The sequence below is a fragment of the Zingiber officinale genome, chromosome 1A (genome assembly GCF_018446385.1).
Source record: "Zingiber officinale cultivar Zhangliang chromosome 1A, Zo_v1.1, whole genome shotgun sequence".
NCBI classification, from domain to species: domain Eukaryota; kingdom Viridiplantae; phylum Streptophyta; class Magnoliopsida; order Zingiberales; family Zingiberaceae; genus Zingiber; species Zingiber officinale.
In genome coordinates, this window is record NC_055987.1 from 117,665,908 (window position 1) to 117,789,450 (window position 123,543).

The 123,543-nt window shown below is 38.3% G+C and overlaps 6 protein-coding genes across 10 annotated transcripts; 2 read left to right on the top strand and 4 right to left on the bottom strand.

Moving 5' to 3' along the window:
- The first annotated feature begins 8,191 nt into the window (after nucleotides 1-8,191).
- On the top strand, nucleotides 8,192-12,764 carry LOC122029145 (protein SYS1 homolog). Of its 2 annotated transcripts, none has more exons than XM_042588096.1 (3): nucleotides 8,192-8,668; nucleotides 10,292-10,518; nucleotides 12,433-12,764. In XM_042588096.1, the coding sequence occupies exons 1-3, from the start codon at nucleotides 8,445-8,447 to the stop codon at nucleotides 12,453-12,455; spliced, it is 474 nt and encodes a 157-aa protein (XP_042444030.1). In that variant the 5' UTR covers nucleotides 8,192-8,444; the 3' UTR covers nucleotides 12,456-12,764. The 2 variants fall into 2 exon arrangements, with proteins under 2 accessions (XP_042444030.1, XP_042444035.1); XM_042588101.1 differs by having other exon boundaries at nucleotides 12,448-12,764.
- A 1,104-nt stretch (nucleotides 12,765-13,868) lies between these two features.
- On the bottom strand, nucleotides 13,869-19,292 carry LOC122029159 (dol-P-Glc:Glc(2)Man(9)GlcNAc(2)-PP-Dol alpha-1,2-glucosyltransferase-like). Of its 3 annotated transcripts, none has more exons than XM_042588116.1 (9): nucleotides 18,886-19,292; nucleotides 18,565-18,758; nucleotides 18,399-18,487; nucleotides 16,442-16,577; nucleotides 15,496-15,763; nucleotides 15,069-15,206; nucleotides 14,783-14,981; nucleotides 14,304-14,446; nucleotides 13,869-14,224 (listed from the first exon to the last, which is right to left on the bottom strand). In XM_042588116.1, exons 2-9 carry the CDS (start codon nucleotides 18,652-18,654, stop codon nucleotides 13,965-13,967), a joined length of 1,323 nt encoding a protein of 440 aa, XP_042444050.1. In that variant the 5' UTR covers nucleotides 18,655-18,758; nucleotides 18,886-19,292; the 3' UTR covers nucleotides 13,869-13,964. The 3 variants fall into 3 exon arrangements, with proteins under 3 accessions (XP_042444050.1, XP_042444042.1, XP_042444045.1); XM_042588108.1 differs by having other exon boundaries at nucleotides 16,244-16,577; XM_042588111.1 differs by having other exon boundaries at nucleotides 16,244-16,577; nucleotides 18,882-19,292.
- Nucleotides 19,293-19,765: 473 nt separating this feature from the next.
- Nucleotides 19,766-46,730, top strand: LOC122029192 (myosin-17-like). The gene is made up of 39 exons (XM_042588133.1): nucleotides 19,766-19,990; nucleotides 20,753-20,881; nucleotides 22,730-22,873; nucleotides 22,968-23,113; nucleotides 23,187-23,343; nucleotides 23,438-23,496; nucleotides 23,715-23,874; nucleotides 23,987-24,136; nucleotides 24,284-24,420; nucleotides 24,500-24,646; nucleotides 24,744-24,845; nucleotides 24,944-25,001; nucleotides 25,076-25,177; nucleotides 26,340-26,377; nucleotides 26,565-26,691; nucleotides 26,776-26,946; nucleotides 32,508-32,639; nucleotides 32,738-32,847; nucleotides 32,962-33,022; nucleotides 34,982-35,159; nucleotides 40,598-40,803; nucleotides 40,977-41,096; nucleotides 42,013-42,111; nucleotides 42,263-42,484; nucleotides 42,718-42,857; nucleotides 43,279-43,396; nucleotides 43,475-43,525; nucleotides 43,636-43,716; nucleotides 43,825-43,995; nucleotides 44,175-44,321; nucleotides 44,431-44,637; nucleotides 44,765-44,905; nucleotides 44,988-45,058; nucleotides 45,159-45,258; nucleotides 45,321-45,377; nucleotides 45,483-45,539; nucleotides 45,625-45,705; nucleotides 46,125-46,207; nucleotides 46,285-46,730. The coding sequence occupies exons 1-39, from the start codon at nucleotides 19,988-19,990 to the stop codon at nucleotides 46,397-46,399; spliced, it is 4,578 nt and encodes a 1,525-aa protein (XP_042444067.1). The 5' UTR covers nucleotides 19,766-19,987; the 3' UTR covers nucleotides 46,400-46,730.
- Nucleotides 28,990-54,102, bottom strand: LOC122029179 (glycylpeptide N-tetradecanoyltransferase 1-like). 2 transcript variants are annotated; one of them, XM_042588127.1, is made up of 2 exons: nucleotides 52,508-53,921; nucleotides 28,990-29,091 (listed from the first exon to the last, which is right to left on the bottom strand). In XM_042588127.1, exon 1 carries the CDS (start codon nucleotides 53,725-53,727, stop codon nucleotides 52,549-52,551), a length of 1,179 nt encoding a protein of 392 aa, XP_042444061.1. In that variant the 5' UTR covers nucleotides 53,728-53,921; the 3' UTR covers nucleotides 28,990-29,091; nucleotides 52,508-52,548. The 2 variants fall into 2 exon arrangements, with proteins under 2 accessions (XP_042444061.1, XP_042444055.1); XM_042588121.1 differs by lacking the exon at nucleotides 28,990-29,091 and adding an exon at nucleotides 53,997-54,102 and having other exon boundaries at nucleotides 52,319-53,904.
- A 3,488-nt stretch (nucleotides 54,103-57,590) lies between these two features.
- LOC122029198 (vacuolar-processing enzyme-like) lies at nucleotides 57,591-62,706 on the bottom strand. Its single transcript, XM_042588141.1, has 9 exons — nucleotides 62,422-62,706; nucleotides 60,539-60,703; nucleotides 60,295-60,451; nucleotides 59,636-59,721; nucleotides 59,367-59,566; nucleotides 59,058-59,106; nucleotides 58,757-58,969; nucleotides 58,371-58,577; nucleotides 57,591-58,015 (listed from the first exon to the last, which is right to left on the bottom strand). Exons 1-9 carry the CDS (start codon nucleotides 62,632-62,634, stop codon nucleotides 57,833-57,835), a joined length of 1,473 nt encoding a protein of 490 aa, XP_042444075.1. The 5' UTR covers nucleotides 62,635-62,706; the 3' UTR covers nucleotides 57,591-57,832.
- Nucleotides 62,707-99,009: 36,303 nt separating this feature from the next.
- Nucleotides 99,010-102,529, bottom strand: LOC122029207. The gene is made up of 4 exons (XM_042588150.1): nucleotides 102,181-102,529; nucleotides 101,895-102,000; nucleotides 99,936-100,079; nucleotides 99,010-99,659 (listed from the first exon to the last, which is right to left on the bottom strand). The coding sequence occupies exons 1-4, from the start codon at nucleotides 102,474-102,476 to the stop codon at nucleotides 99,423-99,425; spliced, it is 783 nt and encodes a 260-aa protein (XP_042444084.1). The 5' UTR covers nucleotides 102,477-102,529; the 3' UTR covers nucleotides 99,010-99,422.
- Between the last annotated feature and the right edge of the window lie 21,014 nt (nucleotides 102,530-123,543).

The window sequence follows — 123,543 nt, forward strand, 5'->3', positions numbered from 1 at the left end:
GAGTAGCCTTCCTTCCCGGCTTCTAGTCCCTCAGGTCGTCGCGCGCGTCCTTCTCATTCGTCGGTGTACTCTTTCGCAACATTTTGTCATTCGAATGCACCAAGCCCGTCGACTCCATCCCCGTGTCATCCTTTTCGCTAGCTGTGTCTTCCGCTCGACTTCTTACATTTCTAAGCTCTTGCACACTTAGACACAAGGATCAAACACAACAAGACCTAACTTAACTTGGTTGACTACATCAAAACCATCACGGGGTACTTACAATCTCTCACTTTTTGATGTGCAACAATCCAAGTTAAATTTAGAGTAAGCAATAACATAACAAATGAAGTTAAACATGATAAATAAATATAATAAAATAAGTACAAGGATAATTAAAAAATTATCCTAAGTCTCCCTTAATCTCTTCTAACTTTTACCTATTCCTCCTCCTTTGATCACATCAAAAAAATTTGGAAAAAATAAAGTAATCTGTTAGAAAAATTTTCATAAAGAAATACTTTGTTTTTGAAAAGAAATAAATTATTTCAGTACAAAAAATAATTTTTTAAAATAAATCTTTTAAAAATATTTTTTCAACTCTAAAAATTATATTATTTTTCCTAGATGTATGAGACACATTGTTGAACAGCAAAAAAATAAAATTTCCAAAAATTTCTATTTTCTTGTATTTTTAATATTAATAATTATTTTTTCAGAAAGTAATTTGTAATAAATCAAACATTATTCCAAAAAATTTGAAAATATTTGTAAGGATACAGAATATTATGTTTTATTACAAAAAAAATAAAATTTTCAAAATTTAAGTCTTGTGAAATAAATTTAAATTTCAAAGTATGATTTTTGTGATGTGGTCGACTAGCTAATATGCTTCTCTGAGATTGTGAGGTAGTAACATATTTTGGAGAGCCTGAACTTTCTCAGAATTGACTTCAATTCCTCATTCAATAATGATATATCCAAGAAATTTCTTATTTTAAACCCCGAAGAGACCTTTGTGGGGGTTTAGCTTGAGCCCACATTGTCTTAGAGTACAGTAGATTTACTCAATGTCCAAGATAAGGGGTTTCGGCTCGTACAAACTTGATTAAGATATCATCCACATATACCCCCACATCCTTTTCTATCTAGTGCTTAAAAACCTGATCCATAAGCCATTGGTAAGTCACCCTTGTATTTTTTTTTTTAAATCGAAAGGCATATCAATGTAGAAAAAGATTTCGTTGGGGTGATGAAACTAACTTTTTTCTGATCCTCAAGAGCTAAGGGAATTTGATGGTAGCCACGATAAGTGTCCAACATGCATATGAGCTTACAATCAAAAGTCGAGTCTACAATTGGTCGATACAAGGAAGTGAATAGTAATCCTTTGGGCATATTTTGTTGAGGTCTTAGAAGTCAATACAAACCCGCTACTTGCCTCCGTGTTTAGATACTAATACCACATTAGATAATCAAGTCAGAAACTTGACTTCCCATATGTACTCGTCTTCTAACATCTTATCTATTTCTATCTAAATTATTTGATTTTGCTTGGGTGAGAATTTCTACTTCCTCTTCCAAATAGGTTGAGCCTCAAGAAGCGTATTCAGCTGATGAACCATCATCGAGGGAGAGACACTTGTAACTTCTTTAGTCGACCAGACGAAGACATTGTGGTTACATGAGAGACAAGTAATCAATGCTTCCTTGAGTTCTGAGTCAATATCTATGGCGACTCAGGTGACCTCTCCTGGTTGGTTAGGATAATTTGCACCTCTCGGTGGCCATCCTTAGGCCGGATTATTAGTGTCTCCTTGGTAACCTGAAAGAAAGTGTTGTGGGCTTGGTGAGCATTTCGGGAATCAACCTGAATTATATCAACATAATATTTCCTAACTACCAATTGATTTCCCTTCACGTCCCTGATTTGGTTATCCACCGAAAATTTGATCTTTTGGTGGAAAGTAGAAACTGCCTCCTGGAAGGTGCTCAATGTTGGTCTCCCTATATAACTTAGTAAACGGACTCCGTATTTACAACGAGAAAATGTGTGTGTCTTGTCCTTCTCACTAGTTCCTCTCCTAGGCAGAGGGAGAGGTGAATTTAACCCATTAGTTGTACATGATGTTTTGTGAATCCTCATATGCACCCAACTCTAACATTCTTCTCGAGCAAATTTCCTTCCTAGCTTCTCGTCCCTCGGACTGTCACGCGCATCCTTTTCACTCCACCAATTTCCGCAGCTTCTAATTCCTCGGATGCACTGAGCCGTCAACTCGCTTCCCGTGTTATCCTTATCGTCTGCTACAACTTCTGCTTGACTTTTTGTATTCCTAAGCATTTGCACACTTAGACATAAGACATCAAACACAACATGACCTAACTTGACCTGATTGACCACATCAAAACCAACTTGGAGTACTTATAATCTTTCTTTTTTTGATGTACATCAACCTAAGTTAAGTTAGGATAACAAAATAACATATGAAATAATAATTACAAAAATTTGTAATGATTAACTACAGAAAAATATTGCAAATATGTAGAATATATCTCCCCCTTAATTTAAGCTCTACATTTCTCTCCCCTTTGATCACATAAAAAAAGGATAAATAAAGACAAATCTGATAATTTTCCTAAGTGCTATTGAGGTAGTGATCAAGGTAAAAAAAAAATTACAAGAATTATTTTTCGAATATCTGAATTTCTAAAAATTAAAAACTAGATTTGTCACAAAATAATTTAAAAATTATTTTAAAGTGTAAAAAAATCTTGAAAATTTTTGTAAAATATAAGCATAATACTTTGAGAACATGATAAAAATTTCAAGTATAGAGCATTTTGTATTTTAATGTTAAAAAAATATTTTAAATAGATAAGGTTACTCTCAAATCTAAAAATTTAAAAATAATTTTTTAATAATAAAAATTTGACTAATTTTTCAAGATATTCAAAATACAACGATAATTATCTAAAATATTAGATTTTTCAAAAATCCTTCTCAAAAAATAACTTGATTAGTAAAAAACATGTATTTTTAGAAAATAGATATTAAAAAAATCAATTTTGACCTCTAAAAATTTTCTTAATTTTTTCGAGTGTATAAAATAAAATATTTATCTGTAGAAAAAATAATTTTTAAAATTCAACTTTTGAGAATTTTTAATAATTAAAATTAGTTTTTCGGTAATTAATTTATGAAAATTTATTTATCTATTAGACAATTCCAAAAGTTTTCTACTAACATAAAACCTATAGTTACATTGTAGTAATAATTTTGAGAATAAAATTCAAACAGTAAATTTATACAAAAAATAGCATATCAATTAAGTAAAAAAAATTCTAATCTAGTAAATTTATGATTAATTTGAAGGAGATCTAGATTAGGTATGTTTTTGAAACCCAATATAGGTTCCTACTTACTAGATTAATTATGAATTTTTTGGAATTATATTTCTTGATACTTTTATGATTTGACCCCTATGATTTCGTAAATACCAGTTAAACCTACCATGATTTTTAAAATTTGAATTTTGAAAAGAACTTGAATTTAAGCATGCATCAATCTTTTTCCATAATTCTATTTGTCCTTTTAATTTTTTATTTTCATTTTAAACTTTATCATATTCTTCTAGTATACATGTCTTAGCTAAAATTGTTTTCAAATTCATATTTTCCTTTTTCAAATTTATAATTTTATATTTAAGCTTACATAAAGATTTAGACATTGATTTTATACCAAAATATAACTGATCAGGAGGTAAAAGTCATATCTCACTTATCATATCTTCTTCTTCACTGCTACTTTTTTTAGATGTAGCTCCCCCCTTCATCGATGCTCTACTCTTGATGATTTGCCATTAGAGCTAGTTCGGCATAGATCTCCAGTTCGAATTTTAATGATTTGTCCCATGTCACTTTCATATTCTTCTGCTTTGATTTGATTAACCCTTTATTTTTCTCCTTGATTTCAACTTTGGGAATCATTCTTGATGTGCCCTTCTTTATCACAGTTGTAGCATCTAATATTTCTTTTACCTTTTGGATTTCTCTTGGCTTGCATCTCATTAAATTTGTTAGATCTAAAAACCTTTTGAATTTCCTTACTATATATGCTTCTTGATCTGTGTGGAGTGAGGAGTTTGATTCTTGCTCGATCTTCTTAGCTTTGAAAGCTAAGTTCTGAGTTGGCTCCTTTTCTTTTGTAATTTTTGCACATCGAGACTCATGTTATTCAAAAGTTGAAAATAATTGTTCTAGGGTACTTATCTCCAAGTCCTTAGAGATATAGTATGCATCTACTAACTTTGTCCATTTTTGTGTTCTCAAAAAAGCTTTGAGCGTGTATCAAATTGAGTCCCAATTTGGTACTGATTCTCTGAGGTTGTTGAGTTAGGTGATTAGTTCCTTGATCTTCGCATGGAGTTGAGTCACCTTCTCTCCCTTTGTCATCCGGAGGCTTGTTAGCTAATTTCGTAAGGATGCCCCGTCTCGCTAGCTTGGCCTCCGAGGTGCCTTCATGGAACTCTAGAAATTTTTCCTAGAGATATTTGGCGCTGATTCGGTTGACTTCTTATAGTGACAGTACAATTAGCAAATGGAATTGTACTTTGTAGTTAGCCACAAAGTCGGTCTGCTACTTTTTATTCCATAGGTTTTTTTCTTTTTATTCTCTGTTTTCATCGCTGGGTACTTCAAAATCATTTTTTAACGTTAGAAATATATCAAAATCAATTTTAAAGTATAGCTCCATTTTGCGCTTCCAAAGTGTAAATTCTCCTTTGAACTTTAGCGGATGAATGATTGAATCAGTCATCGTCTTGTTGCTTCAGTGGGCAATTAGTCCTTCTGAGGTGGTTAGGCTCTAATACCACTTGTAGATCCACGTAGGCCGGTTAGGAAAGGATGAATAACCCTAAAAAAATTAGCCAAAATCTCTTACTTTTACTTAGCAAGGATAGTCAAATTAAGTAAGCACAAATAATTAACATAAAAAGTAATAACATAAATAAAGTAAGAGGACAGAAGGATTTATTTAGTTACAACTTAGTTGACTGTTAATCCAAGATAGTTGAAATCTCCAATAAGAAAAATTTCCTTCGTACAGGCAGAGTAGCCTCTTAGAGACCTTAAACACTAAAAAAAAGTTAGGAAAATGAATAAGAAGTTATTTATTATTTCCTACCTCCATGGGGCTTTTTATAGCCTCCTAGGATGAAGTATTCGTTGATGTTTGTCGATCGAAGGCGCCTCCAAGAGGATAAAGCTTATCCTCTAGCGATAAGACTTTTTTCTCTCTCAACGGTTACTGAAGGCGACTCCAACCAGCTTGAGGGTGCCCCCCATGAAGGCACAAGGGCACCTTCCATCTTCCTTGAGGGTGTCTTCCATCAGTCAGGTTAAATAGTTAACCTTCCAGAAAGGTTAACTCTTCCTTGCTCTTACTTTTGGGTGATGCTCTTGTCGTCCAGAGTTGAGCTCACCCGAACATAACTCCAACCTTCTCCTTAAGCAGACTTCCTGGCTTCTCATCATTCGGATTGCTGCGTGCGTCCTTCTCACTCCACTAGTATACTCTTCCGCAGTTTCTCATCTCTCGAATGCACCGAGCCCATCGACTCACTTCCCGTGCCATCCTTCTTGTCTGCTACGTTTTCTGCTCAACTTCTTGTGTTTCTATCCTCCTGCACACTTAGACATAATAGAACTTAATTTGACTTGGTTGATCACATCAAAATTAACCCAGGGTACTTACACTTCTCTCATAGTAGAAGTACTAGCTTGGGTAGGGAACACCTCCCTGGGCATTCCTATAGGCCGAGTTGATTTTTGTTGTAGCATCGGTGATGCCTCGACAAGTTGGGACGGTGATCATTCAAGGGGTTGGGCACGGGTGGTGATTGTATGTTAAGGTTGATTATCTGGGTGATCACCTGCCACGTGATCTTGTGAAGCTTTCCCAAGGAGTCTAGGAGTAGAAATACATCAAGAAAAGTGGGTTAGAATGACAACCAATGAGTTTCCTAGTGCAACTACTCCGACGCTCAAGTAAGTCTTCGAAGAAGGAGAAGTAAAAGATACGTAAGGGAATTATAATTTGATGTGTTATGTGCATATACTTTTTCTCATGAGGACATATTACCTTTTATAGGATCATAACTCTCCTCCATACTCTCCCTGCTATGTCCCTAGTTTTTCATGATTGTTTCCATGTTTTTCGACATAAATGATCATTTATGCACTTTTATTTCGAGGTGTGAATACCTATGTTTCCCGCCTTTCTTGCAATAAAGGCTATGTTGTCAATGTCTTTAATAAATGATAGTTAATTGCTTTAATTTCTGACAATTAAGATCATTTTGGGTTAGTCAGGAGTAGGGAATCGAGTGTAAATTGGATCATAAATTGAGAACCGACTTTGATCTCGCATTCGAGTCGGGTGTCAAGTTTGGATTGGATCTTGAATCGAGAATCGAGTCTGATCTTAGATTCGAGTCAGAAGTCGGGAGTTGAGAGTTGAGTCTCGAGTCAGTAATGATTATAACACAATTATTTTTAACTTTTGATTATCATCGTGGTAAGACTAACCTCTTAGGCCACGTGGTATTTTCATATTACCTCCTGTATCATCGTATTTGAGCCTTAATTAAATTAATGTTAAACTTGTTAAAGATTAAACAAAAGAATTGTAAGGGGGTGTTTGGTTTAGGGGAATAGGAGTGGGGGAATGAGAATGTGAATCATTGATTATCATTGTTAATATTTGGATTATAGGAATAGGAATACAAATAAGGGAATGAATCCTTGAAATTGGGTAATAACTCATTTCCATATACCTCCCATTCAATGAGTCATTACCATATTTTTATCAATCAAATTATTCCCTTATTCCAAACATACCCTTGACCTAAAACTAAAATTTTCTCCCTTAATATCAAATATCAAAATATATATATATTTTTTGTTTCATATCACTTCTCTCTCCTTCTTCGCTCTCATCATATTTTATCTCTCATCATTTTATCATACACTTTCTCTCTCCTTAATCTCTTCTATCACACTCTTTTTCCTTTTTTTTTTCTCATTACACATTTTCTCTTATCATACTTTCTCTCTCCTCAATCTCTCTTATCACACTCTTTTTTTTTTCTCATCACACTTTCTCTCTCCTCAATCTCTCTTGTCACACTCTCTCCTTTTTTTCCTCAACACACTTTCTCTCTTATAATACTTTTTCCCGTATCATACTTTCTCTCTCCTTAATCTCTCCCATCACCTCACTATTCTCTTTTTTCTCATCACACTTTTTCTCTCATCATACTTTCTCTCTCACCATACTTTCTCTCTCCTCAATCTCTCTCATCACACACTCTCTCCTCATTTTTTCTCATTACATTTTCTGTCTCTTCATCCTCTCCCATCATACTTTCTCTCACATCATATTTTCTCTCTCATCTTCTCTCATCACGCTCTCTCCTATCACACTCTCTTTTCTCATTTTTTCCTCATCACACTTTCTCATTACATTTTTGATTTATCACACTCTCTTTTGTGGAAATTTTGATTTATTCCGATAGAAAATATACAACTAATCAAACATTGTTTTTAAGAGTGATATTCATACTCATACCCATTCTCATTCCACAATATAATGATTCTCATTCCGAATCATATTTCTAGGAAAGAACCAAACACCCCCTAACATTATTTGTTTTACTAATTTTTGTCTGTCTGCTTTTGTTTTATTTTAGTTTAAAATATCTTTTTTTTTAAAAAAATATATATTAAAAGGATGCTTTATTATTATTATTAGAATAATTTTAATCAAAACTATCCTATCGGATGTTTAGTTGGATGGTATAAAAATAGGGAATGAGAAAAAAAAATAGAAAATTAGTATTTGGTTTGAGAAATTGATCATGATCTCACATATTCAATCTCTCAAATATGAAAATAGATCATTACTAAATAAAATGAGAGAATAAAAATTCCTCTATTCTCATTCTCCACTTCTATCCTTCACATTCCTTTCTGAAAATCAAGCACCCTCTAAATATTTTTAATCAATTGCTCAATATTATAATAATTTTAACTAAAACTATTTTTTTTCGACTATACTAATAATTTTTCAGGGTACTTCAGGCGTTCATTGACTCGCAACTGCATAAATCTTTTATTGGACGGATTCACGGGGCCCACTTAAATAAGGTGAAAAACAAGTAACGAACGCCTCTCCTCCGCCGTCAGGCGGCTTCAGATCTTCTTCATTTACACCGAGCACTTCTCCGTGGATTCACTGTTAGGGTTTTGATCGTCTCTCTCGCTAAGGTTCATGCAGTATTCGGTCGATTGGTTTCTTTTCTCTTACTTCCCCGCCCGAATTCTGGAATTCGGGTTGGATAGTTAGGTAGATCTCAGGAGGAGATCGAGAAATTAGGTTTACAGGACGAGGAGAGGAGAACATGTTCTATGGGACGAGCGTGTGGGATCCGTGGCGCATTGTGGCGCAGATCGTCTGCCTTCAGTGCCTCTACTATCTCACGCTTGGCTTCTTCATGGTCCTCCTTGTTGGTACGCGGGTGTCGCGGATGAGCCTCATGTACTTATTTGATTTCTCCACGCTCGTCGCGTCCAGCGTCACCGGCTGGTGCGCCATCGTTTCCTTCGTCCTCAGTTCTCTCGCTGGGTAAAAATCTCAACTTTCTTACGTTGTATTTATTAATTTCTTTGTCTTTGTGCTTGATTGTGCGATGGAGATTATTTCCCTTTTTCCACCAACCTTGTTAGGTAAAGGTGTCAATCTACAACCTAATTTTTGTCATCAGGCATGTTGATTTTTCTTCAAGTACTCAAACAAACAGCTAGTTACAGTGACTTTGTTGGATAGGATTGAATTATGTTAATCTGTAGTATTAAAATGATTGAATGTATTCATCCTCAGAATTTCTAGTTTTGTGGATTGTGATTGATTTAGAGAAATCGCACTACCTATGCTTTTGAATATACTTTTTGTAATTAACAATGGCAAAATCAGAGAAGTTCTATCTTATGGGCTTCATTTAGGATTTTTTTTTTTACTTGAATAGAAAAGTACAACGAGGAGGAGAAGGTGATGGAAGACAAAACTGTACATGAGTGATCCATTATCCATTTGGACTTTTGTATTTTGTTACTCTCCACTCGCCTCCTATTTTCCACCCAATTTAAGTCTTACTTTTCATGGCAGTGTTCTTTGTCTATGAATTGTGCTTGTATGAGTTGTAGTCTATGTACTTGTTTAAAATGCTGATACACTAGCTAGACTTCACAAAGTATAACTTTACTTCTTGTGGTACAGCAACTGTATTTCTTCTCATTGATATTAAGATGAATTTCTTGTGTCTGAATCTTGGATTGGGTTACCTTCCATAGTATATTTTTCTGTGATCTAATTTCATCCTCAAGCTGTGTTGGTATTTCAAATCGTTCTTTATTATCTATAAAAGCTTCCTGACTCAAGAGAGAAAAGTAACAATTTTATCAGCTAGTCTTTTGTTGTTCAAAATTGTGTGAAGACATTTTTTTTTCTATCCCCAGCTGCACTAAGTGTTTTTGATTCGATAAAGTAACAATTTTATCAGCTAGTCTTTTGTTGTTCAAAATTGTGTGAAGACATTTTTTTTTCTATCCCCAGCTGCACTAAGTGTTTCTGATTCGATAAAGTCACAGTTTTCACCATGGTGCTTATGTTGGCTTATTGAAATAGGGTGCGAATTTATGCAGTGTGAAAAATGGTAGGAAGTATACACCTAGAATAAATCATTTATCCCACAAATTTCCATTTATTTGCTTGATAAATAATTGCGCAATTGGTTGAAGTACCATATAGACTTTAAGAAAAGTATTCCAATCTTGTTTCTTTTGTAGACCTGTGCCTCTGCTTTATTATTCATGTATGCCAACTTTAATTTGTGAAGTCTAGTTATCCTGTAAAGTCTAGTTACCTCTCATTTTGTACTTGCAATTTTATTTTCTTCTTATGTATTAGTTGCCTTCTTTCGGTTGCATTGTATCTATATGCTTTGAATTGTGTTGTCTGCTGGAAGTATATAAACCATGTGTTCTTATTTGCATATGTTATTTCCGGAGTTGTGGTGGAGGTATTTCAATCTGCCTTCTATAATCTTGAAGCTTTCCTGACTTGAGAAAAGGAAAGAAAAGCAATTTGTTCAGCAGCTAGAAAATTATAAAATTTGATTAGATATGATTGGTTAACTTTTAATTAACTTGTTTGGCGAAAGATGTAACACTATCATCTTTTTTTGAGCAGGGCAGTTTATTTGCTTTATCTGATAGAAAGAGTGAAGAAGTGCTTGGATTTCTCAGCTACCCTCTATATCATCCATCTCTTTATATGCATCGTTTATGGAGGTTGGCCGTCTTCGATTACTTGGTGGGTTGTCAATATCCTTGGTTTGGCATTGATGTTTTTTCTTGGTGGATGGTTGTGCATGCGACGCGAGTCACGAGAAATTCCCATCACACGACTACGTTCAAGTAAGCAATATATTGTTGATCCTATTTGGTCAATTGTATTATGCTTTTATATCGCATGCAAAGCTTTATGCATCTGAAAGTATTTTTCTAGATCACTAATAGTTCTAGCTAATGGCTATTGCCAACATTTTATGGGAAAAGGAAATATTTGGAGGTTCTCGGCACCTTGTTCCTCAATTCCTAAAGGACCTAAACCATAAATTGATAGTCAGAATTATTGGTGTAGTTAGCACTAATGGTCAAACTTAGGTTTTGATGAATGACAAATGATTTCAATTATGATTAATTAATGGATTATCCCTCGGAAATGTCCTTGGAGTATGAGTCATCGAAAGTTTCAAATCAACTAAAAATAATCGTGTTTTTTTTTTTTTTTTTTTTTTTTTTTTTTTTTTTTTTTTTTTTTTTTTCTATTTTTCTTATTTAGTTTATTTTTTCGTTGCATGCTCGTTTTAAAAAAATCATTTTTTTTAAATACACGTGATTATAATGTATAACTTAGGGCCCCTTCTTTAAGGAACCTCCAATATCAAGTTCATATTGGGATCATAATTTTTATATAGATGTAGATGATCTAACCAAGGTTATCAGGATCTGCTGCCAATGAAGACGGTGAGGGATTCATGGTGATCCCAACAGAGGATCATAATATCATACAATTTTATACTTAACACTAATATATTTGTATATACAATTATGAACATCAAGCTTTACAATATGAATATCCATGCAAATATATAAAGTTATGACAACATTATTGAGATTGGGATCCTACCTAGGAACATGACAAGGGAACATAGATTGGATTATAAATTTATAAGATTTCAATTTGGGGCATAGAACCATAATCTTCCAAGGCCTAAGGTCCAGAATACAATCTTGAGTCTTGACAATCATGAAACTAACAATTAACACAGGCATTAAGAGACAAAGGAAGCAATAAAAATGATGTATAACCATAACAAGAAGCAACTATTGGTGATGTTGTCCTAGATCTTCTGCTTATTTCCTCACATCTCATCATTATACTCAGGTATCCCCCCAAGGACAAAATCAGAAAAATCTTAACATACCCAATTAGTAATTTCCTGTTTGTGTTTCTATAACAGTCTAGCTCAAACAAAACCTTTTAGCTATCTATCTTGAGAACAGGACAGTTTGTATGCTATAATAAGAATATTCATTTAAAATATCATTTGGTAGAATACATGAATAAGTTTACCTCAAAGATTTCTTACTCTTGACAAGGGGCAGCAAAAATTTGACAAGGATATTCAAAATTTGACACTTCAAAATTTTCAAGTTCAAGTCAATTGTAACAGTTTATTGGGTATTCTTGGTTGACCCACAAATGGAGGGGTTGTGCTTGGTTAAATGGGACCCACAAATGACAATGGATTCCACCAAGTTGGATCATGTTAGTAGCCTTGTTCGTGATGGGCTCTATTTTCGGAAGATATGTGTTGGCCCTAGGACGGGTTGACGGAGGCGCTGGGACGAGTGTATTCATCTTTTGTCACCATGTTAGTAGCCTTGAGCTATGCATTAAATGAGTTAAACAAATTTATGCTTTACCTCTTGCACGGATTTTTTTTATTTTTGCTGTGAACACAATTTAATTAAATGGATAATAATTGAAACTAACTATTTGCGGTGTATAAATGATCTCACAATCTGAATTGTGACGTCTACTTGTACTTGGAACATAAAGACCACTAAATTTTATTATTGGTTCGAAACAAAAGAAACAAAAATAGTGGAAATAGTAATTCTAATTGGTTCTGAAAGATTGTTTTGTGCAATTGCTAGAGAACAAAAGCTGCATTCTTGAGCGAAAATTAGTTTGTTTTGTTTTAGCATTGTTGTTAATCCTAGTTGAGACAAATAGGAGTTGATAATGTAGACTAATGCAAGGTTTGTTGGGGGCAGATGCTTGACAAAGTTAAGAAGATCGCGTATGAGAATCCAAATACATATATACCAGATTTCTTCGAAATCAGAGTAATTGCTACTCCCCACAAGAGTCTGATGACTGGATCTGTTTTCTCTTGCACTTCTGTTGTGTCGATCAATCATGGAAGAAAGTGACCCAAATAAGTGACGAGAAAAATACATTGAAGACTTTTGGATTGAGATATTGTAGTTAACATTCAACAAAGTAACATCTGTTGAGGACATGTATATTGCACGTCAGTTCTCTGCATTGACTGAAATCTTTTTAAATTTGATTGAGACCGATTCTGAAAGATCTCAAGTAACTTAAGACATACAAACTGTACAAAATGAACATCTAATTTTTGCTATTTACTAAAATGGTGTATTTGATTTCTAGGATACTCCTTCGTTCATTAGTCTTTAATTTTTTTTAAACCTAAATTGAATTCGAAAATCTCTTTTTTTTTCTTCTCTTTGCTGGTAAACCACATTCTGACCATGTTATTTTAGTTAAAATTTGTAATTTAAAGTAAGTTTTTGTTCACGATGTTTATAAAAATTAAACATTTTATGTAAAATCGTTCAATTTAAATTATATGATCTGATTATTAAACTTAGCAAAATCATATTTCTGAAACATTCGTATTCCTAAATCATTCTTTACGCTAAAACGAATTCAAATAAAATTATTTAATTTAGAATTTAATTTAATTTACGAGGATTTAAGATTTAAATGATCTTTTAGAAGAGAGGTACTCTAATAAAAAAGTATAAAGTCACGCATTTTTAATAAAAAAAAATAAATTTCAAATTTTACCTAAATAATGAGATTGATATTGAGTGCTTTTAGAGATACGTTGCAATAAATGAAACAATTAAAAAAAGTTTAAAGAGATAAGAGTAAAAAAAATTGAATTGATTTAATAAGAATAATATAGTTGATTTGAATGTGCTGATAAAATTTTATATAGTTGATCTTAAATAGTTTGGTCATTGATAACTATGGTAATTTAAAAACTAATTTAATATAAAGTTTTTTGCTTTTTATTGTGAAATAAGAATTAATTTGCACTTTAAATTAGTACTCTTATAATTTTCAAGGTAAAAGAAAGCAATTAATGAATATAATTATTGTGTTAGCTTGCAATGGAGAACAAACCAATGAAAACTTTCACCATGAGTAACTTAGGGGGGAAGTAGTCCCAGTGTGAGTTAGCCAATAGTCATTCTTTCTTGTAGAACAAAAGATGATATCGATCCTCCCAAATGACCTAAAAGAATTATCGGTCCCATGATAAAATACAGACAGATAAATCACGAAGAATATTTTAACCTCCATTCTTGCTACCTATTCTCCTACTCTTATACCATTTAATGGTTTTCAAGGAATAACTTGGATTCAACAACACCTTGAGTTTGAGATAAATAATCAATCGATAACTAAACCATGAAATATGTTTTCAAAATATTTGTGCTAAATCCTATTCAAAGCTACCTAATTTTAAGCAGAACTACCATATGAATCTCTGAACACCAGGCTCATGAGCCCAGTGGAAGGGCTGTAATAAAAACAAGTACATAGTGAAGATATTTACAACAACGTAGAGCGACCAGATAAGTCGTAAATTGCAAGTTTTTGGAATAGGGGAGTGAAGTACCAATAAGTAGAATGGTATGGTATAATATCTGAACTCGATGAGCGGGGCAGGTACTAGAACAAGTGCAGTAGCAACAACATAAGAGAAAACCCAGATTGTTCTATGATTCTTCCCTGTCATATAAAGAAAGTGTTAAACGTTTGAAAAAAGTTGCACCATGCGAAATGCTGCTAGGATGAATGGAGCACTCACGTAGTATGCTGACGATCGAAAACCAGGAGTAGATATAAAGAGGGATTAGGAGGTACTTAGTTGTCCAGTGAACCTGGATAACCCTCCGCCATATGTAGAAGGTGTAGTGACGGTTGTCAGCAAGGAGGTATGGATGCGCTATGCTGCATTGGAAAATTGAACTGGGAGCTTGAACTAAATCATGGCTAAATGCTACTAACAAAACTGTTCAGAGTTACATGCGATTTAATGAGGATAGCCATCAATTTGCAATTAAGGGATATAATTGACAGCACGGTAGTTCTGAGTTCTGACTCAATAAATTAGTTAGTTTTTAGGACTCTTCCAAATTTTTATTGTCTCTACAACTTCTCCATGCTGTTGAATCAACCAGTTGGCTGATTACATATTTGAGACCTCAACGAATATACCATGCTGAATAATAGACAACAGAGACACTAAAGTTTTACGAGTACCTAAAAAAGATTTACGGTCCTCACCTGAAAAAGTGTACAGCGAAAAATCCAAAAAGAAGAGCCACCATCAATTGAGAAGAGCGAATAATCTTGTGCATTCTAAAAGATTGAAATAGAGTTGCAGCTTGTTCCAAATGCACAGGAACAAGGGCAGCCACAGAACATAGACCAAAGTACAACATCTGGGCAAAGTGTAGGGATACTGCATGAGCATCTTTGGCACCTGCATTATTTAAGGTGCACTTTAGGTTTCTCCAACTATTAACCACTAAATTCAGATACATAAGCCTGCTAATTCTTCAAATAGTACCAAGAACTATACTCCCATTCCAGATGACAAAAGCCACAAATGCTAACAGCACCAGGGCAAAGGGGAAAAATGCAATTGAGAGTTCCCATTTCAAGCTCCATAACTTGAAAGTGACATCTAGGATCTCATCAAGAAAACCTATACACAAGTTTAATAAAATTGTTAATTTCACCAGATACCAAATGCAGTGCACATGATGAAACATAATCACGAGGTCTCATGAGCTACACAAGCATGTTTAAAATAACTACAAAAAGGAAAAGCATGTGCTAAGTGTCCATTAGTTTGCGAATGATATAAAGCAGAGGAAAAGAATGGGATAATCACAAATTTTATCAGTTAAGATGATAAAACAAGCCATGTATAAATGTCATGAAAGATTCTCTGATATTCAAAATTTATGCAAAGTCTGTTTGCAAAAGACTACCTGGAGAGTTGTGTGGAGAACTGATTCCCTCGGATGTAGACTCTTGACCATTATAGGAATGCATTCTTCGTTTTCTCAACCCCGAAGATGTTAGACTACTCATATAATGGGTCTGAAGACCATTGTCCTTGAGCATTATTTTATGTTTGCTTCCCGAAAGAGAATCATTTTCACATGAGTCTTCAATGCAAGTAATAACACCATCCAAAGCAACAAAGAGCATCCATATAATATTTGTTTGTCGAAACAGCGTTGCAATAGCACCAAGCTGTAATATACAAAGTGCCCAAGTAAATGACTATAGAAAGAAGCTAACAACTGTCCATATCTCACCTCTATATAAACATAGACAAGAGATACATACAAAAAGTGACTTACTCAAGAAACACATAATATTTCATCAACATTTGATTTAGCTAAAAAAAACCCTTCACATTAAGCTTTACTTAATCAGATATATTTTTCAAAAATATCAATTACGATGATGAATTGAGGATTAATGTCTCTTATCCAAACAGTATTCAAGTGCGAAAGAAAGTGTTCTGGTCCTCAACTTCTATCAGATTTTACCAAATCAAACTATGTTACTTTCATAGAAAAAACTAATGCAAAAAATTCTTTGTTGGTGTGATAAAAAAGGAAGCATCGAAATATGTATCAGAAAAAGAAGAGATGAGCAGCAGCTGAAATTTTGGAACTGAAACTGCATATGAAAATGATAAATTGTTAACGTTGCAAGATTACACACCGTAGCACTGAGCCAATAGTGCCTTTTTATACTAGCCAGGTACATTGCAAGGACTGCAGTCAGTGAAGCTACATCGGTGTAATACAAAAATGTGAAAAACCAGTGAAGTGGATACAAAGCTAGCACAATTGCATAGGTTGTGGCTCTTTTTTCACCAAGATTAGGTCTTAACTGGATGAGTAAATCATAAATTATTACAGAGCAGATGATCGCTACAACAGCATTAGTTGATCGGATAATTGAAGTGGAACAAATTGAAGACAATGTCATGGAAGTCTCAGCAAACCACATAGCTGGGAACAGGGAAGCAACATAGGCCAGTGAAAGGTAGTACCTGAAAAATCAGAAATTGTCATAACCTAAGCAAAAGATTAGAAAGTGTTCACTTGATTCATTTGAGCTTGCTTTTCCTTAAGTCTATTACTCAAACCAAAAATTCACTGATGCTTCTTCAAAACAAAAAAATAGAATTCTTAAAGATTGAATAGAAACCTATTTACATTCACAACCCAACCGAGCCAAAAAAGAACTTGAGGTGTTTTCATGAACTGGTAAATGTATCTTAACACTGAACTAGTTAACATATAGTTTCTGGGCAATCTCTCTAAATTCTCAGTGTGGATTTTCACAAACTGATGAACACATGCTTCTTAATACTAAAAAATTAACATATAGTTTCTGGACGATCTCTCCAACTTCTAAGTGTGGGTTAACCAAACCAAGAGAAACAACTCACAGGACCTTAGTAATCATTAATATCAACATGTACGAAACAGAAAGCAAATAACCAGAACAACATAAGAAACTCACCTTTACAAACTAGAAAACACAGAAGTTAGAAATGATAAGGAGATAATTTTTCCTCATCAAAACAAGAGCACAAATGAGCAAATTTGAACTATCACTAGCTCTGATTGAACCCAAAAGGTGATGGGCAAAGAGACTGGAACGAACAAGACCCTAAATTTTACAAACACAAAGCACTCAAAGTTTAAAAATGACCACAAGTAGCTGATTTCACATCTTGTTATCATAACAATCAGAGAAGAGCATGAATTGAGCAAGATCAGGATATGTCCCTCTCAGAAGCAAGAGGGAGATGATAATCATGGGAGCTCAAGTGTGGAAATCACCTCTTCAATAGTGTCGCACTTGAGGAATGTGACAGAGCATGGCAGAAAGTAATAATCTCAGCAGAAATTCCAGAAACGTTAATCATGCAATGAAAAAATCTACAACTATTGTGACACAATCTTATGATCAGGGACAATTAGTCAACTAAAGATGAGATGAAAATAACCTACAAGCTAACCACGACTAAAATGGTTAAATTTCCCATTTGAGATTAGGCTCAGGAGAGCTGGCCTTAAAAAGAAAGTTCACAAACAGTCCCCAAGAAATATTAATGGATGTGCCTCTCTATCTTCAACTCATGAACTATTACCTGACCAGGCACAATGCTGCCATGGTCAAGAGTTATGTGAGCCTGAGAGTCTCTCCATCATCTTCTAGACTTAGATATTGATAAAAGTTTTCTAACTCGACCCAGCACAATTTGTCCTTAATTGAATTAATGCTCTACAATAATTTTAGAGTTACCACAAAAAGATAAATATGTTTTGCAGGAACTAAATGTGGTCCTTAATGTCTTCTCCTTAAGGCATATGCCACTAAATTGATTCCAAGAACAACATAAATCAAACAAATTTTTGCAGGGACCAAAATGTGCTCTATAACAATTTCTCCTAAAAGGCTAGACTATGTTGGTCCCCAAACCACACCCTTAGCATCTTTCCACTGATTTAAATAAATATTTCCTTATAATAAAACTGAATTCATATATTGTGAAGCCACATTTAAGTTGAAAACTTAACAAGAAAAACAGGGGAAAAATTGATGGATGAGAAGAAATTCACTTATTAAAAATGCTGAAAAAAAAAGATATAGTTTATTTAACGTATTGCTCCTTCAAGTTCAATGTTTGTTAAGTCAACCAACTATCAGAAGAAGCATATTGTAGAAGGCCTTCAACTATATTTCACTCCTCATTGCAGCCAAATGAAAATATTGACAAATCAGAAAACAAAAACAAGTGGTACAGAGTAATACAGCAATCATGAAAATGATGCAAATTATTAAAATTGAGAACACTGACAAGCCAGGGGGAGTGGTGATCATGGGATCCCAGGTCCAGAAGTCCCCTCTGCAATAATGTTGTGCCTGAGGGATGTGGAATATCTCATCCTGAGAAAATGGAGGAAGAATCTCAGTGAAAAGCATCAACTACCATTTATCAGAAAGCACAAACTATTGTATGATACCATGTACGGATCACGGACAAACCAATTCACCATGATCAACATTGGAACAACCCAAAGGCTAACCACAGTAACGACGGTTAATCTTCCCATTTGGGACTGAGTGCTAGGAGGAAATTGCCTTGACGAAGTTAATTAGAAATCCTGAGCGGATGCAAGGAAGGGTCTTTTACCTCAGTTCTCCACCGCTATCATACCTGCAAATCAACAGTCAGACATCGCTGATCCTACAACCTCAATAATATGCAAATCCAGAAACAACGTCAAATCTAAGGAACGTCTGCGAAACCACGATAAAATTAGCGGGATTAAGATCCTACTGACTTCGCCTTCCCGGATGCCAGTCGCTACTACGCTCGATCCACCGCCTCGGTCGCAAAATGGAAACTGCAAGAGCCGACTATTTTGAATTGGCCTGATTATTCCCCCTCAGAAGGGAAATCTTCTGGCATCATGGGAGCGATCGGGTGGGAATCGACCGGAGATGAAAAGTGAGCTCGGCGGCGGCGCTAGGTTGGAATCGTCTCCGAAGAGGAGATCGCCGGCTGCGCTAGGGTGGAAAGGTGCTGGAGACGACCGTGGGTCCGTCGAGGAACGGCAGGAAAGGAGATAGTCGACGGCGTTCGGGAGGACGAGGCCGGCGACGAGATTCGAGATCGTCCTGCGGTGCGCTCACGATTTAGACCAGCATGCGAAATAATCGCACACAGTGGAAAGTGGAAACTAAGGGCCTCCTATAAACTTTTTTGGGTTAATTGTTAAAAGTGGCAAGACTTACGACAATTTCGTCAAACGACACATTTAAAGTAATATTTTTATATTTTTTTAATGCTAAAAAGAATTCACTAATACACTTTTGTTTGTTTTTGAAAGCTATTAAAGGAAAACTATATTTAAGATTATTAGGTCAAAACCTTTTAATGAGTACAAACATATCAAAAATTTAAAAAAAATCTATATTCAAAATTATCCTTGATCTAAAATCAATTTTATTATTCTTATAGATTTATTTATATGTATAATATTTAAAAAAATGAGAAAAGTTGCCCCTTTCTGGAAAATGTTTAACTTAAGCGTTTTAAATGATCATATTTTATTTTATTTATTTGTCCCTTTTTTTTATAGGGGAAGTCTTCAGGTAAAAGCGGCAATTCAAATGACGCCGCAAATTACGCATTCAAATTACAAGGCGCAGAAAGGATAGAGTCATGAAGAAGGAGGGGTATTTAAGTAATTCCGGTGACATCTGCGAGTTACGGCGGCGCTCGCTAGCCAGTTTGCTTCTCCGAGAACCTCGGGTCGCCCTTGTTGCCGTCCCACCTCGGTCGCCTCCTCAGGCCCTAGTCACCGCAGAAAGAAGGCGAAGGAGGAGGGGAGGATAAGGAGAATATTGAAAGAATTAGGGCTGATACCGGGCGGATGATTCATGGTACTGAATCGCTGACCTTCTTTCGCTTTTCTCTCGGAAAGTCGAGGTGACCGGTTGGGCATCTTTATTTATTTTTTATCGATTGATTGTTGAATAAGTGGACTGGTAAGTTCTGGATTACATCGTCGAGCTTTTATGTTCCCTTCCCTTTGTTTCTTTGCTCCTTGTGGCTAAGAACTTGTACTTGTTGTCTTAAGAGAGCGCACATGCAGAGTATTTTTGCATCTTTAGAAGGCAAGCAAGGAAGTTTGAGAGAACTGATGTTTTTTATTGGATTGCTAAAGCTCATTTTTTTTTTTTAACTCATGGTACTGAATCGCCTACCAATTTTCCATTTTTCTATGTCCCGTATGCTTTTCCCCTGGAAGTTGGGGAGGAAGCGTGTGTACTGAATCGCCTACCAATTTTCCATTTTTCTATGTCCCGTATGCTTTTCCCCTGGAAGTTGGGGAGGAAGTGTGTGTGTGAACCTTTGAGTCTAATAAGCACAATACTTCATTTCAATTCTGTCCAAGTATTTAAGTTGTGTGAATGTCACCGTCTCCCAAGTGGCAATTACCTGGTTAGTGTGGTGTTTGTACTTGTTTCTTGAGATATCCATATGAAATCTATTGCCTTGGATGGGTGTGACGTAATGTTCTTGGAAGAAAACACCCATCTGTTGGTTTCAATTAAATGCCTTTATGAAGTAACTCCTTGCTTGAAGTAGAGCTTTCTTGTGTTTGTTATCTTTAACAGTTGATTTTTGACCTACTTTTGCAGGCAAGTCCAGACAACATTAGTGTAGGTTCTCATGTGTGGATTGAAGATCCAGTTGTGGCTTGGGTTGATGGAGAGGTTTTTAAGATCAGAGGTCATCAGGTCCATGTGCGCACAACTAATGGGAAAATGGTATGTTGGGCAAACAATTGACCAAGCTTCACTATGATTATCCATTTGTTTAATTTTTTATCTTATTATTATTATTTGTTTATTTATTTATTTTTGCTTCCTAAAGCTTAAAGGGAAATGGAGGTGGCAACATACTTGTAACTGATAACTTTAAGTATCCAAGTTCATTTTATAAAGGGGTGTAGGGGTTGATAGAGATGTTTTCATATGATACAAGTAGAATGGTTGAAATGCAGGAGGACGTCAAGTTTTCTTTGTGATTTGTAAGGTACCTCAAAAGTTTAGGGAAGCTTTACAAAATGACGATTAGAGTTGGTATGTTGTATGAAGTTGAATGTTGGGATATAAATTAAGCACATGAGCGTAATATGAGAATTGTTGAAATGGGGATGTTAAGGTGGATATGCGACCATACAAAGATGGAGAGGATAAGAGATAAGAACATTAGAGAGAAAGTTGGAGTTGTGCCTATTGAGAGAAAACTCTGAGAGATGCGTTTAGGATGATATGGACATGTACTTATTACACCAATAAATATCCCAATTAGGTGATGTGAGACCAAAACAAATATGCACATTAATCGAGGAAGATAGACCAAAGAAGACTTGGTTCATAATGATAAAACAGATAAAATTTCATTTAAATATAATATAAATGATGATATAATAGTAGATTGAGCCCAATGAAATACAATGATCCATATAGCATCTCCACTCAATGGGATGAAGGCTTGGTTGTTGTTGTATTATTTTTACTTCCTAAAATATTTTATCATTGCATCTGACAATTTATTGTTTGTTGCTCAATGGTAAGCCACAAGTTTTTATTGCCACTTCATATTCTCTCTAGAGAAATGTGTAGGTTGGTCATATGGTAAAGCGGTGGGCTATCTATTCCATGTCGTACTATGTCCATTTTTCATCTTGATACTAGGGTGTTGACAAGAGTTTCAAGAGAAAATATGGAATTAATATTTTTCCACATCTAGTTCAAAAAGAGGATAGTCAAAGAGAGAGTTAATGACTACTTTATTTTTGCTTTTGCAATCAATAGAGATATCGGTGACGAGGTAGTATGGTGTGTAGCATAGGAAAGATAGATTAGGACTCAAACTTCTCTTCATTTTTTATTTCATAAAATTATTCATAATATGTTTTTCTTATTTTTTTGGGAAAGATCTTGTGTATAAATGTTAACAATATAAATATATAAATTGGTTTCTTTCCTCGGGACCCCGTATGGCGGGAGCTTCGTGCATAGGCTGCCCTTTTTAAATTGGTTTCTTTCCTAAGAGATCAAACTTTTGGGATAAGTGGTTAGCCTATAAACATGGGTATTAGAGTGGGACTTGAAAGTTTGAATCCTACCTGTGTCAAAACCACATATATCTAAATCATTGATGCACTAGGAGGGCTGTGCGAAGGTACTTGGATAGTGCATATAGAGCTTGTAGAGCTTGTGAATTTAATCGGATCAAGTTATTGACGTTGCAATTGTGGAGCTTGGTGGACTTGATGGCATGGGGCTTGGATCGAGGTGTGATTTTGGAGCTCGTGGAATTCATTCTATTTGATGGCGAGGACTTTGATCGAGGTCCATCGTAGATTGAGGTTGTTCTTCAATGGTGTGAGAGTATGCAAAAAGGTTTATTTTTTTCCTAAACTTTGAACATGCTAAACTTGTACTTTAATTTTCACATGTGATTTGTTGTTTTTAATTAGGTTATGCCAAAATTCTCCAATTAATTGGCAATTTGCATGGGTGTTATTTTTTATATCTAGGGTAGAAATGGAAGTTGGTTGTTAGTTTTGGTTCTAATGATGTATTCTACTTAACATATGCACCAAGGTCGTAGCAAATCTCTTGAAGGTATTCCCTAAAGATATAGAAGCTCCACCTGGAGGAGTAGATGACATGACAAAATTATCATATTTGCATGAACCTGGGGTTTTGCAAAACCTAGCCACACGATATGAGCTTAATGAAATCTATGTAAGCCACTTCTTAATACATGGTAAACGCTTCCAAACAAAGTAATGGAATATTAGAGAATTCTTTATGACTCCAGATTCTCTGAAATTTACAGACATACACTGGTAATATCCTGATTGCAGTGAACCCATTCCAAAGACTACCACATCTATATGACACCCATATGATGGAACAATACAAAGGAGCAACATTCAGGGAGCTGAGCCCCCATGCTTTTGCAGTTGCTGATGTTGCTTACAGGTTATTTTAGTTCTACTTCTAAGGTATGATTAATTTCCTCTTTTCTGACTTGTTCTTTATGATAAGGAAACAGGGCAATGATTAATGAAGGAAAAAATAACTCCATCTTGGTCAGTGGTGAAAGTGGTGCTGGCAAAACTGAAACAACAAAGTTGCTTATGAGATATCTGGCATATTTAGGTGGACGATCAGGGATTGAAGGACGGACCGTTGAACAACAAGTTTTGGAGGTAATACAATTAAAAGAATTAAGTCACTGTCTCTCTCTAGAGAGAACAAATGACATATTCAAACTGAATTGTCTTCTTCAATTTTATTTATTAGTCAAATCCAGTTCTCGAGGCTTTTGGGAATGCAAAAACTGTTCGGAACAACAACTCTAGGTAAGATTTGTATATTTTCTCTGTATTTACTTAATCCAATGTGAGACTATGCTTTCAAAAAATACCTAGCATCTATTGCAGCACCATATTGTGATTACCTATATTCTGAAAATATTATCTTTTTTCTGGAAGTAATTTCTTCTTTGTAGTTTAGAGTTTTATTTCATATCTGCCTAGCTAATTGAGTTTCACTATTCCTATGTGACATTACAATTAAGTCGCTTTGGTAAGTTTGTTGAGATTCAATTTGACAAAAATCGGAGAATATCTGGTGCTGCTATTAGAACCTACTTGCTTGAAAGATCTCGTGTTTGCCAAATTAATGATCCTGAGAGAAACTACCACTGCTTTTACCTACTATGTGCTGCTCCTCATGAGGTACTTTTATTCTGTAATATGTTATGCTATTAGAACCTTGTCTTTTTTGGTCAGGCCCTCTTTTCTGTTGAAGCTAATTTTTATACGTATGGAATGTTACTATTTTTGATAGGATATCAAAAAGTATAAACTGGGAAGCCCAAACTCATTTCACTATCTAAATCAGTCCAAATGCATTAAATTGGACGGTGTTGATGATGCTGAAGAATATATCGCAATTAGAAGAGCTATGGATATAGTTGGAATAAGTGAGCAAGAACAGGTATACAAAGTTTGTTGATTTTGAGGAATTCTAGTTACATTTACATTTTTTTATCATGGAAAAGGTTTTTTTTAATTATTTTTTTTACGAATAGGCATTTCTCAAGGTATTGTGTGTCTTATAGAGGAATTTTGGTGATTGTTTTAGGAGGCTATCTTCAGGGTTGTTGCTGCTATACTTCATCTTGGTAATGTCAATTTTGCAAAGGGACAAGATATAGATTCATCTGTCATCAAGGATGAGAAGTCAAGATTCCATCTGAACATGACAGCTCAACTCCTGATGTATGCCAAACTTATTTCCATGTTTGCTAGTATTGTTTAACTAAGATGCGTAGATTCTGCTATAATATGCTTATGGCAGGTGTGATGCCCAGGGTTTAGAAAATGCTTTGATCGAACGTGTCATGGTGACACCTGAAGAAATTATTACCAGAACTCTTGTTCCTGCTTCTGCAATTGTTAGCAGAGACGGGCTTGCAAAAACCATTTATTCCCGTTTATTTGATTGGTAATGATAACTTCTGTCATCTACTGATATACTCTACTGTAATTTCTTTTACTGAGCGGAGATATGATTTAAGTTTGAATTGATATGCGGCCTACAGGTTGGTAGAAAAAATCAATGTATCAATTGGACAGGATCCAGATTCAAAACATTTGATTGGGATACTTGATATTTATGGTTTTGAGAGTTTCAAATGTAATAGGTAAACCGTGAGCATTCTAACAGAAACACAGTTTTTAAATATTTGAAGTACTAACAATGAAGCTGATATTGCTTATGGATGCACTTTGCTTGTGACAGTTTTGAACAGTTCTGCATCAATTTTGCAAATGAAAAGCTGCAACAACATTTCAATCAGGTTTGCTTGAAACTTCATGATACGTTGGAGATCCGAGTCAAGTGTGATTTTTTTTTCTATGATGATTTGAACAGCATGTTTTCAAGATGGAGCAAGAGGAGTATGCCATGGAGGAAATTGACTGGAGCTACATTGAATTTGTTGATAACCAAGATGTTCTTGACTTAATTGAGAAGGTATATATGGAAAGCTAATATGGTTAACGTTGTAGCTGGTCATTGGAGGCTTCTGTTCTGACTTGAGCCTATTTCCTCATTTCTAAGGAAGCTTGAGGATGAGATCACTTCAGGCCTAAAAGTTTTACCCAAATAAAGCCACAATGTATCACCATTAGCCATCCATTAATTTTAATTGTCACAGAAATATCACAAACGCATTACCAGAAGATATGAACAAAGACAAACTTAGATTCCAAAACTAATGTATTTTGGCTAAGACAAAAAGTTATTTGCATTAACATGAATATTGTATATATTAAACCTTGAACATATCTTATAAATACTGTCAAAGGTACTGTATTATAAATGTTTAAAACCTGCTGAAGTTAACATCAGGCTTTTACTTTTTGTTCAATCTTGGCCAATAGTTGATTCCAGGACTTATATCTTGGCTAGGTATTCTAGCCTTGATAAAGTGATAATGGCCTGGATGTAACTGATACTTCAATCGACATCCCAAATTGGCATATGGTCATTTTTTTTAAACTATAATAAAACATTATTTCGTTACTGCTTTTATGGTAACATCATCAATATTACATTTTAGTGCTAACTATTCAGGATTAACTACATAGATTTTAATCCACCATTGAACTCTATCTGAGACTATCACTAAAAATAACTTATCTTTTAAATCACTTTTAATTACATTGAATAGAAACTTTCTTTGATCTTTCTTATATCTTATAATTTCACCCATCTTTTGTGAAATTTCATAACTCATCGACTTAATGCTTCTATAAATAGAACAACATTATATCTCATCGCTATTCTCATAACTAGAAACTTTTCTTCCACTTCTTAAGCAACTTATTATTTCTGGAAATTTTATCGAATAATATAGTTAGACAAATTGTACCTTGACTTCTAAACTCTTCTAAACTTAAATATGAATAGCATTCATACCTAATTTTCACCTATTTTACTTTTGTTTGAAGTTTCTTTAATTTCATTCACTAGCATTATGAATAGTCTGTAATTCTTGAACTTTCTAGAATAATTAAACTTTTGCTCAGAAATTCTTAATTGCATATTAGTGAATAATTAAACTTTCAACTCTCTGTGGATTTGCTTTCTCTCATTCCTAATGCCACTGGTAATAATTTTTATTTTTTTTCAGAAACCTGGTGGTATCATCGCCCTTCTTGATGAAGCTTGGTATACATCTGGACTCTGACAATTCTTTTTGGTGCTTCACCTTTGCTGATTAGTTACTTCTTCAAAAGAAAGGAACTAAGAATAGTGTGATAGTTCACTTGTTTTTTTTTTGTTTATCATATGTTACTTTAGTTATTGTGAATTTGTGACTGATCTAGCTTTTTCTTTTTAATGGTATATGAGATAGCATGTTTCCCAAGTCTACACATGAGACGTTTGCTCAGAAATTGTATCATACATTTAAAAGCAACCAGAGATTTGCCAAACCAAAGCTTTCTCGTACAGATTTTACAATCTGCCATTATGCAGGCGAGGTAACTGTAATCTTATCCTGTACTTGCATGTCAATGTACATGGTATGATGGTAATTGAGTGTTATCTACGTTTCTTGTTGATAGGTAACATATCAAGCTAATCATTTCTTAGACAAAAACAAAGATTATGTGGTATCAGAACATCAGGATTTACTCAATGCTTCTACATGTCCCTTTGTGTCGGGTTTATTCCCTCCACTTCCTGAAGATTCATCGAGGTCATCCAAGTTCTCTTCTATGGGATCACAGTTTAAAGTAATTTTTTTCTCTTAATATAATATTATGTTGATTTCTGAAGTAGTTGAGCTACTGACTTTTCCTTACAGTTCTACATCTGTCTTATGTGGGTTTTAATAGCTTCTTTATTTACGTTATGTTTTTTAGCTTCTGTAGAAGGGTTTCTTTGATCTTAAACATTCTTGAACAAAATCTCCATAAGTAGCTCCTTTGCTCAATAGCATCTATGTTAGGTTTAAGTTTTTTCTGATTTGATTTGCATTTATCTTTGCTTTCAGAGTTGATACTGTATGCCACTAAATTTCTTTCGCATTTCCATATGCTTCTTCCACAATTCCACTGCATTCAATAAACAATTTGATTTAATTCCCAATATTTGTTAAGATATTTGGTGAAGGAATAAAATGTTTTTTTTTAACTTTCTTTTCATTTTAAAAATACATTTGCACCACATATACCCTTGGTCCCCATTGATTTATATGGTTGGCTATATTAGATATCTAATTATAAATACCATATATTATAGGGGTTGGTGTGTAAAATTACAATAATGAATATACATACAAGTAGGGGGAACTACCTTGGAAAGGAAAACTCTAATAATTTACCAAGTCTCATCTCATGTATTACGACTTTCAGGTGGTGTTTGGTACACGGCTGTGGGAATGAAGAATTGGATTCATTCTCAAACCTTGTGTTTGGTTGATAGGAATGAGAATTAAGATTTTAGAATGAAATCCAAAAACTTGGGTATTGATTAAACTCACCTCCTCCCTTGGGTTTCACCATATCCAAAAACGTAGATATCATCCAAATTATTTTGAATGAAAATACCCTTAATATATTTATTCAATTTTTTTTAATATCACTTTCTGTCTCCTCATTCTCTCTCCTCATTCTCTCATCACACTTTCTCTCTCATCATACTTTTTCTCTCCTCATTCTCTTTCATCACACTTTCTCTACTCTTTTCTCTCTCATCATGTATTTTCTTTTATCACATACTCTCTCTTTCCTTATTTTCTCTCATCACACTTTCGCTGTCTTAATTCTCTCCCATCACACTTCCCCTCGCATCACACTTTCTCTCTTCTCATTCTCTCTCATCATACTTTCTCTCTCCTCAATCTCTCCCATCACACTCTCTTTTCTTATTTTCTCACATCACATTTTCTCTCCCATCATGCTTTCTCTCTCATCATACTTTCTCTCTCTTTAATCTCTCCCATCACGTACTCTCTCCTCATTTTCTCTCATCTCACTTTCCCGCTCTTCATTCTCTCTCATCACACTTTCTCTCTCCTTATTCTCTCTCATCACACTTTCTCGTTCCTCATTCTCTCCCATCACACTTTCTCTCTCCTCATTCTCTCTCATCACATTCTCTATCTTTTTCTTTCTCGTATTTTTCTCTCACATTTAATTTTTTTTCTCTTATTTTCCTTTAAAAGTAAAAAAGAAAATTTTGGTTCATTCAGATAGAAAATATTCAACTAACCAAACATTATTTTTAAGAGTGATATCCATGTTCATACCCATTTCCATTTCATAATACTATCATTCTCATTCTGATTCCTATGAAAGAACCAAACGTCACCTCAGTGTCAATCTTTTCATACGAGAGCATCTCTGGCGAGTGAAGCTTGTTAGTTTGTGATTTCCATCTCTGCTACATTGCAATGCCTCTAGCGAACCATCTATGTTCATTGCGCATGGTGAGCAATACTAATACCCTATGACTTTGAGTGCCAAATACATCTGCTACTCAAGCTAGTGCTTTTCCCAAATCATGGAATTCTTGCACTGTCGGTTGACAATGCTCATTGTGTGTCAGTGAAACGACCCATAACTCCCTTCCTAAGACATCCAACATATAGCATACCACATTTACTTTAGACCCAAAGAAAATTTTATCACATGCAAACTTCAATTCTCAACATATATCTTTCGAATGAAAATTTCTTAAGCTTCCAATGACAGAACATGAGAACATAAAACGAATAGTCTCCAACTCATATCCACCTAACAATCAAAAGACTACATTTATTAATATACTCTTAAGCCCCTCTTAAGCCCCAACAGTGTGCTATGCATTTCATCTCATCTCCTCAGTTACTCCACCCCCACGTCCTCTATCACCTCCTTGGTGTGCATCTCCTACACCTGTAGCATTTACATTGTGAGTTCATTGACCCGCAAATATATTCTCTACAAGTAGGTACATGATGAAAACAACAGAGCAATATTTAAAATTATGAATTATGAACATGAACTTTCTTTTATAATTTAACTTCAATCAAAATCAAGCATGTTATAATATCCACAATAAAAGAACTTCAACATCATTTAATAAGAGTACAAGTGGCATTTGATAACATACACAATAAGTGAAAACTCAATAAGCAAAACTTCAACATAATCTACCATCAGTAAGCCTAGTGCCCTTGTGGTAACTTTTATTAGAGTACAGTCATTCGGTCCATATTCATGACCTGTTGGGAGGTACCTCCTAGGGGAAACTATATATCCGTCTAGCCGAAGTCATCATACATTGCATTAACAATCATGTTTGGAAAGGTTCTCCCCGGAGCTCATCCCGAGGCACCAATCCCGTATTGTCACTGCTTATGCACCAAATTTTTCAGTTATTCATGTAGGAGATTCCTAACTTCAGTCTATCATAACATATAAGAGATAACATGCATAGATCATACCATTAAGTCATACAAGAAATAATCAAATAAACAACTTCTTTTTCATAATATAAAAGAAGAAACCTACATAATTCATACCATCTAGTCATAACAAGAAATAATTGAAAGAACAATTACTCACTTCATATCGTAAATCAGCATTCATTCCCCTCTCCCTAATCCATCACAAGCATTGAACTACAATGGGTTACACTAAGAACAATCCAGTAGTACAGAAGCAAATAAAAGAACTAAGCGCTTCGTAACCCACAATTTAGCTCACCCACACCGTATTCAGAATTTCAAATGCAATAAGAAAAGAAAACATCATCATTCGAACTCAAGCCTATCGAAAATCTGTCCAGAAATTTTCGGCAGAAATAATGGAGAATAAAACATCATTGATCAAGCTCAATCCATCACAAATCTATCCAGCATTTTCGGAAAAACATAGCCAGGGGAAAAAAACCCCATCATCCAAAGCCTAAAACCACCCACAAACTGTCTATAAATTCATAAGCAATAAGAAGCTTCAAAATCATCTCCGACCAACCCCTAAACTAGCAATAATCTGCCCCAAAACTCCTAGAAACATGGGAAGGAGCATAACGTCACCAGTCCATGCCTAGTTCACCAAAATCCTGCCCAAAGCTCAAACCAACAAGAAAAGCAGGGCAACATAGAAAGAAACAGTTGCAAACCCCTAAATCCAAAGCAGAAATCGAACAACTCACAAGGAGAGCCAAACATCAAAGAAAATCCACATTGTAACCTAGTCATAAACTTCAAACTCACTATAAATCCTGAATCCATCCCAATGGAGCAAGGCAATTACAAGAAGCAATGAAATCATCACAAAAATTAACACCCCGCAACACTACAACCCAGATCAGAATGAAAGAGAAATCCAAAAATCCCTAAGCACCGAAGCAAGGCCATGCCGAGTTTGTTTTTGCAAGCCATCACGAAAAACCACTCATCCCATAACTACTAGGAAAAATCTACTTGCCTTCCTTGCGATTTGAAGGATAAATCTCGGCTTCGGTACGATTCAAACCTTCAACCCAGCAACCCCGTCAGAAGCCCTAGTCCGCAAGTGCTTGTGCCACCAGTAGCACCCTTGTCCCAACAAGGTGGTGCCGGCGTGGAAGGGCGAAAAGGAGGGGCGGCGACGAAGAAACGTGAGAAGAGGAGTCGGGGTCGCAAGAAAATGAAAGGGAGCAATACCCCTTAGGTATTTATGCGAGTTCATTAATCCCAAACTTAGGCTTAATTAATCACAACCCTAGGTTTAAGTTAATTTCAAACCTTGATTAATGGATCAAATCCAACTCCTAAACTAAGTTTCAATCTCTCAAAATATTCCGACCAATTTTGATTTAAATCCATGAAATTATTCATAAATTTCCATTGGCTAAACTTCTTTTATAAAACACCTATTATTTTATATTAATTATTTTGTCGAATCTCACATTCTCCCCTACTAATAAAAATTTGGTTCCCAAATTTCCTACTTCATCTCTAACCCTAGGATCCACTCCGCAATACGAGTAGAAAAAGTCCACACTTCCGTATTCAAATTATAGAAGTTGGTGTATGCTTCAACTAGCACTAGAGAACAAAATCTCTAACTGTCACGGGGCAAGATTCCCTTATACCGCTACATGATGATTTACTTCTAAAATAGATGATCACTACTCTATTGGTTATGAACTCATTATACTTCCACTGCGCCACTTTGTGATTCCACCTTCACTTGTTGACGCACTAAACATTGCACTATGAAATTGCAATGTCTTTCTTCAAGCCAAATTGAATATTCCTCTCTCATATCACAACCACATCACATAACCGAGCTGCATGTCACAACTTATAAGAGATATAACATCCAATAATAAATGGACAACTGATCCCTAGTGTTTCGGCATAACCAACAATAATTATGAATCAATATTCCTCAACCATATTATATCCACAGTCTGCAATTATCCATGAGATTAAATCTATACAATGAAAGAAAATCTTGGCAGATGTCCTTTAAACCATACTAGGTTCCACCATTTATCGCTGGATCTATTCTGTTAGTCCTACAAAGTTTCACAAGCATGCACAAGAAAGAATCATTCTTGTGAGAAATTCCAAACAATCACATCCTTCTCATCCATCCTATTGAGTCGTTTACATGCTAAATATTCAAGCATCCTTCAGCAATCAATCGCTCGGCACTAACAAATAAAAATCAGAACTTCACATTAACAGAACTTAATCCAACAAGGGAACTAGGACCCTATATCTTGAAGAACATTTGTTCTATAAGGGTTCCAAAATTCAGATATGTACACAGACTTCTAAAACTTAAACGATTCAGAATCAACATTTAGTTCCTATAAATCTCAGTTGAAAAGGCATGCTGCAAATCCAGTGATATGGCACAGAATAGTGTGTCAGAATTCATTCTGTCAGTAAGGCAGTGGAGAGACTCGTTTAAGGTTCAGAAGTTGAGGATACTAGAGATCATCTAGGCTTACCAAAGCTAGCAGTGGTGAACTCCAACAGAATCCAAGGTCAGCAAGAGGAAATGTCACAACACATCTGGATTGAATCATCATCCTCTTCTTACCTCAACATTCCAGATTTTATTAGAGGGGATTTCTGAGTTAACTGCTGATAGAGGTACTTGTCCTTGTTATAAGTTGTTCAAATGCTTGGGTTAGTTTTGGTATTTTAATATCTATTGTGTATGATTATATAGATATGCATTGTTAACCTAAATATTTTATGATTAGCACATGCTGATTTAGTGATTTTTGATATGTGATGTATATAGACTGCCATCGTCAAAGATTTAACTAGTTTTCAACTTGTTTGTTCTATGGGTAAACTTAGTTACAACTTCAAGCTTTGATGGAAACTTTGAGCTCTATGCAACCACATTATATTAGGTGTGTGAAGCCAAATAATGTTCTCAAGCCTGCTATATTTGAGAACTTCAATGTCATCCAGCAATTGCGATGTGGAGTAAGATCCTAACTTATGCAACTTGTTTCTCAATACTATGATTTTTTGTTCTTGGCATCAGCTTTTGCAATTTTCTTTTATTTGCTTCATCATTATAGGGAGTTTTTGAAGCAATCAATATAAGCTGTGCTGGTTATCCTACTCGAAGAACATTTTATGAATTTCTCCACCGATTTGCCCTTCTTGCACCAGAATTTATGGAAGAAAAGTATGTTATTTGATTCATTCGGAAATATGTTTAGTGTGCTTAATACTATTTAATAATGGTTATTATGAAATACTTCATTTGATTTGACCGCTTTCATCTTAATTTTCTTGATAGTTATGATGACAAGATTGCCTGTCAAAAGATTTTGGACAAAATGAGATTGAAAGGTTACCAAGTAAGTTCAATTTTACACAATTGTATCATTTCTTTTCCTATACACACACAACATTATTTATTGGCATTGTGAAATTTAATAAATTATAAGATAAAATGTTCAATTAGAAAATATTAATAAACGAATAAATACTGATGTTATATCAATAAACAATATTTTTTAAAAGAAATATCTATTACCTTTAAATGGTTTGAAATAAAATGTTATAAAATATAAATAGTAATAGGCTAAAAAAGACTTTAAAATTAATAAATTTAATAAGCATTCAAAAACTATTACAAAAATATTAAATAGTATCTATTTATTTTTTCCTATTTTTGTTTCTAGCAACACAATTATCATTGCTACATAAATATTTTTTATATCACTGTATGAATAGATCTCTAAATTCTAAATACTATTATGATGGACAGCAATATGAGAATATATGACTTCGATGTCAGTGGTAAATAAAATAAGTTAACTTGTTAATCCTGTTACTTGGACGATAAAATTTGAGATGTGAAAAAAGAGAAAAGGATTCACTAAGGCCATGCAGGCAATTGGTAGTATATCTTGACATTTCAAGAAATATTCTAGTATCATGGAGAGAATTCATTTGAATATTCTAGGCAATTGGTATTATAATAAAGGCACTTGTATAAAATTCTTCAGTTTGCCTGGAGAGAATTCATGTGATTGGATTTGTGAATCAATAAGATTTCACATTAATCAATGTCAATAATTTTGTAATAGATACTTTTTAAATTTGTTGTTCTTATAAAATTTAGATGTTTAAATTTTTTGCTCCTAAATGGGAATCTGTTTTATTAACATCTTACAGTTGTTTACAAGTCTTGCATAGTAACTATTAGTCAACAGGAAGAAATGTTTATGAAAAAAGAGTGGATATTATTAGGATTATGAGTGCCTGTTTGAGAAGGAGATGATTTTCTATATTCTTCTGCAATTGTCTCTTGCCTTTGAGACTAAAAGAAATTTTTTATATATTGTGATAAGACCTGCAACATGTTAAGAATCAGTTGTGTGGTGAAGAAAAAAAAAACGTGCATAAGAATTAATGTGCTAAAGATTAGAATGCTAAAATGGATGTGTGATGTTAGAAAAAATGAAAAATTATTATTTAAGTTCAATTAGGTTTAGTGCCTATAGATGATAAAATGAGAGAACTTGGCTAAGATGGTATCAACACTAATAGATTCTATAGTTGGTCAAGTCAAATATAATTGAAGGTGTCATGAGTCACATAGTTGAAATGAGAGAACTAATTTGTTAAGCCCAACTATTGAGCCAAAATATTTAAACCCAAGTTACGAGTAACTCACTGATTCATGCTCATTACCTTCTCTGTTAGCTTGTGTGTGGGATGAAGCTAGGGTGCCATAACCTCTACTTAAAGCTCGATGTCTACTTCAAGACTCAAAGTCCAACTCTAAGCTCTGAGCATCCTTAATTGACAACATCTGAAGCTTGACGGGGGCACCACCAACATATATAAAACTCTTTGCCTCACTACTGTCTAGGATTAGGGTTGTTGTAATACCAATTGCCACCAATTAATTAACTTTTGGGGTCCAAACGTTGATGAAAAATGATTAAACCTGAGTCAATAGTGAGTCATCCATCTAAACTTAAATCCTCTTTATTAGCCCACAATTCCTCATGTGAGATTCAATTATGGTGTCACGAAGGTATAAGAGATAGAGGTCAGACAGGGAAAACTTTAGTTAGTGCAATGAAAATTTATTACTTGATTCGAATATTACTCATGCTATAGCCTTGTGTATAACTCAATTGAGGTATAAGATCCGTGCACTTGATTCCAAATAATTGTGATAAATACAACTTGGTAACATTTGAAGTACATTCTTGATATTTTACTTTCAATCAAAAATCCTTAAATTCTTATTAAACTGTCTTATCATAAATCCAAACTATATTTATGGTTTACCTTGGCAGCTAGGCAAGAGTAAAGTGTTTTTGAGAGCCGGCCAGATGGCTGAACTGGATGCTCGAAGAGCAGAGGTATTAGGAAGAGCAGCCAGAACCATACAGAGGCAAATCCGGACATATATTGCTCGCAAAGAATTTCTTTTGCTACGGGAAGCATCTATTCAATTCCAAACTTTCTGTAGAGGTATATAACCTTATTTGGAGTTACTTATGCTGCTTAATTTGTACTGGAGATTCATGTAAGTGAACCTTCTTTTGTTTATATAGTTTGCTGTATGCCTAACTACTTTACTTCATTTTACTAATTATCAACTTTCATTTATTCTTAATGCTTCTCATCTCCATTTCTTCAAAGTCTGACCATGTCTAGGCCATGTTTTTGATCAATTTCAGTGAATGATGAAATTATAGTATTATCATTTTGGATATTAATTTATAGACAGTTAAAAAACTGTTAATCACATAAAGCCTTGGTTAGACTACACATATCCCCCTTTAGGCATACTTGTTATTGTAGACTAAGTATTATTTTCTTTTGTAAATGTAGGGTGGTTGGCTTTAGGCATACTTGTTATTGTAGACTAAGTATTATTTGCTTTTGTAAATGTAGGGTGGTTGGCTTGTAAGTTGTTTGTGCAAATGAGGCGTGAAGCAGCAGCACTCAAGATTCAGAAAAATTACCAGTGCTATATTGCAAGGAAATCATATTTAGCACTTGAAATGTCAGCAATTGTGTTGCAAACAGGCTTAAGGGCAATGTCTGCTCACAATGTTAGATTCAAAAAAAACAAACTAAAGCATAATCTGCATCCAAGTACCTTTTTTTTTGCGAAGAAACGTGAGAAGAGGAGTCGGGGTCGCAAGAAAATGAAAGGGAGCAATACCCCTTAGGTATTTATGCGAGTTCATTAATCCCAAACTTAGGCTTAATTAATCACAACCCTAGGTTTAAGTTAATTTCAAACCTTGATTAATGGATCAAATCCAACTCCTAAACTAAGTTTCAATCTCTCAAAATATTCCGACCAATTTTGATTTAAATCCATGAAATTATTCATAAATTTCCATTGGCTAAACTTCTTTTATAAAACACCTATTATTTTATATTAATTATTTTGTCGAATCTCACATTCTCCCCTACTAATAAAAATTTGGTTCCCAAATTTCCTACTTCATCTCTAACCCTAGGATCCACTCCGCAATACGAGTAGAAAAAGTCCACACTTCCGTATTCAAATTATAGAAGTTGGTGTATGCTTCAACTAGCACTAGAGAACAAAATCTCTAACTGTCACGGGGCAAGATTCCCTTATACCGCTACATGATGATTTACTTCTAAAATAGATGATCACTACTCTATTGGTTATGAACTCATTATACTTCCACTGCGCCACTTTGTGATTCCACCTTCACTTGTTGACGCACTAAACATTGCACTATGAAATTCGCAATGTCTTTCTTCAAGCCAAATTGAATATTCCTCTCTCATATCACAACCACATCACATAACCGAGCTGCATGTCACAACTTATAAGAGATATAACATCCAATAATAAATGGACAACTGATCCCTAGTGTTTCGGCATAACCAACAATAATTATGAATCAATATTCCTCAACCATATTATATCCACAGTCTGCAATTATCCATGAGATTAAATCTATACAATGAAAGAAAATCTTGGCAGATGTCCTTTAAACCATACTAGGTTCCACCATTTATCGCTGGATCTATTCTGTTAGTCCTACAAAGTTTCACAAGCATGCACAAGAAAGAATCATTCTTGTGAGAAATTCCAAACAATCACATCCTTCTCATCCATCCTATTGAGTCGTTTACATGCTAAATATTCAAGCATCCTTCAGCAATCAATCGCTCGGCACTAACAAATAAAAATCAGAACTTCACATTAACAGAACTTAATCCAACAAGGGAACTAGGACCCTATATCTTGAAGAACATTTGTTCTATAAGGGTTCCAAAATTCAGATATGTACACAGACTTCTAAAACTTAAACGATTCAGAATCAACATTTAGTTCCTATAAATCTCAGTTGAAAAGGCATGCTGCAAATCCAGTGATATGGCACAGAATAGTGTGTCAGAATTCATTCTGTCAGTAAGGCAGTGGAGAGACTCGTTTAAGGTTCAGAAGTTGAGGATACTAGAGATCATCTAGGCTTACCAAAGCTAGCAGTGGTGAACTCCAACAGAATCCAAGGTCAGCAAGAGGAAATGTCACAACACATCTGGATTGAATCATCATCCTCTTCTTACCTCAACATTCCAGATTTTATTAGAGGGGATTTCTGAGTTAACTGCTGATAGAGGTACTTGTCCTTGTTATAAGTTGTTCAAATGCTTGGGTTAGTTTTGGTATTTTAATATCTATTGTGTATGATTATATAGATATGCATTGTTAACCTAAATATTTTATGATTAGCACATGCTGATTTAGTGATTTTTGATATGTGATGTATATAGACTGCCATCGTCAAAGATTTAACTAGTTTTCAACTTGTTTGTTCTATGGGTAAACTTAGTTACAACTTCAAGCTTTGATGGAAACTTTGAGCTCTATGCAACCACATTATATTAGGTGTGTGAAGCCAAATAATGTTCTCAAGCCTGCTATATTTGAGAACTTCAATGTCATCCAGCAATTGCGATGTGGAGTAAGATCCTAACTTATGCAACTTGTTTCTCAATACTATGATTTTTTGTTCTTGGCATCAGCTTTTGCAATTTTCTTTTATTTGCTTCATCATTATAGGGAGTTTTTGAAGCAATCAATATAAGCTGTGCTGGTTATCCTACTCGAAGAACATTTTATGAATTTCTCCACCGATTTGCCCTTCTTGCACCAGAATTTATGGAAGAAAAGTATGTTATTTGATTCATTCGGAAATATGTTTAGTGTGCTTAATACTATTTAATAATGGTTATTATGAAATACTTCATTTGATTTGACCGCTTTCATCTTAATTTTCTTGATAGTTATGATGACAAGATTGCCTGTCAAAAGATTTTGGACAAAATGAGATTGAAAGGTTACCAAGTAAGTTCAATTTTACACAATTGTATCATTTCTTTTCCTATACACACACAACATTATTTATTGGCATTGTGAAATTTAATAAATTATAAGATAAAATGTTCAATTAGAAAATATTAATAAACGAATAAATACTGATGTTATATCAATAAACAATATTTTTTAAAAGAAATATCTATTACCTTTAAATGGTTTGAAATAAAATGTTATAAAATATAAATAGTAATAGGCTAAAAAAGACTTTAAAATTAATAAATTTAATAAGCATTCAAAAACTATTACAAAAATATTAAATAGTATCTATTTATTTTTTCCTATTTTTGTTTCTAGCAACACAATTATCATTGCTACATAAATATTTTTTATATCACTGTATGAATAGATCTCTAAATTCTAAATACTATTATGATGGACAGCAATATGAGAATATATGACTTCGATGTCAGTGGTAAATAAAATAAGTTAACTTGTTAATCCTGTTACTTGGACGATAAAATTTGAGATGTGAAAAAAGAGAAAAGGATTCACTAAGGCCATGCAGGCAATTGGTAGTATATCTTGACATTTCAAGAAATATTCTAGTATCATGGAGAGAATTCATTTGAATATTCTAGGCAATTGGTATTATAATAAAGGCACTTGTATAAAATTCTTCAGTTTGCCTGGAGAGAATTCATGTGATTGGATTTGTGAATCAATAAGATTTCACATTAATCAATGTCAATAATTTTGTAATAGATACTTTTTAAATTTGTTGTTCTTATAAAATTTAGATGTTTAAATTTTTTGCTCCTAAATGGGAATCTGTTTTATTAACATCTTACAGTTGTTTACAAGTCTTGCATAGTAACTATTAGTCAACAGGAAGAAATGTTTATGAAAAAAGAGTGGATATTATTAGGATTATGAGTGCCTGTTTGAGAAGGAGATGATTTTCTATATTCTTCTGCAATTGTCTCTTGCCTTTGAGACTAAAAGAAATTTTTTATATATTGTGATAAGACCTGCAACATGTTAAGAATCAGTTGTGTGGTGAAGAAAAAAAAAACGTGCATAAGAATTAATGTGCTAAAGATTAGAATGCTAAAATGGATGTGTGATGTTAGAAAAAATGAAAAATTATTATTTAAGTTCAATTAGGTTTAGTGCCTATAGATGATAAAATGAGAGAACTTGGCTAAGATGGTATCAACACTAATAGATTCTATAGTTGGTCAAGTCAAATATAATTGAAGGTGTCATGAGTCACATAGTTGAAATGAGAGAACTAATTTGTTAAGCCCAACTATTGAGCCAAAATATTTAAACCCAAGTTACGAGTAACTCACTGATTCATGCTCATTACCTTCTCTGTTAGCTTGTGTGTGGGATGAAGCTAGGGTGCCATAACCTCTACTTAAAGCTCGATGTCTACTTCAAGACTCAAAGTCCAACTCTAAGCTCTGAGCATCCTTAATTGACAACATCTGAAGCTTGACGGGGGCACCACCAACATATATAAAACTCTTTGCCTCACTACTGTCTAGGATTAGGGTTGTTGTAATACCAATTGCCACCAATTAATTAACTTTTGGGGTCCAAACGTTGATGAAAAATGATTAAACCTGAGTCAATAGTGAGTCATCCATCTAAACTTAAATCCTCTTTATTAGCCCACAATTCCTCATGTGAGATTCAATTATGGTGTCACGAAGGTATAAGAGATAGAGGTCAGACAGGGAAAACTTTAGTTAGTGCAATGAAAATTTATTACTTGATTCGAATATTACTCATGCTATAGCCTTGTGTATAACTCAATTGAGGTATAAGATCCGTGCACTTGATTCCAAATAATTGTGATAAATACAACTTGGTAACATTTGAAGTACATTCTTGATATTTTACTTTCAATCAAAAATCCTTAAATTCTTATTAAACTGTCTTATCATAAATCCAAACTATATTTATGGTTTACCTTGGCAGCTAGGCAAGAGTAAAGTGTTTTTGAGAGCCGGCCAGATGGCTGAACTGGATGCTCGAAGAGCAGAGGTATTAGGAAGAGCAGCCAGAACCATACAGAGGCAAATCCGGACATATATTGCTCGCAAAGAATTTCTTTTGCTACGGGAAGCATCTATTCAATTCCAAACTTTCTGTAGAGGTATATAACCTTATTTGGAGTTACTTATGCTGCTTAATTTGTACTGGAGATTCATGTAAGTGAACCTTCTTTTGTTTATATAGTTTGCTGTATGCCTAACTACTTTACTTCATTTTACTAATTATCAACTTTCATTTATTCTTAATGCTTCTCATCTCCATTTCTTCAAAGTCTGACCATGTCTAGGCCATGTTTTTGATCAATTTCAGTGAATGATGAAATTATAGTATTATCATTTTGGATATTAATTTATAGACAGTTAAAAAACTGTTAATCACATAAAGCCTTGGTTAGACTACACATATCCCCCTTTAGGCATACTTGTTATTGTAGACTAAGTATTATTTTCTTTTGTAAATGTAGGGTGGTTGGCTTTAGGCATACTTGTTATTGTAGACTAAGTATTATTTGCTTTTGTAAATGTAGGGTGGTTGGCTTGTAAGTTGTTTGTGCAAATGAGGCGTGAAGCAGCAGCACTCAAGATTCAGAAAAATTACCAGTGCTATATTGCAAGGAAATCATATTTAGCACTTGAAATGTCAGCAATTGTGTTGCAAACAGGCTTAAGGGCAATGTCTGCTCACAATGTATTTAGATTCAAAAAACAAACTAAAGCAGCAATCTGCATCCAGGTACCCTTTTTTTTTTTTGTTCCAGAATGTTTATTCTTTTAACTAGAAATGGACCCTGATGTCAGTTTTCTCTAGTAAATATATTTCTTAATTTATTGTGTCTGAGATTGACAATATTGTCTTGTTTTGTACTGAGTTTCTCATCTAGCACTGTGTCATTTTCTCACTTGTAGTGTCGTTGGCATGGCCATAGAGATTATTCATATTATAAGAGATTGCAGAAGGCAACACTTACCTATCAATGTTCATGGAGGCAAAAGCTTGCTAGAAGAGAGCTCAGAAAACTAAGAATGGTATGGTTATTAAATCTTAATGCACCCTATATATCGTCCACTCTGGTGCTCTTAGAAAATTATCCTTTTAGAGTGTATACTAATTAAAACCATAATGGGAGTATGATTGGAGGTATCTTAGATCGCAATGATTGTTTGGTTCATACTGTATAATGTGTTTGATTCAACAAATGCATTGATAGGTATGTGATGGTGATATGTTTAGTTTTTGGTACCCATTTATTGCATGTTGACTTTGAATTTTCATTTAATTATTTCTTATTTTGACAACTTAATTTGAAAGGATATATATTGAGAGTTAATCATACAAAAAGTATAATATAATATCTTTTTGATCGGCTACATATATGTTCTCTCTCAATTAAACTTTATGCAAAATATATCAGTAGTAATAAAAATCAATTAAATTATATAATATAGTATACTTACTCTTCTGTATATACTATACTACATTATACTATCCCATACATTTCTAGAATAAGATGGCAATTTCTCTGAAGGAATAATCCCTCTCCACAAGTGGTGAAGTGCAGCATTACTGCCTATTTTGGTTGGTTCACATTCCCATGTTTATGGGCATGTTATTCCGCTAGCATGTAAGATGCCTCAAAATTTCAGAAGAAGAGAAAAATAAAAAATCTGAACCAAACAGAGGAATGTGTCATGTTTATTAATTTTCTAAATTTTCAATTCCCAAGATTTTCAAACTTTTTTTAGTTGTTTTTTACAAGGATCAAGCATCTTTTGTATAAAAGAAAATAAATGTTATTAGTTGATGAAAAACACTTGTTTCCTTTTTCCTTTTCAATTTTCTATATAGTATGGAATATGAATATTAAAGAGAAAATTTTCATGGACCAAACAATGCAACCTTCCTACAAAAAGATAGTTCGACATATGTCTGGTTTTTCCATAGGCTGCAAGGGAAACAGGAGCTCTAAAAGAGGCAAAAGATAAGCTTGCTAAGCGGGTTGAGGAATTAACTTGGCGTTTACAGTTGGAGAAACGACTAAGAGTAATTATTCTCTCTTAAGTTGATCTCTTTTCTTGATTTTAGATTTCAAGTGGATGACTGTTTAAATTCTTAAATTTAGATATGTCATACTTCTGTTCTGAATGCATCATACCTATTTACAAGTCGAAATACTGATATCTTGAGTATGCAGACTGATCTGGAGGAGTCAAAAGCACATGAAGTGCATAAATTTCAGACTATGTTATCTGAGATGCAACTACAAGTTGAAGAGACCAAGTTAATGCTTATCAGGGAGCATGATGCTGCACGAAAAGCTCTAGAAGAAGCACCTCCTGTTATTAAGGAGACCACTATCCTGGTTCAAGACATGGAAAAAATCTATTCATTAACAGCTCAAGTTGAACAGTTGAAGGTAGAATTGCTAATTTCCTTCTGCTAGTATTGCTCCCCTGGATGGAAAAAGTGAATATGTTTGGTATTATGAAGATAAGAAAAGTTTTGAAACATACCAACTAAAAAGTAACATTTACCCTTTGTGGAAAATATAATATTTTGTCATTTTGAATGCTTTAGATACTTGATAATTTGTTAATATGAGAAGCTGATTTACTTTATAACTTGTTCCTTCTCTTATTACCATGGCAGGCTCTATTGCAAACGCAGAAGCTGGAAAGTGATGCAGCCAAGAAAGCTTACAGCGAGGCACAAGAAAGAAATGATGAACTCATTAAGAAAGTTGAAAATGCTGAAAGACATGTTCATAAGCTTCAAGATACCATTCGGAGGTGCTAACATTTCTTCTTAAGTGACTAGTTTCATACGTTCCTTTTTTACGTTGGCAAGCTAACATGAAATCTATGTTTTTTATAATATAAAGTAAAACATTTGGACCCTGTGGATACCCAGTTCCTACCGCACATTTGTTTGTAACTACGATAACAACCAAGCCTAATCCCACTAAGTGGGATCGGCTATATGAATCCTTCTATGTCATTGAGCTCTATCCCCTACTATATCATCATCTATATTTTAACAAATTTTATTTTATTTTATTGTTGCTAATCAAATCTTTTTTGGTCTTTCTCTTCCTTGTTTGATATGTGTATTTGTCATAGTTTCACATCGTTTGATGTGTGTATTTGTCAGTTTCACATTGTTTGATGTGCGTAACTGAGATAGAAATTTGCCTTCTGTCTACCAAAATAGGCTTGGAGAGGAAGTATCAAATCTGGCATCAGAGAATCAAGTGCTTTGCCAGCAAGCACTTTCCATTTCACCAACTAGCAGAGTGTTAACTGTGCATCCAAAAGCAGCAATCGTCCCTGTACATACTGTTACTTTAGTTCATACTGATTATTATCTCCTAATATCTGACCTTCATTTGTCTGCGACTTTGTCACAGAGAACGCCGGAGAATAATGATGTTCTATCTGGAGAAACAAAACCTTCATTGGTAAGTAAAATTTTCTTTCTTCATTCAACATTGAGAGATGTAGCTTACCTTTATATGATAAGTAAAGGAGTTGAGTTGTTGTCTTTGCCTAATTATGAGGATAATTGCAGGATTGGAGTCCTGCATTACCAAATCCAAAGAATCTTGAAATTGATGAAAAACCACAAAAGTCACTGAATGAGAAGCAGCAGGTAGGTTTCTGATCAAATTCCTAGCAAGTTACAATGATGCTGCTATCTTGAGAGTGTCCTCGTGTCCTTCTAACTGGAAACTGATAACTAAAACTTGTTTGTCCTCAGGAAAGTCAGAACTTGCTTCTTAAGTGCATCTCTGAAGAGCTAGGATTCTCCAAGGGTAGACCTGTTGCTGCTTGCCTTGTATATAAATGCCTCCTCCAGTGGAGATCTTTTGAAGTTGAAAGGACTAGTATTTTTGACCAAATAATTCAAGCAATAGGTTCAAAACTTGAGGTAGCTTATCTTTTCCTTGTGCCTTAATCCTGAATTTATTTTTGGTATCTCAAACTCATGAGAGTTGGATGCAGACTCATAACTTCTTTGTACTTCAGCCATAAAAGAGAAACAACACATGTTTCTAATTGATGAAAATTCTATTTTATCAAGTATGACTTTTTTGGTTGATGTCTCAGGATAACACCAATGTATTATCTTATTGGTTGTCCAATACATCTACACTATTGCTGCTTCTTCAACGCACACTGAAAGCAAGTAGCATGGGAAGTTTTACTCCACAGAGGCGGAGAACATCAGCTTCTGTGTTTGGAAGGATGCCTCAAGTAAACTAGTAGAACTTCTTTATCATGAATTTTCTGGAAATAAATCCACATATTCTCAATTTTGTTTCGGTTTAACTAATTTATTTTAATTTTCAATTTAATTTTTGAGGGAATTCGAGCATCACCTCGGAGTGCTGGAACTCCTTTTCTGAATGGTCGCATGGTTGGTGGATCAAATGACTTGCACCAAGTTGAAGCTAAATATCCAGCTTTGCTTTTTAAGCAACAACTTACTGCATTCGTTGAGAAAATTTATGGAATGATAAGGGACAACTTAAAGAAAGAGATATCTCCTGTTCTTAGCTTGTGTATACAGGTACTTTTGGGCGAATAATCTGTGCCCCTTAGAATCTATTTACTATTACACAGTGCCCCATAAAGCTAGTTTTTTGCTTTATGCAAGCTGTTGAGGCGGGAATGTTCCAATGATGCAAAACATGCAGGCTCCAAGGGCATCCCGTGCAAGAATAGTCAAAGGAACTCGTTCAACAGCAAATGCTGTGGCCCAACAAGCTCTTATGGAACACTGGCACAGTATTGTGAAAAGCTTAACAAGCTACATGAAACCACTGAAAGCTAATTATGTAAGTTGGAATAGAGCTTGACACTCCAATATTCTCATTTGGTATTGTTTGATTTGACATTTTCAGATTTTCATCTTTGTAGGCCCCTCCATTCCTAGTTCAAAAGTTGTTCACTCAAATATTTTCTTCCATCAATGTTCAACTATTCAACAGGTAACTAATAGATTCAACTATGTAATTCCTTGCTTCTGCCATTTCAGTTTGGTCATTCTTTTGCAGAGAGATATGTCAATATATATTTCCAATTTTGTAGCCTTCTTCTGAGACGTGAGTGCTGTTCGTTTAGCAATGGGGAATATGTTAAAGCAGGACTTGCTGAATTAGAACATTGGTGCAATGAAGCAACTGAAGAGGTGATCCACATTCTTGTAAATGTCATCTTTAACCTTAAGCTAAAATATTATTTGTCTCGCAGTATGTTGGTTCTTCATGGGATGAATTGAAGCATATTAGGCAGGCTGTTCGATTCCTGGTACATTGTCTTTTGGCAGCCACACATTTGCAAAAGCACATTGAATAACTGTACTTTTTGTCCAGTAACTTATCTTTGAACTATTAATATTATATCGTGATATAGGTTTTACATCAGAAACCAAAGAAGACACTGAAGGAGATAGCCAAAGATTTATGCCCAGTTGAGACCACTTATAAATATTCAAAGTTTCAGTCATTTAGATTGTCAGTAACGAACTGTTTTTTTGGTTTGATTTGGTTTTCAGGTTCTTAGCATACAACAGTTATACAGAATCAGTACTATGTACTGGGATGACAAGTATGGCACGCAGAGTGTTACATCAGAGGTCTGATTTCACTTAGATATGTTCTTAACTTGCATTCTGTTTATATATATATCACATGCATAATTTTCATATTCACAATGGAATATAGCTAAGTGTGGTACCAACTAAGTTTGTGTGGGGACAAAATAGAGAGCAATTGAGGCACCAAGAAGGGGCCAGTCTAGTGAAGCAATAATGGTAGGGAAGTCCTCAAAGTTTTGCGTTTCTAGCATCTAGTAATATTCTTGTTGACATAACCAACTGATGGAAGACAATTGGGAATAAATATATTGGCCTATACCAAGTCTTCCATCTCATAGCTTGCCTTTGGGACAAATGGTATCAACCTTATTTTGCAATGACTTCAAACTGTTCTGTTGCACTTTTAGGTCTTTCCAAGTAATGACGTAGAGTTTTTTTTTTCCTTTTCAATTTTATAGATCATTTCAAGTATGAGACTTGTGATGGCCGAGGGCTCAAATAATTCTTCCAATAATTCTTTCTTGTTAGATGATGATTCCAGGTAGACCTTAAACTTTTTCTTCCTCTGTTCTACATATTAGTTACTATAAATTAGATTTACATTCTCCTTTGATGCAGCATTCCATTTTTGGTCGATGATATCTCAAAGTCAATGACAGAAATAGACATAGCAGATATCGATCCACCGCCTTTCCTTTGTCAGAGTTCGGGCTTTGCATTTTTGGCACAATGAAAGTTTATCCACTGCTAATCCCTCTGTGCCTGTGCATAAATTTCTGCCTTCCATCCTGTCCATATCATCAAGTTAACAGGGTAGTTGGTAGTAAATATTTGGGTCTAATTTGCTTTCATTTTACTTGAAATTTTTTTTGTCCACCTTCCCGAGGTGTAGCTTTGATCCTCGACTTCGAACTGCTACTGAAGATGCACTGGGCGAAGTTGATCATTCATTACACAGATTATTTATGTAGTTTATTGCCTTTTGGCAACATTCATTTGTTATTTATGTAGATTACAGCTCAAGCAAGAAAGATGTTGTAGAATGTAGACTTTCTTTCTTCTCCTATCTAAAATGTGTAAGGTCAACATCATTATGAAAAATGATTGTTGCGTCTGCATTTACCTATTAATACAAAAAGGCAGTTACAAACTGTTTTTTGTCTTTTCAATTTTTGATATGAATAGACAGGAATGTAATGCAATCATTTATTATTAACTAATTTGAACAGAAGGAAAAGGATTTGATTGGTTCAGTAACTTTTTGTTATGTCCCTTTGTAATTTGTATCTCTTCTAGTTTTTTATATTTTAAGTTTTTATTAATTGTGCTGGTTCGTGTCAATTTTTTTTTTCCTGCATTTACCTTTCTCTATATCCGTGGGATCGATTTTAGGGAGCTTATGTGGCGGTTCCACATTTTTTCTATCCCTCCTTTTTTAAAAAAAAATTATTTAGTTTTATTTTTAAATTAATTCTGTTTATTAATTTAATGATATATTTTTCATTTTATTTAATTTTTATTTAGTTTTATTTTTTAATTAATTTTATTTATTATTTTTTAAATTTTTATTTATTTTTATTTCTTTAATCATTTTTGTTTATTATTTTTTATCAATTTTTTTATTTTTATAATTTTTAACATGTGTCAGAATCTCTCACTTCCTTTAAATTATCTTCCTAATTCGACACTTAAATTATGTTCATTCAACTCTTGACACATGTCAGAATCTTCTCTCCCTTTAAATCATCTCTCCCTCCAATCCTTATACATAACACATGTTAGAATCTCTCACCCTCTTTAAATTATCCATCCTCCAACCATTGACATCTATCAAAACACCCCATCTTTTTAAATTATCTCCCTTCCAACCCTTGACATATGTCCAAATCTTTCATCACTTTAAATGGCTCCCCTTCCAATCCTTGACACATGTCAAAATCTCTCATCCCTTTAAATTACCTCACTTCCAATTCTTGACACATGTCAGAACTTCTCACTCTCTTTAAATTACTCATCCTCCAATCCTTGACACATGTCAAAACACTCCTCTCCCTTTAATTACTCCCTCCAACCCTTGACACATGTCAGAATCTCCCCTCCCCTTAAATTACTCACCCTTCAACTCTTGACACATGTCAAAACCTCCCTCCCCTTAAATTACTCACCCTTCAACTCTTGACACATGTCAAAACCTCTCCCTTTAAATCCTCCTCTCACACTTCATTTTTAGTCACTTTTCATTCACACCTCCCTCCACTACTGTCTCCCTCTCAACCTCTCCTTCTCTCTTCCTGAAACATAGTTATCTTCTTAGTCATTACTCTTCGTAATTCATAGAAGAAAACTATGGATAACTATTTAAGTTTATTTTCAGATAGTTGGTCAATTGAGAATGATGTTCCTAGTGGAGATATCTCCAACAACAATTACGATTATACAGTCGAATTTACCACAGATCAGGTTAGTTATTATCATTATTTTATGCATATTCATTATTTATTTTATGAGTAAAGAAATTATATTAAGATTGGTAATGTCATACTTACACGTCTTTGTTATATATTTTTTATATAGATATTTAAAAGTAGAGAAGATATGATAAATTAGGTAAAGACAGTTGGTCTGAAGAATGGTATTATAGTGGTTATTAAAAATTCTGCTAATTTAAAATGTGGCAAGCTACCAAAGTGTCATCTTATATGTGAAAGATGTGGAAAATACAAACCACCATGATATCTAGTTGATGGGCAATCCTTAAAAAGAAATACCGGGACTAAAAAATGTGAATGCTCATTTGAGCTGCGAGGTATACCAATACCTCCAGATGGTGTGATGTGGGGTTTAAGGGTTGTTTGTGGTTTTCATAATCATCAATTAGCATAATATATTGATGATCATGAGTACTCGAGTAGGTTAAAACCAATATAGAAAGAATTTGTGCTCGACATGGCTAACAGCACCACACCTCATGAAATTCTTAGTATTTTGAAGGAAAGAGACCCATCAAACACTACGAGGATCAAAAGCATTTACAATGCCATTTTCACAAATAAATCCGCTAAACGAGGCGGTCTAAATTCTATTCAGTATGTCTTGGACCAATTAATCAAGAAAGAATACTTCCATAATTACCGTACAAATCCAGACACCAATGAAATCACGGATATTCTTTGGGTTCATCCAAAAAGTCTAGAGCTGTCTGTCAACTTTTCGTCTGTGTTGATCATTGATGTCACATACAAGACCAATAAGTATCGAATACCACTATTGGAGGTTGTGGGTATCACATCCACAATGCGAACTTACTCACTTATGTTCGCATATCTTAGTAATGAGAGGACAAAACAACTGACATGAGCATTAGGTACCTTAAAGAAGTGGATGGTTGAAAAAAAAGACATCGTTGTCATTGGTGTTTTTTCATATCGGGATTTGGCGCTTATTAATGCCATTGAAACATGTTTTTCCAATGCACGTTACATCCTTTGTATTTGGCACATAAACCAGTGCGTAATGGAGAAATGCGCTCCTATGATTGGTCTGGAATGACAATATTTTAATGCATCATGACACTCACTCATTAATTCATTGATACAATGGTCTTACCAGTAGAAGTGGGATGTCATGCGCAAGAAGTATCAACGATTCGAGGGTGTTCTAAATTACCTTTGGGATACATAGTTACACCCTTACAAAGAGCAATTTGTTTCAGCATGGGTTGATACATGTATGCACCTCGGGAGCAATTTAAATCAAAGGTATAGTCACTTTATAACTTTATTATTTAAATTTTATTCATTATTGTACTATTTCAATTCTTTTTAGTATTAAAACACAATGTATTTTTTTTTATTACAGGACAGAGTCTGCACATGCGAGACTGAAGTTATATTTAGAAGATACCATATCATCCCTACAGACATCTTTTGAAAAAATACATAACATGTTGAGAATTCAATTCGGGGATATTAAGAAGTCGTTCAAGAAATCTCTCAACATTCCACGCCATCAACATTTACATGATGACATTTCCAGTCAAATAAGGTGTCAAATTTCATCAGAGGCAATGGAGTTGATTTCTGGTCAGCTAAAATGCATTGAGGAAGCATCTCACCAGCTAGTCAGCAGATGCAACTGTTCTATCAAAATTGTATACGGATTATCATGCGAGTATGATCTTGCACATTACCGTTACTTTTCCATTCCAATTCCGCTTCAAAGTATCAACACTCATTAGAGGAGATTATTGATGCACGTACATCAGTTTAATGACGAATGAGTACAACCTAACAGGACATCCCATGTTGTTGAGATATTAGATGGGATGGATCCACATATGTGAGAGCATATGATAGACAAGTTTTTCAATATGATAGATCCATCTCAAAGTACAGTTTGAGCCCCTTCATACAACACAAAACATAGAGGTCGACCTACGGGTAGAGATGAGCAAAGTGGATGTCGCATACCCTCTTTTGTAGATGCATCCACTTCAGGATCTAGGGTCTCTCAACCGACTGCAACATCTCGATGGAGAGGAAGACGTGGAAAGGGGTCAAAGGTTTGCAATACTCAAACGACCCATGATCACTCTCCAGTTCCACCCATACATGATACTTATATTGAGAAATTACATGTGCCTCTACAACGTTATATTTCTCACACTATTGATGTTCAACCTGATAATCATTGTAGATTCAGGGCAATAGCTGCACTAATTAGATATGGTGAAGAAGGTTGGTTTCAAGTACGATTCAAGCTTATAGAAGAGATTCAACAAAATAAGAATCTATATGATCAACTTTATCCAAATCAAAATTTGATAACCAATCTATTATTCTCATTGAATTGGTTCGAGCCGTGGGCACCAGAAATGTATTAGATGGACTCTATGCCTTTGGAAATTGTCATCGCATCAAGGTACAATCTTGTACTGCATACATTTAGTGAAAATGTTGGGAGTTGTTTTACTCACTTGCCATTAAGAACTCATCCAGTTCCAAACCAAGAACGTCGAGAAATAGCTATTGCTCATGTTGGCAATCACTTCGTACAAGTTTTCTTACATCCTCATTACCCTGTAAAACCCATTCCAACATGTGGTGGCAACATTCATCGTATGAAACTAAAGGATGGGTCACTCGTTATAGGACACGTTTTCATTTATGGTACGAAGTAATAGGTATACCACCACCAAATGAGTCGGGAGTATAATTTAGAGGTAATATTGATTAAAATTTCTATTTTTATATATTTCTATGTTTTTTTGTATTATTGCATGTACCCTTCATTTGAAAAAAAAAAATGTTTGTTCCTAAATTATAAATGTGTTCATTATTAATTGTCAATACTTTTGTTAGTTTTAAATATATAATTTTTATTTTGATCCATATTTTTATACTTTTTAAAATGTTTACAAATAATAACTCCTAAAATTTATAACTAAAAATAAATAAAAGATTATAAACATATAAAAAAAATTATTCAAAAAAAAAATTTGATAAAAAACTGATTAAAAATAATAAAATCAATAAAAAAAACAAAACATAAAAAAATAATAAAATCAATAAAAAAAACAAAACATAAAAAAATAATAAAATCAATAAAAAAACAAAACATAAAAAAATAATAAATTGGAAAAAATACAAGTATTATGAAAAATAATAATAAATAAAATTAATTATAAAATAAAAGTAAATAAAATTTATATAAAATTTAAAAATAAATATTGATAAAAATAATAAACAAAATTGATTAAAAAATAAAATTAAATAAAATTGAAAAAAAATATCGTATTGATAAAAAAATAATAAATTGAATTAATTAAAAAATACAATTAAATAAAAACTAAATAAAATTAAAAATTACTTGAGCTATTTTTAAATAAAACTAATTAAAAAAATAAAACTAAATGAAAAATAATAAAATAAAATAAAAAAGAAAAAAAAAGAAAGGGTAGAAACATAATTTGGAACGGGGAGAGAGAGAGGGGGGGTTGGGGTGCGAGCGTATGTATTTTCCACAAGTAGATAAAAAAATAATACCTATGTTTTATAAAAACTAAAAAATAAATAAAGTACTTACGAAATTGAACCGATCCACAAGTAGATTATAGATACGGGATTTGAATCGAATTGCATAAGAATTCGATTTCCACTCACAAAAAGCAAATTCCTTATATGCAAATTCCTCTTTATCTAATGTTCTATGGAAACTTAATTTCATTAAAAATATATCCAAAATTTCCCTTTGATTGTTGGTATTCCTCACCTTAGTTTACAAACTCTAGACGTTTTGTAACCAAAAAAAATACAATTCTACAGAACAATGAGATTCCCAAGGGTGGGAATTCCAGTTTACCAACTAAGCAAGTTTAGTTTGGTACAGTACTGAAAATTTCAGTACAAACTAAAACAATTTTTGTCCAGTTCTATTATGTTAATCATGAACAATGCAAATGAATAACTAAGAATAAGAAAATATTAACTAATATAGTAATCACTCTATCTATATATATATATATATAAATAGTTTGGTTAACGGTTTGTACCAAGATTTCAGTTTTGTACAAACCAAAGCAAAACAGTTATAGTTCAAGAAATACTTCAATTTGGGTTCTATTCCACCAGAGTAGAGGTAAAGAAACAGAACGAGAAAGAGAAATGAGCAGGGTAAGGATCTTGCTCAAATAGAATTCCAAGGTACAGCAAAAAAGAAGATTGTGCAATGCAAATCATCCAAAGAAGAAGACAACATGCACCAAAAACCAAATTCTTTGTATAGTAGTCTCAACGCAGCAAGAAAATCCAATTCTTTGGACAAAAAATGAAAGGGCAATTACCCGCCAGCAGCCGGACGGACTTCCAAGATGTCAGCAGCAAGCTACAGAAGAACAAGACCGAGCGCCGGAGATCTCAGAGCAAACGGGATTCGGTAGTTGTATAGGTAGTAATGGCGTCGCCAATCACCAGGTCCAAACTTGAGCTTGTCCAAGAAGGCATGGTTGTGCATGATATCAAGGGCATTGAATACATCATGATCCTCCTTCTTTGCCACAATAAGTGCGTCGTTCACCAGCTGATGCAGTGGAGTTTTGGTGGACACGTTGTAGAGAGAGTAAGCAGCCTTCAACACTGAATGGTTCTGGTTATTCAGAATCGAAGAGGAGAGGGTATAAAAACTACAGAAGTCTGTGAGTTCATTAGTGCCAGGGTTCTGGACCACATAACTGTCGACCACATTCTCCACAGGAAGAAGCCAGTGCTCCACATCTTTCTCGTCGAGATCGGCCGCAATAAAGAACTGGCTCAAGAATCCTCTGAGCAGCTTTGTGATTGCCGGGACATCAGCGAGCTCCATCTTCCTGAATCCGAGGGTGACTATCGCCTCGGGAAGCCTGTGAAGCTTGACCGCCCTGCTCATCGTCATCCGAGGTCCAAGCCGATAAAATCGGACATCGACCAGCTTCTTAGGATTTAGGGAGCGGTGCCAGTAGCGGCAGGTCGCGATGGGAGTCGGCAGGAGTAACCCGCCTGTGTAAGCTGCCTGCCACACATTCTCCAAATGGGCCCGCCGAGTGAGCTCCTTGATCATCACAGGGGCAAGCCGCTTCGACCGCAGCTTCTTGTGGACGCACAAGAGGTTGACCTCAGCCATCCGGACCACCTCTCTTCGCACGCGGATCCGAGAAGGCACGCCAGTGATGAAGGAGACGAGCTTCTGGGTGGCTTTCACACGGACCCCAATGTGCCAGGACTTGAAATATCCCGGCGGGCAAAGAGCCCAACGGAGAAACTCCTTGGAAAAGCTGAGGCGGAACGTGCTCGCCTCATTCACCACGTAGTTGTCACGGAGGAGGTTGCACACCTCGGAGCAGGTCCGGTCATCGTCCATGTCGCAGGTGGTCCACTCGTAAAGCGCAGGGAGGTTATAAGGCTCCTGCTTGACGGCATCGACAGGAGTCGGCTGCTCAATGGGGCCTTCCACGAGGCTGGGGCCGAGGCCGTCCTTGAATTGCCGCACCGGCTGGGTATCCCAGAACCGATGCTGCTTGTTGCTCATGGAGATCGTCTTTCGGATCCTGCGCGCAAAAGATTCGATATCGACCTAGCTCGGCCTCCGCTGCTAAGGCCGCCGCCGAGTCTTGGCTCACTTGAGCGACAGCAGTGGCCGGATGAGGATCGGGGTTACTGATTTGCTCCTCGTCGGGGGATGAGGAGTCGTTTCCGGCGACCACCACTGCGGACACGCGAAAGGAACCCAACCGAGATCAAGAAACAGACGGACAAAAACTACAGAAGAGGGAATCGAGGAGAAAAACAGCTGATTACCTCTGGGAGCGGCGGATCGGAGCTGAGTCGAAAGCCGATAGATTAGGGTTTGAGGAGGAGGAGGAGGAGGCGACGGAATCGCAGAGGGACGGAGCTGAGAACGCGCGCTGCTGGCACCGAGGAGGCCAACAAGAAACGACTTCTTTGGTGGTAGCGGACTGGATCGGAGTTAAATAGAAGCCAATATAACGGTTTGACGGGATGGTAGTGATAGAATGTGGGTTGCCTTCATAAAGGGCCTAATAGTTAATTGGGCTTTAGTTATTTCATGTATAAATGTTAAAAAGGTAGTAGAAATTAAAAAAAAAACATTATTTATTATTTATTGGAAGAAAAAAAAACCCAACAAATGTAGAGGCGATACAAACTCTGATTTATGATAATAACATTTGACTAAATATGTAGTTGTATATTTTCAATAACAATAATTAAATTTTATCCCATCGGTTATGTGAATTCTTTTAAGACTCTATTGCTTACTATATTCTCATTTATATATAAATAAATTTTATCTTATTTTATTATTGCTAAATAAATCTTCTTTCTATGTGAATATTTATCATAGTTTCACATCATATGAGTAACATATTTATCTTAGTCGTCTAAATAAATGATGTACCATCTTAAATCCATCTCTCATAGTTTTTCCTTAAATAGGTACAATCCCGACTTTCTCTATAATCTATCCATTTCTTATCAAATTCATCTACCTTAATATCCTCATATTTGTAATTCTCATCTTCTGTTCATGTACTCAATTCATAGTCTAGCATTCAACTTCATATAGTATAACATGTTCAACTGTCATTTTGTAATACTTTCCTTTAAGTCTTGAAAGTATTTTACGATCACAAATAACATTAGATGCCCTCTTCCATTTTAATCATTTTAATTATATTCAATATAAGATTTCTCTGAACTCTTCTATCCTTTTTCTATTACTCTTTATCAAATTTTCATGATATAATTTATTAATTTAATAATCCTATAATTTATATAATTTTATACATCTCTTTTATTTTTATATAAGGGAATACTTATCATCCACTATTTTATATTTCTTCCATTTTCAATTTTACGTTGAATAACTTTGCAAGTGTTCTGTACTAAAGGCACAATAGAAATTTGAAAGATTAATTCACAGACAACTTGAGCTTTATTGTTCACTTATTAAACAAGAATTTACGCACCATTGGAGTAGAGAATCTAGATAGACAAATTGATAAATAAAATGGTCTCTACTCATCCTAAAATATATTCACAAAGCTGGAGAAGATAATCATGTAACACCTTGATAATATTGTGATGAATGTGTTGGTGCAGGTAATATCGATAATTAAATTTGTATTTTGATGTCTAAAAAGGGTTTAAAGTTAGAAATTATGTTTTGATATGAAAGTTAAGTGTGTAGATTACTTAACATAGAAAGTTCTAATGGGGCAGAAGAACTAGATATTAGGCATTGAAAGTTCTAGTAGGTCAAGAGGATCGGACACTAGACAATGCAGTGTTAGTGGATCAAAACAACTAAACACCAGGTAGAAACCAAATAAGTTAATCTAGCAAAACACTTGATAAGTTAGTTAGATCAGACATCAAGTAAAGAAAATTCTAATGGATCAATCAAACACTAAATAGAATAAGAAGTTCAACAGATCAGCTAGATTGAATGCTTAGCAAAAGATAAATTTATGGAGTGGAGAGATCTAATGAGGATGTGTCATCCTAAGGGGGCAAACTTAGATGACAATCCGACATCCTTCTCTTGTTCAAAGAGCACGTCCTTTAGCCCAAGTGCCCTTTGACAACCAAGAGCTCATCTCTAATCTATTGTTGTCAGGTATTTTGGTTTGTACTTATTTTATTTAGCATTTCACTTTCATTTCTTGAGGGGTGGTAAGCTTGTTATCACACCCTTACTCTTTGTAAAAGTTGTTCTCTATGTTGGAAAAGGTTTTCGGAAAAGAGATGTATAGTGAATTGTCTATTTGTAAACGATCAAGTATCGTGAGCATTGAATTATCGGTCCGAAGGATTTGTAAACTAAGTAAAAATAAATTTGTGTTCATGCTTTATTTATTTCTTATTTCCACTGCTATAAATCTAATTTATGAAAATAAAAGAAAAGGTTTTAAAAATGATATTCATCCTCCCCCTCCTTTTTATCGTTTTCTCGATTCAACAATTGGTATTAAAACGAGAGTATTAAGAATAGGTGTAATCACCATTCGAACATTTTTTTCTTTTCTTTATATAGTTCTTATTTCCAATCACACTGCTTACCAAGACCAAGTTTTGAAATAGTTTATTTTTAGTTCTATTTTTTGCAAGATATTGGTGATTCATCAAGAAAGCTATAGCATAGTTCGTGCACCCCTTTCAAATGGAGTAGACTTCGGGTATTGAAAAAGATAGATGGAGTGCTACCTAAAAATAAAGATTGATATGTGGTTTAACATCAAGGGATACACAATACCAGTTGATGATCTTGGAGAACCATTGGATCCATATAAGTGGACTCAAGAAAAAGGCATAAGTCAATGTCAAGGCTATGAAAAACATTGCAACGTGACTGCCAAAGGTAGAACTCAATTGAGTTGGACCCTTTGAAAATGCTAAAAAACTTTGGGACAAATTAGTTAAACTTCATGATCTCTTATTAAACCAATTGTTTAATTGTAAAATGGAGGAAGGTGAGACCGTAAGTATTTAAAGCATTTTCTCAAAATTCTTTATGGCCATCTATGATAGATGTATACAAAGTTTATAGAGATCTTATGATTGTAAAGTCTGATAAAATGTTTTGCGAATTTGAGTTGCATGAGCAGCTAACTCGAGTCAAATCGAGAAAAGTATTCCGTTGATTACAGGGCAAGCCAAGAGCAAGAAGGCCAAGTTCAAATCTCGAGCGGAGCCATAATTCGAAGATAAGTCAAACTCAAGGACAAACAATCAGGTCAAAGCAAACTGAGCAACTGAAAATCTAAGGTAACATGCTATGGTTGGAATGCAAAGGGGCATTACAAGTCTTAATGTCCTAATCAAAAAGAGGGCAAATCTAAGAAACCAAGGAGAAAGAAGGCACTCAAGGCCACTTGGAACGAGTCATCGTCGGAGGAGTCGGACATGGAGGAACAGAAGCAAACAAGCTTCATGACTCTAATGATAGAGGAAGACATAGCCGGATCCAAGTCCGAGTCAAGGATTCGAGTCCAAGTCTGAGACAAATCGCGTATCCATATCCAGTTTAGACGACCAAGAAGAAAAGGATTGGTGTAGAGAAAGCGAAAAGACTTATCGCAAACTGCTAGCGCCGGGGTTTCAACAAGTAAAGGCTTCTTTGTTGGTAGTGAACTAGATTGGAGTTACATAACAGCGATTATAATGGTTTTGACAGGATGCCAGTGAAAAGATGTGGGTTGCCTTCATAATGGCCCTCATAGTTAAATGGGCCCATAACATTTTAGTTATTTCATGTACAAATGTTAAAAAGGGAAAAGAGAAAAAAAATATAATAATAATAATAATAATAATAACATTTGACAAAATATATAGTTCTCTACTAAAATCACAATAGAAAGTTTGAAAGCTTAATTCACAGATAACTTAGGCTTCATTTTCACTAATTAAACAAGAATTTACACACCAGAGTAGGGAATCTATATCCAGTCATCTTAAAATATATTCACATTGCTGGAGAATACCTTTACGATATGGTGATGAATGCACTTTGTCCAGCCTTTGTGTGATACACGTATAGCTGGAGAAAATAGCTAAACAACTTGACTATAGATTAATGCAAGTATTCACATGATGACGACCAGTCCATCGCAAGTTTAGGCACTGAAACCCCTGTGGAGAGAACTCCAGGGATTGGTGGGGATGCTATTGCAAGCTTGTGCAGAAACCTTTGCCATGCCCTCTACGCTGATACCTGCGTTGCAAATGTTTGCTAGAGAGCGCATGTGTTTCATCCCGTACTGAGAGAGAGATCCGCAATGCATCTCAAAAGTCCTCACCTAGAAAGAAAAATCACTTTCTAATGAGAGCAGGAAAGGGAGAGAAATTCTAACTCAGTCTAATGATGCAAATGTTGAGGAAGTTGTCGAGAATGAATTTGAGTTTCAATTCTAGATTAGATATGCCTACTATAGAAATTGCATAGTAACTTGAGCATTTGCTCAGAGAAGTCAATGCCTAACAAACTACACTTGTTTTAGTTCCTAAAAAGTGTTGGCAAGGGTGTTAATAAGTCTTAGTAATTCAACTTGTCACTCTAATGAGCATGCAAGTGTCTTTTAGAATAATTCATAGACATGTTAAAATAAGTATGAACTAAAATTGTTTTTAAAACTAACTGATCAGTATGCTCACCATCAATCTGAGGCAGGACCAATCATCCACCAAAGCCTGGCCTGAAGGACGAACCATTTTCAGCATTTCTGATCCTCGTTCAGAACCAAACAACAGATTCCCAATCAGTTCTACACTAGCATCGACATGCAAGCGATGAGCCATTACATCAAGTAATTCCTTGTGGGCACCAAGCTTCTGGGATGAGCCTAGAGGTGCCCTTTCATACTTCAGAAGGAAAATGGAAGATTTTAGTCATAAACAATTAGCAAATCAACATGTTAGATGAAGATAATTCTAAACCTCAGCATTAACCACTGAAACAATGAAAATTACACAAGGACCAGAAGTAAGTGAGAGAATTAAGAGAACATGTAACTCAAATCAGGTAGCCGAGAAGCACCAACCTTATGCCAAAAATAGACTAGATCTGCATCCCGTTGGTTAACAGCATCATTATGAAAATACAATGAATTATCTTCGATAAAAGTGGCATTAGCATTGGCAGGATTGGAACCCAGGTACACGAAAAGGTTTTCCACATTGAGTTCTAAATCTCCAAATTGCATCACATGTGAACCAGATTTATATGTCTCGTTAACTGAAGTTCTGGTTTTGACCTGTAAAGGATGTAGGACGAAGAAATTCAAACCCAAAAGGCTACCAAACAACTGCCAAGAAACACAGACCAAATTCAGAAGTGCTTACAAGTCGATACTGCTGCTTCAATGTTTCAGTCTGTAAATTGTGTATATCACTGCATATATGGGTAACAGATTGCATAGAATTAGTCAGATATCACAAAAGCCAAGCAAGCTTGTACCAACGTGAAAATGTCTTCATATGAATATCTCATCATTCAACTTTGGAAGTATGCAAGGAGTTTCATCAACAAACATTTTTTTTTCTAAGGATATGCATGCAATGGTTCTAAAGATTTTACCACTGGCTACAACTTTAGTTCTATTCATGACCGAACAATAAGTCAAACTGGATAACATTATGTAGTTCGTGTACCTGTCTTCCATCCAAGAAACACTATACAAGTCACCCAAGCAGGTGTAGAATTCTGGAGGAGGTCTAGAGCGATCTCCAGGGCAATAAGTTCCCCAACTACTCTCATAAGCATTTGATGCCGTCGTTGCATAAATATTTATGTCTTCTGGGAGAAGACCCTCAAAAATACTCCCTGACTCACAAGCTTCAAGATAAAATACCTGAAACATCAAAGTGAGTAATAAATTATGTGTGCATACGAAATTAAATGATGTCATAGAAGTTGTTACCAAGCTTTTGTAAGACCCCAAAGCATGTTTTTTCTTCAACACATCAACCAACTCGTCACTATACAGGTAAGGATATGTGGGCATCCCTACAAATTTCCAATTGTCAGTGCATCAGTATCATTGTTTCTATCGACAAAGGAAGATGCAACAAAAGATAACTCATGAAGTTGCTCCCCCTTAATCTTCTTTGATTCTTTTCAGTGTTACATTACATCATCTAACAAAAGACTGTTGTGTCAGATTAACTGCATGAATCAGACAAACCCAAACTATCACATCCTTTATGTGATATTTACTTGGATGGAATTAAGAGGGGAAACAATATGAAAAGGAATAAAGTCATTATTATGTCCTGTTTATTTGGAAGGAAACAGAGACAAGGAAGAAATTTAATTCCATCAAATCCCTCTGTTTTATTTTAACAAAATTAGGTGGAAAGGGAGGTAAATGAAGTTTAACCAATGACTAAGCATAGATAAGTAAGATTATTTATTTTCTATGGTTCCACCAAAATAAACACGAAAAATAAAATAGAGTGAAAACAAGATAATTCATTTCTATCCTACTTCCCCTCAAAGAAAGTATAGCATTAAACATGAGATAAATGATATCTGCTTTCAAAAAAGTAATGGAATGACAAAATCTAGGATAGTACTCACCAAGAATCCCTGGTCCACCATGATCAGAGTAAAATACAAAAATATGATCATCTGGACCACTATCAACTACTTTTCCACTACCTCCATTTAGAGCAGTTTTATTTCCAAGGAGAACAGCAAAGAAATTGTTCACATTAACATCCTCTCCAACATAATCCTGAAAGGAATTGATCCAGATTGAGACAAGTAATACAGGGCAACCAAGAAAATATTGAGAATGAAGTGTGTTAAAAAAATATCAAACCTTTGGAACTCCAGAATACACATCTCCGCCCTTGGGATGATTGATTATGACGCCTGGTCTTGGGTTGTCCTTGTTGTGTGCAATGTCATCATACATGAAAACAATAATATTCTCATCTTTCAGTCCACCGTTCTTCATTATTTGATATGCATGGCAAATATCCGCCTGAGTTGATGCTTTAAAGTGTTAGGATCCATGTACAATGAAGAGTGCATACAGATAGACAAAGAAACTATTATTTCATACAAGAATTCCTTCAAATTCTTTTTATAGAAAAAGTATTTTCAACAGAACTTTGTAAGGCAAGAAAAAGAGAAAAAGTACATGAATATGATTACCCAATGCCCCAACTTCAGGTGCTAGCAAACTATGTTTACTATTAGCCTTATTACCTAATACCAACAAAGAAAAGATTCATGCTTCATACATCTGGCATGTCACATTACTGAAGAAAATTTGTCTAACTAAAATTGGTAAAGTAGCTCATACACCACCTGTTGAGATCAATATCACTAAAAAATCTCACGTAGAATCTACCACAGATTGGTGAGATATCTTACTCTGTCATCTAGATGCTGACAAAAAACTTAAGATATTCACAGAGTGGAAATCACCTTGTTTTTGTGGTTGGAGCAATCTACCTCCCCAACATCTAAATAAATAAAAGGTGGACACATATATGGTACAAGTTTAGGTTTTCTATGAATCAAGAGCAACCTCTATGAACAGCAAATGATAATATGCATAATTCACATACAAGAAAATGATTTTACACGGTTTGAATTGCATCTAATTCTCAAAGAGAGAACAAAACAAGGATAAAAATTATCCTCACTCGTGCAAATAAATTTTCACTTCATTAGATAACTCTCAAATCAAGATCAAGGAACAAAAATTAAAAACTCAATTCAAGCATTTTTAGACACCTAATACACTTCCTCAGAAGAACTCTCCACTTTGTTTATGCCTTGTATCTCACGATTCTCAAGGTGAAGAAATCCAGGACCACAACTCAAAACCTGAGAACTGACATAGCCCAAATCAAAAAAATTTAAGGTGTTTTTGGTTTATAGGAATCATTATTTTATTTTCTATGAGTTTTCATAGAATTTTATATTTGCTTACTAAAATAAACTTGGAACACAATTATGATTTCTTAATCATCCTTCATAACTCTTTCTTGCTCTATTCGAAGGTTTGATTCTTTCTCTATTTTATTCTCGAAACAATACTTATCCTTACTCTATTGTTGCTCTATTCCTGCACTAACTCACGTCGCACCCGCACCACTAGGCCACATCTTCAATCGTATGTGAATGTTTAGGTTGGGGCTTAGCCTGCAGAGTTGAATAGAAACTGAGCCACAACAGCCAGTCAAAACGACCCGACAAACAATACGACAGAGGGGACAAAATGGATTGAACAAATTAAATAAATAAATAAGTTCCAATTGGTCCCATCAAAATTATCCTCATTAAAAAATCAGTTTACCCACTAAAGTTGTCAAATCAATTTCATTACGCCCTTCTCAATTGTTTTACAAATTTATTGTATTATTTGCAAATCACCATGCAAACCAAGAGATAACACGGACCAATAGAAAACAATTTTAAGAAAAAAAACAAGATTGGAATCCCCAAAGAAAAAGCCAAATAGAGTCACCTTGTTTTCACACTGACAATCGTCAAATCCCTATTTTTGAATAAGAATTTATATCTCCATGCAAAAAAAAAAAAGGTTCTAAGATTATCAAATACCGAATAAAAAGGAGGGCAAAAGCATATCATCGAACTTAAAACAAGAAACTTAGTACATAGACAATTACAAAGCAATCCAGAACTAAAAGAGGAGAGATAAATGAACACGACGGATTCGACAAATACCTGATGACGATAGTTGTAAAAACCGCTGGATCCAGCGATGAGCACTGCCCATCGGGTGCCTACGGTGTCGCCGCCGCCGCCGCCGCTTTCGACCCTCAGACCCTCGTTTCTATCGGAAGGAAGCCGTATGGGGTTTCTGATAGCATCAGAAAGCATAATCGAGAGGAGGAAAGCTACGGTGAGGAGGGCAGCGCCAGCGGCGGAGCAGCCCATCGTGACTTACGATCAAACGGAGAAAGGAAACACTGACGAGATATAAGCAAGAGGCGAAGGAGTAGAGACTCTTTTATAGCAGGCCGGCCTCATGCTTTACTTTCGTGCTGTTGCTGATGAATGGATCGCAGCCGTCGGTTCTGCGTTGGACCCGCAAAAGAGACTCTTTTAATTTCGATTAACTTAATTTATTTTTAATAGATACAATTATTTTGATACCACTGCTTGGCTTCATTAATTTTATTTTATTTTATTTTATTTTTTACAATAGTAAAAAACAATTCAAAAAAAAAAATGGAAATCTAGGGATGGCAAGAAATGGACAAGATCCATTAATACATTAAGTTCAAGTTTCAAATTTATATATACAAATAAATATTTTTTTAAAAAAAATCTAAATAAGCTTTTTAACTATATGAATATACCTATCAATCAAGAGCTTCCCATATTGATAAGCAAAGTGGAGCAATCATTATAAAGTGGTTCTAATAATTCAAACAATTAAATAGCTTTAAAGAAAAAAAATACATGATCATTTCAATTCATTAAAAAGAAAGCAAGTTGCTTGAAGCAAAAGACAAACATTTTATAGATGAAGGATTTTTGTTTCACAAAATACACATCCCTTTCCTCGTACAATTTTTATAACCCCTAAATTCAAGGACTAATATGGAATATATATATACATTCCTGAACCTCCCTTATATATTCGGACATCCCGATTCATTTTTGAGAATCGAAGTACTCGAGACGACATCCAGATCCAAATCCTTATCCTACACACTTTTGGACACCCCTCATATGTCCAATCATCCGGATACCATCCCGAATATCCCGATTTTCAAAAGCATATATATATATATATATATATATATATATATATATATATATATATATATTCTGAACCAAATTTATGGATTGCCCATCCAGAATAAGCATTTATTTATTTATTTATTAAAGTTTCTAGTTATGTCAATAAAATTTTATTTTTAAGATTTAAGAATTAGATTATAGTATTAAATAAAAAAAATAAATTAATTTTTTTTTTAAGGTTTACACTGGTATATGGCATAAGGCCCATAGCGTAATTAAATCATATATATAGAGAGAAACATTTTACCCTTCACATCTTTATCTTACACACTTATGAGCGATTGAGTGCAAATTCGAGCGCCTAAACACTCGTCCAGGTGTCCCAATTCACTTTTGAGAATCGAGCATCCGGACGTCTTAATTTGCATTTAGTCATCCATGAGTGTGCAGGATAATAATGTAAAGAGTATCAAACACCTATATATATATATATATATATATATATATATATATATATATGGAGAGAGATAGAATTTTCCTATAGAGAAATTGGATGGATCTAGACTTTGTTTACCTGCTGATTGGGATAGGAGGGGAGAGGAAGGATGAAAAGGGAGAGGTGTGAATTAGAAGGATGAGGGATGAGTTTTTTATATATATAATTCAGTGTTTAGACTTCACCTCAACTAATCATGAAGGTACATGGTGTTCTCTCTAATTCAACTGGAGCACAACTTGTATATATTTAGAAGCCGAGCTTCAAAATATTCGTCTAATTTAAAATTTGAATCATGATCTTGTTATCGTTCAAGTTATCTTATCGACGGGGGCAAGTTATCTATCACAATTATAGGAAGAGGAGTAAGCGAAGGGACAAAAAAAAAATCATCAATATCCTCGTATATATGATTGTCACTAATGTCACCTAATGCCCACTAGCCCAAGCAACAAATGTCATCACCCTACCAACCAACCAACCAATCAAGTACCACTCGCTATCTACCTGCCGGAGCCACCTAATGCCCTATGGCCGCATGATTGAGGGTTTTGGTTGGGCGATTGAGCATTGCAATAAGCCATTTGAGCGTCTTGATCTTCAATCTAGCGACATAGTCACCTCGATCAAGTTGGCAGACTTGATCGATCAATTGAGCACCTTGGCCGTCTAATCTAGTGTCATTGTCAAGCACTATGGTAATTGTCTCCTCGGATGGGTCTAGTAGTTAGCACATGAGGTGTTACCACCATGAGGTCTGGGGTTTGAATCTCGATAAAGTCGAGGTAAATACCTTCCTTATGTGCTAGTCACTATTACAAAGGCTAGTAGCCGTTCGTGATTTACCTCCTCCGTGTTGACCCTGGGACGAGTTGGCGGGGGCGCTGAGGACAAGCGTATTCGCCTTTTGCCACCATTGTCAAGCACTATTGTGGTCCTCTCGAGGCGGGACGGTGCGATAATTGAGGCAAAAAGTATTGCTACATTAGGTCATGAGATATTGACATATTAGATCATGGGGTCGAAACTCGGTACATCTTAGCATGTCTCCCTCCCCCCATGCCTTGGCCAGTACACTAATAGCTAGTAATCACTCGTGATTTATCTCCTCCGCGTTGACCTAGGGACATGTTGGTGGAGAAGTTAGAGTGAGCGAATCACCTTTTAGCATATTGTCGGACACTATGATCGCTTAATTAACACCACCATGCAGAGATATCACCCTTTCACTGTGTTGCGCCTCTAGCAATAACCCCTCCAACTCTAATTGCAGTAATAACCGCTCCAACTCTAATTGCGGAAGAAGAGGAGGAGAGAAGAAAGAAGATCACATAGCAATAAGGCAACGAAGGAATCCCAATAGGAAAACATGAGAAAGCATCGAGTACAAGTATATAGATATATACAAACCCTTACATGGTATTTCGAATCAAAAATACATAAAAAGGAAAAAAAAATATTTTCCTGATTTTTCACTGCTTCTCGTGCAAGGCACGACCAGGTGAGGCAGGGCCAGACTATGCCGCTCTTCCAAAATCGGACACGCCCTGCCATGTCCAGTGGACACGCTCGTGCCTAGAAGTACTACATCTCCAAAAATATATACAGTCCGACCATGATTGGTAGACGCGATCCAGCCATACCCCTTCTTCCCACTTTTGCGACGTCCTTCGTATTGACCTCCACTCAAATATGAGTCACTCATCAACAATCTCCACCTTGGCGAATATCTACCCTTTCAGAAAACACGAGCATCTAAGCAAAAATTCCACCTGCACGCTGGGTTTGGGTTTCATTCCTCTAGCATCTAGAAACACGAAATACTTGAACTTTTCTGTGATCATTAGCCTCATTAACATGTCTACAGCATTGTTTGCAATATGAACCTTCTCAGGTTGAATTTCTCCAAAAACAATCAAGTTTATGATCTTGTGAAACCTCATATCAATGTGTTTAGTCCTCACATGATATACATGAATCTTCACCAAATAGATAGCACTTTGACTATCACACAACAACATGACTTCACCTTACTGAACACTCAGTTCTTTGACCAACTCTGTAAGTCATAAAGCTTTCTTCGTTGTTTCAACTAATGTTGTCATGTACTCTGACTCCGTAGTGGATAATACAACGATAACTTGTATTATAAACTTCCAACAGATAGGTCCTCTCATTACAGTAAACACATATCATCAGTAGAACTCCTGTCATCTAAATCTCCTGCATAGTATATATCCACATGCCCAATAACTGAAGGATCTTCCAGTAGTTTGCTGAACATAATATCATAATCAATTGTATTCCTCAAGTATTTGAAAATCCATTTCACTACATTTCAATACGGTCAACCAAAATATGAGAGAAATTTGCTCACCATACTAACAGTGTATGCCAAATCTAGTCTCGTGCAAACTATGGAATACATCAAACAACCAACTGCACTAACATATGAAACCCTTGACATCTCCTAGATCTGTCCATCCATTTTTGGGCATTGTGTATTGAATTACTTGAAATGTTACACCGGAGGTGTACTCACTAACTTCGGATTACTCATGTTGAACCAATCCAGTACCTTCTCCACATATCTAAGTTGAGACAGTCATAATCTCCCTGCAGTTCTATCCGTGTGAATTTTCATCCCAAGAATCTTTATGGTCTCGCCCAAATCTTGCATGTCAAATTCCTTGCCTAGCAGTCTCTTCAATTTGTCGACCTTTTTCATCTTCTTTGCAGCAATAAACATGTCATCTACATATAATACAAAGAAAACCAATGATCCATCTTCTAGGCTCTTCACGTATATGCAATAATCATACTCACATCTCCTATATTTGGATTGAATCGTGTACGAATCGAAACACTTGTACCATTACCTAGGAGAATGTTTCAATTCATAAAGCACTTTCTTCAAATTGCAAACCAAACGCTCTTGTCTGGGTTGACTAAATCACTAAGGTTGTGACATAAAAGTCTACTCCTCCAAATCATCATGAAAAAAATATTGTCTTCAAATTCATTTGCTCCAGCTGCAAATTGTGATGTGTCAACACCGCTTTGATTGACGTATGTCTCACCACCAAAGAGAAATTTTCATCATAGTCGATCATCTTTCTCTATGAGTGTTCCTTTATTACCAAACAAGTCTTGAACTTCACTTCTTCTCCTTCTGACAATGTTTCCTTCTGTTAGAACCCTTAGTTGTATTTTGATGCATTGTCAAATAAGTTTAAGTCAAATCATATTTTGTTTTAATCTATATATCTATGTATGAACTTAGGAGAATACACATGTACCCGATGGCTAAAGGGCATCGGAGACGACAAACCTTAGCAGAAGACACAAGCAAGCGAGAATGATGGCATGGTAAAGGAGTCGACAGATTCTGTGCATCCGAGGTACGAGGAGCTACGAAAGAGTACTTTGGTAGAATGAGAAGGATGAACAGGAGCGAGCCAAAAGGGCTTAGTGTATCCAAGGGACAAGTAGCTCAAAGGAAAACTGTGTAAGGCGACCGAGATAAAGCGAAATGGTCAATGATCGCCCCATCAACAAGAGTCATTGCTGAATGAATCAAGACGAAGTCCACGTCAACAAGCATCTAGGTGACTGAAGAGAATACAGGCGACCGGAGAGCTAAGAGTAATCCAGAATTGTCAGAGGATCGTTGCCAGCGTGGATTAGGTTTCAACAAATACAAGCGACCGAGGAGCCTACCATCGACAAGAGAGTGTCATGTCAACAAACAACAAATATAGATATTAAGGTATGAAAGAAACAAGAATGATGAACCACAATATGGCTGTACAAGCAAAGCAAAACGAGTCAGATTTAGAGTCTTCAATGGACGAAGATGAACAAACATACTTGGTAAGAAAAATTGGTAAATTTTTTAACACTAACAATTTTGATAGGAGACAAGCATAGAAACTATTAAAGAAAAGACAAAGGAGGAAGGTAAGATATTTCAACTGTGATAAAGATGGTCATATCAAGGACAACTGCCTCAAGCTCAAGAAAAAGACCAAGAAAAAGGAGAAAGATAAAGCAAAGCCCAAAGAAAAAATGTTAAAAGCAACTTGACGCGAAACCTCATCTTCAAAGTATTCAGATATTAAGTATACAACTAGTATTGCACTAATGACAACTCATCAAGAAGAAGAGTCAGAAAGCTTAAGCGCAGAAAACAACAATGTAGGGGAGCTCAACTTATGAGTCTGACACGGTAAGTGAAGTAAGACATCTTCCCTCGAATCAATTATATGATGCAATTAAAATGATATCTAGATCATTATGTAAAGTTAGAAATAAACGCATGAAATTAAAAATGATAAAAATTGAATTAGAAAATAAATTGGAAAATTCTTGTTCAATTGAACATTTTGAAAATATTAAGGATAAAAATGCAAAATTAAGGAAACAGTAGAAACTAATAAAATTGCATTAGAAATTTTTTCTATTGGTTCAAATAATCTGAATATAATGTTAAAGAACTAAATAATAAAATTTAACTAACAAGGATTAGGTATAGAGAATCAAAATGTAATTTTAAATACCCAAAGGGTTAAATTAGAAAATTATTAAAATATTTTATTCTACAAAAATATTTGATAAATTTAATAGGCATGAATTTATTTTGGGTGCATAATATGTTCTAATAGCTTAGAAAATTTTAGAATAGTCACTCATAATATCAAAATATTTGATATGTATACATAAAATCAAAATTTATTTTTTAAATATTCTGTTCGAAATTTTATGCAGAATATTTTTCTGAGAAAATATAAATTGTTTTCTGTTAGTTGGTAAATTTTCATAATTTATTGACGCATAAATTTTTTTCTATAATTATATTTTGAAAAATGTGAATCTAGTATTTTGAAAATTAATGAAAAACAAGTATTCGAGCAAATTAATTGTCTATGATTGAAAATATTGTTCTTTACTTTTGATAAATATTTCTGATTTTTTTTAGAATTTTACAATATTTTTAGAAATTTTATTTATACCCACATTTATTTTGTTGTTGTCAAAAGGGAGATAAATGAAAATTTAGGCATAAATGTGGGAGGAATTAAATTATTTTACTTATTTGTATTATGTTTAATTTTTATCCTAATTTAAACTTAGTTTAATAATCATTAAAAAGGAATAGAATGTTAGAACCCTTAGTTGTGTTTTAATGTGTTATCAAATAAATTTAAGTTAGATTTTATTGTGTTTTAATATGTATATCTAAGTATAAAGGTACTTAGGGAAACTTACAGATATCCGATGGCTTAGGAGCATCGGAGACTACAAACCTTGGCAAAAGACGCAAGCTTTGTGCATCCGAGATATGAGAAGCTGCAGAAGAATACTCGAGCAAAACGAGAAGGACGCACAATAGTAAGCCAGAATGGCTCAGTGTATCCGATGGACAAAGAGCTGGAAGGAAGACTACGCAAGGTAACCGAGACAAAGTGAAATGGTCAAGTCTAAGATTCACCATTGCCAGATGATCGGAGCGCTCCGGGAGACTAAGTGTCATCGCCACGTTAGCAAGAGACATTGCCAACAAATCTGAATAGAGTCCACATTAACAAGCCTACAGGCGATCAGAGATCGAGGAGTCATCCAGAACCATTAGAGAATTGTTGTCAACATTGATTAGGTTTCGACGAATACAAACGACCAAGGAGCTTACGATCAACTGGAGAGTGTCACATCAGTAAATAATCAGATCGAGATGAAAACTATAAATAGGACTGAAGCTCGAAAAACAAACATAACACATATTCGAATACATTATCTTTCAGTTCTGTTATTTCCTTTATGCTCAATTGGTGTAAAAGGTTTCTCCATCTCCGGGTCATTTCTTAGTAGAGTTTTTCATAGTTTTGGACTAATAACCTGAGGATTGTAACCAAGTAAATTTGGCCTCTTCTTTTTTTATGTTATTCGCTAATTATTAATGTGTGTGTCCTTGTTAGATCTTTAGGAAAAATATTTTAGTCTTAATTTGTAGGTACACAATTCCCCCCCCCCCCCCCCCCCCACCTAGTGATCTGAACTACTTCCACCACACCAACACCTTCTTCTTGAATATCCACTTGCACCCTATATCTTGTTTTCCCTTAGGAAGTTCCACTATATCTCGTGTTTGATTCTTATGCAACGACTTCATCTCCTCCATTATAGCACATATCCACTCGTCCTTATTGGAGTTGTAAATCGTCTCTTGGAAGGATGTAGGATCTCCGCTACTAGTGACAAGCGCATAAGATACCAAATCTCAAATCCATATATGGTGGGTGGCTTTGACTCATTTCGTCCTGCCTCCAGCTATAGCGTGATGCTCCGTATGCCTCAAGCTAGTATCATTAGAATTATGAGTATCTAGCTCCACTTTCACAATGTCTTTTTCCTCGTTGCTTTGTGATATTACATTTCCTTCTTCTCCCTGAGTACATTGTAACATGGCCTTCTCGTAAAAATATCATATCTCTGTTGATCACCACCTTGTTTGCCTTAGGATCTCAAAGCTTGAAGTCTTTGACTCTTTTGATACCCAAAAAAATACACTACTTTGATTTACATACAACTTTAATCTTTCCTCACTAGATATATGTGCATATAGATTGAACATCCAAAAACTCGAAGGTGAGAGTAATCAACCTGATTCCTTGTCCATGTCTCTTCTGATTTTTGCCTTCTAATGCTACCCTTAGTGATCTATTAATTAGATAGCTCGTCATGTTGACCGTTTCAGCCCAGAAATTATTTGCAACCCTTGTATTTAGCCTGAGACATCTTACATTCTCAATTATTGTCATGTTTAACCTTTCTGCCATACCATTCTGCTGAGGTATCCTGTAAATCGAAAAATGTCTCACAATCCCATATTGCTTATAAAATTTCTGAAACTTTAAATCCATGTACTCAGTTTCATTGTCTGACCTAAGACATTTGATCTTCTGTATAGTCTGGTTCTCTACTTCAATTTTCCACAGTTTAAACTGTTGGGACCTTTGTGCCCGCTAGAGGAGGGGTGAATAGCGGCTCGTCGCGCTTGCATCGATTTGCTTCGTCTTGATAATGTGCAGCGAAATATAAAGACAAAGACTCACACCGCTAACAACTAGGATTTACTTGGTATCCACTTCAATTTTCCACAGTTTAAACTGTTGGGGCCTTTGTGCCCGCTAGAGGAGGGGTGAATAACAGCTCGTCGCGCTTGCATCGGTTTGCTTCGTCTTGATAATGTGCAGCGAAATATAAAGACAAACACTCACAACGCTAACAACTAGGATTTACTTGGTATCCACCTCAAGATGAGGTGACTAATCCAAGGATCCACACACGACACGCTATCATCACTATGAATCACTCCTTCTCAGTTGCAGCCGGAGGCGGAGAAGCCTCGTACAAACTCACACAACAATACACACAAAAATACAAGAAGAAGGAATACAATTACATGTAAAGACACTCTCTTCTTGCTTACTTGTGCTTGTTGTTGCCTCTTGAACATTAAGAGAACACTCCCAAGAGCTTTCAAGAACTGGCGGTCAAGATCGAAGAAAGTCGCTGAAGATCGCTATAAGCTCGCAAGAAACAAATCGCAAAAGATCTGGCAAAGAAAACGTTTCGCCCAGGCTTTAAACAGTGCTCTCAATCTATCCTCAATCGATTGTCACGTCCGCACCACTCCATCACAGCTGTCCATCACCTGCATCCTGCCCAAGGGTCGAATCCCAATCGATCGACCGATCGATTGGGAACATCTGAATCGATCGGTGGATCGATTCAGAAGTTTTTTGTGTTCTCGCGATCACGCAAGAATTCCCCTGCCCAATCGATCGACCGATCGATTGACAGCTCCCAATCGATTGCCCGATCGATTGGGAAAGCTTCTGTGCTCGCGATTTCACATCCCAATCGATCGATCGATCGATTGAGACTTCCCTCAATCGCAGCACACTCTAATCGATCCATTGATCGATTGGACTCTGGTTCAATCGATCGTCCGATCGATTGACCAGCCTGGACTTGACTCAAACTCAAATCCAAATTCCCAAACCCAACTCCCGATGGACCGTGACCTGTTGGGTCTCAATGCCTAGCACTTGGCCACACTTGACCAACCTCGAACTAGCCTTCTAGCCTCCTCCATCAGCCTTGCGTCCCTCGGATATCTCCCCATCCTTCACGTCTTGCCTTCAAAAGCTTCCTTCGGCCTCATCCTAGTTATCGAGTTCTCCTTGTCAAATCACACTAGTACTTACCTTGCCAAGACCACATGCTTATACTTTCCGTTGCCTGGCTCCTCACCAGGACTTCCTCCTTTGCCAAAATCACACTTGGACTTTCAGTTGTCTGGCTCCTCATCAGGACTTCCCAAATGTCTGGCTCCTCACCAAGACTTTCTCCTTTGCCAAGATCACACTTGGACTTTCAATTGTCTGACTCCTCACCAGGACTTCCCAAATGTCTGGCTCCTCACCAGGACTTTTTCCTTTGCCAAGATCACACTTGGACTTTCAGTTGTCTGGCTCCTCACCAAGACTTCCCAAATATCTAGCTCCTCGCCAGGACTTTTTCCTTTTCTAAGATCACACTTTGACTTTCCAATTTGTCTAACCTCCAGTTAGGACTTCCACCATTCCCTAAACTCTAGTTAGGACTTCCATACGTCTAACCTCCAATTAGAACTTCCATACGCCTAACCTCTAGTTAGGACTTTCCTGATCAAGTCTCCTGTCAACCTTGACCTACTTAACTTGTATTCTCATCAACCTGGTCAACCCTTTGACCATCTCCATAACCGGACGATTGCTCCAGCAATCTCCTTATATTGTCAAATATCAAAATTCAAATCCCGGCTCAAGCTTGACTCAACTCAAGTTTAGTCAACTTGTCAAACTTGACCTAGGGAAATTGTCCCAACATAAACTTTGAAAAAGTCTCTGATTTGTGAAGCAAGAAGTATACCCAAACCTTTCGTGAGTAGTCATCAATAAAACTCACAAAATACAAGTGTCCTCCATGTGAAGCTACACTGGTTGGTCCTTAGAAATTCGTATGTATGTAATGCAGAATCTTCTCTATCTTGTGAGTTGTCGTCTTAAATTACATCTTGTTCTATTTCCTAAGAATACATAATTTGTAGAATTCAAACGTATACATCTTGACGTCCTCTAACAAATCTCTCTTATAAAGTTCTAGCATCACATGTTCACTCATATATGCCCTAGCCGCATATGTCATAAGACCATGTTGTATGATTCAGATTCTACCGCGACAACTCCACCTACAACCGTAGTCCTTATTAATGTGTAGATGTTCATTGTTAGCTTTTATCCTTTCATTACCGTCAGAACTCCCTTGCTAACCTTCATCATCTCGCTCACTAATTTATAACTACAACTAATACCATCGAGTGTGCCTAGTGAGATTAAATTCTTCCTCAAATCAGGTATGTGTCTGACATCACATAGGATTCTGATCACACAATCAAATATCGTGATTCTGACATTCTCTATGTCAATGTTTCTATAAGATGTATCGTTCTCTATCAATACTGAATCAGAATTCACTACCTTGTAGGTGTTAAACCACTTCTTATTTGCATCATGTGATATGAATACGTAGAATCTAAGATTCATGCATTAGCTACTTCGAACTCAATATAACTAATAGCATATCTCCATCACCTCTCTAAATTTTTCTCTTCAACTATGTTTATAGACTTCGTTGAACTACCTTTGTTCCCTGTAATATTTTTCTTCATCTCTGGATAATCTTTTCGTATAACCTTAGTCTACATACTTGTAGCACGTGATCACCTTCTTCCTTCTCAATTTAGAATGGGCCTTATTGTTGTTGTTCGATCCATATCAAGTTTTGCTACTACCGTGCTCTTGGTTTCTATTCACTACAAGTCATTCTCTTTGACAAACTTCGTCTCTTGCTTTCTTCCGCTGATAAAAATCCAACAAAGCACTTGTGACCTCCTCCAATTTGAGTACGGTTAACAATAGGGCAGGTTGGGGCGGATTTGTCATTCCCATCCCAGCCCCCAAATTATATCTCTACCTCCATCCTTATCCCCATCCTCAGTTCTATCTAATCGATGAATTCCTATTTTTGACCCAACGAGGATTAAATCTCCATTTCTATCTCCATCCCCTCTTCAAATGTCCATTGTCTATCGACTTGGCCAAAAAAGGGTTTCAATTTTTAACACTTTTCATAAAAATATTATTACAAAAATCCAATGACATGTAAATAATAATAATATTATTATTAATTAAATAATACATATATAATAACATTAATAAGTCATGGTTTAATAAACAGAATTGATGAAACTCTATTATTATTATTATTATTATTATTATTATTATTATTATTATTATTATTATTATTATTATTATTATATCGAGGTCAATTTAGAGATGGAGATAACATCTCCATACCCGCCCATTCAACTACAGGGATTTGAAAAATCCCCAAACCTAAACTCATACCCGAAAATACTCCTGAACCCGCCCCATTTATGCAACCCATGAGAAAAATTGTCATCCCTAAATTTGAGTGTTTGTTTTCCCACATTAGAGTACTAATCAAATTCTCATACGTAGGAGATGAAGGTAGAGAATTCAACAACATCAGCGATTTGTCTTTGTCCTCGATCATCGCATCAACTCACTTCAAATCGCTCATAATCTAGTTGAACACATTGATGTGTTGACTCAAATCGATTCATTCTGTTATCTTCAACCCAAATAACTTCTGTTTCAAATACAGCTTGTTTATCAATGACTTTAACATGTACCAGTTTTTCAACTTTTGACAAACTGCCACTGGTAATCCCTCATCCATGATATGGTACATCACGTCATCCGTAAGACAAAGTTTGATCATTGTCACAGCCTTCGCTTGAAGCTCCTCCCAATTCATCCTTTACATACTTTTCGATTTCCTTTCTTTGAATGTCTTGTTGTACCAACAGGTCTGTGACCCTCCTCTACCATAATCCAAAGTTTCTGATTCTGTCAAACTTTATCAGATCAAATTTCGCAGAAGATGTCCTTGACATGTTGAAACTGTCATTCTGATAGCACTTGTTGCTCCTCTAACAATAACCCCTCCAACTCTAGTTATGGAAGAAGAGGAGAGAAGAAAGAAGATTGCACAGCAACAAGGCAAAAAGGAATCCCAAAAAAATGAACGCAAGAAAGCGTTGAGCACAAGAAAGAAATAAGGAGAGACAAGATAGAATTACCGTAGTTTGACAACAAGCCTACTCCACAAAAACGGTCGAAGTTTTATTGATATTCTCTCTTTCTACATTACATTAGGTTTACAATGATTTCATATATATATTGCCCGAACCCTTACATGGTATTCAGACCGAAAATACAAAAAAAAAAAAATCCAATTTTTCTAATTTTCCGCCACTTCTCGAGCGAGGCAAGGCCAAATCATGCCTCCTAGGCACTGTCGTACCTAGCTGTGCCTCTTAGGCACTGTCATGTCTGGTCGTGCTGCTCTTCCAGAACTAGACACGACCCTATCATGTCCAGTGGGCACGATCATGCCTAGCCATACCTCTCTTCCAAAACCAGACATGACCCTATCATGTTTGATGGGCATGCCTGTGCTTGGGTGTGTCACATCTCCAAAAACAAACATGGTACGACCATGCATGGTAGACACGGTCCAGCCGTGCCTGGTAAGCACAGTCATGCAAGGTTGTGCCCCTTCTTCCCACTTTTGCAACGTCCTTCGTATCGACCTCGGCTCAAATATGAGTGACTCATCAACGCACTGAATCTTTCTGTCATCTTGTCACTGGAGAGCTTGCCCCTTCGTTCAATCTTGTATTCAAAGCTCACACATGGTGAAGATGAGAATAAATATGAAATTTAAAAGGATACACACTCAATATAGTGGTGCATATATTCTCATGGATATGATGCAGTTGGAGTAAAAGGTGATATCATTCATCGCAAATAATCCAATATCATAGACCTCACAATAAAATATAGGCGAGAAAATCACAAGGGACATTTTGCCTTACACGATAGCCCTTTGCATAAGGAAGATCAAATACTTAACAAGACATTTTGTATCCGTTGAGAATTGATTCCAATACCTATTATAGTAAATACTCATGTATGCAGTATGTATCAATTATACGAATCATAGGGGCCTTATGGATATTATGTAGTGATAACGCATTTAGAGTAAATAAGAGTACCATAATTTGAATCCTAATAAGAATAAATATTCAGAAGATTAATTACTAAATGTTCATAAATTATACTTCAAATTTATTAGATAGGCAAATGAGAAAATATCTAATTGAACGAAACTCAAACATCATACACTTAAATTAACAAACAAAATAGCTTTTTTTATATAATCAAGATATCCTACTCTTACAATCTAAATAATTCTAAAGATAACCAACCCAACTCCATGAAAATTTCTACATACCATCAAGGTAAATCAGAAACAGCCCAACGTCATAAATTTTTCAAACTTCTCAAATATAATAAGCCCTAGGTGAGATGTAAACCTTCATCGCCTAACAACTCCATCCGATCTCTCACCATCCCACTATAGTTCTTGGAGCAATTAAAATAAAATAGTGATGCATATAGTTAGAGAGATGGAGAGGAATCTCTCACGGAACCATTGAGAGGATAGGTTAGGCATGTTATACATCACATCAATAATGTATACAAGATGATAATAGCTGGTAAACGATAATTATTAGTAACCTGTCCTAACGTACCAACTTGCAAGAATAATTCAAATAAAAAATAAATAAATAAATAAATGTCAAGCAGGAAATCTAACTCCCTAGAATCTATTTAGATTCGGTAGCCATGAAACGATAAATGATCCCGAGTTGTTTGAATCTATGGAAAAGTGTGACAGCAGCATATTGAACAACTATAGCTCCCCCCGGAGATTCCTCAACCAATTGAGGTGTATAAGATTGTGAAGCAACAAACATGGAGATATATATGCAAGAAAGCAAAGTAAAGTAATCATTATAAATCCGTGGTTCTAATTATTCAAACAATTTGAATACTTTAATGAAAAGAATACATTATCATTTCATTTAATTAACAAGAAAGCAAGTGTTGCGTGCAGCAAAAGACAAGCATTTTATAAATCAAGGTCACAAGATACACATCCCTTTGTCTCACACAAATTTTATAAACCCTAAAATTCAAGGACTAATATCGAAGAGATAACATCCTATTTCTTTCAAAGTAAATTCCTATATATACACACAAAAGGGAGGCCAGATCGTCTGGTTCAAAATTTTCTAAATCAGAAGAAATCCTATTTATTCATTGGTTGAGTGGAGTAGACTCCACCTGTTAAACAAATGAGATCCAACTCATCCAACTAATGAATGAACAAAGGATCAGGACTGGTTCAGGAATCCTAGACTAGAAAATCTCCACCCCACAAAAGATCCCTTCAAATGTTCAATTAAGTAAACGCAAAAGTGAAGATCGTATTTATACTAGGGAGTGGTTAAGTAAACACAAGAATCTATTCAAAAGATTCCTCAAATGTCCTTTCAAAGACAAATAGAAAAATTAAAGAAAAAAATAAAAATAAAATAACATTAACGATTGAATGTATTTTAATTTCCGCTCCGCACTTAACTTGTCCCGCTTAAATTTTTGAGGGTTGATGAAAATCTCCAGAAACTATAAGTTGCAATTCAAAAAGATTATTCTTATACAGCCCTTTTTTTTTTATGGATCTAGAGTTGGTTTACCTGCCAATTGGGATAGGAGCAGAGAGGAAGTATGACGAGGGAGAGGAGTGAATTAGAAGGAAGAGGTCAAGATGTCTATGTTTTGTTTGACTAATTTGTAGATGGCCTTCGGTCTTGGTTTGTCTATCAAATAAATTTAAAGTACAACTTATGTACTTGCATAGATAGTCTTCGCTTCTAGGAATTGATGACATGTGGTCACCCCACTATCTATCTAACATCAGTATTTACCTCCCTATATATCTATAAGGTCGGCACTAGAGGGTCCTTAAGATAGTAGATCTAATTTTTTTTTTTAAGAATATTTGTTCCATTTGAAATTTGAGTCCTAATTTTTCTTATTTTTTCTCTGAATATTTTACCATGCGCCACACTCGTGAGAACAAAATATCTATTGCAATTATAGAAAGAAAGTGAAGAGACAAAAAAAATAATTCAACATCCTCAAATGATTATGGTGCATATATGCCCCGCGGATATGATGCAATGATAAAGCATTTAAAAGAGCAAATAAAAGGATTAGAGTTCAAATGTCAATGGAGACAAATACTCGGAAGTTGGCCACTAAGGGGAGACCATCTACCTCTAGGATTAATCGAGCAAAGCTCGAACATCTAGATTATCAAACTAAAATAAAATAAAATAGTGGTGTATATTAGATAAATGAAGAAGAATCTCTAACGGAACCCAAGAGAGAGTAGGTTAGGTTTTGTTATACATCACATCAAGAATTTATACAAGAAGACAATGGTGCAGACCAAATCAAAGCCATAGTCAAGAGAGGTTAACATGTAAACGATAACTATGAGTAACTTGTCCTAATCTAACTACTTGCAAAAATAATCCAAATAAAAGATAAGAGAAGAAAAATCTATGTCAAGCAGGATCTCTAACTCACGATAATCTATTTAGATCCTGTAGCCATGAAAGGATAAATGATCCTCAAGTTGTTAGAACTAACCATGCTTATCGAGGATGATAAAACAGCATTATAAAGAAAAACAACTAGGAAAAAAGGAAAGTGGGGAAGATAGCTAGAAATAAACTTCTTTAAAGTGAAAAGGAACAAAAAAATCTTCCACCGTAAACAAATGGGCATAAATAAGGATTGAGATAGAAGGTGATGCATAACAAGACAACCGACTTCAATTTTGAATCAATAATCAAAAGATGGGACGGCAGCATGGAACAATTAGAGCTCCTCACAGAGATTCCTCAACCGATTGGGGGAATCTTAGGTGAATAACATTATGAAGCAACGAACCTGGACAGCTGCCAATTTCATTTTCCGACTGCTGGACAAGCCGTCATATTATATAATTAAACTTGATACTATCAAAGAATTTTTACAAGTATTTTTTTTTAAAAAATATATATAGTCAATAAAAGAAACTAAAATCTTCCAAAGGCATCACTATCCATTGTCTAATCATGCTAAATTGTCGGAAAGGAGGCTGGAGAACCAAAATTATATTAATGATTGAGAAGGTGGCACTTTTAGGAAGGGGAGTGATATATAAAGCCCTAAATATTACGTTGCATTTAGATGTTTTAGAAGAAAAAAACACCTTAATTGTTCTAAATTATCTAAACGTAGAGACCTCCAAACTAATTGACTCTTAAGGAATCCTATGTGTCCTAGAGCCATCAAGGATAAAATATGGAAGCATGATTGATGCTCTCACCTAACTTGTATGATTTTCCATACTTATTATAGCTTTATACAAATCGAATTGGGAAAGTACAAGAAAGATTATTTCATGTGCTCCTAAAAGAGTTCATCCATGCCCTCTACTCATCCATGTGAGAAAATATAATTGAAGGGGGAAAAAAAGGGAAAATGAAGTATAAGTCAAGGATTTGCAGTAGGAAGGGTAAGGGTGGTTATCTTGGCTAAAAGTTTAAAAATTTAAAAAAAAATAAAAAAGTGAATTAAATGGTATTAATGGCTGGAAAGAGAACAAACTAGTATGGTGTTGTAATCCCTGGTCCACCTTGGGAGGCTACTGGATAGGTCACAGAAGAGGCAAGATTTTTTGGACTACTTTTTGTGGTTTAGGGGATGTGACATTCACATTTGCGATCGGATCATGATCGTGATCCTGTCGCAAATGGTTGTGTCCCTTCCTAGGTTCACCGTCCTCACCAGGTTATAGTTTTTGTTCGGTGCGAACGACCGGAGGACACCCTCGCTCGGCGTCCAGTAACCTGACCACTTATCCACCACCGGAGGCCTTCGGGTGGCATCCGGCCGCTCGCTCAGAACAAAAATTATAACCGGGTGGGGACAGTGAATCTAGGAAGGAATTGTAACCATTTGCGACCGGATCACGATCATGATCCGATCGCAAATGCGAGTAACACATCCCTGGACCACTTTTCCAAGAGATCTGTGCTCGTCGCAAAAGGAGAGGTGAAAGGAAAACAAGGGTAAAACAGGCATTTCAAGAAGGATGGTTTGCAAATTGAATAATACTAAATTTAGTGCATGATTTGGAAATTATCTTTTCCTTTTTCATGACAAAAAAAATAAAACAGTTAAGGGGAGACTGTCTACCTCTAAGATTAAATGCAATAGTAAAATATTTAAAAGAATAAATAAGAGGATCAAAATTTGAATCTCAAACAGAAATCAAGAATCAGGAATCAGGAATCAGGAATCAAGATGAATATTCTAGTGGTTGGTCACTCAAGGGGAGACCGTCTACCGCTAAGATTAATCAAGTAAAACTTAGACATCCAGATTATCAAAATAAACTAAAATAAAATAAAATAGTAGTGCATATTATTAGAGAAATGAAGAGGAATCTCTGACGGAACCAAGAGAGGGTAGGTTAGGTTTTGTTATACATCACATCAAAGAATTTATACAAGAAGACAATAGTGCAGACCAAATCAAAGCCATAGTCAAGAGAGGTTAACATGTAAACGATAATTACGAGTAACTTGCCCTAATCTAACTACTTGCAAAAATAATTCAAATAAAATAAAAGAAAAATCTATGTCAAACAGGATATCTAACTCACGATCATCTATTTAGATCCAGTAGCCATGAAACAAAATGATCCCCAAGTTGTTAGAACTAAACATGCTTATTGAGGATGATAAAACAGCACTAGGTAAAGAAAAACAATTAGGAAAAAAATGAACTGGAGGAAAGTGGGGGAAATAGTTAGAAATGAACTTCTTTAAAGTGAAAAGGATAAATAAATAAAAATTCTTCCACCGTGAAAACATGGGCATAAATAAGGATTGAGATAGAAGGTGATGTATGACAATTAGACAAACCCAACTCAATTTTGAATCAATAATCAAAAGATGTGACAGCAGCATTGAACAATTAGAGCTCCCCGCAGAGATTCCGCAGCCAATTGGAGGAATCTTAGGTGAATAACATTATGAAGCAACGAACATGGACACCTGCCAATGCAATTTCCCAACTACTAGACAAGCCATCATATTATATTATGAAACTTGTTACTATCGAAGAATTTTTTTAAAATATATATATATATATATATATATATATATATATATAAAATAAAATAAACTAGAAATATTTTCCAAAGGCATCACTATCCATTGTCTAATCATTATAAATGGTCGGAAAGGAGGCTGGAGAATCAAAATTATATGACTGAGTGATATAAAGCGCTAAATATTACCTTGCTTTTGGCAATTCTACAATCAATCAATGATAGAAAGTCTTGGTATTATTTCCTTTGTTTCCAAAGTTCATTCACACCCTCACCTCGCCAGCCTAATTTATCAAAGGCCATCTAGATGTTTTAGAAGAAAAAAACACCTTGATTGTCATAAATTAATCTAAATATAGAGACAGCCAAACTACTTGACTCTGAGGAATCCATCTGTCCTAGAACCATCAAGGATAAAATAGGGAAGCACTAGTTTCATTGATGCTCTCGCCTAATATTGTGTAACCATAAGTGTACGGTTATGTCGTCAAGTAATAAAAGATATCGATCTCACGAGGACTGTGAATCAAGTACTAGTCGGAATTGCAAAGTAGGTTATCTAAAAAATCATAGGTTGCAAGAGTACGAGAACAAGAGAGAGAGAGTTGAGAGAGGGTTGAGACAGTTGTGGACTAGGGAAATCTGAGTTGGGGGAAGGATCCTAGGATTTCGACTTCAGCACAATGATTGTAAACACCTAATTTATGTTAGTTTCCTATCTTCAATAGTTATTTATATAGGTAGACTATCTTATGATATCCGATGTGAACTTTTGGGACTACACTGGCATATCCCTTCCAATTCGTCGTCTACTTTCAAAACGACAGAGTTGAAGGATTGCTTTCTTAAGGGGATCCCTGTCACATGATCCCACAACCCCCGAGTTGTCTTCTCTTACTATGTGGCGACAAATTGGAACTAATCCATTAAGATCTATGATAGTCTATTGCTCCTCATACCGATCTACTTTCGTAGGCGACTCTCCACGTCTCGGGTTTCTATGTCGGAGGATTAGTTCTCCTTTCAGTTCATCTCCGCACCTAATGAGACATGAATCTTGTGCTTTTAGCATCAAGATCGTGTGCACATAGTAGGCTCGGACCACAAACACATATATCATTGAATAAGAAACATTCAAACTCAATAAATTCAATAAAATAGTGGTTACATATCAAAACGGCTAATCCCTAATTTTAGAATCAAGAGAACTACTCAATAGCAAGGGAATTACAAACTAAAGACACTGAGAGAAGCATTCTTATAATCCAAAATAAAGGATAGAGAGGAAGAAACACTTAGTGAAAAGATTGTCGGTGTTTTCAGAATGGATCCTTGCTCCGGAGGTGGACAAATTGTTGTGGCGGCCCTTGGATAGTGGCTCTAGGGTTTCCCCTAAAAGGGAGCCCTCTCCCCAAGAAAAGGGTGGAGCCCCCTACCAAGATGACCCCAAGAAAGATTTCCTTGATCCTTTTATATTTCCCCCAAACTGTCTAGATATGCTAGATTTGTTAGGCTCCACCAAAATTAGTATTTCATCCCTTAGACCCGATTTTCTTGAATTAGACCCTGAAGAAAACTTGTAGAGCTTGTTATCTACATTTTGATAGGTCGCACCTCTTGTGGCTCAAATCGAGCCAAAAGTTATGGTCATTCAAAGTTTGATCTGCAGTTTGAGACAGAGGCTAACATGGTCGTGGCAAGCTGGCATGGCCAGGCCATTGTCAGCTCAAAAAAATCTCCATTTTTGACACGGTCATGCTCTTTAGCACAGCCAGGTCATGTTAGAGGTTGTTGGTCCATTTTAGTATTGTTTTGTGTCTGATTTCTTACGTACAAACATGCTCGTGTTATGGGACACGACCGGAGTGTATTTCTTGATTAAAACTTCATTTTTATGGTCTTTTGAATCCCTTTTTCTTCTCGAATGCTTCGTGTGTTGACTCAATGATGAGGCTGGATGATAAGGTATGGCTAATCAGTGTTGAGTCTTTTTTCCCTTCATTCTTCGTCTTTCTTGGCCATAAGAGCATGCCCGTGTCATGAGGCACGACTAGAGCTTTCTCCTTGCTCCAACTCCACGTTCCAAGGACTTTATGCTCCATTTTAGCTCCAAAAACGCATCCTATCAATAAAAAAAAACAAAGAGTAGTTCTCTGAGCTAAAAGAGTAAAAGTAATGAAGTCACATAGAAATAAAGTGTGTGAATGGAAATCATGCTCATGAAATGTAACAAGATATATGCTAAATGATGCTTAAAAACATGCATAATCTACACACATCACACCCTAGACTTAAACCTTTGTTTGTCCTCAAGTAAACCTACAATATAGATTTATATGTGTAATAATCCACGATCTAAAGACTTATGGCGCGCCATAATCCCTAGTGAATAAGTCTAATCTTATCTTGTAGTTTCATTGATGAGCATAATACAAAATTGTTCAAGTGCGGCCTAAGTAGATGTTCTCCGTACTCAGTGCAATGAGTAACATAGCCTTTTCAAGTGTCAATCTTCAAGCCTAATCAAATCATCATCTAATCGTGTTCCTCAGGCTTCTTGCAATAGGCACTTACCTACCACTTGTAAAGTTCATCCCTCTCAAATTACACAAGGTCTCAAAAGAAAACTCTATATCAAGAAAAACATTAATCTAACTAAGTCTCAAAGGGGTAACTTGTTAGTTTCCACTAATCACGACAACCATTTTCTAAGTGCTTACAAAGTGCAACACTTGAACAAACCCTCTTTCTCTCTTTTTTCTCTGGGATTCTGATTTTTCCTAATGAGTTGACATAATCCGAGTTTATCCAGTAACCAAAATATAATTAAGAGGTCGCCAAGGAAGCAAGAGTACTAGTCTAGTTCTATGAATCATGACTATTTTCAAAAATATCTACCATCAAAGTCAAGCATAGTGTGAAAAGATCTTAAAACTAGGCCAACACTCAAACTCTTCCGATAAAAACCTTGCTTACTTCATGCTACTATTGATAGGAAAAAAATAGAGCCCTAGGCAACTAGCAAACAAAATAACAACATAAATAACTAGAACCAGCGTTCTAGCATCTTACTATGAGGAACAAACAAATAATGACATGATGATTGATGCAACTAGAAAACTTTATGATGCAAAAAGAAACAAAACTAAAAACTAACTAGGCTAACAAAGCATTCTAACTAACAAAGCACCTCTCAGACATGAATCTTTCATTATATCTGATCCTGTCCGAACCAGGGGTCAACGAACGCTGGGGACGTGGCGCTCCCTGCTGGATCCTCGAGTGCTCCGGCGAACCTGCAACAAAACCGAGCCGGGGGGGTGTCCCGGCGACGGCCCTCCGACGCTCAAGTCTGGCGAGGAATGGATGAAGAAAGTGGCTGCAGAATGAAGACTTGTGTACCTCCGGTGAAAAAATGGAGACCTTATATAGACCTCTCCAAGAAGCCTGGGCGCGCCAATCGAAGCAATCTCCTACTTTCGACCATGCCCAGGTATGGGTCTGTCAGAAGGGCATCCATGAGGCCATACCGCTACTGTATCAACCTCTCCATGATGTGACGGCAAGATCTTCTATCGTGAAATTCTGTGTACGACATAATCATTAGACATGCCTCTGCTGACATCCCATATCTCGAGCCGAACGAATAGACCGCTCGGCTAATCTTTGTATCCTCGCCCTTATCCTGGCCGAACGGACAACCCGCTCGGCCCCTCGGTTCCGGACGCCCGCTCGGCCATTCAATCCTCCCGCCTTGGCGTGGAAACAAGCCTGGCTGGGTTATCTTTGGTTCCGCTCGACCTACTCAATGCTTGCGCCATTAACCGCTTAGTCGCCCTCCATCCGCCCTCGTGAGACCCTTGAAGTGGATCCTTTTATCACGGATCACTTGCCTCCCTTCAAGTCTAGTCGGGAGGCAGTGAGTCCACGACCGACTATGTGTCCGAGCGCGGTCGCCGCCTTCCGCCGCTTATAATATCCGGCCGCTCGCCCTTCACAAATTCACCGCCGCTCGGCTCTTCGTTTTGGTTGTCTTGTCGCTCAAAGTGGATGTTTGTTTGTCTAAATCTTCTCGAAAATCACGCAAATCCTCTTCATTAAACCGAAGCATGCACGGTATGGGCGCCTTAATTGCGCCTGGTGACAGAGCGCCACGTGGCTCTTCTTGTGTGGCTGTGATGATTCGTACGATGGGACGCCGATTACTTTGAAATTGACGGTTAGATGATGACCTCGTCTCTCGTGACCTGCATCCGACGGCGGAGGCCGACCAGCCTCGGCCGTATAAAGCCTCCGTCTACTTCCTTCACCGCATGCTTGCTCGTGCGTTGTCCTTCCGCCTCTTCTTCTGCTGCGACCTCCGACGATCCAGTTCCTGTTTTTCGGCGGCTACCAACCCACCGGTGATCTTTTCCGCCCGTTTCCTTCTCAGTGAGTCTTCTCCCTTCGTTTACAAGGTCCTCCCAAGTCGTTTTGCCTCTTTCGTTCCCGTTCCTCTGTTTTCTTGCCCTCTTATTGCTTCTCCGAGATGGCAAGCTCCTCTGAGCCCGCTGTTGGTGTTCATGGCCCTTGGTATATGACCATGGAGAGTCGGTTTGATGAAGAGGGCGCTCGGCGTCTTGTTCGGACGTATGGGATCCCTGATAACCACGAAATAATTATAGCCAGCCCGTCCGATCGGCCCCATAACCCGCCGATCGGCACCATTTGCTTTTTTCTAGACCAATTCCAGGGTGGCCTTAGATTTCCTACCCATCCATTCATTTTGGAGGTTTGTAATTATTTCCGCATCCCGCTCGGCCAACTTGTGCTGAACTCCTTTAGGTTGCTGAGCGGGGTGGTTGTCCTCTTTAAGCTGCATAGTATCCCACTTGACCCCAAAATATTCCACTTCTTCTTCTACCCCAAACAATCCGAGTTGGGCACTTTCATTTTCCAGAGTAGAATAGGCTTTAAATTTTTTGATAATATGCCGACCTCCAACAAGCACTGGAAGGAATTTTTCTTCTACATCCGACTTCCCGAGCGGCCGGCATTTCGAACCAAATGGCAGACCGCCGTGCCGACCCAGCCGGAGCTCGGCAAATTCAGAAGCAACCCGGCATACCTTCACGCGGCGAACTGGTTGTCCGGTCAGCGGTACAAGATCGACCAGTTGCTTCTCAAGGGGGTGTTGTATATTTTCGGATTATCTCCCGTTCGGGCCAATCTCCCCTACCGCATGAGTAAGGACTTTTTACTCTCCTCGCCTTTTTTTGTCTAACTGATTTTAATTTCTTCTATTGCAGCTGAAGTCATGTGGCGCTCCAAAGCTACCGCTCATCTGAAGTTGAAGGTCGTGGAAATTGAAGCGGCCACCAAAAAAGAGCTCGCCGAGCGGGGTCTTATCCCCAGCCGCCCGGCAGCTACAGGAGAGGGGGGGACGCAGTCCGCCCCTGAAACAGAAGTTACCTCAGCCGCTTCAACGGAGGTTGAGGCGGATCCCGTTTCCTCTGCTCCAGGCCGGGGATTCCCCACTGGAAGTTCGGCGGAAACGTCGAAGAGACCCCAGCCTTCCGCCGACCCAAGAGGGCGAACCACAGGCGCCGATCGAGGTCGCTTCGCCAGATCGCACGCCGTCGCAGATCGGGACCCCAGTGGCCTCGCCCACCGCACAGCCCTCTGGCTCTCCTCCACAGACTCATCGTCGCTTACGACGGTTGGGCGAAACTTCAACCATAGGGGAGTCCTCGGGCCAGGCGACGGCGGCTGAGGAAGTGCCGGCCGGCCACCCGACCATCAAGACTACCCTCCGATTCCCATCGGAGGAATATTTACTGTCAGCCGATCGGCCCGCCAGCCCCGTTCATGAGATAACCCTGACGGGTCCGCTCGCCAAGCTCTTCGAGGATGCCCAGATTCAAGTGGCCCTCATGACGCCCAAGCAGCTCGGCGATAACAACATGCAGCAGGCCACTCAGGTAAATTCATCTTTCTGCCTGTGCCATGCTACTGTCCGGTTCCTCATTTTATTATTTTCCTTACAGCGCTGGGCTGAGCAAATCGCCACTAGCCATCGGCTAGCCGAGCTGGAGGATCTCCTGGAGAAACTCCAAGTGTCGGGGGGTCCATCGGCCGAGCGGGAGAAACAAGCCCGCGAGGCCGAACAGAAGAAGGCCGCCGACCTGTCTACAGAGGTGGCTCGGCTAGAGGGCCAAATCAAGAAGCGCGAAGCGGATGCCAAACGCGCTACTGCCCGGAAGAAGCGAGCGATAGCTGATCTGGACAAGATGAAAGTAGATGTCCGTGCGCTAGATCAGCGATCCAAGGATCTGGAGGCCCAGCTGAACGCCGAGCGGGAGGTCCGTTCGGCTGAACGCACAAAAGCTGAGATGGACTTGAAGGCAGTCCAAGATTCCTTAACTGCCTCCCGGGCGGTGCTTAAAAAATATAAGGAGGGAGAGCCGAGTCGCTTAGCAGCAGCGCGCCAAGAATATCTCCGCTCGGAACGGTTCGGCACAAAATTCGGCGACAACGTCTCCTCCACTTTCGCCGAGGCGGTCAAGGTCACCATGGCGTATTTGAAGAAGGGTGGCCACCTTCCTACGGGAATGCATATTCCCTCCTCCGACCTAGCGGCCATGATTGATGATATCCCGGACGCCTTTTTTAATTTTGAAGACCCGGAGTGAGGCGAGTTCTTTCGAGTGTCTTCTGTATTTCCTCCGCTCAGCGGATGCAAAAAAAAAAATTTTTGTACGTGCAGTTCGGCCTCCTTATGTTCCTTTGCTTGTATTTTTTGTTTGTCCTTCATTGTCTCCTTTTAGTGTGTTGCTGCTTATTCGTAGAATCAGTTGGACTCCCCTTGTTTCCTACTAAACGACCGATCGGGTTAATCAATTGACTTGCTTCCTCAAAATCGTTTAGTGCTTGGCTATACTGTTTGCCTTCAGTGAATGCGAAGTGTTGGCAAACCGACGGCCGATCGGCCTTAATCAATCTCCCGATCTTTTACGACGGTGCTCGTCGGTCTCCCGCTCGGAGGGTTTATAGACGCCGGCTCGTCTCTCGATCTTTAACGACGGAGCTCGTCGGAGCAGATGTTTATAGCCGATCGGCACGGCTCTCGATCTTTAACGACGGAGCTCGTCGGTGCGGATGGTTTATAGCCGATCGGCGCGGTGCTCGATGTTTAACGACGGAGTTCGTCGGCGCGGATATTTATAGCCGGTCGGCGAGGCTCTCGATGTTTAACGACGGAGCTCGTCGGTCTCCCGCTCGGAGGGTTTATAGACGCCGGCTCGTCTCTCGATCTTTAACGACGGAGCTCGTCGGTCTCCCGCTCGGAGGGTTTATAGAAGCCGGCTCGTCTCTCGATCTTTAACGACGGAGCTCGTCGGTCTCCCGCTCGGAGGGTTTATAGACGCCGGCTCGTCTCTCGATCTTTAACGACGGAGCTCGTCGGTGCGGATGGTTTATAGCCGATCGGCGCGGCTCTCGATGTTTAACGACGGAGCTCGTCGGCGCGGATATTTATAGCCGGTCGGCGCGGCTCTCGATGTTTAACGACGGAGCTCGTCGGTGCGGATGGTTTATAGCCGATCGGCGCGGCTCTCGATCTTTAACGACAGAGCTCGTCGGCGCGGATATTTATAGCCGGTCGGTGCGGCTCTCGATGTTTAACGACGGAGCTCGTCGGCACGGATATTTATAACCGGTCGGCGCGGCTCTCGATGTTTAACGACGGAGCTCGTCGGTCTCCCGCTCGGAGGGTTTATAGACGCCGGCTCGTCTCTCGATCTTTAACGACGGAGCTCGTCGGTGCGGATGTTTATAGCCGATCGGCGCGGCTCTTGATCTTTAACGACGGAGCTCGTCGGCGCGGATATTTATAGCCGGTCGGCGCGGCTCTCGATGTTTAACGACGGAGCTCGTCGGCGCGGATGTTTATAGCCGATCGGCGGGGCTCTCGATCTTTAACGACGGTGCTCGTCGGCGCGGATGTTTATAGCCGATCGGCGCGGCTCTCGATTTTTAACGACGGTGCTCGTCGACGCGGATATTTATAGCCGGTCGGCGCGGCTCTACGGTTTAACGTCTGGGCTAGACGGGCGTTAAGGCTAATTTTAACACTCCCGTTCGACGCAGCTTTACAATATACAATTAGCACCATATTACATCACTTTGCTTCCCGCACGTGGCCTTCGGTTTTTGTGTCATTGCTTGGGTATCGTACGCCCGGCCGAACGGCACGGGGTCTTCCGCATTGAGCATTTTGGCTCGGATAATTTACCTCCGTCCGAACGGTACGGGGCCTTCGATTTTTCTTGACGATGCCTTATATTTATTCTCTAGATTTTTCGTTTCTGCATTTCAAGCATTCAGTCGGAAAAAGTATACAGGATGATTTACACTGGCACACCTTTCATCCCGCCCGGTAAGGCTGGAGGTGATTTGCGCTCCATGGCCTATCTAGCTGCCGACCGCTCTCGTCCTCCAAATAATACGCGCCTGAGCGGAGCTTTTCGATGATTTTGAAGGGACCTGCCCACGGAGCTTCAAGCTTGCCAACGTCGCCGACCGGCTTGATTTTCTTCCAGACGAGGTCGCCGACCTGGAAGGATCGGGGAATGACGCGCCGGTTGTAGTTTTGCTTCATCCGTTGACGGTACGCCATCAGCCGTACGGCTGCCTTGGCCCGCTCCTCATCAACCAAATCCAGCTCCATGTTCCTCCGCTCGGCGTTGCTTCCATCGTAACATTGGACTCGGACGGACTCGACACCGACTTCAACCGGGATGACTGCTTCGCCGCCGTACACCAGATGAAAAGGTGTGACGCCCGTCGCCTCCTTAGGAGTCGTCCGGATGGCCCATAAAACGCCCGGCACTTCATCCGGCCAACTTCCTCCCACGTGGTCGAGCCGAGCGCGCAGCATACGGAGAATTTCCCGGTTGGCTACTTCGGCTTGACCGTTGCTTTGGGGGTAAGCCACGGACGTGAAGTGTTGCTCGATGCCGTAGCTTTTGCACCAATCTTCTAGCACCTTCCCTGTGAATTGCCGCCCATTGTCGGAAACCAATCGGCGAGGGATACCGAACCTACAGATGATGTGTTGCCATATGAATTTTTTGACCATCTGTTCGGTGATCCTGGCTAGTGGCTCGGCTTCCACCCACTTGGAGAAATAATCGACAGCCACCAGCAAAAATTTCCTCTGCCCGGTCGCCATCGGAAATGGACCCACGATATCCATTCCCCATTGATCGAACGGACATGAGACGGTTGATGCCTTCATCTCCTCCGCCGGTCGGTGCGAGAAGTTGTGATACTTCTGGCACGAGAAGCATGTAGATACTGTCCAAGCGGCGTCTATCTGTAAGGTCGGCCAAAAGTATCCGGCTAGCAGGATCTTCTTAGCTAATGATCGTCCGCCCGGATGCCCTCCACACGATCCTTGATGTACCTCTTGGAGAATGTAAGCAGAGTCTTCCGAGCTCACGCATTTCAACAGCGGACGTGAGAAAGCCTTCTTATAGAGCTGATCACCGATGAGTGTGAACCGACCGGCCCTCCTCCTGAGCAGCTGGGCTTCATCCCGATCGGCCGGTGTGGCTCCAGAGTGGAGGAACTCTATGATGGCTGTCCTCCAGTCGCTTGGAAACGTGGGGCTTTCCATCCGGTCGACGTGCGCTACCAGCAGTACTTTTTCAATTGGTTGCTGAATGGTGACCGGCACTATAGAACTTGCTAGTTTGGCCAAGTCATCGGCTACCTGGTTCTCCGTTCGGGGAATCTTTTGAATAAGGACCTCTCGGAAAGTAGCTTTGAGTTTTTCAAAGACTTCAGCGTAGAGCTTAAGCCGAACGCTGTTGATTTCAAAGGTGCCAGAAAGTTGCTGAGCGGCCAACTGTGAATCCGAATAGAGGGTCACCCGACCGGCTCCTACATGCCGTGCTGCCTGCAGTCCGACTATGAGGGCCTCATACTCTGCTTCATTGTTGGTGGCTTTGTAGTCCAGCCGGACGGATAGGTGCATCTTTTCTTCTTGAGGTGAGAGCAGCAATATTCCAATCTCACTCCCAAGCCGAGTGGAAGACCCATCCACATATATTCTCCACAGAGCTTCCGGCTCTGGCCTCTGCACTTCGGTCACAAAATCAGCCAAGGATTGCGCTTTGATCGCCGAGCGGGGCTGGTATTGGATGTCAAATTCACTTAGTTCTGTCGTCCACTTGATGAGCCGTCCGGACGCTTCTGGATTCAACAGTATTCTTCCTAGTGGACTGTTTGTCCGGACGATGATGGTGTGAGCCAAGAAATATGGTCGAAGGCGCCGAGCGGCTAGAACCAAAGCAAAGGCCAACTTTTCGAGCCCGGTGTAACGAGATTCAACATCTTTTAAAATGTGGCTTAGAAAATACACCGGTTGCTCTTCGCCGCTCGCCCTCACAAGTGCTGAGCCTACAGCATGTTCAGTTGACGACAGATACATATAAAGTGACTCACCCCCGATCGGCTTGGCAAGTACAAGCAGAGAATTTAGATATGTCTTCAATTCTTCGAACGCTCGGTCACATTCTTCATCCCACTGGAACTTAGTAGCCTTGCGCAGGATCTTGAAAAATGGTAGACTCCAGTCGGCGGTTTTGGAGATGAATCTGGACAAAGCAGTTATCCGACCGGTCAACCGCTGCACTTCCCTTGTATTTCTTGGAGGCGGCATGTCTTGCAGAGCTTTCACCTTGCTAGGATTGGCTTCGATTCCCCGCTCGGTCACTATGTATCCCAAGAAACGCCCTCCTTTCGCTCCGAACAGGCATTTTTGGGGATTTAGTTTGACTCCATATTTGCGAAGCGTTCGGAAGGTTTCTTCCATGTCCTTGAAGAGATCGGCCGCTCGGGCGGACTTGATAAGAATGTCGTCCACATAAACTTCCAGATTCCGCCCGATCTGCTCTCTGAATACTTTATTCATCAAGCGTTGATAAGTGGCCCCGGCATTCTTCAATCCGAACGGCATCACATTGTAGCAATATGTGCCGTCGGCCGTTACGAAGCTTACTTTTTCTTGATCTTCCCGGGCGAGCGGCACTTGATGATAGCCTTGGTAGGCGTCAAGCATACAAATTAATTCGCAGCCGGCTGTAGAATCCACCAGCTGATCTATCCGGGGCAGGGGATAAAAATCTTTGGGGCATGCTTTGTTTAAGTCCCGAAAATCAATACAGACTCTCCACTTGCCGCCCGGCTTGGAGACTAATACTACGTTAGCCACCAACTCGAACCAGATATGGCGGCCTCCAAGTTTCTCTACTCCGCCGGATGATGGCATTCGCTCGGCACTAAAATCCCTTTTCCTCTGCTTCGCCGAAAGCGTCCGGCGACCCTGCCGACGCTTTCGGCGCCGCAACACATGTGTCGACCAGACGAAGACATCATGATTTCGTTGGAGGCACTGGATCAGCTCCTCCTTCTGCTCCTCCTCCGGATCGGAGGCGATAAAAGTCGTGTTCTCCGATCGGGTCGGATGGATCTGAACTTCCTCCTTTTCATCATAAATTAAAGCAGGAGGTTTCTCGGTTATGGCGTGCACCTCGATCCGGGCGGAGCTGGATTCTGCTCGGATCATCTCTATGTAACACCGCCGAGCTGCTAACCGATCTCCCCGTACTTCTCCCACCTTGTCTTCGATGGGGAACTTCATCTTCGGTGGAAGGTTGAGACGATCGCTCGGAATTCGCCCCCAAAATGACGTTGTAGGACGAGGGAGAATCGACCACCACGAAATTTATTGTCCTGTCCTCCCGAGCGGCTCCTCTCCTGAGGTAGCCACCGGATCTGTCCGACCAACAACTTCATATCCAAACCCGTAGAGCGGGTTGTCATGGAAGCACCTCGATCAATTTGCACTGGTCAAACGCCTTCTTGAATATGATGTTGACCGAACTCCCCGTGTCAACAAATATGCGGTGAATAGTGTAATTTGCTATTACCGTTAATGAGCAGCGCGTCGTCGTGGGACACTTCTAAGTCCCCGGCCCGAAAGTGATTTCCGGTCCACTTGCCCGCCTTGGTCGCAACCGACCGCGTGGATCCGAGTCGCGGACCGCCTTTTCGCTCGGTTGGAATCTCCTCCGGTCGGCCCACCAGCAATAACATTGATCTCGCCGCGGGAAGTATTGTTCCTATTTTCCTCTTCCCGAGTGGCCGGTCGGGACCATTCTCTGGATGCTCGGCGATTCTCCTGTATTGGAGATCGCTGCCGATCGGACGTCTGTTGATGTCGCCTCTCGGTGCGAGTCCGGTCGGCTTCATGGGTCCTGGGTCTCCTGTCGATAGAAGGGGACCGTCGTTCGGCATTTCTAGGAACGGGATTAGCCACGAAGGGAAGACTTCGACAATCCCTCGTGTTGTGCGTATCCGTCCGGTGGAAGGAGCAGAACATAGGGGTCCATCTCTTCTTGGGCTTAGGCCGAGTGGCAGCTACCTCTTGTACATGGGACCTCACACGAGGGGAGCGGGTTGCTTCGGCCCTTGGTCCTCTCGGCGGTTGATGAGCGGCTAGGGGTCTCCGCTCGGCATTAGGAGCCCGTTCGGTTGGTGTTTCTTTTTTCCTGGCTGCCTGCGCTTCTTCCACGTTGATATATTCATTGGCCCGGTGCAGCATATGATCATAATCTCGGGGCGGCTTTCGGATGAGCGACCGGAAGAAGTCCCCGTCCACAAGGCCTTGCGTGAAGGCATTCATCATCGTCTCCGATGTGGCCGTTGGAATATCCATCGCCACTTGGTTGAATCGCTGGATGTAAGCTCGAAGTGATTCTCTCGGCTCTTGCTTGATGGCGAACAAGCTGACGCTTGTCTTCTGATAACGCCGACTGCTGGCGAAGTGGTGGAGGAAGGCTGTTCGGAAGTCCTTGAAGCTAGTGATGGATCCGTCCGGCAGCCTCCGAAACCACCGTTGAGCCGATCCCGAGAGAGTGGTAAGAAAGACTCGGCACTTTACTCCATCTGTATATTGATGGAGCGTAGCTGTGTTATCGAATTTACCCAGATGATCATCCGGGTCTGTTGTTCCATTGTACTCGCCGATCGCCGGGGGCGCGTAATGTTTAGGCAGAGGGTCTCGTAGAATAGCCTCCGAAAATTGGTGATTGATCCGCTCGAGAGATGAGTCCGCTCGGGGGGTTTTCCCCTTTCTGGCGTCTCGCCTAGGCATTTCGTCGGAAGAAGATCCTCTATCTCTCTGAGCTGGCCCGGCTTCAGGGGTGCGGAATAAGGCCCGATGGAATGCAACGGTGGCTTGAGGTGCGTCCGCTCGGCCACCCGATGCAGATGTTGCTTGTTGCTCAGGCCGCTCGGCTGATGCTTTTTGTTTTAACTCCACAAGTTTGGCGACCCTCATCTCGACCAGAGCGTCGAGTTCTTCCGTCGAAAGTGTCACCGTGTGTTGTCGTCCAGCCTCGTCCATTGTTCCCTTTCGGATACAGGTGCGTTCCCACAGACGGCGCCAAATTGATCCTGTCCGAACCAGGGGTCAACGAACGCTGGGGACGTGGCGCTCCCTGCTTGATCCTCGAGTGCTCCGGCGAACCTGCAACAAAACCGAGCCGGGGGGGTGTCCCGGCGACGGCCCTCCGACGCTCAAGTCAGGCGAGGAATGGATGAAGAAAGTGGCTGCAGAATGAAGACTTGTGTACCTCCGGTGAAGAAATGGAGACCTTATATAGACCTCTCCAAGAAGCCTGGGCGCGCCAATCGAAGCAATCTCCTGCTTTCGACCATGTCAGAAGGGCATCCATGAGGCCATACCGCTACTGTATCAACCTCTCCATGATGTGACGGCAAGATCTTCTATCGTGAAATTCTGTGTACGGCATAATCATTAGACATGCCTCTGCTGACATCCCATATCTCGAGCCGAACGAATAGGCCGCTCGGCTAACCTTTGTATCCTCGCCCTTATCCTGGCCGAACGGACAACCCGCTCGGCCCCTCGGTTCCAGCCGGGCAGACGCCCCGCTCGGCCATTCAATCCTCCTGCCTTGGCGTCGGAAACCCAAGCCTGGCTGGGTTATCTTTGGTTCCGCTCGGACCTACTCAGCTGCTCGGCGCGGCCATTAACCGCTTAGTCAGCCCTCCATCTGTCCTCAAGCTGAGACCCTTCAGGAAGTGGATCCCCCATTCTTACCGCCGGATCAATACCAATGAAAACCAAAAATCTAATATAGAGGAGGTAAAAGTGAGAGGAGTTACCAAATGATACGTGTCAAATGTCTGAGTCATTCATATTCCGAAGTCACCCCTCTTTGGTATTCGCACTCCTCCTAGTCTTTGAATATTGCAAAAAGAATATCAAACAAGGAAAACCAAGTAGGGGTTAGCGTTCGAGTAAAAATTATAAAATGAAACTTGGGTTGCTCCAAAGAATCTCTTATTTATGGTCATAAGCTTAAGCCCCTGTCAATCATGGAGAAGGAATAAAAGCCGAGTAAAGAAAAGAAGAAATCTAGATTAACCAAATCGTTATCCAAGTAATATCGATTGGCACAGTCCCAGTAACAGTGCCAAAAATTTGATGTGGAAACCGCAAGTGCACGATTATGTCGCCAAGTAATAAAAGATATCAATCTCATAAGGACTATGAATCAAGTATTAGTCAGAATTACAAAATAGGTTATTTAGAAAATCATAGGTTGCAAAAGTTCGAGAATGAGAGAGAGAGAGAGTTGTGGACAAGGGAAATCTGAGTTGGGTGAAGGATCCTAAGATTTCAGTTTCACCACAATAATTGTAAACATTTAATCTATATTTGATTTCCTATCCACAACGATTATTTATGTAGGTAGACTATCCTATGGTATCTGATGTGAACTTTTGGGACTACATTGGCATATTTGTTCCAATTTGTCATCTACTTTCAAAGTAACAGAGTTGAGGGATTGCTTTCCCACAACCCCCGAGTTGCCTTCTCTTACTGCATGGTGACGAATTGGAACTGATCTATTAAGATCCATGATAGTCTATTGCTCCTCGTCGCATATCAATCTACTTTCGTAGGAGACTCTCCACGTCTCGGGTTTCTACGGTTCGGAGGATAGGATTCTCCTTTCAGCTCATCCCCACACCTCATAAGATACGAATCTTGTATTTTTGGCATCAAGATCATGTGTACATAGTAGGCCCGGACCACAAACACACATGTTATTAAATAAGAACCTTTCAAACTCAATAAATTCAACAAAATAGTGTTTACATATCGAAAGGGTTAATTCCTAACCCTAAAATCAAGAGAACTACTCCATAGTAAGGGAATTACAAACTAAAGACACTGAGAGAAGCATTCTTACAATCCAAAATACAGAATAAAAAGGAAGAAATGTTTAGCAAAAAGTTTATCGATGTCTTCGGAATGGTTCCTTGCTCCGGAGGTGGACGGATCGTCGCGACAACCCTTGGATGGTGGCTCTAGGATTTCCCCTAGAAGGGGAAAACCCTCTCCCCAAGAAGGGGCAGAGCCGCCTTGTCCAAGATGACCCCAAGAAGGGTTTCCTTAACCCTTTTATATCTCCCTCAAACTGTCTAGATCTACTAAATTTGTTAGGCTCTGCCAAAACCAGTTTTTCACCCCTTAGACCCGGTTTTCTCAGGTTGGACCCCAAAGTAAATTTGTAGAGCTTTTTGATAGGTCGCACGACTTGTGGCTCAAACCAAGCCGAAAGTTATGGTCGTTCAAAATTTGGTTTGCAATTTGGGGGGACTGACACGGCCATGGGAAGTTGGCACAACCGTGGCAAGCTAGCACTGTCAGGCTAGCTATGATCAACTCTGGAAAATCACCATTTTTTACACGACCATGCTCTTTACTATAGCCAAGTCATGTTGGAGGTTGTTGACTCCATTTTAGTATTTTTTTTTCATCCGATTTCTTTCGTACGAACACACTAGTGCCGTGGGACACGGTCGGAACGTATTCTTTGATTAAAACTTTATTTTGATGGTCTTTTGAATCCTTTTTCTTCCATAATGCTTCATTTGTTGGCTCGATGTTGAGGCATGACTAGTCAGTGTTGAGCTTTTTTCTGCTTTATTTGTCTTTCTTGGCCATAGAAGCACGCCCATGTCATGGGACACGGCTAGAGCGTGATCCTTACTCGACTCCACGTTCCAAGGGCTTTATACTCCATTTTAGCTCTAAAAACACGTCCTATCGATTTTACAAACTAAGTATATTTTTCACCGAATCTTAGAAGATCAACTTACTTTACAGTCAATAGGCAAGGTCTCAACCCAGTACTCCATTCATTCAAGCAATAGTACAAAGCAAACAGTAGCCCACTCCAAAGGCGACCCTATCGAGCATGCTCCATCCCAAAAGAGCCAACCATCTCCTCTTGTTCTCCAAAAAGAGAAAATTGGAACCGGAGGATCGGAAGACAGACGAATCGATGAAGCCAGGGGAAATGGCAGCAATTAGAAAAGGACTAGAAGAAGAGCCAGCGAACCTCGGTAATCGATGAGCTCCGAGTCATCCTCGACGGCGTCACCATCTCCTTCAAGACGATGCTTCTTCCGCCATTTCGCGCTCAACTCGACTCGCCGATTGCATCTTGATTTGCACCAAGAGGACGGGCGGCCCATTTGAAGCCCATTTCAAATTTCAATTAGGTCTGCCTATATCAATGGTCAGTATTCGAAATAAAATAACCTTTTTAGTTTTTAAACCGTGACCTTAATGAATATTTTAAATAGGATTCTAAATGAATAAAACATTTATTCATTTAGTAAGTTTCCAATTTCATAAGAAATCACTTATATTTGTTCAATATACCTATAATGTCAATTAAATTAATAAATTTAAATAATTTATTAAATTAAATGAATAAATTTGAAGATAAATGTTCAACTTGTTAATATTTATAAATATACGTTATTTCTTTTTTTCACATAATTTGAGAACCGACTATGAGGACACATAATGAATATAATCATTTTTTACTATAATAAACCTGAATTATAAATTATTCATGCAAGAATAATATTTATGAATAATATTCAAAAATAAAATTTGTAAAGTCCCATGATTACTGTGCGACGATTAGACTTTTCAAGTGATTTATCAAACATATAAGATTCAACTTAAATAGAGAGTTCAAGTTCAATAAGATTAAAATGAATCAAAATCAAATTCATAAACAGAAAGCGAATTAAGCTTAAATAACTATTTCAACTATTTAATTCATTTTTAAACTCGATTTAATTATTTTATTAAATAAATTTAAACATCATAAAATTTAATTCGGTTGGCCCATTAAACCCTAATTTTAAGATGTTCTTTTTTAAGTTGAAGCCTCTTCCCTATTTTTTTTTTTTTTAATTCGTGCTCAAGCTCTTTTTGAGAAAATATCCTTTTTTTTTTTAAACAAAAAAACTTACAAGTTTTTACATACTCTTTCTATCATTTGCATGTGACTTTTAACAACAAAACAAATTGCAATTTTGTTTGCATATTTTTTTTTTATATATTAAAGGAATTGTATCTTTAGTTTTTGATAAAATAAAATTCATACATAAATATATGACCAGATCTCTGGGTAAAAATAATAATAATAAATCAAGGGATGACCTCCCACCATCCGTCTCAACTCAAACTATAATTTAACAAGACAATTCAACTATAATTATATATGGTTCTTCTCTAATCCATGTTTTTTATGGACAATAGATCTGGTCTCCATAAATATCATTACACCTCAATTTTATAGACATGATAACTACCGGAAAAAAAAAAATAAGACTGTATTATCTGATTTAGCAGTCATATTAAAAATTTTATTAAAAAAAAGGAGAAAAAAATGTCAAAGGCTAGTTGACATCTGAGTTATGTTTAAACTAGACACAACCAACCTAAATTAGTTGCAGACAATTATATGCTAATTGCAAAGCAATAATAGACAAGACTGAAGAGGTTTGTCAAACAATTTGCATTGACAAAAAGAGATGGCAAATGATTTCTACAAAATTTAGCTCCCACACTTATCAAGTTCCCCTTTATGTGAAAACTGGTCAAGAAGCTTTACACCAATATTGAGAAACATGTCCGCTCAGCCAAATTATTCCGCAGCTTACTTCTCAGGACATCGAAAATCCGCCATAACAAGTTGGATTATAGAGTAATGTGGGTAGATTCTTCCTTCGTCAATTGTTGTTTGATCTAGCAGTTTCATTGGGGTATTTCGCCTTCCTCAAGGAGATCGTCATATGAAACAGGAATGCGCATCCTATCCGCCAACTTTTTACGCTCTTTAACTGGCTCAGATGATATAAGTTGCTGCTGACCATTTGCTCCAGCTTCAGAAGGGTTTAATGCTTCCCCTGCCGCTGATGGTATACTGGAATTCTTGAAGGTACCCTCAGTGTTTGTTGTTGCCGTCTTTCCTTTTGATACCTTCAGCTGCTTCTGAAAAAAAACGCATCCCTGGAAAGTTAGTCATCCACACAACATAAAATATAGAGCAAAGTGAAATAGTAACCTTTAAGCGGACTGGAAAGATCATAAAAGCTACTTGGAGAAGTCATGTACTTAAAAATGCGCTTGAAACATGTTTCACCCTACCAACTTACATTGGTTTAACTATTTCTCGATATATGCTAATGCATTTCCAATGATTAAATTCACCAATTCTGTAGGTCATTTTATTGAATAAAAGAACAACTCAAATGTGTGAACCGATACCTCAAATTCCCTTCCTCTAGCCATAATTTCCTTGTATGCCTTTGGTTCGCGAGTTTTTAAAATATTAAATAGAATACCACCGCTTGTGCGGTAGCGCCGACCATCATTAGTCTTCTGGCCGCCACAGCTCAGGATGGCATCAACCTGCATTTGGAACAAAAATCCATTGGTTACATAAAATTGAAAAGGTAAGAGAACAGTAAAATAAATCATGTTTAGATAAGCAAATCGATCAATTTCATGTTACCCTGTTGCTACAATGGCACAGGGAAGTAAGAGCTCTAAAATTCTAACAATCTGGTCATTTGCATGAATAATCCCACACAACATCCTACCGGGACTGAGCAACAACAAAATCAATTATCAGGAAGGGAGCTTTCATCACAAAGTGGCTGTGTGTGAAAGGATTGGTACACTAGAACATACCAGGATACACTACATTATAGACACAGCGGCATTATAAGGGGCATCAACTGGGTATTAGATGCCAAGGATTTTATTCTCAACAAAGTGGAATTGTTCCAGATGCCCTCCCACATTTTTCCTCAGTTCATCATCAGATCTCCTCTTTTGCATCTATACATTGTTGTGACAATTAAGTAAATGCGCTGAATTAGCACTACAAATGTGCTTTGTCTTTTCTCTAGTCTCCCCAAACAAGCAATATATTCAAAGTATAGATCAGTATATCTTGACATATATATTGCAATGGAGCAACACAAAGCAAGGTAAGAACCAAAATTTATCGATAAGCAATGAAAGATGTATCTTAGCTCCGTCCTACTAGAATCCAAATGCATAGGTTCCATTTTAAGAGCAAAAGAAACATATAGTTTTAAAAGAGAATTTTCAGATTATTGGATTAAGTTTCTGAAGGGGAGCCTTGGCGCAACGGTAAAATTGTTGCTTTGTGACCAAAAGGTCGGGTTCGAATCCTAGAAATAGCCTCTTGCAAAAAGCAAGGTAAGGCTGCATACAATGGATCCTTCCCCGGGATCCCGCATAGCAAGAGCTTCATGCACCGGGCTGCCCTTATTGGATTAAGTTTCTGTGAAATGAAATATAGGTAACTGAAAGAGCAATCTCTTATGGCAAACAGATTGGAGAAGTGTTGGAAATACATTAGGTATCAACCTTTTGGGTTGAATTTGTGTGCCCAATCCCAGTAGTCGGAAACCTGAATGTAATTAAGTCTAATATAATTGTGATATTATAATGGGAAAATGTTGTCAGTTGATGGCTGAAAAATTTTTGCTTCAAAAATTGAGAGGGTTAAAATTTTATGATATGAAGCTTGATGTTTTCCAGTTTGAAAAGCAAGTGACTTCAACATCTGAAAGAAAAAAGTTGAAGTTGATATTTATAGTTCCAAGCTAGAGAATCAAGGTTCAAGAATAAAGATTAAGAAAAGACTTAACCAGCATGACTAAAGCAACCAGACTGTATAGCTGACAAGGATAAGAGGAATCAAAGTTAATCATTGTCCAAATTAAGTAACGTTATGGAGTTAGTCCAGACTAACCGCCATGGTGCATCAAGTAAATTTAGGTCAGTGTTAAAATCTGTTGTGTATTTGTATATTTTGCGGTTGTAACAACTCTGACTGGAATACTCTCGCCAAAGATAGAGATTGTTTATATTTGCAAAAGTGTTTCATAATAAATATTATTTTAGGCGGACTCAACTTCATTTGAGATTTAGCTTAAAACAAGATAGAAATGTGGCACTTGGGAATCCAAAAATGCAGAGGATATCTGCTATGATACATCAAAGGAAACCAAAGACAAATAGGCAAAGAATATAACGGCAAAACTAGCTTACAACAGGATTATTAAGAATCTGTATTAGAACTGGAAGTTCAGCTAGCATCATTTACAACATCAATTCCTAGAAGAAAACAACATAAAATAAAATTTTGTTCCTGCTTCAAACATAAAACATATTTCTACATAGGCATACCTCCTTAACAAGATCTTTGACAGCAGAGACACCAAGGCAACCTACTGCACTCCAAAGTAAGTAGGATTTGTGCTCTTTTAGATGCCTACATGTCTGTATCACAAACCTGTAATATATCAAAAGGAAAACAAAGCTCTGAACACTACCAATAGTTTTTAAACGAAAAGAAAAGTGCTTCAAAATGAACTGTAACAGCATTAATATAGTTCAAGTATTCCAATCTACTACAGGAGGAAAGAACAAATAAAAACCCGAAAAACTCATCGAGAAAGAGATATATTGGAACCTATTGATGTCGGCGATGCTGGAACCGGCGCCCCCATCATCGCCTCTGGCACTCCCCGCCGATCGATTCTTCTTCCTTTTACGGCACTTCTTACGGGGCTTCTTCCGACCTCCCTCCTCCGGAGGATCCCCACCTCCGACCGAGCGTGAGGGTGTACGTCCGCATCCGGCTTCTAGGGCTTCAAGGGCGTCCGGCATCTCGACGTCGCAGGCATCGGGGTCCTCTAGGGTTTCTTCTCCAGCGAGGTCGATCTCCTGGAATATGGCGTCCAACACACTCTCGCCGCCGTCCTCCATCTGGACCGAGCGCAACTGCCGCGAGAGGACAAGATGCTGCGGCTACTGCGGCGGTGGTCGAAGAATATATAACAGGAGGAGAATAAGAACCCATCGACCGGTTCATGAGTCGCATATACCGGTTTGATCGGATTGATTGAACCGCTCTATCGTTTCTTGATTTTTTAAAATTATCTAGAATCATTTAAAATATATTATCAGGAATATTTATATATATATAGAAAAATAATAATATATGTAGGGATTCCTACTGTTCATCATATCGGTAAGTTATTGCACAACAAGCTAATCAAAGATGAGCCCCCCCCCCCCAGAAAAAGGGAAAGGAAGGGTAAACAAAAACAAGAGGAAGGAAAAGTAAATTTTATCGTTGTATGCTCATAAATAGGTATAATTTCTTACCCCCAAATTGGGTGTAAAGAATGGGGAAAATTTTATTTTAATTTTATCCCTCATTCAATTGATCAATTGAAGAGGTTTGCCTAGTCAACTTTGACGAATTCGACCTCCCAAGACTTGAGGTTCTTAATAGGGATCCTAGATCTGACGATGTCCTCGGAGGAGGACTTTGGAAGTGACAACATCGATGTACTTCTTGTAGTGCTCAATCATCTTGGCAAAAATCCTCGAGAAGATGTTGGGGAGGGGGATTGTTGGTGCGGGAAGCATCCGACGATCGAACCCAAGTTTTGATAATAACAAAGGATTCAAAATTAAGATTATGTGTTATCTAACATGTATGAATGAGATTTTTCAGGAAAGTCCTAACTACGGTTAGGCAGGAGGAAAACCCCTACCACCCTAGGTCTTAGGGGGTGGTAATCCTAGGTGAAGGAAAACCCTAAGGGGCGGTAACCTTAGATCCTAGGGGATGGTAACCCTAGGTAGATAAAATACTAAGGAGGGGTAATCTTAGGTCCTAGGGGTGGTAACCCTGGGTGATGAAAAATCCTAAGGGGTGGTAATCCTAGGTCGTAGGGGGTGGTAACCCTAGGCAGAAAGTCCAATAGGTCTGAAGGATTGGACTGACATCAGATATGCTCTCCTGAGTGGAGTATGTGAGGACACGTTCCCCAGAAGAGGGAACAGTAGGCGTCAGTTCGACCTAGGGTTTCTGGTCGGAAATACGACGTCAGAACCGGACAGCCCGTGATTGTCATACTTTCATATTATTATGTTTATTGTGTGTGCTAACTTTGTTTTGCAGGATATGTGGTTGGTTTGTGGACTAACATATTTTGCAGGGACAAAGGAACAAGATTAGTCTCGGATGAACAGTACTCGAGACGCCCTCGTGGACCTTGAGATGCCTCGGGTGCAAAGGAAAAGAGTTTGCGCACAGCGGAGCTGGAGGCGCCCTCATGGTAGCTTGAGGCGCCTCAGACAGCATTGAGGCGCCTTCAAGGCTTATGGAGGCGCTTTCAACAAGATAGACGAAGACTTCATCTCAGCTTATCCACACACGGCTGACTCGGCGGTTGGAGGTGTCCTTAAGGGGGTTTGAGGTGCCTCCAATTGTCCTTATAAGGGGTCTAGACCAGCAGCCTTGGACAACAATTCTCAAGTGTTCTGACTCCTGTGTGTTGCTAACAAGGCGACCCAGAAGAGATGTTACAAGTCTCCGACGACCGCCCGCCCACCGCTCTTCACCGGAGACGACTTCAATTACTGGAATGGTCGGATGGAGGCATATCTCTAGACTCATTTTGAAGTCTGGATGATCATCAAAACCGGGTTGGAATTATCAACTGACGGCGCCGACAAGCCACTACCTTGCGAGAATTGCGATGCAGCTCTAATCAAGAAGGTAGAAGCAAATGTCAAAGCAACCTGCACCCTCCAGTGTGGCCTGACAAAGGAGGAACCAACAGAGTAGGACTTTTTTCAAGTGCAAAGGAACTATGGCAAAAGCTGATCGAATTGCACGAGGGTACTTCAGACACAAAGGTAAGCAAGAGAGACCTTATTTTAAATAAACTATATAACATTAAATTGCAGGAAAATGAAACGACAAGACAACTGCACGCCCACATACAAGACCTATTGAATGGACTCCACGCAATCGGCCAAAGGGTGGAGAACAGGGACATTATAAGGTATGCACTCAACGCCTTTCCTAGGAATACCCTGTGGGCATCCATGGTAGATGCTTACAAGGTATCCAAGGATCTCTCGTCAATAAAGTTAGATGAACTTTTTTCTGAGTTTGAATTGCATGAGCAGACTAATGCACACCCAACCGAAAAGGGTGTAGCTTTGGTTGTAGGTACAAGCAGAAGGCGTAGAATCAAACCTGAGTCGGAAGAAGAACCAGATTCGGACGATGACGACGACGAGCTCACGACCGAACTTGTCAACCAGGTGAGGAAACTCTACAGAAAGAAGAAGGGTTTCAACAAGAAGGGCGTTAGAAAGGTGATCCAATCCAAGGAGGCCCAACCAAAGGTGAAGTTCGAGGTGGCATGCTACGGATGCAATCAAAAGGGGCACATCAAGGCCAACTGTCCGAACCAGAAAGACGCGAAGAAGGCCCTGAAAGCGACTTGGGGCGAGTCTTCTTCAGAAGAGTCCGACGGTGAAGAACTCGAACAGACGAGTTTCTTCGTAATGACGGTCTGGGACCAAATCAACAAATCCGGAAGCGAGGACAAATCGGAAGCCGAGTCCGAGAGAAGCCACAGATTCGTATCCGTTTCCGAATGGTCGAACTCCTTTGTAAGTAAATTTCGTTTGTATAATTTAATAAATTACTTAATGCGTAAACTAGCTAAGTCTAATGTTCGGATCAAGTCGCTTCTAAAGGAAGTAACATCCCTTAAAGAAGCGATTAATACTGAATCCTTGGCTGACCCTGTTCAGACTGGAACCTCAACTCAAGTCCAAAAACAGGAAGAGAATTCCAGCCTGAAAACTCAAGTCAAAGATTTAAATACTGCATTGGAATGGTTTACACTGGGTTCCAAGAATCTTGACTTGATTCTTGGAAAACAGAAAGTCATATACAATCGATCCGGACTAGGATTTAAAGCTAAAAAGAAATATCGGTCTTATTTATCGCTTGTTAACAGACTGAATAGAAAGATAGTCTAAGCATCGGTACCTAAGTCTAACTTGGTTAATCAAGTTAGATTTGGTCAATCAAGTTGGACTTGGTCAATCAAGTTGGACTTGGTCAATATTGAGTCCCCAAGGATCAAGTACATTACCTTGATAGACCATATCGAGGCTATGATTCAAGGGGGTCAATAGAAAATTTATCTTAATAAATAGATAAAATTGCTTGATGCTTGTTTAATTTTTTTTATTTGATCGATTTACAAGTAATAAATACGACTTGTATTTGTATTTGGCCTACTTCTTTAATAAATAAGAAACTAAATTTTCTAAATTAGTACCAAAAATGAGAGAGCTTACAATGGGTTTGGATAATGGCAAAGTTAACAGTGCAACTAAAATAAATAGATAAAATTGTTTGATGCTTGTTTATTTTTTTTTATATGCATGTTTAGATTATGATAGTTTAAGGACCTAGGCATAATTTACATTTGTTCAGTTAAATCTAGGGGTTTCAAAAGGAAAATTAAATATATATTTTCTTTGAAAGGCTCTGTCTAAGTGGTGGATGATCTCATATCCAAGAAGGCCTAGTGCCTCGCCACAGCTTGGGAACCAATCTTCGAAATGTATACTTAATTAACCAATTGAAAAATCTAAGTTTAACTCAAATATAAATTAATCCTTAGAAATAATCTAAATTAAAGATAATCATCTCACAAAACTACATAAGATTTCCTGATTGAAAACTTAAAAACGGGTAAGATGAATCTAGGATGAATTTAGTCAAATTAATCAACTTAATTAAATTAAATTAATCAAATTATTTAACTATATTAAATAATTTTTTAAACTTAACTAAGTCAAAAAAAAAAAAATTAAAAAAAAACTTATTTAAAAATCTTTTTAAAACTTATTTAAAAAATCTTTTTAAAAAACTTATTCAAAAATCTTTTAAAAACTTTTATTCTTTTTTTTTAAAAAAAATAATTAAATATAATCACATAAACTACGGACACATGGGTGTCACTCGGAGGCGCCTCCCACACAAGGGAGGCGCCCTCGAGAAGCGGCAGGAAAAGTCCCGTCAACTTGTCTTAAGGCGCCTCGGACCATATCTGAGGTGCCTCCAACAACGCCTTCAGGGCGCTTTCAAAGATGTTGAAGGCACCCTCAACCCAAAAATTTACAACGAACAGAAGTGATTCTGTTAGTCTTCTGCTCGCGATCCCCACGTACCAAATCGGTGATTTCTTCCTTCCAAGGCGCCTTCTGTTGGAACCCCAAGGTGTTTTGATGTGATCAAACAAGCTAAGTTAGGTCCTGCGCTTGTTTAACCCTTGTGTCTAAGTGTGCAGGAGCTTAGGAACACAGGAAGTCGAGCGGAAGACACGGCTAGCGAGAAGGACGGCACGGGAGAGAGCCGACGGGCTCGGTGCGTCTGAGGGACGAGGTGACCGCGGAAGAGTACACCGGCGGACGAGGAGAACGTGCACGGCGTTCGAGGGACGAGAAACCGGGAAGGAAGGTTGCTCGAGGAAAAGGCCGGAACATGGGTTCGGGTGAGCCCTATTCCGGAAGGCCGAGATCACCCAAGCAAACGGAGCCGGAGCGAACAGACCCGTACCGAGATGAGCTGGAACGAGACGAGCTGAACCGGAGTCGAAAAGTCAACTTATGTTGACCTTAGGGCTCCGGGCGCCCGGAACCGACCGGGGCGCCCGGAACCCTTCCGGGCGCCCGGAATCGACTTTTCAACAGGATCGAGTTTTGACTCGATCCGACCGTTGGGGGATAAAATTTATCCCCCCAGGGCGCCCGGAACCTTTCCAGGCGCCCGGACCAAGACTATAAATATAGCCTTGGTCCAGAAGCAATAATGAATTAAGAACAACTACTTGTAATCCAGTGCTTTCATTTGTGTTATTTCTTTCTGTGCTTTCAACGCTGTAAGAGGCTACTCCGCCCAGAGGAGAATAAATTAGTGCGTCTTCTTTGCCTTGGATTAGCAATCCTCTGATTGTAAACCAAGTAATTCCTCTGTGTCTACTTTCTGTTTTAATTAGTCTCTGCCTTTTTAATTACAAGTTCTTTTAAGTTAGTTGAATATCCGAGAAGGGTTTTTGGTTTTATTTTGTAGGGCAATTCACCCCTCCCCTCTTGCCGGCCTCCAAAGGGACCTACAAGTTGTATCATAGTCAGGCGCTTCAGGAGGACTAACCGCCGATCGAAGCAACAAAGATGGCCGGACCAAGCATTGTTCCACCAAAATTCGAGGGGAACTTCGCAGACTGGAAGCGTCGTATGGAGGTATTCCTAAAAACAGATTTTGAAATTCGGTTTATTATGAAATATGGTTTTGTAGCTCCAATAGATAAAGATGGAAAAGAAAAAGAAGAGAGCGATTGGACAAAGAAAGAGCAGAATGAGTCGGTAGCTAACAGCCGTGCGGAACATCACCTGCTGAGCGTGTTACCGCCTCAAGAGGTCAACCGCATCGAAAACTATTTATCTGCTAAAGAACTTTGGGAGAAGTTCTTGGAACTCCACGAAGGCACGTCCGAAGCAAAGCTCGCTAGAAGGGACATCCTCCGCAATAAACTGATGAACATCCGTCTGGAGAAAGGTGAGAAAGTAGCTGGTTTACACGCAAAGGTAAAAGAACTAGTTACTGGTCTCAAGAACCTCGGTGAAACGGTAACAAACCGGGACACTATACGCTATGCGCTCAACGCGTTTCCAAGAACTCCGGAATGGACATCAATCGTCGACGCCTACTACATCTCAAAAGACCTGGAGGTAAGCACTTTAGAAGAGTTGTTTTCTACTCTTGAATTGCATGAAACCAGGTATGCAGGAACGACAAAGGATACAACTCAGACTATAGCGCTGAACGCAACCCAGAAGGATGAACTCGAGTCAGACTCCGAAGACGATCAAGAAGCATACATGGTAAGAAATTTTAAAAAGTTTTTTAGATCTAATAAATTTAAAATGCAGAATAAAAGGAATCAAAAAGGTGGAAGAAAGGTGCGGTGCTACCAGTGTCAGAAGGAGGGACACCTAAGAGAAGACTGCCCAGAACTCAAAAAGGCCAAAAGGAAGTCTCCCAAGAAACACAACCTAAAAGCAACTTGGGACGACACTTCTTCATCTGAATCAGAAGCTCAAGAATATGCCGAAATAGCACTAATGGCAAGCTACGATAGACAAAGTATATCAGAACCTAGCATTGATGAAGGGGGAGCGACCTCAGATGAAGGCAGCGAAGCAGGGGGAGATTCAGGCTTCAAATCTGATATGGTAAGTGAGGTATGCCTTTTACCCCCTGATCAACTTTATTCTGGGATTAAGGCAATAACTAAATCCATGTATAAATTAGAAAATGAAAATATCAAATTAAAAGATGAAATTTTTGAAACAAAAAGAATTTTAGCAAAGTCATGTCTTATAGAGGATTTTGATAAATTGAAAATTGAAAATGAAAAACTAAAAGAAGAAATAGAAAGATTGAAAAAATATAAAAGTTCAAATATTTCTACTTTTAGAAATTATAGAGGTTTAAATTGGTATTATATATTTCATCAAAGTCAAATTAGAAATATATCAAAAATCTATGTACCTAGGAAATACTTGGTTAACCCTGTAGGTAGGGACCTCTACTGGGTTCCAAAAACCTGTTTAATTTAAATTTAGACTTAGCATTTTCAGCAAGGAAATTAAACGACTAATTTCATTCTGAGGCTTTGGCTAAGGAAGTGGTTGTTGCTCCAATAACCAAGAAGGCCTAGTGCCTCGCCACGACCTGGAAGCCAAATATCGAAATAAAAAGTTTAATTGACTAACTGAAAAAGCATTAATTTAATTTACCTAATGCTTTAAAAGAGTTATTCAATTTGTGTTAGAAAATATTTAAAATTAATTTATAATTAAAAAAAATAATTTTTTTTGGAAAATTTTTTTAGAAATTTTTCGATGAATATTGTCTTATACATTTTTCCTTTGAAAATTGCCTTAGAAATCTTTTATGAAGAATAACTTAAAAAAAATTTCTGAATATTGACTTAGAATTTTTTTTAAACTAGATATTCTCTAACAAATTAATATTAATTGCCTTAGAATTATTTTTTTTGTTTACCTTAGACTTGTTTAAAGAACCTCTATTTTTAATGTGATCAAAGGGGAAGAAGTGTGTTAAGTCTAGGGGGAGGTACTATAATTTTTCAATTGAAAAATATTTGGACTTATTGGAATATAAATCGTTTTTATTGCATATGGTTACCCTAACTTAACTTGGGTTGCTCACATCAAAAAGGGGGAGATTGTTGGAACCCCAAGGTGTTTTGATATGACCAAACAAGCTAAGTTAGGTCCTGCGTTTGTTTAACCCTTGTGTCTAAGTGTGCAGGAGCTTAGGAACACAGGAAGTCGAGCGGAAGACGCGGCTAGCGAGAAGGACGGCACGGGAGAGAGCCGATGGGCTCGGTGCGTCTGAGGGACGAGGTGACCGCGGAAGAGTACACCGGCGGACGAGAAGAATGTGCGCGGCGTTCAAGGGACGAGAAATCGGGAAGGAAGGCTGCTCGAGGAAAAGGCCGGAACATGGGTTCGGGTGAGCCCTATTCCGGAAGGCCGAGATCACCCAAGCAAACGGAGCCGGAGCGAACAGACCCAAACTGAGATGAGTTGGAACGAGACGAGCTGAACCGGAGTCGAAAAGTCAACTTATGTTGACCTTAGGGCTCCGGGCGCCCGGAACCAACCGGGGCGCCCGGAACCCTTCCGGGCGCCCGGAATCGACTTTTCAACAGGATCGAGTTTTGACTCGATCCGACCGTTGGGGGATAAAATTTATCCCCCCCAGGGCGCCTGCAACCCTTCCAGGCGCCCGGACCAAGACTATAAATATAGCCTTGGTCCAGAAGCAATAGTGAATTAAGAACAACTACTTATAATCCAGTGCTTTCATTTGTGTTATTTCTTTCTGTGCTTTCAACGCTGTAAGAGGCTACTCCGCCCAGAGGAGAATCAATTAGTGCGCCTTCTTTGCCTTGGATTAGCAATCCTCTGATTGTAAACCAAGTAATTCCTCTGTGTCTACTTTCTGTTTTAATTAGTCTCTGTCTTTTTAATTACAAGTTCTTTTAAGTTAGTTGAATATCCGAGAAGGGTTTTTGGTTTTATTTTGTAGGGCAATTCACCCCTCCCCTCTTGCCGGCCTCCAAAGGGACCTACACCTTCAACCCAAGTTTCCCTCACCTAAACCTAACAATGCCTCCTAGGTATACCCTAATCTATTTTAAATCATCCTATATATGTTTGTTATGCTTGTTTTGCTATTTTATGTGTATATGGTCAAAATTAGAAAACGACACAATGCTACGTCCACATCGGGCACTGCCCCCTCTACCGATGCTAGATTCCCCACTGAGCAACATAGGCTTAGTTTCATTGAGCATTCATACTCTGTAATTAAATGTAGATATTTGAGTAGGCCATTTTTTACTAGTTATTGTCAGCCTGTCGTTCAGATGATCGCACGCTATCAGCTTGATAGACTGGTTTACTGCAGTAATGCAGTAAACCAAGATTTATGTGCTCAGTTTTACAACAACCTTGAGAGGGTTGATGATCTAACCTATTCCACCAGAGTTGGTGGAAAGGATTTTCTGTTTACACCTACCATGATACGTACCAGTTTAGGTCTTAGAGAGTCAGCATGCCCCTTCTTATGCTATCCCAGTAGGGATCTGCCTTTTGATGAGCCCTACTCCTACATCACTTTAGATACACTCTATGTGTATTTTTTGGAGGGGGAGAGACCACTTGGAGTCTCTGACTTTAGGTCAATCTCTCTTAGGGTCCAGGACTACGTCATGTATAGAGTCTTGACTGCATGCATTATGTCCATCACATCTCAGGACGTCCTGAAGATGCGTCCATCTCACTCTTTCTTTTTATATGCATTATGTCATCATCTAGACATAGACATTGCATTGCATATGTTTTATAATACTATTCATGCGGCTAGGCTCGTCACGTCCCGAGTAGTCCACATGTCCTATTATCATGTGTTGACTTATATCTTGTCGACTATAGAGGGCATAAATGTGACTCAGGGGACGACTATTCCCCTTACACCTTATGATGAGTTTGGCCAGCGTCATCTTAGATTAACACATATAGATATCACTGCTCAGAGGGTCCTAGCATGGAGAAATGGACCACCGTCAGCCGATTCAGTTGAGGATGAGCCCGCTGCTCCAGCCGAGGGATTTGGCCTATCCCCAGATGAATTCTTTCAGCCACCTGAGGGACAAGAGTGTTGATACAGTCTGACCTGGCTGTTGTTTTGATGTTGACACTAATTTAAGTTTGTATCAGATGTTAATTAAACTCAGACTGATTAATGATCAAGGTTGATCATGTGGAGAGGAAAAGTCCAAGTACGGATACTTGGCACGCAAAGTCGGAGAGGGCTCGGTAGCTCGTTATCTGGACCGGACGAAGTCGGAGAGGGCTCGGCAGCTCATTCTCCGGACTAGGTCAGAGAGGGCTCGGTAGCTCGGTCTCTGGACCGGACGTGGAAGTCGGAGAGGGCTCGGCAGCTCATTCTCCGGACTAGGTCAGAGAGGGCTCGGTAGCTCGTTCTCTGGACCAGGAAGACGTTAGGGTTTAGGGCTGGGAAGCTCTAAAACTAACACAGAGACATTGGATCGGTCTGTTGATCGATCCAGTGATACTTTGGTTGACTGGATCGGTCGACAGACCGATCCAGTGATACTCGAGTGATCTGATCGGTCTCGTGACCGATCAGTAACCACACAGAAGCATTCTGTGGGTTATCTGATCGGTTTACAGACCGATCAAAAGGAAGCGATGATTTCTGGAAAACTATAGGAGATCGGTCTGTGGACCGATCCACCTATAGGCTGATCGGTCCACAGACTGATCAGAATCATCCCAGACCGATCAGGATGTGTCCTGATCGGTCCGGAAGGCTATGGATCGGTCTGATGACCGATCCACAACGATGTCGTTTGTCTTATGCTGTTTCTCTGCGATTTCTAATTCACTGATCAAATCATCTGCTGTGAGATTTTTTAAGTTACAGGTTGCAGGTGTCGTGCCAATGGTTAATTTCAAATTAAGCTCCATCAGAAGAATAAGACCAAGTAATCTTTCCACTGTGTTTCGCTGCAAATGGTGCATTTGGAGCATCAACGTTCACTGGCTGCGATCAGTGGCTACAGCTTGACTCTTGCTTATTGGTTCGAGCTCAGAGACACCAGAGAAGACCATGGATGGTATTGGTGTGAGTTCAGAGAACCAAATGAGGAGGAAGAGTGATTGGCGACGCCTGAGTTGGTCGCAGTGATTCGATACAGGTGACAGTGATTCGGCTCTGGCTGAAGACAGTGAGAAAGAAGCAGAATAAGAAGAAGAAGGCAGAAGAGAGTTTGAGAAGATTTTTTGAAACTCTCTGTCGACCAAAGCAAGTGTGCTGTGTTGTTGAGCTCTTGGCTGTGGAATCCTTCTGTCTTTGCATTTTGCTTCATGGTTGTAAGTTTCATTTGTTCATTCTTTTAGCCACAAAACTATGTAAGTCTTGTGCTTCGTTTCAAATCATTTCTGTGACTTTGTGGAGAGGTTACTCCACCGAGAAGGAGAGATACTTAGCCGGATTTTGTCCGGGGTGTGATCTACCGAAAGATCAAGGGATCGTCCACCTTACGGACACACCGAGGAGTAGGGGCAAGTTATCCCCGAACCTCGTACATCATTTTGTTAGTAGTGGTTTTTTTCTTTTCCTTGCATCAGTTTTCATTTTACTTATTTTCGCTGTGCTAACAAACTCTTGCAAGAAAATTCTTTAAGTTTTAAAGGAGGCTATTCACACCCCCCTCTCTAGCCATCCGAAGGTCCTAACAAGTGGTATCAGAGCAAGGCGCTCTTCATCTGGATTAACACCCTAAAGAGCAAGAAGATGGCTATGAAGGAAGGTTCTAGCACCAATCGTCCACCCTACTTCGACGGAGCGGACTTCCAATATTGGAAGAGCCGTATGGAGTACTACCTCAAGACCGACATCTCCATGTGGTTCTCGGTCAAGGAAGGGTTCACACCTCCGAAGGACGAAGAAGGTAAGGAACTAGAATCGTCAAGGTGGTCCGCTGAGCAAACTCGCAAAGGACAAGCCGATGCCAAGGCGGTGATCACTCTACAATGCGGGATAGCCAAAGATTAACTTGTCAAGGTAGGTCCTTTTGTGAGTGCAAAAGATTTGTGGAACAAGCTCATCGAGCTCCAAGAAGGAACCCGAGACTCTCGGATCGCCAAGAGAGACTTGTTCCTAAACGAACTGTAAAATCTCACCATGAAGGAGAACGAAACGGTAAGTGAACTACATGGAAGGTTCAAAGAGATCATCAATGATCTTCATTCTGTAGATGAACGTGTAGAGAATCGCGATCTCGTAAGGTACGCTCTCAAAGCCTTTCCGAGGAATGCCTTGTGGTCATCTATGATAGATGCCTACAAGGTCTCCAAGGACCTTTCAATTGTTAAATTAGATGAATTCTTTTGTGAAATGGAACTTCATGAACTTGCTAACAAGGGTCAAAAAAAGAAAGGTATTACATTAGTTGCAGGAGAAAAGAGCAAGGATGGAAGAAGGAAGAAAGAAAAGAAGAAGGAGAAAGAAATTCTTACATCCTCATCCTCCTCCGAGTCCGATGATGAAGGTGGATCATCATCAAGCGAGATGGCCAACTTCGTGAGAAGAATCATGAGAAGGAGCCGGAGATACAAAGGGAAAGGTAAGTCTATTGATCAAAATGTTGATAAGACTAATGTTACATGTTATGAGTGTAGCAAGAAAGGACACTATCGGAGCGAGTGTCCAAAACTAAAAAAGAAGGAGGAAAAGGCCAAGAAGAAGAAAGCTCTCAAAGCTACTTGGGATGAATCCTCCTCAAGCTCATCGGAGGAAGAAAAGAAGGAGAAAAGCACTCGCCAATTAGCGCTCATGGCAAGGGAGGAATCGGACTCCGGAAGTGATACATCAACCGCGGCTTCATCATCTTCGGATGATGAAGAGGTAACTTCTCTTCACTTAGAAAAATGCTATAAAACTATTGCACATTTATCTACTTTGCTTAAGAAATCAAAAACTGAAATTAAATCATTAAAAGATGAAGTAGAACACTTGAAGACTCTTAGGGAAGATGAGGTTGATGACCTACATCAAGAGCTTCTTGAGGATGAAAACAAAGCCCTAAAGAGTGAAGTTGAGAAACTCAAGAAAATGCTTGAGAAATTCTCAACTAGCTCTAAGACCTTAGATATGATTCTAAATGCCCAAAGGGCGGTCTACAACAAGGCTGGGTTAGAATATCAACCTAAGGAGTCTAGTTTCATTTCCTAAGTATCTAGAACCCAATTTCATAGATCACATGCTTCTAGGGTTCATGAGACTATGAAGGGTGTGACCAAGGCATGGGTTCCTAGGTCTTTCATTGTAGATGCATTAGGTCCCAAGATTTGGGTACCTAAAACATCTATCTTTCGTGTTTTGTAGGCATTTGTCAAGGGGGAGCATCTATCAACTTGGTTTGTTGATAGTGGATGCTCCAAGCACATGACCGGGGACAAGTCACGCTTTACTACCCTTCAAAACAAAAATAGAGGTAATATGTCCTTTGGTAATAATGGTAGTCTTAAGGTGATAGGAGTTGGAGATATTCATATATCCGAATGTCTCCAAATCAAAAATGTCCTAGTCAAGGGGATGACCTTTAATCTCCTAAGTATCAGCCAATTGTGTGATACGGATTACACAATTGAGTTTCATTCAAGTCAATGTCTGGTCAAACACATTGACACACTTGACACGGTACTAGTAGGCACAAGGGTAGACAATATTTATTAAGTATCTTTCAAAAGTGCTACTAATGCCTCTGCTAAGTGTTTCATGTCAAAAGAAGAAGAATCATGGCTGTGGCATAGGAGGTTGGCCCATGTGAACATGAAGAATATTCGAAAGCTGGCCAACAAAGGATTAGTGCGAGACCTACCAAGCATCAAGTACCAAAAGACAAAATTATGTGATGCATGTCAAAAGGGTAAGCAAACAAAAGCGTCTCATAAAGGTAAAAGCGCTGCAAGTACATCTACTGCTTTAGATTTATTGCATATGGATTTGTTTGATTGCAGTAATATTATTTCATTGAATGGAAGTAGATACTGCTTAGTGATCATTGATGATTTTACTAGATATACATGGACTTTCTTTTGAAAAATAAGGATCAAACCATAGATGTTTTTGTTTCCTTTTGTAGAAGAACTGAAAATGAAAAATCAACAATAATTAAAACAATTAGGAGTGATCATGGTGGAGAATTTCAAAACCATAGATTTTTAGAATTTTGTCAAGAAAAAGGATATAGGCATGAGTTCTCTACTCCAAGGACCCCACAACAAAATGGGATTGTGGAGAGAAAGAACCGAGTCTTGCAAGAGGCTGCACGAAGCATGCTCAATGAGTACTCACTACCGAGCTACTTATGGGCTGAAGCTGTAAATACCGCTTGCTATGTGCAAAACCGAGTCTTGATACATAGGTTTTTAGGAAAGACTCCCCATGAACTTTGGTATGGAAAACCCCCTACAATTAAACATCTTAGGGTGTTTGGTTGTAAGGTGTTTATCTTGAACACCAAGGATCATCTTGGAAAGTTCACGGCTAAGGCTGATGAAGGGATACTGGTCGGGTACTCTCTCATCAGCAAAGCCTATCGAGTCTACAACAATAGGACTAAATTGATTGAAGAGTCCTCGGATGTAGCATTTGAAGAAATCCCTAAATCAAATGATCAATCAAAGGATGTAAGAGAAATTCAATTTGAACTTAGAAATCTAAGTTTAAATGATCAAAACATAGAAAGAGTCGAAGTTGGCTCTGATGACGATGAGCAAAGGCAAGAGAGGGCTCAGTCTGATTCTTTACCTGATACTGAGCCCTTGCCTGTGTCTAGTGAGACCACTCATGAGGCACCGCCAACACCAAGGCAATCTAGGATAGCCTCTAGTCATCCCCAAGACCAGATTGTGGGAGACATTCAACAAGGGGTTAGGACTAGATCATTCTTTAGAAATGAGTCTAATGAGGTCGCCTTGATCTCAGAAATCGAACCAAAACTAGTTGATGAGGCATTGCACGATCCTGATTGGATCATAGCTATGCAACATGAGTTAGGTCAATTTGAAAGGAGCCAAGTGTGGGACTTAGTTCCTAGACCTAAGAAGACCACCATTATTGGAACCAAATGGGTCTTCAAAAATAAGTTAAACCAAAAGGGAGAAGTCGTAAGAAACAAGGCAAGACTTGTAGCCAAGGGCTATAATCAAGTCGAATGCCTCGATTATGATGAGACCTATGCTCCCGTGGCCCGATTAGAGTCCATTCGTTTAATGCTAGCTTTTGCTGCACATAGAGGCTTCAAGCTCTATCAAATGGACGTTAAATCGGCCTTCTTAAATGGTTTCATTAAAGAAGAGGTCTATGTTGAACAACCACCGGGGTTTGTGAATACCGAAGCTCCAAACCACGTGTACAAGCTCAAGAAAGCTCTTTATGGGCTTAAACAAGCACCTCGAGCTTGGTACGAAAGGTTGTCAACTTACTTACTAGAAAAGGGTTTTGTAAGAGGTCAAATAGACCCAACACTATTTCTGCGTAGAGATGGTGAAAACATATTTGTAGCCCAGGTGTATGTTGATGACATAATTTGTGGCTCAAATAACAAGGTCTATTTGAATGAATTTATCACTCACATGGAAAGTGAGTTTGAGATGAGTCTGGTGGGAGAATTGACATTCTTCCTTGGACTTGAAATTAAACAAACTCGAGATGGCATTTATGTCCATCAAACGAAGTACACTCAAGAGATGCTCAAGAAATTCAAAATGAGTGACTCTATGGAAGTATCCACTCCCATGGCGACGAACACTCGCCTTGACAATGATGAGAATGAAAAATCAGTTGATCTAACGCAATATAGAAGCATGATTGGTAGCCTTCTATATCTCACAGCTAGTCGACCGGACATACTTTTTACTGTGGGCATGTGCGCTAGATATCAAGTATGTGCCAAGGAATCTCATTTAATTGCGGTTAAAAGGATTCTGAGATATCTTAAGGGCACAATTAGTGTAGGTCTCTGGTACCCTCGTACTGAGTCTTTTGATTTGATAGGTTATACCGACTCCGATTATGCTGGGTGCAAATTGGATCGGAAAAGCACTAGTGGGGGTTGCCAATTTTTAGGTTCATCATTAGTTAGTTGGTCAAGTCAGAAGCAACATTGCGTTGCTCTCTCCACAACCGAGGCTGAATACATTGCCATGGGAGAGAGTGTATCACAATTGTTATGGATAATCCATACTCTAGAAGATTATGGACTTTCGTATAAGGGAGTGCAAGTGTTGTGTGACAACATCAGCACAATAAACCTAACAAAAAATCCAGTCCATCATTCAAGGACCAAACATATTGAAGTGCGTCATCACTTCATTAGAGATCACGTAGCTAGGGGAGACATTACACTCACATATGTTGAGTCAAAGTCAAACCTAGCCGATATTCTCACCAAACGTCTTCCGGAAAATGAATTTAGTCATTTGAGAAGAGAATTGGGAATGTGTTTGGCTCAATAGGCCATTAGGACCTCATTATGATCAATTAGGACAATTAAAACAACAAGAGAAATTGGGAAATTAATTTGGGCAACTTGGGAACATCTCACACAAACTATAAGGTTTAACAAATGATTTTTGTTTGCTAGAAATGGGGTGAGATGCTAGGATCAGTCGAATTATTCAAAATGGATTATGCATCCCTTGAATAATAAGGTTGAAGAGACATAAATTGAGTATGGGGAAGACCATTACATAATTCATGTGTATTTGGTTCCTAGATCTTACTCATATATTCCAACCAAGGAAACTTGGTTGGGCCTTTACCTAGATTTTATCTAACTTTGGTTAATGTGTTGATTGATAGTTTTGATCGATACCTTTCATGATTTTGATTGAAAATAAGACCAGCTATTGAGGTAATGATAGCAATTTAGTTGTATTTTGACAAACTTGAAACTGAACATAACAAGGTCGAAAATTTCAATTCTCAAGCTTTGAGTTGTCTGTGTTTCGAAATGTCTGAAACTCTCGGACTATAAACAATCTCAGACCATAATCTTTAGGAAATAGTTTTGCATGTAGATTCTTCAAGGACTAGGTACTGAATTTGGAAGTTTTACTGGAGAAACTTCTACGAATTATCGAACACCTCTACGAATTTCAGTTACTGAAATTACTGGAGAAATTTCAGTATCAGACACTGATCGGTCTACAGACCGATCAGGAGAAGGTGGATCGATCTGTCGACCGATCCAAAAATCTCTCCAGCCTTTCTGTTAGTAACCTGATCGGTCCGGGGACTGATCAGAAGATTCCCTGATCGGTCAAGGGACCGATCAGCGGCTACTGATCGTCTCCTGATCGGTCTACAGACCGATCAGGAGGTTCCCGGATCGGTCCAGGGATCGATCAGGAGGCTCCTAATGTCTCCTGATCGGACAGCCGTCCGATCATTTCGACACTTGGACAGCCATTTCCCTTAAAGCTTCCCGATCCTTTCTTTTCTCCCTTCACGCTGAAGCCCTAGCCGACACTTTCCTACACCTCACCTCTTCTCTTCTCTTTGCTCGCCGGAACCCTAGCCAACGATACTTCAATGGCACCAAGGTAACTCCATACTTCTCTAGAACTTGGCATTTCGGTTTCATTTCTCACCATATCTGTGCTTTTTGTTTCGGGTGTTGGTGGCTCCGGTGCTCACTTACTTGCCCCATTGTATCACATTGTTAACCCTTAGGAAGAAACTAGTGGGTGAAGGAACATCTAAGTCTAAGTCACCTGAGAAGTCAAAGTCTAAGGCTCCTTCCCGACCTCAACCATCTGTCTCTGGGAGATTTCCAAACCACCATTTTGAGGAAGCTTTTAAACAAAGAACCTTTAAATTACTCCCTTGTAGGTCTGTTGATCAAAAATTCATGGACGAATTTTGTCCAACTGTGTCAGAAATAATTGCCTACTATAAACTTGATACACTTGTCTATTTAGAACGAGATATCAATTATGACTTAGTATCTGAGTTTTATAACAATCTTCATCAAACTAGTGATGTAAGTTATAAAACAAAAGTTGCTAAGCAGACTCTTGATTTCAGTTTCTCGGCCTTCTTTGACTATCTAGGTTGCTGGAGATGTTCCGGAAATGTCTTTTCGATATATCCTGACTTACCAGACCTCTTACCTTCACCTTTTGATGTCACATCTGACTCTATTTATGAGTACTTCTTCAGACATTCGAGACCAGGTGGGCTAGATGAATTAGATGTTGATTTTCCTACTTTTGCAGCTTTGAGATTATCTGCCCAAGAATACATCCTCTTTAAGATTGTTACAAACTGCCTTCTACCTATCACATCTAAACCCTTGTCTGAAATCCGACCATATCATTGCCTGATGCTTTATGGACTGCGTTGGCGTCTCGACTTTGACATCATGTCTAGCATCTATTCTTCGATCATCTCCTATAGCGAGTCAAATAGCTTCACTGTTTATATGCCTTATGGGCATATAATTACAGATTGGCTTGAGACCCTTCAGATTGATGTCTCCAAGGGTAGAATAGTCAAGATGGTCAGGCATGACTGCAGACTTGGGAAGCGGGCATTTTCCAAGTCTAGCATCATAGGACAAAATGGGGATGTTCGGTGGAAGGATGGGAGAGCTCTAGGTGAGTTACCACAGGGACCTCCACGACAGGTTGCGGCTGCTCCTGTTGCTGCTCCTCCTGCTGCTGTTGCTGAAGATGGAGAGGCAGATCTTGATCTGTGCTGGCAGATCGCCGAGCTGGAGAGTCGCTTTGATCGGCACGATGAGCTACTGGTTGCTGAGCTCCACGGGCTGCGCGTCCGGATTGACCAGCGCTACGATGATTTACGCAGTCAGCAGCTGGAGACACATCAGGCGATTATGGATTGGATGGCCAGATACCCACCTCCGCAGTACTTCCCGGGTTATCCATCGAGCAGCGGCATGCCACCTCAGGGACCCACTCCTCCCGTTGACGATGCTGATGCTCCTCATGATGAGGAGGCTGATTGATACACATTGTTCTATGATGTCATTTTGATTATCTGTGTTTTGGATGTTATTTGTTGGGTACTTATGTCTGACCTGGATACTTGCTGATATTTATGCTGCTCATTTTCTTGTTTTTCTTTACGTTTCACTTCTTATTTGCTATTAATTTGCTGTAAATATGCTATGTCTTGTATGTCTCTTATTTCTTTATTACTGTCTTATAATACACTTAGAGGGCATTCTGGGAGATTGGGAAAAAGACAGTATGGGTTCAGGGGAAATCCTTTAACATGTTCTTACCTAATTCGCACCTTTTCGGTGTTTGACAAAGGGGGAGAAGATAACTAAGTTTAGAGATAAATGAAAGGTTGAGATAAATGAAAGTTTAGCTTTAGGGGGAGGATCATGATTCCCCTATCCTTACATGGTGTTGTATCTGTCGTAGGGGGAGGATCTTGATTCCCCTAAAATTAGGAAAATATGAACATTTCTGATCTAAACTTAAATCGTGTTGTCAAACAACAAAAAGGGGGAGATTGTTGATACAGTCTAACCTGGCTGTTGTTTTGATGTTGACACTGATTTAAGTTTGTATCAGATGTTAATTAAACTCAGACTGATTAATGATCAAGGTTGATCATGTGGAGAGGAAAAGTCCAAGTACGGATACTTGGCACGTAAAGTCGGAGAGGGCTCGGTAGCTCGTTCTCTGGACCGGACGAAGTCGGAGAGGGTTCGGCAGCTCGTTCTCCGGACTAGGTCAGAGAGGGCTCGGTAGCTCGGTCTCTGGACCGGACGTGGAAGTCGGAGAGGGCTCGGCAGCTCGTTCTCCGGACTAGGTCAGAGAGGGCTCGGTAGCTCGTTCTTTGGACCAGGAAGACGTTAGGGTTTAGGGCTGGGAAGCTCTAAAACTAACACAGAGACATTGGATCGGTCTGTTGACCGATCCAGTGATACTTTGGTTGACTGGATCGGTCTGTCGACCGATCCAGTGATACCTGGGTCATCTGATCGGTCTCGTGACCGATCAGTAACCACACAGAAGCATTCTGTGGGTTATCTGATCGGTCTACAGACCGATTAGAAGGAAGCGATGATTTCTGGAAAACTATAGGAGATCGGTCTGTGGACCGATCCACCTATAGGCTGATCGGTCCACAGACCGATCAGAATCATCCCAGACCGATCAGGATGTGTCCTGATCGGTCCGGAAGGCTATGGATCGGTCTAATGACCGATCCACAACGATGTCGTTTGTCTTCTGCTGTTTCTCTGCGATTTCTGATTCACTGATCAAATCATCTGCTGTGAGATTTTTTAAGTTACAGGTTGCAGGTGTCGTGCCAATGGTTAATTTCAAATTAAGCTCCATCAGAAGAATAAGACCAAGTGATCTTTCCACTGTGTTTCGCTGCAAATGGTGCATTTGGAGCATCAACGTTCACTGGCTGCGATCAGTGGCTACAGCTTGACTCTTTCTTATTGGTTCGAGCTCAGAGACACCAGAGAAGACCATGGATGGTATTGGTGTGAGTTCAGAGAACCAGATGAGGAGGAAGAGTGATTGGCGACGCCTGAGTTGGTCGCAGTGATTCGATACAAGTGACAGTGATTTAGCTCTGGCTGAAGACAGTGAGAAAGAAGCAGAATAAGAAGAAGAAGGCAGAAGAGAGTTTGAGAAGATTTTTTGAAACTCTCTGTCGACCAAAGCAAGTGTGTTGTGTTGTTGAGCTCTTGGCTGTGGAATCCTTCTGTCTTTACATTTTACTTCGTGGTTGTAAGTTTCATTTGTTCATTCTTTTAGCCACAAAACTCTGTAAGTCTTGTGCTTCGTTTCAAATCATTTCTGTGACTTTGTGGAGAGATTACTCCACCGAGAAGGAGAGATACTTAGCCGGATTTTGTCCGGGGTGTGATCTACCGAAAGATCAAGGGATCTTCCACCTTACGGACACGCCGAGGAGTAGGGGCAAGTTATCCCCGAACCTGGTACATCATTTTGTTAGTGGTGGTTTGTTTCTTTTCCTTGCATCAGTTTTCATTTTACTTATTTCCGCTGTGCTAACAAACTCTTGCAAGAAAATTCTTTAAGTTTTAAAGGAGGCTATTTACACCCCCCCTCTCTAGCCATCCGAAGGTCCTAACAAAGAGGAGTTATTTGAGTTTACTCATGATCAGATATTTGGAGAGCCTCTCGATCCATCACAGTCCTCGACGTCAGCTCAGCCTTCAACTTCCTTATCCGTTGAGGATAGACTCGCTCATCTCGAGCGGTCCTCCGCGCTGACACGACAGCTCTTCCTGGGCGGCTTCCGTACACTACGGACTGACTTCACTACTCTCCGAGAGGAGATTCATCGAGCTTTGCATATACCCGAGCGGCCTCCATCACCTCCTCCAGCTGATGATCCTCTGATTTGATCCTGTTTCAGACTTGCATTGTATCTATTTGACCTATACCTACTTCATGTATGGATGACTATCTTTTGGCTTTTTGTCACGCTTAGTAGATTAGCACTTATCTCTATGCTCTTTAATTAATCTGCTTACTATATTTTTAAATTGGTTTTGAAATCCTAGGAAAAATATTTTTTCCAACTTTTGCTAGTTTTTTCATAAATCTAGTTTAGCCTAGGATTTCACCTCCTAGAAATCATGTACCTCTAGTTTCAGCCAAAGCATCTCACAAGCACCCTAGGGTTAACTTGCTTGTATTTGAAAACACTTAGAATGGTGTGAGATGTATAGGGTACTGCCTGGACTTCAGTATGTTGGTTGGTCCTAGGAATATCGTACCGGTT

Excerpts from the sequence above, each read along its gene's own strand:
- LOC122029145 (XM_042588096.1), top strand. The coding sequence starts at position 8,445 with ATGTTCTATGGGACGAGCGTGTGGGATCCGTGGCGCATTGTGGCGCAG. Across the intron at positions 8,669-10,291 it reads GTCCTCAGTTCTCTCGCTGG|GGCAGTTTATTTGCTTTATC; the intron begins GTAAAAATCTCA and ends TTTTTTGAGCAG. Across the intron at positions 10,519-12,432 it reads CATCACACGACTACGTTCAA|GTTTGTTGGGGGCAGATGCT; the intron begins GTAAGCAATATA and ends GACTAATGCAAG.
- LOC122029159 (XM_042588108.1), bottom strand. The coding sequence starts at position 18,654 with ATGGGAAGATTAACCGTCGTTACTGTGGTTAGCCTTTGGGTTGTTCCA. Across the intron at positions 18,488-18,564 it reads TTGTCCGTGATCCGTACATG|GATGAGATATTCCACATCCC; the intron begins GTATCATACAAT and ends CCATTTTCTCAG. Across the intron at positions 15,207-15,495 it reads TTCTCCACACAACTCTCCAG|GTTTTCTTGATGAGATCCTA; the intron begins GTAGTCTTTTGC and ends ACTTGTGTATAG.
- LOC122029192 (XM_042588133.1), top strand. Across the intron at positions 25,002-25,075 it reads TGCAACAACATTTCAATCAG|CATGTTTTCAAGATGGAGCA; the intron begins GTTTGCTTGAAA and ends TGATTTGAACAG. Across the intron at positions 44,322-44,430 it reads TGTTTGGAAGGATGCCTCAA|GGAATTCGAGCATCACCTCG; the intron begins GTAAACTAGTAG and ends TTAATTTTTGAG.
- LOC122029179 (XM_042588127.1), bottom strand. The coding sequence starts at position 53,727 with ATGAGCAACAAGCAGCATCGGTTCTGGGATACCCAGCCGGTGCGGCAA.
- LOC122029198 (XM_042588141.1), bottom strand. The coding sequence starts at position 62,634 with ATGGGCTGCTCCGCCGCTGGCGCTGCCCTCCTCACCGTAGCTTTCCTC. Across the intron at positions 59,567-59,635 it reads TGGGGTCTTACAAAAGCTTG|GTATTTTATCTTGAAGCTTG; the intron begins GTAACAACTTCT and ends TTGATGTTTCAG. Across the intron at positions 58,578-58,756 it reads TAGTCTATTTTTGGCATAAG|TATGAAAGGGCACCTCTAGG; the intron begins GTTGGTGCTTCT and ends TTCCTTCTGAAG.
- LOC122029207 (XM_042588150.1), bottom strand. The coding sequence starts at position 102,476 with ATGGAGGACGGCGGCGAGAGTGTGTTGGACGCCATATTCCAGGAGATC. Across the intron at positions 100,080-101,894 it reads TCAAAGATCTTGTTAAGGAG|GTTGATGCCATCCTGAGCTG; the intron begins GTATGCCTATGT and ends TTCCAAATGCAG. Across the intron at positions 99,660-99,935 it reads CTAGAGGAAGGGAATTTGAG|AAGCAGCTGAAGGTATCAAA; the intron begins GTATCGGTTCAC and ends GTTTTTTTTCAG.